Below are 144,179 nucleotides of genomic sequence, written 5' to 3' on the forward strand. Positions count from 1 at the left end.
TCAGCCCCAACAAATTATGACAAGCAGTTAGGCAGTATCATGACTTGCAAAGTTATACTTAGCATAATGTTGCAATTCAAAATATGGCACAGAATTAACAATACAGGTAACAGTCCCACTGGCTAAAGTTAGCCAGGTTTTGAAGAATTTGGTTTAAGTTGAAGTTTGATTATATAAAAAGGTTCCTGAAAGTATTGAAAAAGAAACAGTGTACATGAAAGAGAATTCAACAATGTTTACAAAATGCCAAAAGTTCTTACTCTGCCCTCCCCCCCACCCCCGCTTTTTCCATAAATAATTAATGAAGTCCCCCTTCCCTCCCACCCCCCAGCCTCAAAAAGATTTACAAAGATAAACTTAGCTCAGTGAACAGAACCGAAAGATGACTGTTGTTAGACAGTACCTGGTTAAAAGCTCAAGCACTTTCGTAAGAATTCATATATATTGTCTCTTAAGGAATATAAATAATCTGACAGCATTGCTCTTTAGAGTTTTGGAGACTTCTCACTTAGGAGTTACAACTGTCTTTGTGCTTTGAGTAAAACATGAGCTTTAAAGCAGAAAGCTGATGGTGTTCAAAATTCACCATCTTCAAAGTTCATTGTGAGAGTTCTTCTCTGCGGCTTTGAACATCAGGATAGAATTGAAAATTTTGAGAGCAGGGCCCAACTTAATGCTCATAATTTTCACAATGTCTGTTTGGGTCATAAGCAGAAATGCTTCTCCATCAATTTGCTAAAATGGGAGGAAAAAGATAAAAGATTGTGTTAATCGGATGTAGGATTATGGGACATATTCAAGGTTCAATTATCAGCTGTCTTCTACACAGTAACACTAAAATGGCACAGATGGGCAGTTCATGTGTACAAACAACAGTTCCTCGTAAGTGGACCTTTCTTATCTACAACAACACCCCCAAATGTGGACTGGGAACAAAGTCAAATTCATTCATCTGAAGAATCAGCTCATAGGAAAGTGGAAGGTGCGCATATCTTTCTGTGATTATTCTGACGTAGGCGCTGAGTCAAGAATAATTTGGGAAAATCTAGGGTGCCTCAGACCCAGTTCTTATCAGGGCAGGTTTTAAAATGAGAGATGAGAATAAGTACATAAATACTTGCGGATAAGCAAAGGAATTCAGGCAAACACATCAGCTACATGCCTTCCACCATGAAGAAAAGAAAATCAGTGATAACATTCATTTTTAGAGTAGCCACAGTTATCCTTCAAATACAGAAGAAAAGGAGTTACTAACAACCAACAAAGGCAACCACCAGTATAGCTGAAGGAATGTAAGCCTGGTGGGAAGAGTTGTACACTCTAGGCTGGTTCTTCTACTACTTGGGTAACCGTAAGAAGCATCCTACCTCTCTCTGGGTCCCTTCTAAGACTAAAAGTCTACACTTTTACATAATAGGATACTGTGAGGTTCAAAGATATAACTCTGTGAAGATGATGTCTGGTTCAGTGGGTAGAGCAAAGGAGTAGTCTTCTTATTGTATAATTTTCAGCTCTTGGGGAGTCCACCATCTTAAAAAAATTAATTCACTTCTCTTTGTCTTCTCATTTTGTACAAAAAGTAAAATACACTTTTGCTCTCTGCCTCAGAGGACATTAGAAACCTTGACAGCAGTGTACTATTATGGGCTGAATTGTGTTCCTCCCAAATTCCTATGTTGGAGTACTAACCTCCAACAATCTTAGAATGTGACCTTATTTGGAAACAGGGTCACTGCAGATGTAATTAGTTAAGATGAGGTCATACTAGAGTAGGGTGGGTCCCTAATCCAAGATGACTGGTGTTCTTATAAAAAGGGGAAATTGTGACACAGACACACATAGAGAGAAGACGATGCGAAGACAACAAGAGAACACCATCTGCAAGCCAAGAGAAGAGGCCTGGAGCAGCTCCTTTCCTCACAGCCCTTGAAGGAAGCTGCTTGCCAACACCATCATTTCTTGTGTTCAGATTTCTAGCCTCCAGAATTGGAAGACATTAAATTTCTGCTGTTCAAGCTACTGGTTTATGGTATTTTGTTACAGCAGCCCTAGCAAACAAATACTGCTCTAAATTCTGTCAGCAGTTCACTAAATAAAGCCTAATGTAATTAAGTTGCCGTTTCTTGAAATTTTCCCCTTTCCTCTAAAAATAAAAACCTGTAAATCTAAATTGCTTATATGCTTAATCAGTAAGAAGGAGAGTCATCTTATACAACTTTAAGTAACAATTATGTGGAAAAAGTTTGCTAATTTTCAGCAAGGAAACACCCTGCTGTCATAAACTAGAAGTGAAAGACATTGCAATGTTAATTTCTAAGTGTAAGACAAGTTAAGTGGCAGCTATGAGAAACGTTCTATTGTTCTTTGGAAACGTTTGCTTTGGTCTCATTTGCTTGTGCTGTGACAGGTCTCTGATAAACAAGTCCAAGCAGAGAGGCAGATCTACTAACACTTCACTCAACCCAGACAGACCTTGGTAGAATGAAGGGTCTGACAGAAGTCGTCTAAGACATTAACTAAAATGTCAACGTACCGGGTTCCCAGGGAGCTCACTACAAAGAGTGAATGGTTTATTATAACCTTGGGCCCTACTGAGTCTTCTTCTGGGACTAAGTACGAGTTTAAAGTGACAGATGACTGATGAAAAGGAACGTTCAGAGAACTACGAGGCTGGAGTCTGAAAGCTAGGAGTGGGATGAGAAGGATAAGTTTTGGTAGATTATTATTTTTAAAGCTACCCTGGGAAGAAAAAAATCATCTTGAGGCTACAGCCAAACTTTAGTATATTACATACAAGCTGCTCTGATGTGTAGCCATAAGGATAAGCCTCAACTGGAAAGAAGCAAATAATTTAAGAAAGTACTTTCTGAAAACAGTAATTACTGCAATGGATTGCTGGGTTTATTTTTGGTTTATGCTTTTGTAATGCATATAAACTGGTATAGCTCCAGAGATTAAGTATCTTGCTAAAGGCCCAAAACTCTGAAGGAGGATTTGGAACTTGGGGTTCTTGCCTTCCATTTCATTGCTCTTTCCACTGTGCACTCGTGGTTCTCTTCCAGTGTTGTAACTCTGCAAATCACAGCGACATGCTCTTTGAATGTCTTTCTCAGAGTGTAAAGGTATGAGTCTATTCATTCAACAGAAACTTATTAAATACCCATTATAGTCTACATATTATTCTTGGGCCTGGGCATATAGTGCAGACTAAAACAGATAAAAACAAAACTAAGCAAACAAACAAAAACTCCTTGCAGAGTTTACATTTTAGTAGTAGGAGACAGACTATAAGAAAAACCGTAAGAAGCAAATTAATTAGTAACTAATTCTAAAAGGTGATTAGTGGTATGAAAAAACTGCGAGTTGGGGAGATGAGTGGACAGTAGGCCAGGATGGATGTGTGGTGGCAGGTGGCAGATTGAAGGAGGGTAGTTAGGATAGGATATTGAGAAGTGGAGTAAGCCATGTGAACACCTAGAGGAAGAGCATCCCAGGCAGAGGGGAGAGCCAGAGTGTACCTGGATAATTTGAGGAATGGCAAGGAGGTCTGTGTGTGGAACAGTGTAAGCAGGGGACAGAGTGGACCAAGAGGTCAGGCGGTGAGAGAGGTGATGGGGTGTCAGACTGTCACCCTTGTGAGGCTCTTGGCTTTTACTCTGATTTAACTACCGGAAAGACCTGAACAGAGGAGTGACGTGATTTGACTTGATCATGTAGCAGAATCAGCCCAGCTATGCTGGAAATAAATTATAGAGGAGCAGGGACTTCCCCGGTGGTGCAGTGCTAATGCAGGGGACACGGGTTTGAGCCCTGGTCTGGGAAGATCTCACATGCCGTGGAGCAACTAAGCCCGTGCACCACAACTACTGAGACTGCGCTCTAGAGCCCAAGGGCCACAACTACTGAGCCTGCACTCTAGAGCCCAAGAGCCACAACTACTGAGCCTGTGCTCTAGAGCCTGTGAGTCACAACTACTGAAGCCCACATGCCTAGAGCCCAGGCTCCACAACAAGAGAAGCACTGCAATGATAAGCCCACGCACCACAACGAAGAGTCGCCCCCGCTCACCACAACCAGAGAAAGCCCGCGTGCAGCAACGAAGACCCAATGCAGCCAAAAATAAAATAAATAAATAAATAAAATACTATTTAAAAAAAAGATTATAGAGAAGCAGAAATAGAAGCGGGGAGCTCGGCTAGGAGGTTATTGCTTTAATCCAGGTGGGAGAGGATGGTGGCTCCGACCAGAGGTAGCGGTGGAGGGGGGAGAGGGAGCTGGAACACTTATATGCTTTTAAAGTACAGCCAATAAGGTTTTCAACAGATTAAATGCGGAGTGTGTAAGAGAAGGAGTCATCCAGGATGGTTTCAGATAATAGCCCACACCTGCACTTTGCCTCTTAGAGATGACTTACAAGACTTTAGCTAGATTTGTTTTCTCGTTTTCGTCTAGGACTCAAAACCCACACCTGCTGACCTGGTGAGACATGTGAGAGCAAGGATCATGTCCTATTATCTCTGAATTAACCCTCTTACTAGAGCACTACATGGAGTATCATACACATGGTAGGAAATTAACAAGATTTCACAGGGTGAATGAATAGCGGAATGAACATATGAATAATACATGTGGACAGAAAACATTCACTGCCTCCTTCTTCAAAAGAAGGCTCTGCCTTTGAGGATATTAGGTGCCTGGGGAATGTCTCCAAAGATAATATGAAGAAAAAAGTTATTCAAAGAAATAACATATCATTTGAATTTGAATCTTACTTAACCTAAATAACAGAGCAAATCTATATGGATTGGCTAGATATCAACAGAACCAAAAGTAGAATTTATAAAACAGATGTGCTAGAAATTTATTTTTAAAATTGTTTCATCGTTTTCAAAGGTAATGTTACTACATGGCTCTTTCAAGGAAAGAGCAACAGCTCCCTGCAGGAATCTAAGTCTGCTCAGGGATCGAAAATCGACTGAGAGTAACCTACAAAGACACTTAGGACCTGGGCCTTAAGAAACTCAAAATCTGAATAACTGCAAATTCTTTAATTTGACCTTCAACTAGAAAGAAGACAGAACATTTCTGAAAGTAAGATCATAAATCAGAAAAAGGCTGATGACAATCAGATCCTTGTGCATTTTAACAGGCATCCACATAAAGCATAAAAGATATCTAATAGTATAATGACATTGGCGACCGGTGGCTCAATTCTTGGCTGTGCCGACACTCCTGCAGTGTTCTTAACTGAAAGTGTGCTATTTGAACAGTGGAGGCTAAGCATAGGAGCAAACAAGGTATCTTATAGCTGCAGACAGCAGATGCTGGACAAAGGCTTCTGAGATGACTCAGTCCTCATTGTACCTTCTGAGATCAGGGTGATAACTGACTGTTCTGCTTGGAGGAGATGACAGGCAAGTGGCTTATTTTTAAAGGTCTCTAGTGAAAAGAGTCTCCTGCTTCTAGTGTGGTTAGAAGTAGAATTCCTTTTTGTCCTAACGCTCACTAGAGGCGGTATCATTATTAATCATCCCTTATATTGAAGTTTCGGACAGGCAGATGAACACAACTAATAAAATCATCTTCCAGCAGCAGACGGTAATAAATGTAATGAATATCGGTTAGTATAAACATCACTGAGAAATGTATAAGGTCTAAGGGATTGTTTTAGCAATGATGGTAATATTAATTATCAGCATCAAATGAAGTTAATCTTGCTGTTAAAATGATGTTTGAAAATAAAATAACAGGAACTAATTTTACTTTATTAAAAATGAAATGTTGCTTCTTTCTTGCGTTGGTTTCTTTCTGTGCTATATACTATATAAATGCATGTTTTTAAGTTTTGTGTTTGTTTTGTTAAATAATGAGCTTAGTGCTACTGCTGTGGGGCATCAATAAAATGGCACAAACAATTTCCTTTGCATCTAATTTTATACAAACACATTTTTATACAACTGATTAATGCTGCTTGTTAGACAACTCGATATCACTTTGTCAGTTTCAACATAACCCATCTCTTCCTTCCTCTGCCAATTTAGAACATTTCACCATTCACTGCCTTTCAGTGCTTTGTCCCCCCCTTAAGTAACATACTGCAATTTAGTGGAATACTTACTTCCTCTTTAAATACCTTTCCATGTTCTTCACATCCAGGTAGGCTCTGTATGAATTCTGACACCTGTTAAAAATATGATCAAAATTCCAGTTTAAAAAAAGAAGCCGGGGGACTTTCCTGGTGGCACAGTGGTTAAGAGTCCGCCTGCCAGCGCGGGGGACATGGGTTCGAGCCCTGGTCCGGGAGGATCCCACGTGCCGCGGAGCGACTGGGCCTGTGTGCCACAACTGCTGAGCCTCTGTGCCACGGCTGCTGAGGCCCGTGTGCCTAGAGCCTGTGCTCCGCAGCAAGAGAAGCCACCGCAATGAGGGGCCCGCGCAGTGCAGTGAAGAGTGGCCCCCATTCACCACAACTGGAGAAAGCCTGTGAACAGCAACGAAGACCCAACGCAGCCATAAATAAAAAAATAAATAAATTTATTAAAAAAAAAAATGGTCCACATCAAAAAATAAATCTTTAAAAAAAAAGAAGCCGGAATCTAAATGCTACAGGTTCAAAATATTTAACCTATACTTTCATTGTTTCTCTCAGAATAATTTCTTCTCTTTCAGAAAAAAAAAGACTAAACCCCACATGCATTCATGTTGCCCTCTCCTTAAGCCAGTACTACTACGTCTGGCCCCTGGCAGACCAAGAAGATAAAATATACCTCATCTGTGCTCCATTTGGAAACTTTACTGGCAGGGATGCCGGCTACAGTTGGGAGAAGTTTGCTCTGCTGCTCCCAGCGCAAGGGCAGACATGGAATCGGGGACTTAAAGGACAGAAAGACCGCTGACCGCCGCTGTGCCTGCTGTAAGCTGGGTTCTTCCCGGGCACCTGGTTGACAGAAACAATCAGGAAGTCACTCTCTGAAAAGCAGCCAAAAAAGCCCCCAATGCCACGTGTCACCCCCAAACAATGAGTAGCATGGAAACAAGGCAAAGCATTGGTTCAACATTACATTCACTGAATAATTACACTCTCGTTCATCTTTACTGAAAGTCACCATAAGAAACAACCTAAAATTCAACTGACACGTTTGCCACATCACCCATCACTGAAGACATGCATCATTACATCATTCAACGTTCCCTCTTTAATGCTTCAGATAAGAAAGCTACCCCCGAGCTTTAGTGACAAGGAAAATAACTCTCACCCTAGGGAATTATATTTGGTTCCCTTTTGGCTTTGGATGCCCTAAAAGTAAGAGCCAAGTTGCATGCTCAAGTCCAGCCACTGTGTTTACCCTGTAGTTACCATACCTGTTCTTTCGTTTTACTTCAGCCCTGTTTTGTTCTTCCAATTTCTATTTACTAATCACATCGACTTTTTAAATAGCCAACTTATTTTTTTTGAAAGGGGATATGAAATTATTGCAATAAAAATAAAATAGCATAAAGGCAAACGCTTTTGTCATTCTTCATTTGTGAAGATCAAAGTTAAAACTACAGAATATTCTATTTATCTGCTAGTTCCTCTGAATCCAAACCTAGTTTACTGCTGCTCTTCTAAAACAGCCGTCTTCTAGCAAATGTTTTTTTTTGTCCTTGGGACTCTTGACTTAGTTTGTCCATCATTATCTCCGTAAGATCGGATCCTTTAGAACAGAAATCTTTTCTGAAAACTACTTACTCAAAGCCCATCAGAAGAAGGCACCTCGCCACACTTACTCTCCCCTCTGCCCACCAGCTCGGCTAGGAACTGAAGGTGGCAGCACACCTAGAACCCCCTCCAATCACACCCCACCCAGCAAGGAAACCACTTCCCTGACTTGGAACACCATCGCTTCTTTTGCCCTGGTTCTGAACTGTAAGTTTGATGAAAACTTGGTATCTGGCTTCTTTCTCTCAACAGGCTCTGTGTGATTCATCCACATTGCTGTATGTAGTTGTAGCTCACCTGCTCTTTGCTGTGTGGTTTTTCATTGTTATGAATATTTCACAAGTAATTTGGAGCTGATGGACATCTGAGCTGTTTTTAAGTTTTGGCTAAGACCGACAGTGTTGCTATGAACGCTCTTGTACATATCTTTTCTTGAATATATGTATGCCTTTCTGTTGCATACATACTGAAGAGTGGGACTTTGTGGTTATAACATTTGTGTACATTAAGCCTCAGCAAATTCCACCAGTTTTCCAAAACAGCTGTATAGTACACACCTACTAACAGTATAAGAGTGTTCCAAATGCTCCATACATATTCTTATCAACATGTGGTACTGTCTATCTTTCTCACTGTAACCCTTTTGGTGCGGGTGTCATGGTATCATATTGTGGTTACAATTGCATTCGCCTGACGAGAAAGTTGACAATCTTTTTCTATGTTCATCGGTCATACAGAGAACCTCTTTTGTGAAGTACTTATCTATTTTATGCCTATTTTTCCATCAGGTCATCTTGCCTTTTTCTTACTGATTTGTAGAAGTTATCTATATATATATATATATACTCTGGGTAAGAATCCTTTCTTGAAAATATGTATTACTTATATCTCCTCCCACTCTGTGTCTTCTTTTTGCTCTCCTAAAAAGGTCTTTTGATAAACAGAAGTTCTTAATTGTAGTAAAATTTATTAATTTTTTCTTTTAGGGCTAGTACTTTTGAAGAAATCTCCGAGAAATCTTTGCTTACCCCAAGGTCCTGAAGATAGCCTCCTCTGTTTTCCTCTGAACACTTTATGTTTTACCTTTCACGTTGAGATCACAATCCATATGAAATTTATTTCTGTGTATGGTATGAGGTAAAGATCAATATTCATGTTTTTTTCCCACATGGATTTCTAATTGCCCAACCATGATTTAATGAAAAAGACCAACCATCCTTTCCCTGCTGTACTGCAGTGCCAGCTTAAAAATAAATCTAAATGTGTTTTCAAATATTCTCTTCTGTTCCACTGGTCTCTTCACATCGACCCACAGACTTTAATTACTCTCATTTTATGAGTGTACTGATATCTGTGATCTAGGTCTTCTTCCAGACTCCTTGACTATCCTTACCCCTTTGCATTTCCAATTTTAGGATCTGCTTGCTAAAAAAAATGCTAGGATTTACATTGGGATAACCACTGAATATACACCAATTTGGTGAGAGATAACATCTTCACAATATCAAGCCTTTCAATCCAAGAACAAGGTATCTCTCTCCATTTCTTTGGATCTTAAAATACCCCTCTTCAATGTTTTGTCATTTTCATGTAGAGGTCTTGCACATCTTTTGTTAAATTTATTTTTACGTGTATGATGTTTTCTGTTGCTATTATAAGTGGTATAGTTTTTTAAAAACTATTTCCTACTGTTTTATTGTGCATCTTTAATAACTCTTCTCTTAAACTAGCCTAATCTAAATTTGAATTGCTCTGAATGTTAGAAAAGTCGCTATACTGAATTAAAAGAAAAAAAAATCTATCTTACTGGAGCTAACACCCACTGGTCCTTGCTGTACCTGAGTGAGCTCATATAGAAAGCTGTGTCTGCTCCCCATGAAACATTTCAATTCTTCAAATATTTTTAAAAAACCCTTCATGGTCCCTCTTTCCACATTTCATCCACCAAATCTCATATAATTGGTTTTAAGGTTTTAGGTCTTCATCCTATTTTACTGAAAATCTATTATAAGCCAAATATATAAACCTGTACCAGTTTGTTTTTATTCTTTTAAAATTACCCAGAGTTCAAGAAACTTTTGTTTTGCATAAACATGGGGTAACTTAAAAACACTCCTTAATTTCAGACAGTCCCAAGAGTTCAGCAATTATTTGCAACACATTATTTGTAAATCCTTCAGGAGATGGACTTACATGAAATGGTAAGAGTTCTAGTTCCACACTAGAGTAAAACAACACAGTCTACTTTGTAACTTGTATTCGGATTGCCTGCCACAGAGTGTTAGTTTTTTCCAAAGCCATACACTTTCTTCTATAACTATTTATGTTCTGTCGACACTTGGCACTGTTTCCTCCTTCACTGAAGCGCCATTCTATGTTCATTCTATTTCTGCTAAAGTTGTATTATTCACAGTTCATTTCTAATGCTCCTACATCATTATTCCTTAGAAGAATAACTGAGCCATTCTAAAGATGACTAAAAACCCTAAAGCTCCTATATTTCTGGTAGCGTTTGCATGTCTTCGAAGCTGACGTTATACATAGGCCTAGACTCATACACCACTCCAATCCTAATACCAGTTTTGCATCCTTCACCTTAAGACCGCCCTTCCTTTTGCTGATTCTTTCATGTTGACTGATGCCCAGTGTTATTTTCTGACGAATGGGGCAACTGTAGCATTTACCAACCACAGAATATGCCATCTCCTCAGAAGATATTAGGTACACGCTCCCAATCCAAAAAGGATAAAGAAAACAACTTCATTTGAGTGGATATGTATTTGATCCCTTGAAATGCACAGAAACGTGACTCCAGGTTTTTATTTTAACATGTGATATAGACTAAAATAAACGCACATAGACTCTGGCTCAAGTAGCTGGCTCAGTGCAAAGAGTAGGGAAGAGTAGGTTTGAATGTGTATAATGTGCTTTAGAAAACAAAGCTTTTTTATTCTGGAAGACATTTCTGCCAATAGCATTTTATGAGGGTCAGATTTCTCACCACCCTCCTCTCAAATGATCTACCTGCATGAAAAATAATACTTTTTAAGGAGTTCTCGGTATTTTTTGAAGTTTCCCGAGAAGAAAATTTACCCAAGGTATATGGTCAAACTTTTTCTCAGTACTCCCACACCCTGACTCTCCTTCCTCCTGGGGAGAACAGTAACTGAATAACTAGCCCCCCAGAACCACCCTTGACCAAGAGAAGACCTTGGGAACAGACACTCTGCAAAGGAGAGCAACAAGATACATGAAACCTGACTTCCTGATACTGTCGAGTACCATTAAATCCTGGAGCAGCTACCTTTGAACCTCCTCCATGTGAGAGAGAACTAAACTGCTTTTACCTGATATAAACCACTTGTATGTGTTTTATGTCACACACACACACACACACACACACACACGCCCCTAATCCTAATCACTACCAAGGTTTACTGCAAGAGCGTTTATAATAGTGAGAGACAGGAAATAACTAGCTTAGATATCCACTAGAGATTGGTCCATTAAATGATGCTGCATTGATCATCGATTCACAGAGGGAATATTTAATATTATTTTGTGATTAGTATAAATATTTGTGTAAAAATGATTGTCATATTATGTAGTTAAAAAACTGCAGGTTACAAAGTAGTTAGTACAATATTTCAGATATTAAAAAATCCCAAAAAAACTCCCCAAAATTCAGAAAATGGTGTTAGAAAATAAAATTACAGGGCTTCCCTGGTGGCGCAGTGGTTGAGAATCTGCCTGCTAATGCAGGGGACTTGGGTTCGAGCCCTGGTCTGGGAAGATCCCACATGCCGCGGAGCAACTGGGCCCGTGAGCCACAACTACTGAGCCTGCACGTCTGGAGCCTGTGCTCCGCAACAAGAGAGGCCGTGATAGTGAGAAGCCCGCGCACCGCGATGAAGAGTGGCCCCCGCTTGCCGCAGCTAGAGGAAGCCCTCGCAGCCCAATAAATAAATAAATAAATAAATAAATAAATAAATAATTTTTTAAAAAAAGAAAATTAGATAATTTTGATTTTCTGCTATTTGATTCCCTGTATTTTCTAATTATTCTATAATAAATATGTTATTTTAACAATAAGTTATATAAAACCAGAAGCTGATATTGAATAAGCTACTTATTGTTACTCAAAAATAATAACAAAAAAATGAAAGCCTCACTTTGGTGACTTGGAAAGCAATTTAATGCATTTTTGGAAATATATTATTAAAACATCAATTGCTGGGCTCCCTTAATATCAGAAGCAAGAAAATATTAGATGGGAGTAGTGTTAAGAGAAATACCTTTGTGGATTTTTGGTTTTACTGCTATTTCATCTCTCTAGCCAATTATCAAATGAGGAATATTTTTCTTATGTTGATACTTAATGGATGGATAGTAAAGCCCTGCCTCTACCATTTACATTTATTGTTTATAATATGGAAATCACTCACTCAGCAATTACTTATTCAGCACTTACAACGCAATGTGGAGGGCTACATCAATATAGCATATTCTTGCAGATTTTCTTGAAATGATGTTTAATAGATAATAATGTAGTTATCCAAAGCAGAAGTTTGCAAATACAAATGTCTCTCAGTTCTGGTTGAGAATATAGGTATTAAAATCCTTGATTTGGCTTAGGGTAGTAAAAAGTGAAGTAGAAGATTAACCCTTGTAAGAAGGCAGGTCTGATAAAGGTGATCCCGAAGAAATATATCCTCCAATGTTTCATGCAGAATCAAGACAATAAATCTTCAGAATAGAGACCACCATCTAAACCAAACATGAAATCTCCCAGTAGAAAGAGATGTCTTCACTACCATGCAGCATGAGAACCTGCTTCCTATAGGACTGTTCCCATTAGTGCCCAGTAGAACCACTGTAGAGCCACAGTAGAACCACAGGGAGGACAAGATCCAGAGAAAAGGAAAAGTACTCTTCATGCTGCTCCCTGCTGCTTTCGGACTCAGATCCCACTCTGCTTCCTATTTCCAAGGCTAAACAATGCTAAATCAACAAGCCACAGCATGACTTACCATTTGTCCTGACTCATTCCTATCCCTTGAAGCCAGTGACAGAAGTGAGACCAGAATCTCCAGCTGCCTTGTTTCATTTTAGTTTCAAAACAATGCTAGGAGGTAGCTATCCCAAAGATGAGGAAAACACACTGTGAGATAGGGCAAAGCCCAAAGCCACCCTGTGAGATAGGGGAAGCATCAGAAAGTGGCCCTGGATCTTCTGTCTCCTAATAACAAAGTATAGGGTCATGGTCAAGGGGGTGAGTTTAAGAGTCTGATACACATGGATTCAAGTCCCTGTTCTGCCACTAACTAGCTCTAAATTTTGGCTAAATCAATGCAACAGGATCATTGTAAGGATAACATGATATTTAAAAAAATGCTTATTCCAGTGTCTGACATATAGTAAAGACTCAGCAAATGGGACAACTTATTCCTATCTTGAGAGGAAGGCATGCCACTGAGAGTATACTGAATATAAAAAGGCAAAAATGAAAAGGAGTCAATGACCCTTTTAAGCTAATATTCCATGAGTCTATAAAAAAATGCTCTTAATGTGAAAGGAAAAAAAGCCAGAAGAAATGGGATACATCTGTCAACCAAGTTTTTTTTAATGGAGTTACTAACTGGTGACTAAATATAAAAAGGATGAACAATAACAATGATTGGGTAAAATAAATGGATCACAGCATCAAGGAATGTGGATAAAATTAGCTCCAAGATCCTAAACTCAGGCGTGAAAAATATTTGAGGATCATTTCAAGGTTAACAACCAAAATAAAAACCAATTGCTATGGAAGCAAAAAGCAAGCCTGATTTTTCAAGTGAGAATCTAGTACATTACAAAATAAAATTCAACTCTTTCTGCGTATCAGCACCCGTGAGAGAGAATGTTTGCAGAAGGGAAAAGAAAATTACACGTTTCCCAGGAATACAGGAGTTTAAATTTGAAGGTCTATTTATAGGATCCTTTATTAATGGGCCTTCCTACAATGGAGGAAATGAACTAGTTTATCTTTCAGGCAAAGGAGACAGAAGCCAACAAAGAGAAAAAGCAGAAAAAAGTGATGCATTGTATTCAGTAAAGGTCCCCAAAGGTCAAATTCGGTAGCACAGTGGCAATCATCAAAAAATCAAAAAGCCTCATAATTACACATATTGTATGGAATTAAGTTGAACTAACTGAAGAAACAAGGTAGGAAGATGTTGTTTTAGGGGGAAGTGTTTTTAAAAATCAATTTGCTCTAAGACTCCAAACAAAATAGTTCTCATGGGCTTACTGAATCTTAAATCCTACTAGCTATAAGGAATACAGGGTGGCTTCTTTTCAGACTCCTCTATACTAAATAGTGCACAAACTGCAAGAAGGTTTCTCTCCTATCCCCTATGCCACCCCCCAGCCAAGTCAGATCTGGGAAGGGCTGCTTCCACCACCGGTGAATGACATTGTGAATGAACACTGGTGAGCACCTACGAGGCTCAGCATATCTACCTGACCCTCAGGCTCACGTGTGAAAGAGGAATTCTACTGGCACCCAAATGGGAGCATGGAGGGGTAAGTGTTCTTCACAAAAAACCTGGGGAAACTTCTCTGCACTCAAAAATGATAAAATAAAAAACAATCACCAGGGGCCTCTGATAAGTTCTACAAAACATTGGGAGAGGAGCATTGATTTATTGACAGAAGGGTTTCATGATTTTAGTAAGGCACAAGGGAACATGACCTCTACAAAACAAAACAGGCTATGAAAAGAAAAAAACAAGCCAGTGCAGGAAATTAAAGGAAAATAAAAACCACTATTAAAATTCATGTTAAAGGCAGTAACTAGTAGACTTGACAGAGCTAGAGTAAGACATTTCAACTTGAGAAATATGTCTAGAATATCAAAAAATGCGTAAGCTGTTGAAATATTAAACTACTTCCGTAATGGCTGGTAATAGTCCCCTCCACCCTCAGCAGTCAGGCCCTTGCGGGACTTCCCTAAGATGCTGCAACCAAGTCCAGCAGGGAGCTTCCAAACTCTGCTCCAGCACTAAGGCTGGTGTTTGCTTTAACTGTCCTGTGCAATGTTGGCTGTCAAACCAGTTGTTAAATATTTTGAGTATCATCCTTTGGATCTAACCCAAGAGTAAAAGGCACTACCAATCAAAAAAGAGAAAAGAACAAAAGTAATAATAGAAATAATAACTGAAGGAATTTTTCTGGATTAAAAAAAAAATCCTGGATCTAAAAAAAAAAGTAAATAAAGCGCATGACATCTCAGGCAAAATAATGAAAGAAGACTGAATTTAGGAGCCAGATTCATTGTCTAAAACCAAAAGATTGGATTGAATTGGGCCTAACCCCACACATGTGAAAGGATGTTTTGGTTTGTTGTTCAGTTTTTTTCAGTTCTGTTTGATTTTTCTTAAAGGAAAGTCAGAGACCAAATGACTAGCTAGGTGTAGTGCACACTGTGGTGGGCTCCCCCTTCGGAACCCAGAGGTTCATTCTCCTACCTGCTGACTGCTGATGCCTCAGAGTTACCTCCCTCTCCAGGAGCTGCCCTAAGCCAAAGGGAGGCTCCTTGTCCAAGGACACGGCCCCTCTCAGCCAACATCCAAGGACTGGTCAATACAAAGGCCTGGTCCTCATGCCTAAATTCGGGATAACTCGGAAGGGTCATCTGGAGCTCCTTTATGGGATCGACTGAGGCTTCTGCTGTAACTGCATCACAGCTCATTCTGCCCACTGTTGCTTCTCTCACTCTCTCATTGGCATCGTTCCCAAGAGCACCCACCAAAAACCTTCTGCACACAACACTCCCAACGTCTGTTTCCAGAGAGCCCAATCTGAGACACTAGGTCATGGCTCTATTGAGACCTGAGAGGCAGGAGGACAGAAAAAACTAAACACATCCACCCACTGACTAGGATCTGAGATATCACCAACATCACCAAGATACAGGAGCCCTCAGACACCATAAGGTCTCATTTTGGACTGAAGGATCATGGGGTCCAGGGAAAGACAACCAATAAACTCTTAAATGGTAAGGTCAGGAAGTGAAATTCAAATCTTTTCCATACAACATGAATCTGGAAAAAATTTTCAAAAAAAAAAAGAAAGGAAGGAAATCTAAAGCTAAGAAAGCAGTTAAATAAAAGCTGACAATCATAACATGATTTCACTACAGTAAAAATTAATTTTATGAAAGTTTTACATAAAATGTTTCAAAAATTTGGAAATGAAGGGACGTCACCAAACTCATTTTAGGAGGCTAAAACCGGATGAGATGTTAATATGCGAATCTCACTCAGGAACATATGTGCAAAAATTCTCAAAGCAGCTTGTTTTTATGAGGCTCCCTTTCACTAATGAAAAATAAGACAGTAAGTAAAATATGCATATTGAACTGTAGGTTTTATGGGTGACAAAAATAATAAAGAGTTATATATGAATCCTAGCAATGTTTCTTTGGAAAGAACTGTAAAACTCAGGCAATTCAAATAAAAAGAAATAGGATAAAAATATACAAAGTTTGAAAAGACATAAAACTACCACAGAAGAAGAGAGAACACCACGCATATCATGTTAATAAACCTGAAATTCTCCATTAATTAGACTATTTTCAGAAAAAAATTATCAGAATCAGCTCAGCAAATAAAATGAAAAGTGAATTACATCACCAATTAGGAAGAAACTGAAAAGGCTGTCAAATTATTACTCCCTCAAAAAGTTCAGAGCCCAGAAGATTTTATTATGAATCTATCTAAACCTTGCAATGATCAGATAATTCCATGCAATAGACACTCATTTCACAATACTACTACTACTCCTGCTATTACTTCTACTACCACTAGCAGCTAATACTTTGGCCACTGATGCATTTATTCCTCATAATAATCCAGTGATGTGGGTACTATTAAGAAACTGAGGAACAGAGAGTTAAATACTTTTCCCAAAGCCAGCCACACAGCTAGTACTGGTGGAGCTGAGAAGAGAATGAAGGCCGTGCTCCTAACCACCATTCACAAAGAAAGGCTGAAGCCTTTGATTAAGAACCCGATATACCCGGATGACAAAAGCTTCGTAAATTAAATGTTTTTCTTCCTTTCTAAATGACCAGAAACCTTATAGCACTTATTATGTGCCAGGCACTGTTCTAAGCAAGTTACAAATGTTACTGTACTCAATCCCCATAACAACTGTGGGAGGGAGTTACCATCATCAACCTTCTGGACAGATAAGGAAACAAGCACTGAAAGGTATTCCATGAAATGTCCAAGATTACACAGCTAGCAGGTGGTAGATCAGGGATGCAAATCCTGGCCATCTGAAGGGTTTGTATGTGGTGAAAGATGAAACACCATAAAACATGCTGAGGACAGCAGAGAATATAACTTTTAAATTAATCATAAGTTACTGCTTTATGACAATCAGATATGGAAATCAAAGCGTCACTTATGGAATAGGTCATTATACGCAAACAGTCCTTAGGTGCCATTCGACAATCTTATAAATAGTCTAAACCAAATAAAGCACATGACAAGCAAAGTCCCAGGGACAATCATTAAAATCATAAGGGGGACAACATTTTCTTATAAAAAATAAATAATAATTATAACACTATGCGTAAAGTATAAATACCATCTGTACTGTAACAGTCATTACGACTTCATTGTTCAGTTAAACCACTGTAATGTCTATTCAGCAAAGATGTAAGACAAATTACTTTCTCCAATACAACTTAAAACTTTTGTTCAAGCAATTTCCTTTTCATTTTGTGGTATTAGATTAAGACCATATTAGTTCTATTTGAATTTCAACACATCCTGAGATGAGTCTGAAACGTATGAAGCAAATGACATCAACAATATCAAAAAAATTTACGACAAGGACCAAATAGAATGCCTTATCCAAACTTTATATACAATATTGTACAGATATGTGAAAGAGACTGTAAATACAGGTCACAGATGAATCCATATCATTATGAAGTATACACCAGATTTATCCTGAACAATAAACTTTTATTGCCTGTGGTAACAGAACCAACCAAACGAAGTTTATCTTTAATATAAAAGGGACTGCTACATTCCAGTTAAGTTTTGATTGTTGAGTATTAATAGTAATACCCATCAATAATAAGAGATTATTATGGGTACCTGTGGCTTCATGTGATGTCCTCATTTCACTCTCTGTTCTCTCTTCAAAGTCTTCTTTGACATCATCAGCATGCTGGTCTCTGAGAAAAATAGGTGTTTTAATATTTTGTAATAGAAACGTTTAAAATGGGAAAGCGGGGGTAGGTGGTAGTGTGGGATGAACTGGGAGATTGGGATTGACATGTATACACTAACATGTATAAAACAGATAATAAGAACCTGCTGTATATAAAAAAATAAAACAAAAATTTAAGTACAAAAGAAAAAAAAAGGACTGGCTCAACACCGCACCTCAGCAAGTGTTTTTTTTTTTTTTTTTTTAATTTAAAAACAAATGATACCATTAAAATGTTAGAAAGGATTTTCGGTTTTACTAAGAAGCAATTAATACTAAAAACACCTATAAATGTTCATTTTCCTCATTATCAATTTTCATTTACTGTTCAGAAAGATGTTAAAGCTAAGAATGGTATTAAGGTTAACTATTCTGGAAAATGTGGCTACTGAATAGCTCAACTTCAAATTGGGACATGTATTCATGAGGAATTTTACTTGTCCTGTATGGTAAGACTACAATTTTAAGTAAGAAAATGGTTTTAAAGTCCATACCATTTAATCAAGTCACTATATACTACTCAGCTCCAGAATTTGAGATTGAGGCTGAGATTGCCCAGGAGAATCAAACTCAATTCTAGGAAGCTTTTCCTGGCTTAATCAGGTCAAATTCATAGGCTGAACTGATTCCACCTCTCTCTGACCAGGAATGAACTAATGTTAATCCTACCATGCCAAGAACGCTCTAAAATGGAATGGACCCATTCCAATCCTAATTCAGAGCTTTACCCGGAAGTCAGCGACAAAAATGGCTTTAAAGGAAACCAGGCACAGGCTACTTATGTTTTCTTTAAAACTAAACTTCAGGGATTTAAAAATTTTAACCTAATGTATTCTGTTCTCAGGATTCAAAATAAATCCTTTAGAATACTCTATAATACTCTGTACTTATGATGTTCTGTTGTTTCAAATGCTGTTACCTTTACAAATATGTCCTTAGTTTCTTGAAGACTCAGACCACACTTCTGTTTGGTGTTAAGAAAAGGGATAATACCTTTGAAACCAAACATCCCAGCAAAATATAAAGGAGTTCTATAGTCTTAATTACCAAGGCACTAATTTACTCCCTTTTTGTAACAATAATAATTTAACACAATGCTGCCAACACAGTAAGCATGAGATAAGTGAAATGTTCACTAGTTCTTAGAAAGATCATTTCCAGGGACACATGAAATTTCACTGGAATCTGAGCTCCCTGGCTTACTTCATACTAAAAACAACTTATCGCAACTGCTGAAGAATACTTGCTTATTTGAGAATGGGAAGAATCACCATTATTACGCAATAAAACATTTTTTTCCCGAGAGAAATCAGTTAATGACTATGGAGGCTCTTACTCCATAGAAAGTGGGGAGATGGAGGTATAGTGAAAACAAATAAGAAAACCGCTGATAACTGGAGAAAGGACACTAGCTGAAGTGACAGTAGAAAACTGCCTTCTCTGTAAACAGTGTTGAAGCTAGACCTGGTAATTACAACATGTTAAAATCAGCTTATTATGCTAAAAATTAGCTTATGTGATCTCCTGAACTTGTTTCATATTAAACTGGAAATAATCATCTTTGAGCCCACAAATCTGCCCCAGTATGTACTGTGGCCGCTGAAATAAGTGGTTTGTGGATGGCTATGTTAATAGTTATTAGAAACAATCACGCATTAGAGTGACATCACTTAAAACTGGCATTTCTCGGAGTCAAAGAAAATAAATTCCCAATTAATTACTGTAGATTGCCTAAAAGCTTTAATGAATGGTTAAAAAAAAAACAAAAAACAAAAAACAAAAACCCAAACAAACAAACAAAAAACCAAACTGAGCCCAAAGGCTAAAATTATATCTTAGAATTTTCTGTATATTTCAGTTTTCATGGTTGAAATTGTCCACTGATAATTAACAGTTACATGTTTGTGGTTTCAATAATGCATATTATATTTTCCTTTAAAGTAAACTTTATTAAACTAAAGCTGTGAGACCTAAGTATGAGGAAAGTTCTTCTGTATTCTTATGCCCAAATACAATGCCAATGACTTATTTTATGAAATGTAGGAAAAGGATCATTTTCTAGGAGGGAACAGAGATAGAAAAGGAAAATAAGATGTTTGACCCCAAAAGTTTCTTCATCCTAAATGTGCCATAATCCATCGCTGAAGAGAAGCAAAAAAGAAGCTTTCTGCTTGTATATTCATGCTCCTTCATTATAGAAGCGTGTTCAGTTCTTACTTTCCTTACTTTAACTCATGATACTTCATTAAATTTAACCCATATAAACTTGGGAATATATACATATGGATATTTATCTTCACCGAAAAACAATTCCAATGCAGGACTCCACAAGAAATGTTCATTGAATGTTGTATTTCCAATTAATAAATTGATTTTGCTAACTCCTTAAAATTAAAAGTGACTAAGCCCCTTTGGGTTCTGATGCTTCCTTTAGCTGGGGTGGGGTCAATATGAATAGTCTGTTAGAAGGGGTATTACGAAACAGATGGATGAACAGAACCCCTGAAGGAAACAGAATCCTGACCAAGCACATCCAGAAATGTGGAAGCAGTATTAATAAGAAGTAATAATAAGAAAACTTAACATACTTAAGAACATATTATGCACCAAAGATTGGCCAAGTTCTTTACATGTCCAACATTTCATAACAATCACTGGAAGAAGGTTCTGTTGTTATAACCCACTGAAACTTAAAGAGGTTAATCTCAAATTTTCAGGGCAAGTATAGCACCAGATCTTACTGACACCAAAATCTATAATTAGATTTAATTATTATTTGTTTTTTTACCCTTGTGTTTTTCCAGAATACAGTAAATATCCTTGTTACATGCAGTTAAAGGGAACTTGCCTTCTAGTGTCATAATCTTATTTTCAAACTGTCTTTTATTGATAAGGTCAGGAATGAGGAATCTGACTCACTAATATTCTTACTTGTTTTATATTTTATTTAAAATAAAAATCACTTTCTCAACTGGGCAACCAATATTTCTCTCACCTATAAGGTTAGAAATTTCACTGCTAATTCTCACTGAATAGGTACTGTGATTAATTTCTTTCTCTATGCAAAAATGAAATGCTTTATCTAGGGTATCGACTTCCCAAGCAAAAAGTTATTCTAGCTGCACAGTCTTCCAATTATAAACAAAACATGTTTATATCACAATGTCAAAACTCTGTGATAATATTATAACACACTCTGGAACAGAGTGCAAGTGCAAGATATGCTTGTTGACAGATTTTTTTTTTAATGACAACCAAAAATATTTTTGTTGTATTTTAATATGACAATTTTCCTCTACTTTAAAACTCCTTTATCTTCTCCTCTTGATCAACATTTTTCATTACAAACAATTTTGTTTAGGAAGGGAATACAAGCTGAATCGTAACATGGAGAAAGCAGCCCAGCAGTGGTCTTGATGGTCTTTGAAAGTGAATAGTCCTGGTTCGAATTTCAGCTCTGCTACTTACAAGTTCTATATGACCTTCAGCAAGTTACTGAACTTCCCTAATCTTCAGCTGCATCTTCTGTAAAACAAGGATGATAAATCCTTTACCTCACAGACTTTTTGAGGACTGAATAAAACAATATATAGGAAGTGCTTAGCATACAGCCAGACACATAAGTAGGAGCATGATAAATGGCAGCTATTACTATTTAAGAATTACTTATATTTTAGGATAAAATTATCTACTGACACCTATTTTAAGTAACCTGTTTTTCCTCAAGTTTTAAAACAGCCTTTAGAGTAACGGTTATGAGCCAGCCTACAGTCAGACTGCCTAGCTACTTACTAGCTGTGTAACCTGTAACCAAGAGAGGTCTGTTTGCTGAATGTGGATGTAATAATAGCGCCTACCCCACATAGGCATTATGAGGGTTAAATGATCTAACCTAGCTAAAAGCACCTAGAAGAGTGTCTGGAACACAGCAATTTCTCTTGGGATTTTAGAATTTTCAACAACCAATTTATTTCAGCATTTCTTTAGCCTGAATTGAAATATGATCATAACTAAAATCTTACTCAAGAATATTCTTTAGGCTTTTAATTAAGACAGTGGAATACACTCAAATGGAAAAATGTTTTCTTTTTGAGTCAGCATTCTCTTTTTCTCTGTAATTATGTGTCATGCTTTAAGATGTCTTACCATCTTACTCAAATGAGATTTGTGGTAAATATTAGTGAAACAAACATTAGAAGAGTAAATACATAGTAACAGGATAGCATTTGAATGCCAACAGCTGTTTCTTCAATTTTATTTTTCATTTAAAAACAATCCCTAGCCCATTATGTTTCAATCAGTCATCAGTTCGTTAAAAGTAATATTGAAACAATATGAAACAACTATTTTGCTTCAATTCAGGGATTTCAGCCAGCTCTCTAACTCCAGCATGAGTTTGGCTTGGCTCGTACCTTAAAACCACCCCATCCTTCTCTTTCCAGAAGAGCTTATTCTAGTCTCATAGGGGCTTTGTCAGAGCTGCAGAGGACCTGTATTCCCCAGGAACAAGTGGGGACACAGTGAATGTACTGAGAGCTGTAAAAAATGTAGGGTTTCCTATTTTGAATGTTAAAAGGATGTCTCTTTGCATGTCCCCAGCATTTTGAAAAAAAAAATTCTGGGCTGAGGTCACTCACAGGTAAAAAATCAGAGAATGGGAATCTCAAGGTTGTATGTTAGAGGAACTGTAAAAGAGAACCTGAATTGTCTCCAAAATGCCCCCTACAAACTGTGCTTAATGGCTTTAGGACAAGGAGGTCACCATCTTCAAAGGGATTCAGAAAAGATGGCAAATACAACCAGTGCAATTAAAACTTCCATGTCTACAGTTAACATTCGAATAAAGAGTTTTTATAACCAAATCCCTTTTGAGGCTATACATGAACAATAGTTTTAATAGAGTTTTCATAAACACAGCCCAGGAGAGATAAGCATAGTTTACTATTTATCTAATGACTACGAATAAAACATTTTGATTAATAAGGCTATTAAATTAAAATTTAGCATAAGGAACATATGTTAGTGAAAAAAGGAATATAATGAGTAAGTAAATAATAGTGGATGTTATCAAGATGCCAAGGAAACTCCCCAGTAAAATGCATTCATCAATTAATTAATCAATTCTCTTATAAAATGAAAAGCCCTAACCAGTAAGGTGAGATCTGGGAAGTAAAGATCATGTAGCATAAGAAGAGCAGGACTGCATTGCTTTCATGCTGCTGTCATATGAAAAAGAACAGATATCGTTGCTTTTCTACTATTTATAAAAGAGTCTCCTGAGTCAAGAATAAGTGCTATTCAAGGAGAGAAAAATCAGACTCTGTTACAATATTGTTCTAACAACTTCCCAGGCATCAGCAGTAACACGGTCATCTCTTCCTTACGCTCTGAATGGTTGCCTTGTGTCACAGCAGTTGGCATCAGGACTGCGAGTGTTTAAACCCAAACCCAGCTTCTCCCTGGTGCACACAAACAACGACACAGATTTGACTCAGATTCCCAAGAACTGGAATATTTGAAAATTTCCACAGCTCCTAATCTGTATCTGGCAGCCCATCAACAGAAGGGGGGAAGAGGCTTTACAATAGGCAGGGAATGACCCAGTCATTAAAGGAGCTTTCTGAGTAGTCAACATCAAGCCCTCAGGACCAGAAAACCTTAGGAAGCAAAACAAAGTTTCTGAAGATTCCTAATAAACTTTTGTAATCTTTTAGAACTTCTGGCTCTAAATTAATTTTATTCTACTAGATTTTACAGTTTTGCAAATAAAGAGATGTATACATGCTTATAGTTCCATATTTTATGTTAGCCTGTATTCCCATCTGTTTCACAGGGCCCTTCTCATGGGTACAGATGGGCAAATCTGATTCATCCTAAATATATAAATTAGATTGAAGCTGCAATTCCTGTAACTGCTCCATGTAATTCTGAGAGTAGAAACACTAGACCTACAACTTAAAAAGCTGTTTTAATGGCCTATAAAGAACTGAATTGAATTTTTTCATTGGATATAGGTTAGTAATGGGCATTTGCCTTGCAAGGTAATACAAGCATTAGCAGGTATTTTTAAAATGCTTTATTGTACTTCTGTGGTTATCCCTAAGCAGGCGTAAACAACATGGAACCTTAAAACATTATGTGGTTTTTAATAGCGATAGCACCTAATTTAGAAACACAATTACAAGCATCTGTAGAATATATTTCATGAGAATAAGACTATGTGGGATAGATGCTGATGTTCTCTATTTGGTAACACATTGTGAACTATTACTCCAGAGAAGGGTCTTTATATTCAGTAATGATTCTCAAGGCCTGGTTTATAGATCACTTGCATCCAATCACCTGGGGATGCTTGTTAAAAATGAACTGGGATGCAGCTTACATTTTCTGAATCAGTATCTCTGGAGATGGTACCTCCAAGGTTGGATTTTTTTTTTTTTAATTTTATTAATTAATTAATTAATTTATTTATTTATGGCTGTGTTGGGTCTTCGTTTCTGTGTGAGGGCTTTCTCTAGTTGTGGCAAGTGGGGGCCACTCTTCATCGCAGTGCGCGGGCCTCTCACTATCACGGCCTCTCTTGTTGCGGAGCACAGGCTCCAGACGCGCAGGCTCAGTAGTTGTGGCTCACGGGCCTAGTTGCTCCGCGGCATGTGGGATCTTCCCAGATCAGGGCTCGAACCCGTGTCCCCTGCATTGGCAGGCAGATTCTCAGCCACTGCGCCACCAGGGAAGCCCCAAGGTTGGATTTTAACAAGCGTCTGATGCTTCTGATGCAAAACAAAGTTTGAAACCCACAGGTTTTATTCAGATAGAGAAAAATAAACTTTCTTTTACTCAGCTGTAGACACATAGAGACTTAAGGTTATTGGTCCCCAGGAAAAACTCCTCCACTGATTGGCAGAGCCCAGCCTCACCATCTTGCTGCCAGGAGCACGGCGAGGGCAGAGATGAGCGGCTGCTCTCCCAAGTAAGGAAAACATCTCACTGAAAGCTCTAGACGCAACACAGACGCTCCTTACGCATCTGATGAATGAACGGATAACTGGGAGAGGATTACATCCTCACATTTCTATCTAAATACACACTGGGAATTCATTCATCAGCTGACCACCCATCTGACGAGTCTCTGTAGGAAAACAGACCCAAGCATTCAGCACACCCACAAAAGGACTCAGGGTAGAGCCCTTTTAATGTGGGGCAGAGCTTCCCAGCTAGGATGCCCTGACCCTTGGGTACCAGTGCTCTGAGACACTGTCGCCTGTGGCCCCGGCTCTTGCCAGCCAGAGGCAGCCCTCTGTGTCATACAAATGTGGTCGTTTCCGCAGTACCATTTTCTACGTGGCCAGGTAGTTAAACAACAGTTTGGGAAACACTGCCCTAATTTATACAAGTGTAGGTATGTGTTTGAGGGATTCACCTCTTAGATATCCAGTGTGGGGATTTTACAAAGTTGAGAAAGTAGGAAGTTTTACTGGAATAAAAAGAAGGTTATGAAGCAGTTGCCTCTTAGGTTATGTGACTGATAACGCCTCCTTTGAAGGCTGGTGGATGATTCATGGTGGCCTTCCAACCTCACTGAGTGCCAGGTAGTGTGCTTGGTGCTGAGGGCGCCTCAGAATCACAGAAGACGTGGCCTCTGCCCTTGTGGAGCTTATCATCGAGCAAAGTACACAGACTCGGAGAAAGTATTTACGCAGAATTGTCAATTGTGTCGGGATGTGTGACACAAAAGCACATAATAATGAGGAATCTGACCCACGGTCTGGAGGATCAGATAAAGCTTCCCTAAGGAAACAGGAGTTAACCTGAAGCCTGAGAGGTAAGAGACTCGCTAGCAAAGTGTAGGTATGGAGGTTCGAGGTAGAGAGAAAAGAATGTTTGAGGACCAAGGTGGCTGAAGCATTAAGTTTAAAAACAGCCTAGTAGAGAAAAAGCTGGAGAGTTTGACAGGGGCCAGATAACACTGGTTTTGTAGGCCATGTTCAGAATTAGGGTCTTAATTCCAAGGGTAATGGGAAGTCGCAGAAAATTTTAAGCAGGAAGATATCCCAAGTGAATTTTTTAAATGCAGACTCCTAAGGCTCTAGCCTGCAAGATTCTGGCAGGCCGGGCTGGGCCCCATAATCTGAATTTTAGAGATCTCAGGGAGTCAGACGTGGAGTCAGGTTTGGGAAGCATTGCTATGGAACACTGGTTGTCCATGGGTCTATCCCAAGCAGGTGGCCTGTGAACTGGCCCTTAAAATACCAGTTATGGTATGAAAAGGACACACATATTCCTTGCATTGTTCATTTATCTGGCCCTATTATGTCTGCTCCTGGATCACTAAGCCATGCCAGCACACTTCACTCTGGGGACCGGCTGGCATTTGAAATGGGTGAATGGGCTGGTGCAGCGGGCATTGTCAGGGCCTGGCCCATATCTCCTAGCCACACGCTACCCCTTCAGTGCACAGCGGCCGACTCCTAGCTACCTCTCACCTGCTCTGCCTTCCCACAGGATTTACTGGGGCCCTGACTGCTCTGCCTGCTGTGCAGCAGGGGACATGCTGGGAAATTAACTCATCCTTCCTCCCCTGGCAGCCTAGCTCCGTGACTGAAGAGGAACTGGTGTTTTAAAATAGCTCAGCTCCCTCATCCCTACGGTGGGAAAACCTGAGATGTGTGTTTTACACAGCCTCCCAGAGTGCCGCCAGCAGGGCTGTGTTCCCGCTGCCCACAGTGGTAGCTGGTGTGACAATGAAGCTTCTACTGGCTGTCTTCCCTCCCCGGTCTCACCTCTCCTCTCCCCTCCTGGCGTTTTCCTCACCTCTCAAGTAAACCACTTGCCATCAAATCTCTGTCTCAAGGTCTGCTTCTGGGGGTGCAACTGTCTCTTGCTGTGCCAAATGCCTTTTTTTTTTTTGAAAAAAGTAAAGTCTGGCAACCAATTTTTAGCAAATTGTTAAGAAGGATGCAAAGAAAATGTGTTAAAACCTGACTAGGAAATTCCATCTACATGAGCAATGATTATGGAAAAAGAGGAGAGACCGTAATCTGACATTATGAGAATCATCTTGTTTGAGTGCTCTCTACTCAAAGTTTAACCTAGGAATATTAAAAAAAAAAAAAAGGGCCAGCCTTACTTTGCTCCTCTGAAATAAAATAAATATTGTGAAACAAATAAGCAACCTATTCCTCTTGCAACAGCACTAATAAAAACTAACATTTATTGAGGGCTTATTGCTTATTAGTCACTGTTCTCAGAGCTTTGCACAGCTCACGATTTCATTCGGAAGTCCAGGTGAAAGAATCAGTGATCAAAAAATTTTATGTTTGCTATACACACTACTATATATAAAATAGATAACTAATAACGACCTACTGTATAGCACAGGGAACTCTACTCAATACTCTGAAATGGCCTATATGGGAAAAGAATCTAAAAAAGATTGGACCTATGTATAACTAATTCACTTTGCTGTATACCTGAAACTAACACAACATTGTAAATCAACTATACTTCAATAAAAATTCTTTTTCTAATTTTAAAAAAGAAAAAAGTAATTAAACATGTTCATACAGATTCTCTTACAGCAAAGAAGCCAGATAACTTCAACTCTATTAATTCGACATTAAATCAACCATCCTCAAGCCTTAAGATGAGACTTCTTTGTTAACAACCTTTCATTTGTCAACATCTGCTGTGTTGCTACCCCATGATCATTTATATCTAAAATACCATGTATCATTTTGATCGTTGTTGAGAACTAGTGACTGCCTGGAGAAGAAAAAAAATAAAATAATCTGAAGCCAATTTTTAAAAATTTAAAAGAATAAAATCTATATTTAGAAAAGTAAATAAATCGATGTTATTTTGGCTATTTTGGAAATGTTGTTTTTATGCATAATGAAGTGCTTAGATTGAAATATCATGATGTCTGTAATCATTTCTTAAAAATACTTAGCATAAAAAGTAAAGCGAAAAAAAAATCTCGGTCAAAAATGTTCACCTTAAAAAGTCTGGGATCATTAAGGGATTGTCTCCCTCATGTTTCCTTTGACAACATATAACTAATCAAATCTCTCAGGTTACTACTAGCCTCAAAATAAATAAATAAATGAGCCAGTAAATAAATAAATAAAATAAAAATAGTTAACCTGGAAAGTTGAAGACGAGAAGAAATCTGAACAAAGTCTACAAAACCATGAATAACATAACGCTCATTTACCAAATCCTGGTACCCCTGAAGCAATTTAACTTTAACACAAATAAGTGTAAATATTAATTCACAGAGAAGTAATGGCAGGTTAGAATTCACTGAATCAAAAGACAGGAGGGGCTAAAAATCTATGTAATGTAAAAATTATTTAGATATCAAACATGTGCCATGGGTTACGACAGAAACCTTAAAATCTCTAAGACTGTCTCCTTAGTGACGGGTGATGATGTGAAGAACCACGCTCACATCCCCACAGAAGACAGATCCCTGGAACCGTTAGATCCACTATAAACGCCACTCTTTTCTAGAGATCAGACTTGTGGTTACCAGAGGCAGGGGATGGGGGAGGGGGAATTGGAGGAAGGCGGTTAAAAGGTACAAACTTCCGGTTATAAAATAAATAAGTCCTAAAGATGTACAGCATGATGACTACAGTTAACACTGCTGGATGGTATATTTGAAAGCTGCTAAGAAAGTAGATTCTCATCACAAGGAAAAAAAACACTTTTTCTTTTTTTTTTTTGGATGTACGTGAAGTGATGGATATTCATTTACTGTGGTAATCATTTCACAGTATACGTAAGCCAAGTGATTATGCTGTACACCTTAAACTTACACAGTGCTATATGTCAATTATATCTCAATAAAACTGAAAGGAAAAAAATTACTCTTTTCTTACAAATATTTTGAGTTAAGAAGGACCGCAAAAATCATCTAAACCAACTAGGTCTTTCTGCTGTGAGGAAACTGGACCCAGGTATCCAGCCCAGAGCCCAGAAAGTTAGTGAAAAGCCTGTGAGATGAAACTGCCAGCCCTTCAGAGTATCCTGTTAAAATTGTAAACAACATCTCAGCTTTTGAAATCTAAACTTCAGGGATCCTTACCTCCTTGTGAGTCAATGAACTCTGTTTCTGTAATTATTACCATGTGAATTAGTACTTTATTTGTCTTAAAGTAAATTTCCTCAATATCTGATATGCCCTCATTATAGGGCACTGAGCTGGGTACATGAATTTATGTTACATTAGTCATGGTTTTAAGGATGAAAAACAAATCCTCAGGGACTTCCCTGGTGGCACAGTGGTTAAGAATCCGTCTGCTAACGCAGGGGACACGGGTTCGATCCCTGGTCCGGGAAGATCCCACAAGCCGCGGAGCAACTAAGCCCGTTTGCCACAACTACTGAGCCTGCGCTCTAGAGCCCGTGCACCACAACTACTGAGCCCGTGCTCCATAACAAGAGAAGCCACCACCATGAGAAGCCCGCGCACCGCAACGAAGAGTAGCCCCCGCTCGCTGCTACTAGAGAAAGCCCATGCGCAGCAATGAAGACCCAACGCAGCCAAAAAAAAAAAAAAAAAAAAAAACATCATTGTTGTTGATAATTAAAGAAGTTACAGCTCTCCCCAATCCATAGGGCGAAACTGCTTTTCTCTAAGGATTTTGATACTTTAAATGCCATTACTCCAATAACACTACTGTGAGCTGAGAATCAGATTTTTTTTAAAAAATTTTTTAAATTAATTTATTTATTTTTGGCTGCGTTGGGTCTTCATTGCTGCACACGGGCTTTTTTCTCTAGTTGCGGCGAGCAGGGGTTACTCTTTGTTGTAGTGCATGTGCTTCTCATTGCGGTGGCTTCTCTTGTTGCGGAGCATGGGATCTAGCATACGGGCTTCAGTAGTTGCGGCACGCGAGCTCAGTAGTTGTGGCTCGAGGGCTCTAGAGCACAGGCTCAGTAGTTGTGGTGTACGGGCTTAGCTGCTCCGTGGCATGTGGGATCTTCCTGGACCAGGGATTGAACCCGTGTCCCCTGCATTGGCAGGTGGATTCTTAACCACTGGGCCACCAGGGAAGTCCAAGAATCAGATTTATTAATTCAAATGTTCACTTGGTTCATCCATGAGAATAAAAGTTACAAAATATTAAAATAATCAAAGAACTACATTGTCTTAGATTTTAAAAACTCTCCATAAAAGAAAGCCCCAAAACCTAAGTGCTAAGGATCATCTTTCTATTAATGTTTTCTTTTAGTAATATCTTTAGTTAGTATAAAGGCAGAGACCATTTACTTAAAACATCAAACAAAACTTGGTTCTTTACTTAATAATCCACGGAGGTTAAAACATTCCAACTCAGCTCTACAAGTGATATCAAAACCAAATGACTGAGCATACAGTACAACAAATATCCTAATAATTAAATGAAATAATGTAGATGCAAGTACTTGGCATATAATGAGCACTAAAAAGAAATAATGTCCATTCTTCACAGGGAATCTACCATCTTCTTTGTAAAGGATGCTTTTATACAAATATTGATCAGTTCATTCAGAGTATGAATTGGCATGAAATAAAATGGGGATTTCCAAACTTCTAACATCAAGCAAGTTCAACTAAAAGATGAACAAGTAATACGATATCCTGCCTGATTTGGACATACTTTTGTAAGTACCGTCGGCCTCACGTTAATTAAGTCACGTGCATTTTCAATAACGTACGAGAAGACATCACTACAGAACATAAATCACCTAAGGAAAAAAAAGTCTTCCAACTACAGTACCTCTAAATAATATTACTAATACTACCTAAGGAAAAAAAAGTCTTCCAACTACAGTACCTCTAATAATATTACTAATATTACCACTTTAATTACCGGGTTTCAGGAGATGAAGAGATTTCATTTGTGTCTGCCCTTTTACTTCTTGGAAATGACGGACTAGCCGGAGGCATCTCACCACTTAAGCGGTCTGGGAAAATTCGGTCTTTATTCAAATTGATTTCTGAGTAGGGACAGGTGGCAGCACTAAAACATGAAAAATTAAAAAATAACGAAAGAAAAGAACACTCCTGTTAGAGCATAATTACTTCTTCCAATCAAAATGACAAGCTAAAAACATAAAATGCAAAAATTTAACTGAATATATACATTTACACAGATTAAACATACAGTATGAAATATTTTATCTTTAAAACATAATTTAAGTATATTCTGATAGAAAATATGCCTCTGCATTCGATTTTTAAATGCAGTCTTTGGAAGTGAGCGATGGTCACCGAAGGACTCCCTCCTGTGTTGTCCAAGGGCAGGGCCTGTGCATATCTCTAGGAACCATCAGCCCAAGAGAGAAATGCTTAACATAGGAGGAGGGTTGGTGATAGAGGTGGGACAGAGACAGAGTGATTGACAGATGGAGCAGATCCCTTCCTAAAGTGATCTTCCAGGCCCAGGGCCATCACAAACTGTTTCGTTTCCTTTATAACAGCTGCTACCCTCCAAAGGAAGGAGGTTCCCCCCGTTTCCTGTCTCCAGGCCCATACGTATACCTGATATCCTAGGAAAAAAAATCTATCGGTAGCTATTCCCATCCCTAATATGAAAACGGACCAGAAGCCAACTTGGATAATAACCCATCTAGCTCCCTTCCCTTCTATCTGTGACCACTGGTTGGTCTCTCAAGTTTCCACGTGGGGATCATTCCTGTTATCCAAGCAAAGGGAATCTAGGTCACTAACTGTTAATTCAGCATTAAGTCAGCATACTCCGGTGCCTGGGCCTCAGCTTTCCAGTCTCCAGAAAAACTGGGCAGCCTCTATCTCAATACATAATCAACCCCTCCAACTAACTCCCTATCTTGCCCCTTGGTTTTTAGGAAGCCTCCTGAAATCTGGAAATGATTGGGACTTAGGTAAATTATAATAGTGTCTTGCATATTCTTTTCCTCAGGTTAGCACCACGCTAAGTATTTCACATTCAGTATTTCACTTAATCTTTACAACAACCTACGAGGAAGGCTTTTCATGTGACAAACTAAGTTTAAAATGGTTAGATAGATTGGGATTGACATGTATACACTGATGTGTATAAAATTGATGCCTAATAAGAACCTGCAGTATAAAAAAACAAACAAAACAACTAATACTAAACTTTCATTGGGTTATTTGTATGGAAATATGTTAATATAAATGTTTCAGACATTACATGAAATTTCTAAAAATCTTATATTTGTATTTGTATGGAAATATGTATGGAAATATGTTAATATTAATGTTTCAGACATTACATGAAATTTCTAAAAATCTTATATTTGTATTTGTATGGAAATATGTATGGAAATATGTTAATATAAATGTTTCAGACATTACATGAAATTTCTAAAAATCTTATATGTTCTGGTATAATGTTATAAGTCATAATCCTAGTTATTACTTTAAAATGTATATCTCAGAAATAACTAATTTTCTTGTCAACTGCATTATTATGAACTTTCATCACATCTTTAACAGTGGTCATTTTTAAGTCTTTTGTCATTTACAGACAGTTCTGGGTGTACTCTGATGCTTTTGCAAATATGTTCCTATAAAAGGCTTTCATCTTCAAGAAATTCATGGAAAAGACTCGGACAAGTACAGGTTTCTGGTAACTGACTGTACTGCTGAACTGAATGAATAAGCATTTTCAGAACTCTAATGAAAAACTGATGAACTCACAAAAGTGCTAACAAAAGATCAAGATGAAAAAAAAAATTAATTACATGGGACTGAGTGAACTGATGAGGATGAGTATAATTTTTGTGACTTTCTGTCTGAATTAAAAAAAAAAAAATCCCACAAGGACTCAGAGGCAAAGAATATACAAATCAATTTTCACTGCAAAGTAAAGGAGCTGTTACAGTGGAGGATTACTGGACTGAATGTCAATATTATGACATAGTATGAGTGTGTTTCATGTTTGGTAATTGCAATCATTGTTGCTTTTGTTGTGGTCATCCATGTACAATGCTTGGTGTCAGTCTATTTATCTCTTGTAAAAATAAAATTAAAAAAAAAAAAGGTTAGATAACTTCACTCTTGAATTATTTCATTCATTTGATAGACAAGTATTTATCAAGTAACTACGATGTGCTAATTACCTTTCTAGCCATGGGAAACACAGTCAAAATGAAAAAGACAAGCTGTCTGCTCTCATGGAGCTGATATTCTAGAAGGGGATGGGCTATACATGATTTACACAAATAAACTGGACAACCCCACACAGTGACAAAAGCCAGAATATAATGTAAGAGAGACTGCGGGGCTGCGAGGGGGGTGGTGAGGCAGGGCCTCTCTGAAGAAGGCATTCCAGGAAATGGGAAGAATAATACAACATAAGGAAAGCCAGGCATGAGCAAGGGAAAGACAGACCAGCTAGGCTAGAGTGAAGTGATCAAGGGCAGGAGATGGTGTAGAAGCAGGCAAGGAAGTATTATGTAGGCCCTAGCAGGTCGTAGTCACCAGTTCATATTTTTATTTTAGGTTCAGTTTGTAGCCATTGGAGGACCTTTGAATAAGGAAATGATATGGTTTGATTTACAACTGAGAATAATCACTCAGGATTCTTTGTGGAGAGAAGATGTCAAGGCAGCAGAATTGGAAGAGAAGTTATGTAAGAGTAAAGATACAATAGTGACTTGAATTTGTGTGGTTGGGATGGGGAAAAAGAGGACCATCATGTATCCTTTGAGATCCCTCCTGTAGATGGGCTGGAGATGGGGAATGATATAAAGGAAGTATTCAAGGTTTTTGGCTTGAAGAACTGGGTAGTAATAGGGATGCCTCTTTCTTTTTTCTTTTTTTGAGATGAGAATGACAAGAGGGAAGAAGATTTGGGGGCAGGATCAGGCATCATGGAATGTTTATTAGACATCCAAACAGAGATGCTGCTTGCCCATGGTCACACAGCAGTGAAGTTGCTCAGCGAAATGAGCATACTATTTTATCCATCCTATTCAGAATGCACACACTATTTTATTTCATTTTACTCATTTAACAATGATGTGAAAGAAAATCCATTGCCAACTACGATTTTTTTTTTTTGAACAATACCTTTCAAGTACTTCATGGGATCCTTCATGGGATATTTGTACTAATCAGTGTTCACAGATATGAGTGACAACAACCAAGTCTATCTTGAGCAGAAATGAACTTATTGCAAGGGCACTGGACAGCTCAGCAGGAAGGCTGGACAATCAGGCTCGGGCAGGAAGCAGGGTCCAAGCAGCACCTGCCCCTCCAAAATGATCTGCACAGGATGAGGCTGCTGGGCTACAGCACTCATCCCTCTTCTCAGCCCCTCAGCCACTTCCATACCTCACCCAGTCCTCCATTCCACGGAGGCTGCAAATAAGTCCGATCTACCTTCACGTCACCCCTCATGATGGAAGCCCCAGATGGCAGCATCTGCTGGGCTACATTTAGGTCTTCTGCCCACAGGCCCGAGGAAGGGGATCCTGTGGCTCCCCTAAGGGAGGTGGAGCCCTGCCTGACCCTGATCTTGGTTTCAGGCAACATGTAACTGTCTTAGGGCTGTCTTATAATAAACGTGTTTAAACCAAATTCATCTTTAATAAACTCCCTTCCCCTGGAAAAGAAAAAGAAAAAGGATAAAAAACACAACTACCTCCTCTTTCTGCTCTTGATTCTTGGTTTCTGATAAAGGAAATATATTAACCAACCCAGATCGTGGTCATCTTTGACTCTATTCTATTCTTTCTTCCTCAAACTGTGTATGTATTTCTACTGCAAATTTATCTACTTAAATTTTGTGGTAGCAGGAAAAAAAATCCAAATATATATTTTTTGGTTTCTTTTGACGGACAGTATGCTGCTCTTCCTAGAATATCGCAATCATCAAATGTTTGACTCACCGTTAAACACCTGGCTTTACGATTACTGAATAACTGTATGTTCACTTTGGAATTTATTGGATATGAAGAAAGTAAAGAAAATGAAGGTCCTGGTCCTAACCCCAAGCGCCACTCCAATACAGGGAAGATTCTTGGATTTTTAGATGGGCTGGGTCTCCAACTACACACTATAGTGAACAGTTACAGTGTAGAAGGCTTATATTATAAGCTCCATGAGGGAGCCCCTTCATCTGTTTGTTGATTAAGTGAAGGAAGAATATGTCTCTCTAGATCACCACATGTAAACCTGGGTAGCTCAGAGAGAGGCAAGACTGCAGACCAGAATGAGACTTGCCACCTAAATATCCCCCTTTTCTGGATTGCTAGGGCCAGAGGGTACTTTCAAATTCTCACCCTGAAGTAGGGGAAACAATCACAGCCTTCCAAGCAAAGATTTACTAATGGGCCACGATGATCAATCAAGGCAACCACACGCTGATCAGTTATAGATTTTGTGCTAACACCTTCTCTCCTTCTGAACCCTGAGAAAACTCAAATGGGTTTACACACCTCCTATTCTTACAACTACTCTGGGGCAGAAAGGGAAGCCAGCTGGTTCCCACAGTAGGAGGTGATTAAAAAAAAAAAAAGAAGATGCCACAAAATGCAAATGAAGTGTACACAGAGGGATAGGCAATGCCCCAGACGGATATCGGGAATCTGGTTCTAAATGTGCTCTGCAGCTTTATCCACAAGGAGCAGGCATAACTTGGAAGACTCCGTTTTCTCATTTGTAAAATGAAGACGACAACGACAAACATTACCACAGACTGAGTGCGTTACCCGGGCTGCGTGCTTTACTTGCATCACCTCATCTAACTCCCACAACCCTGGGAAGTCACTCCTATTCTAATGCTCAGTTTATAGATGTTGAAACTGAGGCTTTAAAGAGGGAACTTGCTTAGTATCATCCCATTAGAGTACGAACTCCGGCTGTCTCCTAATCGTTACACTACACTGGCAAAAAGTACCTTGCAATTTCCTTATGCCTAATCCGTGACCCATCTGAGAGTGCCACCTTCTAGCAAGATGCTACTGTCACGTAGCTAATATAAACTGAGGCAGTACTTAACCTCTCTGGGCCAATTTCCTCACTTTTAAGTTTATAAAATTCATATTCAGTTTTAAAAGTGAATGACTTTATAAACACAGCAGTGCTGACCAAACTTCTGTAGAAAAAGTGGGTTCTCATTAGGCTTATAATCATTTCTAGTTTCTCGTCTACTAAGTTTCTAGTAACAAAACGTAAGTAAGGCATGGCTCACGGCACATGTGTACTTAGTCATGGGCACACGCATGTATACGTGTACACACAACTCTACCATTACGCAGTTCCTCAGAAGGCAGGGGAACAGATTCACACAGGATTACACAGCTCTCTACCATAAGGACTTTATTAGGGTGCACGCTGTTCTATTAGCAAATAATTCCGTATCTGCTATATATACAAATACTTGTCCCACTGGCCACTGTAAGAAGGCAGTTTTTCCTTGTAAAGACTGGTCCAGCTTATTAGGAAAGGTGGGAAAACTGCCATGTTCACTGCTTTCCACTGCCACCTTTAAAACCCTTTTAGTTATAAATACACTTATTTAAACAACTGGACAATGTCTTCAGTTTTCTAAGTGCTCACATAATCATTCTCACACTCTGTCGAGACAAGAACCTATAAAATACATGCTCTATCCAGCCACTGTGCTTTGCATGAGAGTCTAGCGGTTAAGAGTAGTGACTTAAGTGCCTCAAAAGCCTGGGCTGAATCCCGGGTCTGCCACTCTCTGATCCTGGGCACTTTCTCAAGCATTCTAAATCTCTCCTCCCACTTCTGTAAAACAGAGATTAGAACAGTGCCAGCTTTATAGAACTGCTGAGAGAATTAAATGAGATAACAGATCTAAGTGCCTCGCAAATAGGAAGCCACAAAAAAAATCTTGCCTAGGATTATTATTTTAAAAGGAGAAGAAGAGTAACACTTAACCCCTACTGTGTAAAAGACCATCAGCAAAAATAAACAATAGCATTAAAAACTCCATAATATGCCCCATTTATAGAGGCTCTCTGCTTCCCTCAGGAAAAGTTGATGCTTCTCTCCGAGTGCTACTCATTCATGCCTCTCCAAAAATCTGTTTGTACCACACTGTTCTCCTAAGAAGTAGGGGCCCTCTCCTCTGTACAGCCCATCACCTAACCCAGTATCTGCATACAGCAGACACTCAATAAGTGTTTGTTCCATGAATGGATGGATGCTGAACGAATATGATGACTATAGTTTGCAGGCATAAATCCAGAGTTACTAATTTTTTAAAACTCTCCATGGACTTTATAAATATCCTTTAAGGTTGCAGGAAGTACTCTCTGTTTTTTTCTTTTCTTATTTAATTTCACCAAGATAAAATCTTACACAGGAAACATTTACTTCTGAAGGCGTTAGATACGTAGAACATTTAGTTTTACATAACTTTAGTTATCCTTTAATCTCCTCCCATTATGACCTCTCGGTAGGCCAAATGAATGAATCAACAAAGGGAAACACCATGACACAACCAATATTAGTGCTGCCTTGCTAGAGGTAGAATTAAGTCATCTGGCTCCTGAACATCCATAGAAAGGAGAACACCATATCCACATCCAACTCACTCCCTGACTGTTTACATTTTAACACTGAAAAACATCACATTCTTACATTTCATTGTTGAGAACACATTTCTAACACTTCTTAGATCAAATACAACTATTGTAATTTCTGGAGACTCTATAACAACACATGCTAGTCAAAACACTGGCTTTTGCTTACATGTTCATAAAATTGATTATTCGTGCCAAAAGAGCAACTTTCCTTGTTACCTAAGCAAAGAATGCATGTTTTGATTTATGTGGTGTCTCAGTAGGTTAATCCAAAGAGAATTTTCTCGTTATGTTTTCCTAAGCACAGCATTCTCAGTAAGGACAAAAATAAGCGCCAGTGAAATGAACCTTTTAAAGAATAGCCATGAGGCAGCAGCTCTTCCACAAGTCTACCAAGGAAATGGAAAACAGGCTGTGACTGGTAAGGATTAACATCCCGCCAGATAAAGAGCTTTGAGTGCTGAAAAGAGAACAGCATATTCAGGGAGACTAAGAAAAGCCAGCTGAAAGGGCTGAAAAGAAGGGAATATAGGACACGGGCAGGAGCTGACACTAGTTCTCTGGATCGCATCCCTGACCCAGAGTTATACACAGATCTGCCGGTTATGTCTGATACGTGACAAGGAAATGAACACAACTTCTTTATCAATGCATGGCTTCTAAGCCATGAGGTATACTTCTTCCTCTCTCATTCCAGAAAACAATGAGTCATTCTCCACTATGGTTCCAATTATACGGATAGATTTTTTTTTTTTTTGGATCACATTTCTCCATAACATCTTTCATGACTCTCCCCATAATTTCTCCCTTCATTTAGCAAATACAACACTTCATCTTTGAAAAAAAGACTCCAGAGATAATCACTGAAACTTTGTGAAATGGGTGTGGACCAGCTGAAGGACCCTCAGAGGTCCACAGCACACTTAGGGAAAGGCAGTCTTGATGAATGGCTGGTGCCATCAGGCAGGGGACAGGGCGGTCACCACAGACCTTGCTGTGACAGGCAAACCTCTCTGCTCTCCTAAAGAGATTATGGACATTGTTACAAGGTGGATTTTCTTCCCAGAAGACCAAAAACAAAAAAAATTCTTTGTAAATTTTTCATTGTACCCCCAAAAACATAATGTCAGTATTCACCCATCTTTAAGATTTCTTTTTTTCCTTCATAATTTGAGCAAATTGCCTTTGGTTCAATGAACATCTTGGGGTTGTACAGTAGAGAGGTACATATGTCAAAGTTTCAATATTAGTTACTATTTTGTATCTTATGTTTTAATAAAATTATGTACAGCTTTTATAGGTCCATTAGTCCCTGAGTTCTTTGAAGGCTGGATCTGTGACTAATTCAGGGAGCCGTGCCCTGAGAGTCAGTGAGAGGGGGGTGGTCAAGGGCACAGTTAGACTGGGCACCATTCCTGGCTCCCCCCTCACCAGCAGTCAAGTAGGCAAGTTAGAAAAACCTCTAGAGTGCCATGGTGGCTTCATCAAAAAAATGGAGGAAATAATAGTTCTATATTATAGGGTCGCTTGAAGGTTATCCAATACATGTAAAACAATTAGCGCAAAGCTCAGAGAGAGTAAACAAATGCTCAATAAATCTTACTGAAAAAAAAAAAAACCCGCTGCTCAAAAATATTTACTAAATGAAAGAATTTATAGATATATAATGGAAATTTAGCACACTAATGAGTTTTTGGACTTATATACAGTAGTCACTCCCTACCCGTGGTTTTGCTTTCTGTGGTTTCACTTATCTGAGGTCAACCAAGGTACGAAAATATTAAACGAAAAATTCCAGAAGTAAACAATTCATAGGTTTTAAACTGTGCGCCATTCTGAGTAGCGTGATGAAATCTCACGCTGTCCCACTCTGACCTGCCAGGGAGCAAATCACCCCTTAGTCCAGTGTATCCCGCCCGTTAGTCACTTAGTAGCCACCCGGGTTATCAGATCCACTGTCGAGGTATCACAGTGCTTGTGTTAAGTCACCCTTACTGTACTTAATAACAGCCCAAAGTGCAACAGTAGTGATGTTGGCAATCCAGGTACCCCAAAGGGAAGCCGTGAAGCGCTTCCTTAGGTGAAAAAGTGACAGTTCTCGACCTCGCGAAGAAAGGAAAAAATCATATGCTGAGGTTGCTAAACTCTACAGTAAGAACGAATCTTCTATCTGTGAAATTTTGAAGAAAGAAAAAGAAATTCGTGTTAGTACTGCTGTCGCACCTCAAACTGCGAAAGTTACTGTGTAATAAGCACTGAGTTAAAATGGAAAAGGCATTAAATTTGTACAATGAGCTATTTAGAGAGAGAGAGACCACATTCACATAACTTTTATTATAATACATTGTTATAATTGTTCTATTTTACTATTATTGTTGCCAATCTCTTACTCTGCCTAATTTATAAATTAAATTTTATCACAGGTATGTATGTATAGGAAAAAACATAGTACATATAGGGTTCGGTACTATCTGAGGTTTCAGGCATCCACTGGGGATCTTGGAACATATCTCCCACAGGGATAAGGGGGGTAAGGGAGATACTACTGTAATGCCTAAAAGTAATCCAGCTGCTTTCACTTGCCAATACTGAATCACTTCTAAGAGGCAGTATTTTTATGTTCCTTTAATCATACAACTTTTGGTGTGCAGTCATACAAGCCATGAAAAGGATTTTTAAATGGATATTTGCAAATGGAATCATTACTCTGTCTATGCACAGACTTTTACTCTGGAACACACTGAACCCCATAAAAAAACTTGGCAGGAGTGCTGCAAAAGGAAGATCAGCAGCATTTGAGGCTGCAGAGATTTAAGAAAGAGGAAATTATATAAAGATAAAATAATCACACCAATTTAACAATTCCTATTAATTCTTAGAGGAACAGGTAGTAAAATCTTCAGATTTTTTAAAGACCTAGATTCACAACCTGTATAAACTAGGTAAACAAGGAATCATTTTTATTACTGGGCCATCCAATTAACATACAGTTAGAATACTTATACTGACAAATTATTATTTTAATATGTACGTGAATTAGGTGATGCCTCTGTCCTCTAAAAATCCCAGTTAAATCACAGAAATTTCTTACTATTTCAGTAATATTTTAGCGTGTCTACAAAGACCCCAAATTGCCTAAACAATACATTCAATTTCAAATGTACAAATTTGGTTTCTTTCTTTTAAGTTACTCAGATGTGAGAGAAAAATATTGAAAAACTCTTTATTTTTGACAATGTATTCTGATGTTTGTCTATTTATATTTGTGCCTTTTGTGATCTTTGCTGCTAATCTACAATAATCTCACCTCTCGTTATTCAAATTGTTGAGTCACCTAATCATAGAATATTCTACCAAACAAATACTTTCAACAAGGCCTGCCCTCTTCTCATTATTAATAGTCAACCCAAAATGACTATCTCAGAAGTTCAGTATCTATAAAACTAATCAGGTTGCCAAGAAAAGCCAAGTACCTAGAGTAAATCTATTTCAAATCATGAACGCATTCTTTCCCAGGCAAATTTAACTACAGATACACTCTTCATTTTTACATGGTCACCATGGTAACCACATTTCCTACAGATCTGAATGCAGAATTAGTTAATATCTATTTAGTATACATAGAAATCATTATCTTCCACATACAAGGGACAGGAGGGACAGGCACCCTCTGACCACATAAGGAATCTCTACCTGAGTGGCAGCACCACATACCTGTGAGGGCCCAGGTGTCTTGCTCTCTTAAAATGGCCAATCCCTTTACATCCTGGGGTTGAGCATCCACCGTGTTCCGAGGCTTCCATTAATTCTAAGGGGCCTATTAAAAAGCCAAAAAAAAAAAAAAAAAAAAGCAAAAATTTAAGGCTATAAGAGTCAAATGTCTTGGATCAGAATAGAGAAAAAAAATCCAATTTTTCAATCAACATGTATAAACAGAAAAAGAAGGTCCTACAAAATTAAAAATATGTTTAAAGTCTCTACTTCTAAAGGTTTTCCCCTAGGACTTTGTTCACACTTCAACAGTGAAATGGTAACCTTTGATCCAACCCTCTTTCAAAATGTCACAAATTCCAGAGATATCGAAATCTAAAATAATGAGATGATTCTAAACATTGTGATCAAGTAAATAACATAATTAATATATGAATACCTGCACACTGTGAAAACTTCAGAGAATACACCAGAATACAGAAGAACAGTTACAGATCCCCTTCAAGCAACTCCCCTCACATTTCATTCCTTTTCCTGACTAATCATGTTAATGCGTAAGCTTCCTAGATGTTCCAAGCATTCCCACATGTATCTACATTTGTATCTATACATGTATCAAGTTTTTGGTTTTGTTTTATTTTGCCACATAAAAGGCACAACATAGATATGTACGATTCTGAAACATTCTTCTTTGGTCTTTAACTTCATGTCTTATAAATCTTTCCATCTCAATAGTAATATTTTTATGACTGTTGCATTGTAGCTGTAGCATGAGTGCACCATAATTTATTTAACCAATATTTGTTTCCAAGGTTTATTATTTTAAACATACTGTAACCGATACCATGTCTGTGCATTCTGGTGCCCTTATGTAGCTTCTATGTGGCATCCAGAAGTGAAGCCACCAGGTGGGGAAGGCATGTTAAATTTTTAAGAAACCCGACAATAATGTATTTGCTACATTTTTCTTTCTACAATGTATTTATTTTCCTCCAAAACTGAGATCTGGTATGTCAAGTTCTCAGTGTACCTTTTTAAAAAAATTGAATTTAACTGAAATTTTTATTGAGGTGACTGCAGCTTTGCATGCAGTTGTAAGTAATAATACACAGGGAGATCCCTTCTACACTTTGTCCAGTTTTTCCCAATGGTACTATTTTGCAAAACTACAGTATAAAATCACTATTAGTATATTGACATTGATACATTAAATTTTGATAGTCTGACAAATTGTCTTCCAAAATTTAGTACTAGTTTTAAAAGATGATGATACTGTTAAATAAACGAAAGTCTAGAAACACTCTACTTTTTCAAATATTAAATTTTTTCTTTTATGTATTTTTGACTATCAGGTAACTAAAAATGCAGTTAAGAGGCAAAAGGATTAACCAAAGAAGAAATGTACAGTAGAGAAGTATTGGGTTGGCCAAAAGGTTTGTTCGGTTTTTCCCATAAGATGGCTCTAGTAGTACTTAGTTGTCTTTAACTTATTTCAAAACAAGTTTGTTAGATTTTATGTGACAGCTGTCATATTAGCATGCATTTAAAAAAAGACTTATCAGAATTGGTGAATTTTTGTGTAGCCATTTTAATACTGAAGATGGAAGAAAAAAAGCAACACTTTTGGCATATTATGCTTTATTATTTCAAGAAAGGTAAAGCGCAACCAAAATGCAAAAAAAGATTTGTGCAGTGTATGGAGAAAGTGCTGTGACTGATCGAACATGTCAAAAGTGGTTTGTGAGGTTTCGGGCTGGAGATTTCTCACTGGACGATGCTCCGTGAGACCAGTTGAAGCTGACAGCGATCAAATCGAGACATTAACTGAGAACAATCAACATTATACCAGGTGGGAGATAGCTGACATACCCAAAATATCAACTATCAAATCAAGCACTGAAAATCATTTGCACCAGCTTGGTTATGTTTATCGCTTTGATGTTTGGGCTCCACATAAGTTAAGCGAAAAAAACCTTCTTGACCATATTTCTGCATGTGATTCTCTTCTTAAACGTAATGAAAACATTCCGTTTTTAAAACAAACTGTGATAGGTGATGAAAAGTGGATACTGTACAATAATGTGGAACGGAAGAGATCGTGGGGCAAGCGAAATGAACCACCACCAACCACACCAAGGGCCAGTCTTCATCCAAAGAAGGTGATGTTGTGTATATGGTGGGGTTGGAAGGGACTCCTCTATTGTGAGCTCCTTCTGGAAAACCAAATGATTAATTTCGACAAGTACTGCCCCCAATTAGACCAACTGAAAGCAGCACTCGATGAAAAGCATCCAGAATTAGTCAACAGAAAACACATAATCTTCCATCAGGATAACGCAAGACCGCATGTTTCTTTGATGACCAGGCAAAAACTGTTACATCTTGGCTGGGAAGTTCTGATTCATCTGCTGTATTCACCAGACATTGCACCTTTGGATTTCCATTTTTTAGGTCTTTACAAAATTCTCTTAATGGAAAAAATTTCAATTTACTGGAAGACTGTAAAAGGCACCTGGAACAGTTCTTTGCTCAAAAAGATAATTAAGTTTTGGAAAGATTGAATTATGAAGTTGCCTGAAAAATGGCAGAAGGTAGTGGAAAAAAAGGGTGAATATGTTGTCAATAAAGTTCTTGGTGAAAATGAAGAATGTGTCTTTTATTTTTACTTAAAAACTGAAGGCACTTTTTGGCCAATCCAATAGAACGAGAAGGTAGAGGAAAAGAAAATATTAAGCACACTACACAAGGAAATGGAAACATTTCTTTAGGTTATCACCGTGTCTCTTACTCAAAGGAGGCTGAAGAGGATGCCCGGTTTTTGAACACCAACCGACAGGGTGAATATCAGGAGAATCTGCATCTATCCAGTAATCATAGCAACTATTCCAGCCATCAAAGTGAACCTGGATAACAAAAAGAAATTAATAGTATAATTTAGGTCACGAGAATTCCTACAGTAAAAGTTTTGCCCACCATAACCATCTTCATTCTCTTCTAACTTATATAGTACATTTAATATCCAGATAAATTGTTTTAATTATTCAAATTACTTCATCCCAGTATGAGAAAAGAGGTACTGTTGAACTACCTTCGACATATTATCTAACCATAATTAAATGTCTTGCCAAGGGCACTTTTTGGGTAATACTTCTACAGACATATTACATGTATCTCCCACTACTATAAGCAGTTTGAGTACCTAACATCTTCATACGAGCAACACTAAACACCCAATAAATATTACTGAGTAATGAATAAATCAGGGAAGGGAGGGAGGAGGAAGGGAGAGTAGAGAGGCAAGACCTTTCATATAAATGTCAAGTCTCCTAGAATTATGCTAAAAAAGACATAAAAAAATTCAGTGGATGGACACCCAATTTACAAAATATGCCTCCATCAAATGCATTTTAAAATATTTTTCTCATAAATAATTACAATATCTCTCAAAGAGATTTTACAGAGTGGTCAGGGCTACCAACTTTATTGGCCACCATGTAAAAGGGCAGTTAGTCTTTCAGGCATGGTTACCAAGGATCAGCTACATATCTTTCAAGTATCACATATTTTTTATCTTTTAGAAGGAAAGGATATACTAAAATGTTATATTTTATTTTAGATCAAGTTTGCCAGCTAGATTTCCTTCTTAAAGTCTATGAATCTCTTACTACTAAAAACACAATAGATGCCAGATGGATAAAAAATCCAAACATTGAAAACTGAATAAAAGTTCTAGAAGAAAGCATACATTAATATATTTATCTTGGAGTGCAGTAGCCTTTGTAAGCAAGACACCAAACTCAAAAGCCATAAAAGAAAAGATGGATCAATTTGAGTACATCAAAATTTAAATCTTCACAATGGCAAATATTGCTGCTGGCAAGATGGAAAACCCAAAAGAAACCTGAAAAACACATCTGTTAACATGTGACAATGTACTTCGTTCCTTAATTTGTAAAAACACCATATATCAGTATAAAAAGATGAAAAATCCAACAGAAAAGATGGAAAAGATACAAATGGCTCATAAACAAGAAAATAACTTGTTAGTAAACACGTGAAAAGACAATCAATTTTACTTATAACTAAAAAACTACAAATTAAAATCACAGGATGAAATTCTTCTCCTTTCAACCTGCCAAAATATTCCATTTTGGTGACTTCTAGAGCTGATAAGTATGAGAATAAATGGACGTTCTCATAGACCATTGACAGGAGTCTTGACTGGTGAGATATTTCTGGAGAGTTATTTGGCAATAATGGATCAACAGTTAAAATATATCATCTTTGACTTGATAATCTAAATAACTCAACTCATTGTTGTAGTAGAAAGCAACCAGAGTGTCTACCATCAGGAGACTGCTTAAATAAATTATGGTATATTTATGTGATGGAATAGTACAGAGTTATTAAGGTATGTATATATGGGTTCAATATAATGTCCATTGCAATGACTCCACTTTCTCAAGCTTAGAAATTAATTAATCCTAGAATTAAATCCCACAGAATTCCACACCTGCAAGAAATCATGGATAATATTTTAAAGAGGAGAAAAGATCACAGAGCTAGTTAGGAGGAGTAAGAGGCTAAAATTTATGGATCCAAGATAAACTTGTTCATCATTCACATACATTGCATATAAAAGCAGCACTTAAAGAAAGAAAGCTGTTTAACTTGAAACAACCCTTTCCTTTCCTCTGATCAAATATAATGTTCAAATAACACAGAATGATATTCATGGTAATTTTCTAAAGTTTATGCTATCAATGCCACCAATAAATGAGCAGTCATAATTCACAGCATTATAGTTAAGTTTTAAGCATTCTAATTCTCAACTAATCATCAAGTGATAATGTTCTATTTTACTGGATACACGAAACTCTTATGTTTTGTCATCTTGCTATTCCTGAATTTCACTTCTTCTATACTGGAATCAATGTTCCCATAACTCATGTTCCATTTGTTAAATTTTACAAAATTTAGCTATCTTCCTATAGCAAACAAACTCAATCCAGCAAGTGGTTCTCCAACCTGGATATACACTAGAATTACTCATGATTATTGAAAAGAAGAAGAAAAAAAAATACAAAAATGGCTGAGCCCACCAAGGAGGTTCTGAACTTATAGGTATAGCTTGGGTTCTGTGAACCTATATGTTTACTTAACTTCTCAGTAACTCTGCTGTGCACTCAGAATTGAGTCCCACTGATACTAAACAGGACACTACTGTACAGCAATATAGACTCCAAAAATCTTAATATCATCATAAATAAAAAGGTTCTTTTAAAAATTTCCTCCCATATACCTTCAAGAATATGTTGGAGCTACTATATCTGGTGATACCATAACCCCTTCCTACTTTTCATTAAAACTGACATCTCAGTTTGGCAATGAAAAGTCATCTATCTTAGATGACAGATATACCTTAGTTACTGTAAATAAGTCTAACATCTCCTACAAACTAGGTTGGCCGGCAATCAGGAGAATCTTAGTACTTTAAGGGTAAATTTCAGCATTAAAATTTAATTTAGATATTATGAACAGAGGTAACAATACAATTCTCTAAGTAGCAAATGCACTTAAAAACTGCTACCTAATCATTTATATGTGGAATCTAAAAAATAATACAAATGAATATATATGCAAAACAGAAAGATACCCACAGATATAGAAAGCAAACTAGTGGTTACCAGAGGGGAGAGAGAAGGGGGAAAGAACAAATTAGGGGTATGGGATTAACAGATGTAAACTACTATGTATAAAATAGATAAGCGACAAGGATATATTGTACAGCACAGGGAATTATAGCCATTACTTGTAATAACTTTTAATGGAGTATAATCTGCAAAAATACTGAATCACTACACTGTACACCTGAAACTAATAAAATATTGTAAGTCAAGTATACTTCAATTAAAAAACTGCTATCTGAAATTATGTGAACATTAATAATATATACAAAATTAATATTAACCCTAATTAATATTCTTACTCTGGAAGCCCAGATGAAATAAATTTATTAAAGTTTATATAATTTCATTTCATCTTTACTATTTCAGTCCCTGGCACATTAAGAGGCTTTAAACAAACAAAAAATCAGACATTCTAGTAATGGTAACTGATAGCTTTTCTCTTGCTGGGTCCTATATTGAAATGAAATCAAATGCCTGACAAAGAGCAAGAGAGGAAGATAAACAAACATACCACACAAAATATTTAAACATTGTACAGAACATAAAAAGACATCCAAAAATATTTATAATAGAAATGTCCCAGTATAAAAACAGTTAAACATAAAAGCAACTCAGCAACAAGGCTGAATTTAATTAAAATTCTAAAGAAAATAGACTATTACATATCAAAGCATAGTACAGATGATTTAACTTACACATATTTAAAATTATAGTTTAGAAAACTGAATACATTTTTTAACCTAGGAGTGTAATTTGGACCCTTTATAAAAACTTAATACTCGTTATTGAAAATTTCAAGATTAAGACAGATAATATTTTTAGAAAGCACACTATTTCTTTTTTAAAAAAATGATTTGGTTGTATTTTCTGTTCAGGTAAAAGGCAACTCAGTAAAACACATTTTAGACCCAGGTGCTTATTTCTGCTCTCTTCTGAAATGAAAGTTATGTTTGAAAAGGTATAAACCCAGAAGGACAAATGGAGAAGGAAAGTAGCTGATAGGTGAAAAGTGGTGATGATGTATGTGGAGGGCAGAAGCAGATGAGGGAATGCTGACCCACTGGTAGAGAGTGGGTGGGTTGCAACCCAGATGCCTAGAGAGGGAATGCAGGCCCAGAGTGAACTGGCTCACACTGCAGAACCCAGAAGGACTCACTATGGAGGCAGCAGGTATGTGAGGAGGTCTGGAAAATGACAGCATTGGCTCAAACTCTGAATATGGAGTGGTTAGACCTCTAGGTCTGATCCTCTATGCCACCCACCAAAGTAACTGCCCCTTCAGCAACCCTGCAAGAGTAGAGGCTTACTTTCTAGAGACATAAGCATGGAGGTTTTAAACTCCAGGACAATGGTGACGGGCCAGACAGAAAGCACAGGGACTGAGTGAGAGCCTGTATCCTCCAACCCCATCCTTCTCCCTGCCTCACACAGCGGCCACCAAGTTTGCCCCTCCCTAGGGAGGAGACTAGAAGAAACGGAAAGGCTCTAGACCAAGAACCCAGATGCTGAAGAATGGGGACCTCCCTATGAAAAAGGTGGCTCTCTGCTCTCTTTTCCCACATGAAGCCCAACAGCCAATAACGCCCACCTTATTGACTAAAAACAACTAATGTTGAGCGCCTTTTCTTACTGTGAACAGCCAATCAAGGACTTGACATTTGAAGAGAGGCTCTAATGTGAAAGCAGAAGGCAAACTAACTCAAAGAGGAATTTAGAGAAAATAAAAGGAAGCAGAAGGAAAACTATCACTGGTGTCCTCAGATAAGAAACAATATTGCTTCAGGAAATAAAAAGAGGATGCCATTTTGAAAGGGGGCAAGGGAGAAGACTAGAAAATAAGAAAAAACTCTTGAAAATTAAAAAAAAACATAGTTGTAATTAAAAATGTAATACAGGATTTAAAAAATAGAGTGGATATCTCTAAGCAAGTAGAAAAAAAAATCAGAGAAGCATAAGAAAGAAAATATAAGAAAATTAGGGGGTCCATCCCAGAGGTTTAATACCAGAGTAGCAGGACTTGCAAAAGAGAACAGTGAGAGAGAAGGAAGTCATCAAAGCAATAATGTAAGAACATTTCTAAAAACCAAAGGATATGAAACTCCACAGTGAAAGGGTATTAGTGCCCTGCATGATAAATGAAAAAAGACCCTCACACCAAGGCACGTCACCACAAAACATCAGAATATCAGGGACAAAGATGGTCTTGAGAGTTTCCAGAGAGAAAAGGTACATCACCCAGAGAGAAGGAACCCAATGGCCTTGGATGTCTCAAAAACCAGCACTTGACATGGGAAGACAGCAGAACAATGCTTGTAGTTTCTGAGGGGAAATGATTCTCTACCCCATCACAGTATGAATCAAATGAAAGGCTAGTATATTGACATTTTCAGATATGCAAAGAGTCGAAAAATATGCTTTTCATACATCCTTCCTCAGTAAGTTACAAAAAATTCGTTTCAGCAAGGTAAGAGAGTATACAAAGAAATACAAAGCAGGAGACTCAGGAAAAATGAATATACAATATAGTGTGTTGGCAAAGAGGCGTCTCAGGATGAAAGCTGTGTGTGAGGCTGAGAGAGTAAACACGCTGATCAGAATAGGTGGCTGTTAAGCTGTGGGAAGAAGGGTCCAGGAAAAAAAGAAAGATATAGATGCAAGATTCAAAAATACACTTGAGCTTTTCGACCAAAAGACTTGTCAGATTTATTGGAGCATTTGTTAAAATCTAGTAAGAACACAGACAATTTAAAATCAAAATACAGATTAATTACTGACTCTAGGAAAAACAAAGTATCAAAGAAAAAGACTCCTCTGCTCAGCAGTGAACAAGATTTGTTTACGACAATAAACATGGAAGAGTAAAAAAAAAAAAGAACAAACACTGTGAAATAATTACCGAAAGGATAAGGGGAAGGGAAGGATGACAAGATCTAAATCCTGAACTACCAAAAGAGGAAGGAAATAAATATATTTAAAATTGATGGATTCAGAAATAGCAGAATGCAGCTATTATTTTTTTAAACTGCAGATCAAATGTCATAAGCAACAGCCAAAAGAGTTGAAAGTTCTTGCCTCTGGGGAACCAGACCTGGCGGTGGGGATGGAGAGGGCAGAACAACCTTACGTTCTGTCACAAAAACATAAAAGACGAGCAAAAATATTCTTGTCATTTTTCTTCAACAGCAAAATATACTAGGTTTAAAAAAATTTAACTGTAATAACTCAGTGTGAAATATTATGTATTACGTAACTTAAAAAGTTGATTTTATTTAACTTAAGAGTTGATTTTTATCCTTGAGAAACTTAAAATATTACACTACACTAATGACTTCATCTCTATTTTCCGCTTTCTTGTCCTTCCTGAAAAAGAAAAAATAAGCGTTCTTGCTATATCATCTCCCATATTATTAGAAAAACTTCTACTGTTGAAAGTGTCCTGTATTTTCACAAGTCTCTGATGAATCCTCAGACTGAGTTACTGTCACCTGTTCACTAACCTTTTGTGGACTTCATAAAAAAACAGATATTTGTCCACTGGTTTATGTTTAGCTATGAAATTCATTCCAGTAATTATAAAAGATGATTGTCAACTATATACCTCATTACCCAGTTCTTTTTTGTGTATTAAAGATTGACCCGGATGTTGTACTGGAAAGAGAATTCAGCCAGAAGCAAAAAGAGCTGCTTTTCTCATTAACTAACTGAACCATCCACTTTAGAGTATTTGACCCCTCTGGACCAAAATCACAAAAGTAATATGTGTTCCTGAAACCAGTTAATTAAAAAGAAAAACCTAATCACTTATAATCTTAACAGAAAATCACTGTCATTATTTTGCTTTGTTTATTTCCATAACTGCTTATGTATGGGTGTGTGTATATATATATATATACACACACACACACATATATATACACATACATATATATATTCTTTTAAAAGACAATACCAGACATTATATATAGTATTAAACCCGAATTTCTCACTTGCCAAAATTAAATATTCTTCTAAAATATGAAACAGCATGTAGACGTACAGTCATTTATTTTTACCCATCTCCCACTCTGCTTATTCCCAATGTTAAATACCATAAACCACTGGCTCTGTTATATCCTCCTTGCAGCTTTTATCTTTGCATACTCCTTTTGGTTATTCCTTTAACATAAATTCCTAGGACTGAAATTCCTGAATTAAAGGGTAAACAACATTCTAAGACTTTTGATGCCTATCACCAAACTGCTCTTCAGAAAGGCTGAGACACTTTATACTTTCACTAGCTGTATATGGGAATAAACTTTCTGCACCCAAGCCAAAACACTTCTTTTTTCAATTCTGACCAATTTGACTTATAAAAATAATGTATTACTTAATTCTACATTTCTAAGGAAAACTAACAAGAAAACACACTTGAAAAAGATTAACACAGGTCTTCCATTACTTATAAAATTTTCTAAAATGTTATATGATTACACAATCTTAAAAATAGTGAATTACATGCTAAAAGTTCTATTTTATGGAAATACTACATTGGTACAGGATTTTCATGTTATTTATAATTTATTTTTCTATATATTATCTCATTAGAGATACATGAAGATCTGATTTATTATTATTTAAAGAACAGGAACTTAGACTCCTATAGCTTAGGACCGTGACTTAGTTCTGCCACTGCCCATAATTAATAAGTAATTTATTCTGTGCCTCAGCCTCATCAATAAAGTAATGACAATAACATAAATCTCCCACACTGTTATCACCACAAACATCAGATAATGGAGGAATACTCCTACCCTGTAAAACTCCATGTAAATCTAATGTCTTGCTGCTATCATAACTAGTATTATTCTTAACAGAAATTCTAAATGATCCTGTGAGGTAAGTAGAATGCACATCATTCTGGTTTGAGAGTGAAGTTAACGCTGAAGCCAGAAACAGAGACGAGAGCCTGAAGCTCCTGACCCGGAACTGCTACTACACTTCACTCTATCGCATTTGGACATGGACTGAACCCATCTTCTTATACGTTTGTTTACTTTATGAGAGGTACTTGACTTTTATTAATCTAACTCTAATAAAATCTGACTTTATTTATAAAAATATTTCTCTTAACTTGTCCTATATTAAAAAGCAGGATATTCTGAAAAGTCGACATGCACTATACCCCATAAGAAAACACTGACCTTAAATATTTTTAAAAAAGAACACACTACTGGAAAATGAAGTATTATATCTTCTCCTGAATAGATTACCTTAATATGATGTATCTACTTTTTTCCTCCAAATATATACTTAAAATATTAAAAGTCAGTCATAATAAAAGAGAAAACTTATGTAAAGTAAAAAAGTGGAAAAATACTGACTCACAAGGATGTGCGCAGCCACTTAATTTGCATATTTCTATGGCTTTACTAATTTAATTCTCAGACTTCACAAATTAAATGTCTGCTAAAGTTTTCATCTAAGATGTCTTGTTAAAAAAAAAAAAAGACAAAACAAAACCACAACAGAACACTTACTTTTATTCGGTGATCATCCGTGTCTGCAACTGTTGCTACTCTAATAAACATGGGATTTCTTTTGTCTATGACCTCAAGCTTCATTTTTTTCTGGAATCCATGTGGAGGTTTCTGCCATAACAGAAAATTTTATACAGTGAGATTCAGAGGAAGGGAAGGTGAACTCTACGTCACAAAGACAGAATTAAAAAAAAACAAAGATGAGCTATTACGAGAACTAGCCTTTCAAACTCAAGTTCCTAGAATGGCTTTCGACCTCACTCTCCCTATCGAAAAAATAATCCCAAATCACATGGCCAAGCCCACAGGCAATAGAAACAGCCTGAGCAACTAGTCACAGGAGCAAACAGAAAGCCAAAGATCTTAAGGTGAAATTCAAAATACTATGGTTTTTTTGATTAGCCATAGGAATGACGAGTTTCTTCTCATTAGTTGGAGGTGCCTTGGCAAAAATCAACAAACATGAAAATTATTTTTAAAAAAGAGGGAAGAACCTTCAAGTGGCAAAGATGAGACACAGAGATTAGAGGTGGTAGTGAGACCAAAAAGCAACAGATGTCTTTTTAAGAAGAGAATTAGCAATCAAGACACGCAAGATGGAATTGCTCTACTAAGAACAAGAACGAGAATGAGGACCTACAGCTACCTACACCTCAACACTCAGCAAAAACCCATCAGCCTCTGCAAAATTTACGGGCAGAAGGCAAGGTGATTGCTAATGGGTGTAATAAAAGTGTTACTGTGAAAATCAAGTGTGAAAATTATGTAAAGGATGCAGAACAATTAATGCAAGGTACCTAAAGGCCAAACGAGAGAAATCTTAATTTTCTCTCTGATATCACTGTGACACTAGATATGCAGACTGAGCTTGATGTAATTTTTTCCAGTTCAAAGCAAAGTGCAAAGCAGCTCTTCTTCGTACGAGGCTATGTTAAAGTTAGAGAGTCAGGTAAAATCCATAAATATGACATGACTCTAAACATTACTCATTTATAAATCCTGAATTTACTCTCAGATGGAATCATACATATTCTTTGATATGGCTTTTCTTCATGTAATATAGTTTTTCCTCTCAAAAATTTTGATGTTCTTTTCTTATGTATTTGGGTCCATGCCTACTAATTAATTCTATCATTAAACATCCTAGAAATTTATGCACAAAAGGATCCATTAAAGAAAAATGTTGTTTATGATAGACTGTTCACATTTTTTTAAAAAAAAATCAAGTATTTAAAATATCTTTCTTTTCCTTTAAATTCATGGGAAAATACAAATTATAAAGATGTATGAGATTTAAAAAATTTAAAAATACATTTCATTTCTTATTCTTCCCTTGCACACAACTGAGGTTAACTTTGAATCTTAATATGCAAGAAGCAATGACCCAGAGTTAGAAAGATACTATTATAAAAACAGACGACCTTGCATTTTGGTAGTCAAACATGCTGATTTATAGCAATAAAAGAACAAAAAAAAAAAGCCCAGCATCTCAGCTTGTCATAAACAAACCCAAAGGAATGATCAAATATAATTTTCATTATAAAACAATATCTCTTCCTGTTTGGTCTTTCAGAATATCTAGCTGGAAAAACAGAAGTGTGCTGTACAACCAACTCACTGCAAACCAATTCAAATATAAGTATTTTCCAAGGAGACTTTCAAGTCCAAAATGGAAGTATTTTTTAGATGCCAACAACAAAACCCCCAGTAACAATTTTGCCTTTCAAAACTGTAAAAATTCAGAAACATCTTCTTTGGTCTTCTGTTTCTCTCCTATTCCTGTTCACCCATACTCTTTCTGTTCTTAAATTTCAATGACTGAACACTATCATCAACACAAATTAATCAAATATTGTAAAATATAATATCTCACCACTTTGAAAGCTCTTGCAGGAGCAGGTAAAGAATTGGTTTCTTCTAAGTATTTGTCCCAAGAAAAATGTTTCACATTTGGATAACCTAAGAATAAAAACAGTAAATCCTATCAGGTTTAACCAAAATGATAGTGAGAACCACAAACTGACCTATAAAATTATGCGATATTGTTATCATTATAATGAAGAAAATTATGTTCATATTACACAAAATAACTTTAAACTGGCTACACATTCAGAACTACTTGTAATAATGAAACCATTTTCATCTAGATCATGATGTCTTTATTAACTTTTAAATGAAAATTTAATATATACAATTTGCATTCTCAGGTAAGGATAGTCTTAAAACACAAAATACACACAAACATAAATACCCTTTAAAGTCTAGCAATTTTACTTCTAATAATCTAGGAAAAATTTCATATGTGTATACAAAGAAAATGCATCATTGTTTGTAAATGTGAAAATGTAAAAACCAGTTAAATGACCATCAATATAGAAATGTGCAAAATATATATATATATAGTAAGTGTAAAATAGAAAGCATTTATTAAAAAGAATGAGGCACGTTTATATATATCAATACGTGAAATATTCCACATAGTCATATTGTTAGGCCAAACAAATAAGTTAAAATAAATCCTGGAACAGTATTAACAAAATGTCTAAAAACAAATATCCTTCCTCCCTCCCACCCTCCTTTTGTTTCCTCCAGAGTCCAAAACCCAGTAGGAAGACATGAGTAGGAATTAATGTTGGCCCAGTAGGGCAGGAAATTGGCTACTTTATATAGTCCCCTTTATGGGGACTGAAAAAATAAGTAAATATACTGGAGACAATAGAAGCCAGATTTCTCACTGGCTAAAAAGAGAGGTATAAATATGAAAAGTGAAAAACCAGAATGAATTCAGTGGTGTTGGATGTGAATTGAAGCTAATGGTATAAATTCATGGTTTTCAATATCTACAAATGCATATAGAAATACACATAAATTTTTTAAATGTTTACATAACTATATTTCCTATGTCTACTAAGAGGCTGGAAGCAGCATTAGTCCAGTAGCAGTGAGCACACCTAGTGTCTAGGTCTTAGTGTCTAAATATCATTCTCTATGAAAAGGAACCATGGAGTCTGGGAGAAATGGGTGACTTCAGGGTTGGGTCAGGGAAAGCACAAGATAAGCCTAGCTGTAGCAGAAAATTAGGAAATTCTCCAAAAAATGATAAAAAAACATGTCAAAAGGACATAGAAACCAGCTTAAAGGGGCTCCCACTGGCCAAATCTGAGAAAATCTGGCCATAAAAATAAATAAGGTACTGTAGTAATGGATTATAACCCATTGATGACAATAGTAATGTATGGGTCCATGCTGATATAAATAAACTGAATGATAAATAGGAAGATGAGAAAACTATTCTTTGCAGAAGAATGTCAACTAATTATGTACAAGGAATGATGAAATAAGAAAAATTACCATTTAGCAACTGTCAGAATAATAATTCACACTAGAAATATCAACAGATGCTAAAATTAGTGAGTGACATGGGAATGAAGTGCAGGATATTTATACAATCTCAAAGTGTCTCCCGCAAATACTTATCAATTACAGAGAGAAAAAAAAACGACATCTGTGAAGAAGCCTGGTAACTACCACCTTGATCAATTACTAGTAAAAATCAACCAGTAGTGACACAAATGGACATCAAGTGCCACCTGAGAGGATGCAATGAGAACACAGCACTGTTTCTGTGATATTCCTGCCAAAAATGCATACCCTGGGTCTAATTACGAGGAAGCACCAATCATGCCCAAATTAAGTAATATTCTACAAAATGACTGATCTGTAGTCATTAATTCTCAAGCATGTGGCGGTCATAAAAGTCAAGCAGAGCCAAGTGAAGGAGACCAGAGAAATATGACAACTGAGTAATATGCCTGATCCTTTGGCTATAAATGACATCACTGGTACAACTGACAAACTTGAATGGGTCTCTGGTTCAAGGGTATAGATGAGCCATTTACTGTCCTTGCAACTTTTCTGTTCATTCTGCTGAATTATAAAAGTCCATGAAAGGAGACAGAAGACTTGGTAGTCTGCCTCACATCAGAAGTCACTAATAATGCCTCACACCACCCCTTCCCAGGGTACCTAACCCAGTGCTGTGAAGACACAGCCAGGAACCTGTTGCTCACTGGTCCTGTTTATTTACTGGATCCCTGATGATGACAAAAACGATGATAAGAAAAAAAAAGATCATTATCAAACTGGGAAATCCAAAAGAATCCTCACAGCAATTTAGATGGTGATAGTGGCAATCACTATTCACGGCTCCTAATATGACATAAGCCACAGGACTCAGGAGGACTGAATGGGAGAAATCTTCCAGGCAGCAACACAAAACCATTTTGGGCCACAAAACCATTAATACCTTGCTTTAACACTTTACGGTTTATGTAAATGCTCTTTCATCTTCAAAACGGCTCTGTAAATCAGTAAAGGACAGGAGCTTTTATCTGTGAACATGGGAGAAAACTCAGAAAGTGGAAGGGACTCGCCTCTCCCATCACAGGAATGGTTGGTACCTTGAGTGAGTAAAAGATCAGGTACTAACTGAGACGCAGTATCAAGGAACTGGGGACAAGCCTAAAACTGACACCAGCTGGTAGAATGGAATAAGACAAGTATTTGAAGCTCCAAGCTGAGTCTTTATGCTTACATGCTGCAGGCAACAACCACACAACAGCTCCTAACAAACCAAGGAGGCATCCTTTCCCTGTGATAATGACAGTCTTCATCACTCACAGGAGTATCCACAAGCAGCCACATATACCACAGTGATGCTCTGTGTTAGCTAACCACCCCGTCATTTCATATAAGCAGCAGTCACGGCACATTAGTGATATGCTCAAAAACTCATTGCCTTATGATGAAGCCACAGAATCTGTTCTTCAGCACATGAAAATAAACTCAAATTGACATAACAAACAGTAGACCCATAATCAACACAAACCTGGAGGAGTAATAAGGGTTCTTCGATGTTCTTTACACCAACCAACTGGATGAATGTGTGGGCTAGAGGCTTCACACCTGTAGGTTATATAAATTTAAAAATCGTAATTATCAGGATAAATTCTCAAATACTAGTAAAAGTTCAAAAATGTTAGAGACTGTGAACACCTTATACAGAGTTCTATTTTTTACAATCTATCTAATTTGAAAAAAATATTTGCTATACCAAAGGATTTTTCACTCTTCCAATATATTAGTACCAAGTAGATTTTTATCAGATACATATCGTATAAACTTGATACCAGGGAAATAGTTTTTGTTCCCACACAAATTGTGTTATATTCCACAACTTCAAAAATAGCAAAAATTAAAAGATAATAAATCTGTGTGAGTGTGAGTGAAGGGAAGTCCAGGACATTTGCAAGGTTTTGGGCATGGCCACTAGAGAGTATACTTAGCATTTTTTGAGACAGGAAGAATGCAAGCACAGCCTGACATTCCAAACAGTGAGTGAAGAGTTCTGTTACTAACATGTTTAACAAACAGGTCAAGTAGTAGATAATGAGCACAAAAATTTGAAGTTCAAGGGCAAGATCAAGGCTAAAAACACATACTTAGGAGTCATCAGCATTTGGGATTGTATTTAAAGCCATGAGCAGAGATGCGACCATCCAGAAAATGAGTACAGAGAACAGAAAAGAGAAGAGACAAAGAAGTCCAAGAAAGAATGACTAGTAAAGTAAGAGAGAGAAAGAAAGATGAAATCGATTAGGTCAAATGTTACTGCTAGGTCAAAGAAGAGACAAACAAGAACTGATCACTGGATTTACCAACATAAATGTCATTAGTATACTTGAAAAGAGCTGTTTTGGTGGAGCTGGGAATGGGAAAGGGCAAAAGCCTGAATAGAGGGGGTTTAAGAGAGAGTGGAAGGAGGAGATTGGTTCAAGATGGCAGAGTAGAAGGACATACTCTCACTCCCTCTTGCGAGAGCACTGGAAGCACAACTAACTGCTGAACAATCATCTACAGGAAGACAATGGAACTCACCAAAAAAGATACCCCACATCCAAAGACAAAGGAGAAGCCACAATGAGATGGTAGGAGGGGTGCAATCACAATAAAATCAAATCCCATAACCGCTGGGTGGGTGACTCACAGACTGCAGAATACTTATACCACAGAAGTCCACCCACTGGAGTGAAGGCTCTGAGACCCATGTCAGCCTTCCCAACCTGGGGGTCCGGCAACGGGAGGAGTAATTCCTAGAGAATCAAGACTTGGAAGGTTAGCAGGATTTGATTGCAGGACTTCAACAGGACTGGGGGAAACAGAGACTCCACACTTGGAGGGCACACACAAAGTAGTGTGCACATAGGGACCCAGAGGAAGGAGCAGTGACCCCATAGGAGACTGAACCAGAACTACGTGCTAGTGCTGGAGGGTCTCCTGCAGAGGCGGGGGGTGGCTGTGGCTCACTGTGAGGACAAGGACACTGGCAGCAGAAGTTCTGGGAACTACTCCTTGGCGTGAGCACGCCCAGAGTCCACCATTAGCCCCACCAAAGAGCAGGGTAGGCTCCAGTGCTGGGTCGCCTCAGGCCAAACAACTAACCGGGAGGGAACCCAGCCCCACCCATCAGCAGACAAGCAGATTAAAGTTTTACTGAGCTCGGCCCACCAGAGCAACACTCAGCTCTACCCATCACCAGTCCCACCCATCAGGAGGCTTGCACAAGCTTCTTAGATAGCCTCATCCACCAGAAGGCAGACAGCAGAAGCATGAAGAACTATAATTCTGCAGCCTGGGGAAGGAAAACCACATTCACAGAAAGACAGACAAAATGAAAAGGCAGAAGACTACATACCAGATGAAGGAACAAGATTAAACCCCAGAAAAACAACTAAATGAAGTGGACATAGGCAACCTTCCAGAAAAAGAATTCAGAATAATGACAGTGAAGATGATCCAGGACCTCGGGAAAAAAATGGAGGCAAAGATCGAGAAGATGCAAGAAACGTTTAACAAAGACCTAGAAGAATTAAAGAGCAAACACCTAGAAGAATTAAAGAACAAACAGAGATGAACAATACAATAACTGAAATGAAAAATATACTAGAAGGAATCAAGAGCAGAATAACTGAGGCAGAAGAACAGATAAGTGACCTGGAAGACAGAATGGCGGAATTCACTGCTGTGGAACAGAATAAAGAAAAAAGAATGGAAAGAAATGAAGACAGCCTAAGAGACCTCTGGGACAACATTAAACGCAACAACATTCACATTATAGGGGTCCCCGAAGGAGAAGAGAGACAGAAAGGACCCAAGAAAATATATGAAGGGATTATAGTCGAAAACTTCCCTAACATGGGAAAGGAAATAGCCGCCCAAGTCCAGGAAGTGCAGAGACTCCCAGGCAGGATAAACCCAAGGAGAAACATGCCAAGACACACAGTAATCAAACTGACAAAAATTAAAGACAAAGAAAAATTATTGCAAGCAACAAGGGAAAAATGACAAATAACCTACAAGGGAACTCCCATAACGTTAACAGCTGATTTCTCAGCAGAAACTCTACAAGCCAGAAGGCAGTGGCATGATATATTTAAAGTGATGAAAGGGAAGAACCTACAACCAAGATTACTCTACCTGGCAAGGATCCCATTCAGGTTCGACAGAAAAATCAAAAGCTTTACAGACAAGCAAAAGCTAAGAGAATTTAGCACCACCAAACCAGCTCTACAACAAATGCTAAAGGACCTTCTCTAAGTGGGAAACACAAAAGAAGAAAAGAACCTACAAAAGAGACATGATAACAATTAAGAAAATGGTAATAGAGCATACATATCAATAACTACCTTAAACGTGAATGGATTAAATGCTCCAACCAAAAGACACAGGCTCACTGAATGGATACAAAAACAAGACCCATATATATGCTGTCTACAAGAGACCCACTTCAGACCTAGGGACACATACAGACTGAAAGTGAGGGGATGGAAAAAGATATTCCATGCAAATGGAAATCAAAAGAAAGCTAGAGTAGCAATACTCATATCAGATAAAATAGACTTTAAAATAAAGAATGTTTCAAGAGACAAGGAAGGACATTACATAATGATCAAGGGATCAATCCAAGAAGAATATATAACAATTATAAATATATATACACCCAACATAGGAGCACTTCAATATATAAGGCAACTGCTAACAGCTATAAAAGAGGAAATCGACAGTAACACAATAATAGTGGGGGACTTTAACACCTCACTTACACCAATGGACAGATCATCCAGACAGAAAATTAATAGGGAAACACAAGCTTTAAATGACACAATAGAACAGATAGCCTTAATTGATATTTATAGGACATTCCACCCAAAACCAGCAGATTAGACTTTCTTCTCAAGTGCACATGGAACATTCTCCAGGACAGATCACATCTTGGGTCACAAATCAAGCCTCAGTAAATTTAAGAATACTGAAATCATATCAAACATCTTCTCCAACCACAACGCGATGAGATTAGAAATCAATTACGGGGAAAAAAACATAAAAATCACAAATACATGGAGGCTAAACAATATGTTACTAAATAACCAAGAGATCCCTGAGGAAATCAAAAAATACCTAGAGGCAAATGACAATGAAAATACGATGATCAAAAACCTATGGGATGCAGCAAAAGCAGTTCTAAAAGGAAAGTTTATACCAATACAATCCTACCTCAAGAAACAAGAAAAATCTCAAATAAACAATCTAACCTTACACCTAAAGGAACTAGAGAAAGAAAAACAAACAAAACCCAAAGTTAGTAGAAGGAAAGAAATCGTAAAGATCAGAGCAGAAATAAATGAAATAGAAACAAAGAAAACAATAGCAAAGATCAATAAAACTAAAAGCTGGTTCTTTGAGAAGATAAACAAATTGAGAAACCTTTAGCCAGACTCATCAAGAAAAAGAGGGAGAGGACTCAAATCAATAAAATTAGAAATGAAAAAAGGAAAAGTTACAATGGACACCACAGAAATAAAAAGCATCCTAAGAGACTACTACAAGCAACTCTATGCCAATAAAATGGACAATCTGGAAGAAATGGACAAATTCTGAGAAAGGTATAATCTTCCAAGACCGAACCAGGAAGAAACAGCAAATATGAACAGACCAATCACAAGTAATGAAATTGAAAAGGTGATTAAAAATCTTCCAACAAACAAAACTGCAGGACCAGATGGCTTCACAAGTAAATTCTATCAAACATTTAGAGAATAGCTAACACCCATCCTTCTCAAACTCTTCCAAAAAATTGCAGAGGAAGGAACACTCCCAAACTCCTTCTACGAGGCCATGATCACCCTGATACCAAAACCAGATAGAGATACTACAAAAAAAGAAAATTACAGACCAATATCACTGATGAATATAGATGCAAAAATCCTCAACAAAATACTAGCAAACAAAATCCAACAATACATTAAAAGGATCATACACTATGATCACGTGGGATTTATCCCAGGGATGCAAGGATTCTTCAATATAAGCAAATCAATCAATGTGATATACCATATTAACAAACTGAAGAATAAACACCATATGATCATGTCAATAGATGCAGAAAAAACTTTTGACAAAATTCAATACCGATTTATGATAAAAACTCTACAGAGAGTGGGCATGGAGGGAACCCATCTCAACATAATATAGGCCATATATGACAAACCCACAGCAAACATCATCCTCAAAGGTGAAAAACTGAAAGCATAAGATCAGGAACAAGACAAGGATGTTCACTCTCACCACTATTATTCAACAGAGTTCTGGAATTCCTAGCCACAGCAATCAGAGAAGAAAAAGAAATAAAAGGAATACAAACTGGAAAAGAAGAAGTAAAACTGTCACTGTTTGCAGATGACATGATACTATACATACAGAATCCTAAAGATGCCACTAGAAAACTACTAGACCTAATCAATGAATTTGGTAAAGTGGCAGGATACAAAATTAATGCACAGAAATCTCTTGCATTCCTATACACTAACAATGAAAGATCAGAAAGAGAAATTAAGGAAACAATCCGATTCACAACTGCAACAAAAAAGAATAAAATACCTAGGAATAAACCTACCTAAGGAGGTAAAAAACCCGTGCTCAGAGAACTATAAGACACTGATGAAAGAAATCAAAGATGACACAAACAGATGGAGAGATGTACCATGTTCTTGGATTGGAAGAATCAACATTGCGAAAATGACTATACTGCCCAAAGCAATCTACAGATTCAACGCAATCCCTATCAAATTACCAGTGGCATTTTTTATAGAACTAGAACAAAAAATCTTAAAATTTGTATGGAGACACAAAAGACCCCAAATAGCCAAAGCAGTCTTGGGGAAAGAAATGGAGCTGGAGCAATCAGACCCCCTGACTTCAGACTACACTACAAAGCTATGGTAATCAAGACAATATGGTACTGGCACAAAAACAGAAATATAGATCAATGGAACAGGATAGAAAGCCCAGAGATAAACACACGCACCTGTGGTCAACTAATCTATGACAGAGGAGGCAAGGATACACAATGGAGAAAAGACAGTCTCTTCAATAAGTGGTGCTGGGAAAACTGGACAGCTACAAGTAAAAGAATGAAATTAGAACACTCCCTAACACCATACACAAAAATAAACTCAAAATGGATTAAAGACCTAAATGTAAGCCCGGACACTATAAAACTCTTACAGGAAAACATAAGAAGAACACTCTTTGACATAAATCACAGCAAGATCTTTTTTGATCCACCTCCTAGAGTAATGGAAATAAAAACAAAAATAAACAAATGGGGCCTAATGAAACTTAAAAGCTTTTGCACAGCAAAGGAAACTACAAACAAGACGAAAAGACAACCTTCAGGATGGGAGAAAATATTTTCAAACAAATCAACGGACAAAGGATTAATCTCCAAAATACATAAACAGCTCATGCAGCTCCATGTTAAAAAAACAAACAACCCAATCAAAAAATGGGCAGAAGACCTAAATAGACATTTCTCTAAAGAAGACATACAGATGGCCAAGAGGTACATGAAAAGCTGCTCAACATCACTAATTATTAGAGAAATGCAAATTAAAACTGCAATGAGGTATCACCTCATACCGACTAGAATGGGCATCATCAGAAAATCTACAAACAACAAATGCTGGAGAGGGTGTGGAGAAAAGGGAACCCTCTTGCACTGTTGGTGGGAATGTAAATTGATACAGCCACTATGGAGAACAATATGGAGGTTCCTTAAAAAACTAAAAATAGAATTACCATATGACCCAGCAATCCCACTACTGGGCATATACTCAGAGAAAACCATAATTCAAAAAGACACATGCACTCCAATATTCACTGCAGCACTATTTACAATAGCCAGGTCATGGAAGCAACCTAAATGCCCGTCGACAGATGAATGCATAAAGAAGATGTGGTACATATATACAGTGGAATGTTACTCAGCCATAAAAAGGAACGAAATTGGGTCATATGTAGAGACATGGATGGATACAGAGACTGTCATACAGAGTGAAGTAAGTCAGAAAGAGAAAAACAAATATCATATATTAACGCATATATATGGAATCTAGAAAAATGGTACAGATGAACCAGTTTGCGAGGCACAGATAGAGACACAGATGTAGAGAACAATCATATGGACACCAAGGGGGGAAACTGGGGGGCAGGGGTGGTGGTGGTGGGATGAATTGGGAGATTGGGATTGACATATATATACTAATATGTATAAAATAGATAACTAATAAGAACTTGCTGTATAAAAAATAAATTAAATAAATAAATAAATAAAATGGAAAGCCAAAAAAAAAAAGAGAGAGAGAGAGTGGAAGGAGATGGGAATAGCTAACTCAAAAAATACATTTAAGGGGTTGTGTTTTAAAAGGAAGCAGAGAAATTAGAAAAAGGGAGGTTGTTGGGTTTTTTTTAATTTGGGACATACTCAGGGGAAGCAGGATGAGGCATATATGGAAATCTCTGCACATTAAGTTTAGAATTACTTCAAAATAAAACTTTTTTTTAAAAGATGGGAAATATCCTTCATTTATTCAAGACATATATGCTGAGCGACTACCATGATCAGGGCACCGTTCTAGGTGCTAGGGCTACAACAGCTACCAAAACAAACAAAAATCCCTTCTCCTGCTTTGGTACTGTAGGGATAATTCAAAAGAGAGGGATGACCTATCAATGCAGAAGAAAACTCACTCTGTGCGAGGGAGCAGAAAAGCGTAAGAGCGGGGGGACATCACGCACAGTTAGAGAGAAGGTTCGATAGAGATCAGAAAGGTGGGGAGACAACATGGTGGGAGCATGTGGACCTCTCTTTTGAGCATGTCTATTTTGTCAGTGATACAGGAAGCAAGCTGATCAACTGAGTGGGAGAAAAGGAGAGGGGTTGTGAAAGATTTGAGGGAATAAAAAGGGGAGTGAAATTTCCTGGAAGAATAGACAAGGACATGTAGCAGGATTATGGGGCAGGACTAAGGGCCCCGTTGAGGTTAGCAGTCATGAAAGTGAGTTAGGCCAGTCAGCATGTGGCGTCTTTCTCCAGCTATATTCAACCGCTCAGGCACAGGCAGAGAGTAGGCAGAAAGTCAGATTCAACCAGAATTGGGATTTTGCCAGGCAAACACAATATAAGGAAGTAGAGGCTATACTTACAAGGGAGTAGTTATAAAAGTATTACAAAATATACAGACATCTAGAGGCATATTACAATTAAAACCTTAAAAAAAAAAGTTGGTAGAACATTTCCCATCTGTGTTCTCAAAGATGATAGGAATCATGAAGTTTTAAAAAAAACATCAGGACCCTATGATCAAATATTTGAGGAAAATAACACATCTCCCTCTTAGAGATTTACAAAATACATCATTGGCATATTAAAGACTGAAGTTATTCTACACCAGGCATACTTCACCTTATTTCACTTTGCTTTACTGTGCTTTGTAAAGATCACATTTTTTACAAATTGAAGGTCTGTGGCAATCCTGTGTTGTCAGAAGATGGTTACCATTTTTTATCAATAAAGTGTTTTTTAATTAAGGTATATACATTGCTTTTTTAGACATAATGCTATTGCACACTTAACAGACTACAGAGAACTTTCCAGGAAATGTTGTAAGTGAACTAACATACAATCACCACTTTCCAAGTCAATCTTTCCAAGTGAGCAGCTCTGACCAGTAACACAAGATGAGCTGATGGAACCCCAATTTAATGCTGATTTTTCTCAAAATCATTTCAGTAGAAAGTACCTTTAAATTTATAGTTGAAGGTTTTTATTCACTTATTGAATATCTCCTACCCACCCTCCCTTACACTATTATTTTTCTTAATCTATATAGGGTTACATGTGTATGTGTATGTCATTATTTTAGAAATGTGAAAGGAAGACATAATGCCGCCCAGTTCATATGGCAATTGGTACATTTCTTACACTATACATTTTCATAAAAGATATTTTAATACCCAATTCCTTCCGAGGCATTATTATAAATTGTATAAGCAAAACTATGGAGCTCGATTTCCAGCTGTACTATTCTTTCCTAGACAATTATTTGGTTATGGATTATTAGTAATGATGCAGCCTTTATTTTAGAGAAATTTTTATCTTATTCTAGGGAAAGCTGTTAATTGATACAGGGATCCTTAAAAATGAAAAAATAAGTATATAATACTTTAATTTTTTTCTTCCCAATTTAAGACAACTATCAAATACTTCTAATTATCTGTCAGGTTCATGTTGATTGAAATAAAAGCATTAGACATAATTAACTCTTTTGATTCTACTGGATTTCTCTGTAAATTACAAGTAAGGAAAATACTGTATCATATTTTGGCCACTCATTCCTGTATTGCCTGAATCTTATATAAGGTTTTAATATTATTTAAATATTGATCAAAGTCACCGTCTAAAATAAACCAGGAAACTGTCTCAATAATGAAAATAAAAATAGCCCTCTTTTTATCTAGTTTACTTATAGCTCCTCAATAAACAAACAACACTTCGTTCAGAAGTTGGAAGGCTGTGAAATCCTTTGTTACTATTGAAACACAAGTCATCTCTTAGTCCCATCTAGTGTTCAGAAGCAGAAATGTAACCAAGAAAAAATATATTGAAGAACAACTAACGGTGAAACGTTTGGCAAATCGTTGCTCCCTGTGCCTTTCCTTTCTTTCTTTGGGGTTTTATGTGTATTGTTAAAGAACTCCATCTCAAAAAAAAATTTTTTTTTAAGTCCACTTCACAAGTAAGTGCAAATTATTTATGAAGGCTGCTAAGATCCAATCAGACCTAGACTGGTAAATAATAACAGAAGTAATAATTCATGAAAAATCCATGTTTGTAATATAAAGTGAGCAAACATTAAGATCCTCATTTTATGGAAACACTGAGAGGTTAAGCGATTTTGGGTTAAAAAGAAAGGGACCCTGGTTGTATCAGTCACAGCCAAAAGCTAAACAAAAGCAAGGCACACATGCTGGGCTCCCCAGATCTCGGCAGAGAGTCAAACAAGAACATTTTAAGACGCTCACTTAAGGAAAACCTCAAAGTCTTCATTCAAGCAATGGTTTAGATTCTTTGAAGAAATACAGCACACTTGGCCCCTCTCACTCCCTAAATCCAGAGCATGATGACTGTCAATTTATTTCCCAGGGCCCACTTTCCTGGCTCCCACTCTGTGCTAACTCTTCAGGGCTTCCAACACTCGGTTTTACTACTAAACCCCAAACCTCATCATACGGAGTCATCATAGTTCTCCTTTTCATCCCTAATTCATTTCCAAACCCATTCCCCACAGTGGCTGTTTTCAATATTCGTAATTTGCTTCAAGATTAAAACCTGATTTCACTAACACAGTGACTACTAGGAAAAGATAAAGGAGGTGCCACCTCATCACTCTCCCGTCAATTTTCCTTTCCTGTCTTCATTTCCTCCATGAGTGAGAATAAAGCTTATTTCTTCCCAAGGCTAGCCCCTCCTATGGGACGCGGTACCCTCAATTATCCAGTCTCAAATATCTCCCCTCTCCCTCTACAGTGGCTTCCTTCCTTCAACCAAGCTCAACACTCTCTGTGCACAGGAAACCCTCCTTAAGGGTTGACTCCCCGTCAGGCAATAATCCACTTTCACCTTCAGGGCCAAACTTCTCCGCTTGATGTCCTTTACAGCTATCTCTTCAACCTTTTGCAAACTGGTTTCTGTTTCTAAAATCCTTATTTTAATCCTCACACCACCTTGTGAGATAGGGACTATTAATCCTTTCTGCAAAGGGGGCAACTAAAGCTTAGAGGAGTTAAGTCACTTACTGAATCCCCGGGCTGCCATACCCCAAACATACCCTTTTTTGCCCCAAGGGCTTAAACATAAGCAGTGCTTTCCTGGAATATTTCATGACAACATCTAAGTACTAATTCCTATCATTCTTCATGGTCCAGTTCAAATCCCATATCCCCAGGAAGACAAAAAGAAGAAGTTTGCAATCCACTTGGAAACAATCAGTAAAAGGCCCCAGCCCCATATTTGTTCTAATTCACTAACTCAATGCTTCTCTTGTTCACAGATCTGTTTGATGATTTTTCAGTCTAACTCACTGCGATATTGGACTGAAATTCAAAGACGGCTGAAGTGGCAACCTCACTCTAGTCAACAGTCGCCTAATTCCTGTTGTCATGGTTTCCTGGTTCCCAAAAGACAAGGTCACGTGAAAATAACATTTTTTTTGGGGGGGGGGGGTTGGGTCACATATTGCTATTATTTATGATTATTATTAATATTATTACTTTGTTAATTTTTTATTTTATATTGGAGTATAGTTAATTAACAATGTTGTGCTAGTTTCAGGTGCACAGCAAAGCGATTGATTCGGTTATACAAATACATGCATCTATTCCGAAAATAACATTTCTTTAAAGCAAGATTCCTTCCCAGGGCCTGAGGGAAGAGAGGGGGTGACTGCTCATTGTGGAGCCCAGCCCTCACGCATCGGAAGATGATGGAGGGAAAGAGGCCACACGCTGCTCCGGGAGGATGGTGGCATCCTCACTGGGAGGGCTTTCCTTCTGCCATCCTTAAAGTTCTGTCCCGTATTCCAATATTCTGTGATATTTAGGATTATTCCTAAATCTAATCACTGTCAAGGGGATAGAATTAAACGACTACCAACTACCAGTGATAAAAGCACAGAGGAAACCCAGAGGTAAACCAATTATTATTCTAATATATGTATATTATTTCCTTTCATTAAAAACTACTTCAATCCTACATAAATTTAAATCCCACGTAGCACTCCTCTTTGGAAGGAAGAAATGTTTTACTGCAATTAAACATGCAGTACCACAAATGTGTGTGTGTGTGTGCACGCACGCGTGTGTGTGCATGCGTGCGTGAGCACTTTCAAATTCCCACTAAGGTAAAAAGAGATAAGATCACTGTCCAATTCAAAGGGAAAAAATCTCATTTCCAAACTATTTTAAATTGGGAAAGCAACCCGATTTGTATCCTCAATTACATACCTAAGTAATTTATGCAGATACAAACCATTCCAAAATTCGAAGATCAAAGAACATAATATTTAATAAGGCTGGAGAAATTCCAGTGCACTTAAGCAATTTTCAATGGGCCTTAATTGTATATTGAGGCAGAGAACACACCGTTATTCTTTTTCTGACAATTAACAAGATATAACTTCAAGAGTTAGAAGTATAAGTATATCCTCAAAGTACATTCCATTCTAAAAATAATTTGGTTGTGCTCATAAGAGTGCAAAATCAGAGCTGAAAGAGATCAATTTTTCCCCCTGCTCTTTCTAATAAGAACCCAGGATGCTTCCTAGTCCCTAGGCATTTGCCATCAAAGAAAAATGTGACAAATTCTTCTAGAATTCCTCATTACTTTTTTCCAGAAGAATGTTTTTAAAGGAAATGCATCTTACGTCAAATAAGCAGCTTACACTTTTAAACCCTGTAATACTTATAAGACCGCAAAAATAACTGAAACTAACATCCACCCATTTTGTTTAAATCAGGCAAAAGCTCTAAAAACAATTCTCCCTAAATGAATCAGAACTTTAAAAACAAAAAGCTCTCATTTCAACAAATTCCAACTACCGCTTTAAAGTATCATTTATTAATAAAAGGACTGGATCCTAGTCATCAAGTTGGTACTGCCACCATCACAGCACATCAAACACAGGAGGGAGAAATATGTTCCTCCCAGGACAGATTACAATATTTCTGAATTTACAGTTTTCTCATCTATTCACTCACTCAAGATAGGTACACATAATTTTAAATGAAACAAAAACCACCAGTTTGCAGAAAATACGAAAAAGAGAAGAACATGGTAAGCAATACCATGAGGATTCAATCAGCAAACCCAGAATGTGGGAGACTCAACAGGAAAAACAACCTGGTTTCTTCAATAAAAGTTACAAGGGGAAGAAAATGATGGCGGACTAGGAATCTATAAGTTAAAATTGATCAAGAGAAACATCAAAGCAATCATAAAATGTGCACCTTATTTGGACCTAAAGCAAGCAAGCAAGCAAGAAAGAAAGAAAACCAAGACAATTGGGGGAGAATGTTTAAGTATGTTAGCGACATTATGCCATTTATAACTTTATATATTTGAAGAAAGAAAAAGAATATCTTTGGAAGAGACATTCACAGATGAAATGCCATGGTATCTGGAATTTGCTTCAAAGCAATCCTGGTGTTGGGAATTTAGGAGTAGGAAAACACAGGAAACAAGACTGATATAAATTGGTAACTGCTGGTGGTAGGTAATGGCTGCAGGAGGGTCACTCTATTATTCTCACTTTTGTATATACTTGAAATGGTTTATGTTTCAATAATAAATTTGATTGCAAACTGAATAAAAAGATATCCTATGAGGAAAATTATGCTTTGCAGAAAAAAGCTGGGTTAAACATACTAAAATATTGACAAGTACTTGACTCTATGTGATGTGATCATGGAACTACTTTAAAAAAATTCTGTGAAAACCATATGTAACATGTAATTCAGATTTTAAAAATTCACCGTTTAAAAGTCTGAATAGCAAATGGCTTTCACTGTCTCTCCTTTTTTAAAACAATGCAAGTAAAACTGATGCCTGTCTGAGAATCCAATTTGAGGATTAATGGAAATTATTGATGGCTCTACTGAATATTTAAATATACACATACTGAAAAAGACAGGAAACAAGCTTTCCTGAAACTGAGCTACATTTATATAAATTAAACTCCATTTGCTACTGTAACCTTAGCCTTATTTTATAAAGATGTCTGTCACTTCTCATTGTAAGTATTCTCCAGAAGGAACTAAACAGTGCAGAAATGACTTTCACCAGCAAACTGAATTGTAGTTTCATCAATGAACATGAATTTGGTATGAAAAGTCATTATTTCAATTGCTTAATCAAAATCTCATGGTTTTATTATAATTATTTTATGATTATGTAATTTTATAATTACGTTGCTCCTACCACTTTATGTAGTATAGTCAACACCCATAAGGATTAAAAACAATATTCCTCAATTAATCATTTGTATTCAGCAATTATAAATAGTTAAGTTAGCTACTGGGCATGAAAACATGAAAGGAAGATTAAAATATTTTCCTGAAAAATGAGATGAAGGGGAAGTGTGAGTCTGTGCATACATTCACGTGTGAGTGTCTGTTGGGAGTGTGGTATGAATTGCACTTCCACAGGAGGAAGTCAACTAAAACACAAATCACAAAGTAGAATTAAAGGGTGTTATTTAGAAATATAGGCCATATGGAACAGGTAAAAAGTTAAAAATCTGAAATGGGAAAGAGTGGGACAGAGCACTGTTACTTTAGTCATAAGCTTTGCATTATTACTGTTTTTAAATCATGTACTTGGATAAACACTCAATTAATAAAGCACACAGCAATGGAAAAAATGTCTCACCAATAGTCATAGCTCTCATCCCAGTTGTCAAAATGTACGAGGAAACGATTGTCCACCATATCTGTTACCGTAGCAACACAGATGAATGCAGGGTTCTTTTTGTCTACAGCTTCAAGCTTCATTCCAACTCGAAAGCCTGATGGGATCACTGTCTATGAAACATACAGATTTAATTAGAGATAAGCACACACTTAACAGCAAGGACCTGCACCCTCTCTGCACCTCTGCTTGAAGGCCTGGCATCCATCAACTGTATTCACATAATTTAAAAATCATGAACCACTTTTACAGCAGAGTTGCTTTCCAACAAGCAGCAATAAGAAAAATGCCCTGTTGCTACACCCAATTAACTATCTGGACCTTTAAAACTTACACACCCACAACCTCGCAAAGTTAATTAATTTTAACACGTGTCTTGGTACTTTAGATGACTACACGAGTTAGGCAAGTTTTATTTACTGTAGAGTTTACTTTCAGTTTTTCTTTTCCTTTATTACAGACTTAACAATGAAAATTATTTCACACAAAATAAGCACTTAAGTTAAAAATGTGTGTAAGTCAGTATAAATTCACTCCCACTTCTGAAAAGAGGTCTTTCAAAAGAGTACTCTACTGAAAGTAGGTCATCTTCCTATACAAAAGGCTGCAAATTATTACAACTTTGATTCAACAATACAGATATTATTCACAATAGCACGAAAAGAACTGGCTGTTAACACATACAGTCATTCAAAGTAGTTTGTAATATAAGGAAATCCACAGATTATCAGCCATCTGGGACATGAAACTAAGACAATAATAAGCTCAGTAAGACTTAGTTCTTGAGGTGCTGCAGGTGTAAACACTCCTTACAATCTTTTGTGAGGAAAAGTATCCTAATCTCAGAGAAGTACTTGAATATCAGTTATATCAATCACAATACATTACAAATCATTTCAGCCCTTCTAAAAAAAATCCTTCTGTCCAGACTGAAGCGCACAGATACTATTCTAATCACTTTAAGCAAAGTAGATGTTATCTCTCTTTTTACTATAATTATACAGCTATCATTACAAAAATGTGGACAGCCATGTATCTGAATATGTTAGAGTGAAGTTCTGTCTGAGTCGAAGGATCAGGCACTAATGCTACACAGATACTGTTACTACATATGTAAGCCCTGAAATTATTTATCAGTGTTCTGACCGTAAATATTTGAGTATTCTAAGGTAGAGGAATCTAGAAATAGAAAAATTAATTGCCTCTTAGATACCGAACACACAGCCCAAGATTAAGTTTTGTGCTAGCAATGCACAGAATTTAAGACGATGGTTCAAGGCAGTGGATCAAATCCCTGACTGAACTCATCACCAGAGAACCAGACAAGGATGAGGAAACTTGGAGCAGTGACAGCAAGCAGACTGCTGAGTTTTCCACCTGACTGACCTTACTCCCTTGTCCTGACGGAGAATGACGCCGAATGACTACGCAGTATTTACATTTCAGCAATTAAGCTATCCTCTCAATTAAGACATTTAAAAATAATAACCTGGCTCATTATCTCTATTAATTACCTAAATGCACACACACACACACATCCCTCTCCAGTTCTCTAACTCAACCTGGCTTATGTTCACAATTTGATTAGAGAATGTTTCAGCCGTGACTGATGCCCTCAAAACACCCGGTTAATGTCATTTCCCAAATGAGGGTATTTGGGGTGGGTGAGAAGGTTTTTCCCCACTCCTGATATTTATTTGGAGGGAATTCCTAAGTGAAACATGACTGCCTCTCTCTACACTCTCACTCACTGTCCCTAACTGGTGAATCTGGAAGGAGGAACTGGTCACACCCTGAAGAGTAAGCTGGCCTACAGGGCATACCAGTCTCCACTCTGCCCCTCTAGGAGCAAGAGCTGTCCTGCAAGAGGGTAGTCTGCCCTGGTCCAGTGCTTCTGGGCTTGGCTGGTGAGGTAGGAAGGGCCAGTAAACCTCTTTAACCCCAGGGCTCAGAATCAAGAAACTCATCTGCCAGCAGATATAGGCCATGCATGTACTCCAACTGAGCCCTTACACCAACTATAAAGATGAGACTTTGGTTTTCCACCTGCTTGCTCTCTGTTCTTTCCAATGAGATCAGAACTGGGGCAGGGAAGAAGGCTAACATATCAGGCCTCCTCAGAGATGCCAACAGGTCAAGAAGTAGAAAATACAAACACATCCAGACTTTGCTTCTGTTACACTGCGGAACAGAGCTAGAAGCTGGAGAGAAGATTTAAATGATAGTCTCTAGCATGCAAATCTAAATGGGGCTACATGCATCTCACTATGTGAATCCCACTTGAACAGCACTCCTAAAGTCAAGTGACCATAACAATGAAATGTCACAATTTTTCTTATGCACCTTAACTGTAAATTATACCTAGGTTTTATACTATGTTGCCTTTTATTATTTAACAAAAAAAGACAGCCATGATATGGCTAAAAACAGATATTTATTCATGATGATTTTAAGCTAATTTTAAAGTTTAATTAAGATAAGAGCACTGTATTTACCAAAGCTATAAAATTTATTATAGTTTCTTGTTATCCCTTGTAATTTATCTAGTGAAACACTCAAAAGCCACTTCCTGTGAAAGGAAAAGTATTTTGGAGGTACTTACTATATTCTGATTTTCAAATAATGACTTGGGAGCAGCCTGAGCTTTGCATGTCTTGAGATAAGTCTGCCAATTAAATTCTTCTTCTTTATACCCTAGGGTAAACACATATAAACACACAGTAAAATACCAAAATATTTCACACTTAGCTTTCCCTTCCTACTTTTATCTGTAACTCCAACATGCCAAAATCAAGCAATCAGGTGACTCTTTAAATAGATAGTATTAACTCATAATTTATATCTATGTATTTTTATACACAGGGTATTTATTTCCAACAAATTATATTATTTTTTTCAATTCTGAATGAATGGTAATGGATGAAAAGAAAAGGTGTAAGAAAGCAAACATATATTGTACTCAGATGGACTTCTTTTTATTACCAGACCATTTCTACCAGTATTTAGGTAGAATTCCTCAGCAGTGAGCTAGAGTAGTTGAGTTCTTTGTTTTTCCCTCACCCGTTCTACTCTGGGAGACTAACTTGTAGGAACAAGTGGGAAGCTGGAAAAAATGGTAATAACAACAGATAAAATCTTTCTGGCCTGTCACCACAAGAATGACAATTCAAGATTTATGAAGTAAGCATGTTGGCAAATTACAATAATGGAAATGTCCTAATTTTCACAATTTCATGTTTAATGCTGGTAAAGCCAACATTTTCTTCAAAAAGGAAACTGAGCATTTAATTTTATCTACTCATGTGCTCTCTTCTACTTCCATCAAAGTCCAGAGGCTGGTGTGAAAGGAACAGCTAATAATTCACCATATGTAACAGGCCAATTTATACAAAGGCTTACAGATTTTCTTTTTCATCCTTATCTTTTCTAGGTGCTTCTGTTTGATCCTTCAGTTATCTGAAAATACTATTCTGCCATTAATTTTTCACTTAAAACCAAAGGATAGCTTGTCCATTAAAACCCAATAACCCTGAGACAGGCCAAAAATATCAAACTAGTAACCTGGTTCTTTGACATCAAGCAAAAAATACTGAATGTAATATGAAAAGGAAGGAAATAAGAAATTATTAAACATATTAGGGATGAACTGAAAAAGATGGGATCTGTTATTCTTGGATGTTTTGTAAACATGAAACAGACAGAAGCATTGGCAGACTGTAATATAAAGAATTTAATAATAAAAGAGTAAGTGCTATTAGTCCAACCCCCAGCTAAACTGATTTTCAGTGTTATATTCTCCTTTCCAGTCTCCTAAATATTCAGATATGTAAGTTCAATGCATAATTTCTCAAGAAATTTTTTATTTACTGAAATGTCAGTAAATACACTTAGCTATGTAAACAGGTTAGAACTAACTTTTCAATCATATTTCAAGGATGTATTTGTGCGTGTGTTGTGTGTGTGCATGAAATAGAAATCTGTAGCTAAAACCTGTAGTCAAAATTAAGTATCAAGCAGATGTCACGTGAGATGCAAGTAAGTACATGGACATAGTTTATTCTCCTAAGTAGGATTCTATTTTTTAAATTTCTTTCACTTTATTTTATTTTGTTTTTAATTAATTAATTTATTTTTGGCTGTGTTGGGTCTTTGTTGCTGCGCATGGGCTTTCTCTCTGGTTGCGGCGAGCGGGGGCTACTCTTGGTTGCGGTGCGCGGGCTTCTCATTGCGGTGGCTTCTCTTGTTGCGGAGCACAGGCTCTATGTGCGTGGGCTTCAGTAGTTGTGGCTCGCGGGCTCTAGAGCGCAGGCTCAGTAGTTGTGGCGCATGGGCTCTAGAGCGCAGGCTCAGTAGTTGTGGCGCATGGGCTCTAGAGCGCAGGCTCAGTAGTTGTGGCGCATGGGCTCTAGAGCGCAGGCTCAGTAGTTGTGGCGCATGGGCTCTAGAGCGCAGGCTCAGTAGTTGTGGCGCATGGGCTTAGCTGCTCCGCGACATGTGGCATCTTCCCGGACCAGGGCTCGAACCCGTGTCCCCTGCATTGGCAGGCGGATTCTTAACCACTGCGCAAGCAGGGAAGCCCTAAATTTCTTTCACTTTAATAAACATTTTTCATCATTAACAATAAGCTTAAACTTGGGCCCACCTGAATAATCATAAAGTCTGAATTCTTAAAAATCTAAATTAAGATGTAAGAAAATAAGTGTTTCAGAATATAAAATGTGAAATTAAAAAGTGACAGTACCTTTTGGAGGATGGAGTTTGTGGCCAGTTTTCTCACACCACCCAACTGGGTGAATATCCAGAGCATCTGCATTTACCCAGAAGTCATAACAATCAGAATATCCATCAAAGTGCAGCTTTATCCGGTATCCACAAACCTGAAACAGGTAAAGGAGGTCGATTAAAGAACAAAACAAAACAAAAAACCCAGAATATTTCTGCACATGTACAAAAATAAATTAACATGGATGTCAAGTATGATATGGATTATGTTCACCAAAGCACCCTCGTTAACAGCCACAAAAACAAGTGAACAAATAGCAAAATCTAAAGGCGAGGGCTATTACATTGGGAAGAGCTGAGCTACAGTGTTCCGGCATCATCCTCAGTGCCGCCAGGAGCACATGGATCCTGGGTGACAATTCTCCCATGCAGACAAGTCCTCTGTTCATTCCCTACATTGTACAAGCACATGCTACCAAGGGGAGGTGGCAGCACGGGGTGCACAGCTCCTGCAGGGTGCCAGAGTGGGTGCCCTGCTGGGCACTGGCTCAGTGCTAGCTCTCTGTCCTTTATAAAGCTCCACACACAGCGATATCCAGCCAGACCACAGCTGGAACAGACACGGGGAGAAGTCAACTTATTCTCCTCTCCACTAGTAGCAGAGTGGGGAGAAAGAAAGAAGAGCCTCCCCGATTCATACTTAGATGAGACAGGCTCCCTGGAATCCAGTGAAAACTCACTCTGTGTAACACATGCCGAATGCTGATACCACATTATCTGCCTAAATTAGGGCCCCACTCGGGGAGGTTCTCAGTTAAAAAAAAAAAAAAAAGGTTATGTAGGTTTATGGGGCCTTCGCCGGGTCACGCTTGGCCTTGGGCTCTCAAGACAGTTCAGCCTCTCAGTCTCCTTCCCACTAGCACAGCAGATGTGTTCAAGTGGAACCACACGCCACACCAGACCTCTGACCACGCCAGGGCACCTGCCTTGCAGAAGTCTGAACAAGAAGCTTGAGATTGGAGTGCGGAGCCAGGGCAATGCACAATCCCAAAGTAATCAGGAAGCTGTACAGTTACTGCCATGAAGAGTTCTCTAGGGCATACTGTTAAAATTCAAGTGGCAGAACAAACTTACAGAGTGAGTCACAGTTTATGAGAAAAATTATATTCGTGTGAGTCCATGTATGTATTTTTGTATGTTTGTGTGGGTATATATATTATGTGTGTATACATATATACACATGCCCACACATACATACATAAATACATACATGGACTCACACACAAAAGTATATGTATTTAGACACACATTTATATACATACTTACACACATATATACGTAAATTCACAGTAAAAAAAAAAAAGTCTGGAAGGACAGATGCCAAATATTAACAATGATTTGTTTTGAGAAGTGGGAAAGAAGAGGCAAAAGGGAATGATGGATTTCTAAATATTTTATCTTATATATTAGTATTTAAAAAAATAGAAGGTATTAATGCTACATATATAAAAGTGAAAATAAGCTGACTCCCCCCAGAGAGATAAGAACACCCTGCAGAGCCGAGACTGGGGTCTCTGGAAGCACAATCATTCGAGAAGGGTAGGTGGCCGCTCCCCACCCATCCCATGCCAAGGAGGAGCTCAGGGGCTGCTTCTCTTATAAGCCTTGGAGCTAGGCAGGCCCACCCTGCCTTACACTCAGTTGTCTCTGGTCAGTGCCTAAGAAACAAGCCCCTTCAGTAATTTATCCCTTCAATCCTTCAGGGTCATACTGCTCTGAGCTTCTGCCCCATGCAGTCAACTTCCCACTACTCCCCCCATACTCTCTCTACTATATCTTACGCCCTCCGAAACCCTTCGGTAAACAACCTCCTCCATCCTCAACTTCCTTGCTCAAAGGCACGTCTGGTTCTTCCCTCTGACGCCTTCCCTCAAGCAGAGGCTACTCCTTCTCCTACTCTCCATCCCTCCGAGGCCCAAGCGTGGCCTACTGCCTCAGGCCACACCACGCTCCGGGCCTGCTCTCCACGCTGCTCCTCTGAGGCCTGTGCCACGTGGCTGTACCACTTCGCCCTTATCATCCTGCATACTACCTCCCAAACATCCCTCGTCACTCATCACACTAAGCACTGGCTCACTCTCTTCCTTTCCATCCTGAATAGCTCCACCAGGCACACGGATGACTCAGCCAATACCGCAGCTCTTGCTCCCTGCATTTCCTCTTCTCCCACGGATCTTGTCCCATCAGAAACGGCGCTGCCTTTCAACAATTAAATTCAAACATCCATTCAGTTTGCTAACCCAGTTTCTCCCGATACACTTCCTTCTGAATCTCAATGAAAACTCTGGCGTCTCACATTGATTCCTCTGCTTTTTCTCTAGCATCTTCCTTTCTCTGGAGCCTCCTTCCTTAGCAGTCACTTAAAATATTTTATCAACATTTTAAATTGTTGCCCTAAAATGTTGTCTGACAAAACTCCATCATCCCAAGTATCCACCCAGTCTGCACCTATACCTGGTCTAGGGACTGGTGCTAAGGGAAAAAGATGACACACAGTCAATCCTCATTATTCATGGTTTCCGTATTTGCAAATTCACCTTGATAAAATACATTTGTAACCCCAAAATAATATTTGTGGGGTCTGGGGACATGCGCATGCACAGAGTGTGAAAAATCTGACTCACCCATCATGCAAGTTTCCAGCTGAGGCTGAACAAGGCAAGATGCTCGGCCTTCGTGTGTCGTACCTCACCTAACAAGCAAGTGTCCTTTATGTTACCTACTTATTTAGTGCCACGTTTTTTCATGTTTTGTGCTTTTTGTTGTGATTTTGCTATTTAAAACCGCCCCTAAGCATAGTACTGAAGTGCTAGGTAGTGTTCCTAAGTACAAGAAGGCCGGCAAGTGCCTGACAGGGAAGATATGTGTTAACAGATAAGCTTCATCAGGCATGAGTTACAGCGCTGGTGGCCATGAGTTCAATGTTACGGAATCAACAATAGACAAACAGGTTGTCTTCAAACAGAAACATAAAACAAGGTTAGTGCTGATCGGCTGACGAGAATGTTGTGACCAGAGGCTCCCAGGAACCTAACCCTGTATTTCCCCTAAGCGCAATGGTTCAGTAGTATGTAAGGAATATAACTACCATAAATAACGCGAATCAAATGTACCTGTTTACCGCACTCTCCCTACTGCACAGCAATCCTTCTAGACGCGCCTGGCCGGTTCCCTCTCCCATTCTTCACAATGGCCTTTTAAAACCTCTTCCCTCTCCTTCAGCTACCAATCCCACCATCTCTATCGTCAATCTCAGCTGACGATTTACCTCCAGAAGCTGCCTCCAAACTGGCAAACCTGCCCACACCCACCACACCCACCCTCTCCTGCTCCCCCCTGCAGAACCCAAGGAGAGACTCCTCCTGCTGGAGAAGGCTTGGACCTCCTCATATACTCTGCATCCCATCTTCTCCCATCCCTTCTTTGTCAATTATCTGCTCTCTCTGAGCCTTCCCATCCTCTGCTCCCCAATGACTTCTTCAGAATTCAAGCATTCTCTAGCCAGTCTCTTCTCATTACAACAAAAAGGGAGGGATGAGGGAGAGAGCAAGAAAAAGTAAAGAAAAAACTATCTCTTAGGCTTAGACAAATTCTTGTACACTCTTGGTGAAAATCTAACAACTGATAAACTTTTTTGGAGCCCAAAATAGCAATATGCATCAAAATTTAAACATCCTTAACTTTCAACCTGGTAATTCTAGGGATGGCTCCTACAGACATACTCACTATGCAAAAAACAAAACAAAACAAATCAAAAAAAAAAGCAAACAAAAAAAACACCAAAATATATAGGATGCTCACAGAGGCACTGTTTGTAATAATGAGAAAGTGAAGACCACTCAATTGTTCATCAATGTGAGAACAATTAAATAAACTGCAGCAATTCAGTGAAATGGAATACTACTCACTGGTTAAAAATATCACATATGTATAATATATAAGATACAGTGTCACAAAAGCAAGTTGCATAATATTATGTATGATATCACTTACATGTAAAAAAGAGAAAAATATATTTATACATATTTTTACATGCAGAGAAAACATCTGGAAGGAACACCATGAACTCATAAGTGCCGTTATCTTTGGGATACAGAATGAGGAAAACAGAGGGTGGACACAGAACTTCTATTTTTTAATAATATATACTCTTACACTAGCTGACATTTCCAGGATGAGCAAACATTACTGTTATGATAAAAAAAAAAACTAGACAAACTAAAATAAATTTCCTTTAAAACCAAGAGTTGAAACACACACACACACACCCCTCCCTTAAAAAGTTTCCCTTGTCTTTTACAGCCAACTTCTCAAAAGCAGTCTAAACTTACTGAATGTTTTCATAAATCTCAACTGTTCTGAGAACTACATAAGCTAATACATGGAAAACACTCAGCTCAGCATCTGTCCCATGGTACATGCTGTGGAACGGTATGTTATTATTTATGGTGACTGTCATCATCCAGCTATCAGACGTGACTGTGTTGTGTAGGAGCCAAACCTCTTACAAATCCACTAAGTCACTGAAGGAAAACTATGATAAGTAAAACTAATACACACAATGGTCTTATTCTTTGAGGAAAATTTTAAAACATACATTCCCCTGACTCAAGGAAGAGAACAAGAAGGAGGCAAGCACATAAAGGAAAAAAAAAAAATTCTAAGAGCTCTCAGTAATATATTGGACTAAGATATACCTAATTGACCTGGACATCTTTTCCCGAAAAATTTCAAAGAGATACCTTGAAATACTGAAAGTAATATAAATATCCGTTGGTCTGTTCCTTATGTTAAGGAACGTGGTATGGTGAAGCCTATGGCGTCAGACGGACCAGGGGTCAAATCCTGGTTCTACTACTTTGAAGCTGTGTGGCCTTGTATACCTCATTTAACCTCTCTGAGCCTCAGCTCCTTCATCGATAGAATAGGGATGAAAAGGGGTTCTTGCAAAGATTAAATGAGGTAATGTTTACAAAACGCTAAGCACCGCACCTGGCATAAAGTAAGCACTCAACAAATGGCACCTTTTCACATTATTAAATCCCTATAATCACTATTTTGTTTTAAAAATAAAGATGAGGCAAAGCTTACCTCAGCCACAGTGAGAACGCAGTACACAGACTGATGCTCAGGGTCCACGCCTTCTAATTTCATGCCAACTTTAAACCCATTTTTGTTATATGGAAAAGATTGACACTAAAATGCAAAATGACAGCAGTTTTAGTGAGTGATCACCATTCTTAAATAAAGACTATATAACCAAATACATAAGCAACTCCCAAAAATCCAAAAGAAAAGGATCACTGGGTCATCTCATGGAAAAATGGACAAAGACGATAAACAGGTGACAGAAAAGGAAATTTAAATGTCTTACCGATTTAAAAAGATGATCAACCTCCCCCATAAGAGTCATACAAAGTAAAATTACGGTAAAATATACTTCACCTATCAGACCGATAAAGATCAAATAGTTTGGTTACAGTGCATTGGCAAGGCTCTAGGGAAAGAGACGCACACAGACATCGCTAATAGGGATATAAACTTGTACAACCTCTAGCAATCTCACGATATCCATAAAAAAGAACATTCTCTTGGACTCAGCAATTCTAATCCTGGGAAATTATCCAACAGAGATAGCCACATATGTGCTAAAGGAGAGGTGTACGAGGTTACTCACCAAAGCATTTACTTACCAAAAGACTCATGTATATATATTATACATTCCATATATACATATAGCATTTCATCTTATAGCTGTTCCATAATAATTTAAGGTGGTCCCTACTGACTGACACATATATGTGTGTCATACTCATGTAATATATATGACATACATATATGACATATATGTCAATCAATAGGGAGCAGCTTACATTATTATGGAACAAACATAAGATGGATATATACGATGCATCAGTATAAAAGACTGATGAAGGGGTCAGATGAACTGAGATGGAATAATCTCCAAACTAAGTTAGACAAAAAAGCAAAGTCCAAAACAGTATGTGACATATGTTATCATTTGGTTAAAGACAGGGAGGGGAGGATTGACATATGTTATCATTTGGTTAAAGACAGGGAGGGGAGGATTTGTGTCTATATATTGCTTATATGTACATACAATTTTCTTATTGCACCTTCATGTTTTAATCACATGAATGTATTACTGATTCAAGTAATTAGCTGTATTTAAGCTTTTCAAAAAAATTTGTAAAAAAGTCTATTTTGCAAAGGACCAAAGTTGCAGAAAATAATTATACAGAACAAGTCATATGCAATGACTATTACATATTAAATATTTTAATGTAGATGTAATCATCCCAACATTTACTATTCACCACTTTTTTAAAAAATTTTATTGAATACTCACCACTTCTTAAAAACTCTGTGTTCATACAAATATGACAAAGTATTGATAGCAGATTTATTACATACCATGATTAAATATAATTAAATCATTTAAACCAAGGGTCAGCAAACTACAGTCTAAGGGACAAATCCAGCCCACCACCTGTTTCTGTAAATAAAATTTTACTGGAATACAGCCATGTTCATTCATTTATATATTGTCTCTAGCTACTTTCATTACAAGAACAGAGTCGAGTTGTTACATCTGAGACCACATACCCCATAAAGCCTACGATATTTTCTATTGTCCTTTATGGAAAAAGTTTACTGACCCCTGGTCTGGCCTAGAGACAGCAGTTCCCACTCAGAACTACTTTTATTGATTCTAAATCACTTATGATAAAATATTTTTCTATAGTTATATAGTAACCCATCTTTCGATGTTTTGTTGTGATATTACGTAAACCACAGTAACTCATTTTTATTCTCCCAAAGACATGATGTTGACATGAAATTTTACGCCAGTTCTTCTTCATCTACTGGTTTTTCAGTAGTAGTAGAAACATCTCTTTTAAAATCAATGAGAGAAAGCCTGGTAAATATTGAGAAGAAAGAGCACGCGCGCGTGTGTGCGTGGGGTGTGGTCATGCACGTGGCACTGGGGAAGGTGTGCGTATAAATGCTAGCTGCCCTCGGAGGCACCCCTCCACATATGAAAAACAATATGTCTGAGAAATTATCCCAAGTCACATTTCCTAAACAGACAGTAGAAACGGCAGTACCAATTCCAGAGAAGCATTATGGACAATGTTTTTAGAAGGGCCTGTACCTCCTTGAACAGCTTTGCTGGCACTGCCACAGCTTTTTCCTCTTCCAGGTAGGACGCCCAGCACCAAGCTTTCTTTCCTTTAGGAGGCAAACCTGAAAAGCGAATGAGACTAAAATGATAGAATTCCCAAATCTAAGAAATCAGAGTGGTACACTATGAACTCTCACTTCCCTAACTATCCCCAGGCCTGGCTCTTCTCTTACTTTCATGGCTGGTATTTCTCCATCTCTTTTCCTGGCTCCTCTTCCAAAGAAATGAGAGCTAACAAGTGAACTGTGTGTATATCCAGGTGTGAGTGTAGAGAAAAGAAGCAGAAGAACTTAAGGTTAATGAAGAAGATGTAGTAGGAAGCCAAGAAAGAACAGTACCATGGAAGCTACAGCAAGTAACAGCTTCTTCTAGAAGCAGGATGCTCAAAATTTTTTTCCTAAGGAATCAAGAAGTTGAGGACTGAGAAAAGGTCAGTGCACTGAGTGGTCAGGGATGGACTGCTAATCTTTCTCCAAGATTAAAAAAAAAAGGGGGGGCGGGAAATCAAGGTGCCAAAGGCCAAATTGAAGTAGCAAAAGAATACATAAATGATAAACATATGGAGTCAGCTAATATCAATTTTATTTGGGATTAATTTGACAAAAAATGAAAATGAAAGAAACGGTATAACAGCTTGATGGGTATTAAAATTGGGGGAATGGTATTTTGGGGATGAGACTGCAACAGGCAATGATGAAGCCCATGAAGAGGAAAAAAAAATGGAACACCTAAGAGGGGGAAGTGACTGAAGGGACAAGGTCACAGAAGGGCCAGAGCCCTGAGAGTAGAAATGAAGGGGAAGGGAGAGTCAGGATAAAGACACTTTTGAGGCAGAGTGCAGAGTAACTGAGAATTTACTCCCTTTAATTTCGGTGGCATAAGATAGAAGGTCATCTCCCCCGAAATGTAAAAGTTAGGCTGTGTGCTTGACGCAGGTAGAAATACCTCAAACTCTTTTTGAGGAGTTAAGAGCTGAATGAGTGAGGAATGCAGCCAAACCCTGAAGAGAAGCACTGGGTTCAGGCCTCGATTTGCAGGGACAATGTGACTGGCAGGTCGGAACGGGACTGTTCAAAGTACAGCGACCTAACATGGAGGACCGGCCAGGCAGATGCGGCAGGTCCTTCCTTTGCATACAGCCTAGTGGGGCACACGGAGGCATCTATGGAGATGACCCAAGGTCCACGATGAGTAAGGCAGCGAGTTCATCCACCAAGTACTGAAGGGCAGGGCCTCATGAGAATAAAGGACTAGATTCCTCATGAGAATAAAGTGTTCCTTGAGGAACAAACAAAAAAAAAAGGTACCAGGTCAGGAGGTCATGGTTGAGAGGAAACTTTAAAAATCTATAACCTTAGGAAATGAATAAGAACAGAGGTTTTAGTCAAAGTGCATAAGTAAAAGATACCTACTGGATGGAAAAATAAATAATGGAAAATGGTCTCAAGTTTGCCCTGACACTACTCAAAAGCTGCTAATTTCCACTTTTCCCCCTTCTCTACTTCTTCTAAACTCTAATTTTTATTGACACAATTTAATCAAAGAAAACCCCCAAACGATCCTTTAACTGCCACAGTGTGCATTACAATTAAGACTAAAATGTCTACCTGCGTGAAATATTTTCAGCTTCATAAAGTTACAAATAAAACCTTCCTTTCATCAACTCACCCTGCTTTAATACAGCCGAATCACCTCGCCTTTTCCTTCGGGCTCTCTGCGAACCCCTCAGGATTCTTCCATCTTGTTTGTTCTCCTACAATAAGGAAGAAAAGTTGATGATTTTAAAAAGTTCATGAAATTGGCACCAATGAAAAGTTAGAGAGCTGTCGGAAAGCATTATTTTTTTGGGGACTCTTCTTCAATTTCACTTCATAACTTTTAAAAGAAAGTAAGAATATAGGTCACTTGAGAACTATGCTGCTTTTGGCCTGAGGTCCTTACAAAATAAGAGCATTTCCAAGAATTACACTCTGTTATAGTACAGATACAGCTCCCACCTCCTTGAAATACTTTCTTCTTTCAGCTCCTGGACCACTCTGTTCTGGTTTCCCTCGTACCTCACTGGCCTCTCTTTCTCAGTCCCTTTGCTGACATCTCCTGCAACCTAATCCCCTTCTCTTCTTTACCTAATCCTTCTTCCTAGGTTTTAAAGATCATCTGTCTGCCGAATATCCCTCATCCATATCTCTAGCCCTGACCTCTTCCCTGGCTCCACATTCATGTATCCAGATGCTTACTTGGGATCTTCGCTTGGATGTCTAATAAGAATCTCAAACTCACGAGGGCCAAAGGACACTAGATACTATACTCCACTCTGGCCTTCCCATTCTCAAGCAATGGCATGATTATCCAGTCAATAGTTCAAGCCAAAAAGCTAAGAGTTATCTCTGACTCTTCTCTTTCCCTCACACACCCTGACAACCCTACCTTTAGCATCTATCTCAAATCCACCGACTTCTATCTTAAACAGCCCTCTTATTCAGTCACTGCAATAAACTCCTAACTGGTTTCCCTGATTCTACTCTTGCTCTCACATGTCAAAGCAGAGTGATCATTTTAAAACATTAACCATATCAAAGTACTCCCCTGCCTTCAACTTTCCAATGGCTTCCTATCTTACTCAGAATAAAGTGAAAACCCATTACTCTGGTTTACCATAAAGCCCTGGACCACACAGAACTCTTCAGCCTCATCTTACTCCATTCTCCCCTAGCCCTCAAGGCTCAACTACCTTGTCTTCTTTATTTCCTTAAACAAAACATGCTACACACATTCTTACCTTACGGTCTTTTCCTTAGCAATTCCACTGCCCCACGGGGCTCCTCACTCCCAACTTTACATCAGGTTCCTTCTTATTATTCAGATCACATTGTCCAAGCCACCCTCCCTAGGAGGCCTCCCTGATAACCCAACTTAAAGCAGTCAGATCACCTTAATGCCCTATTGTAATTCTCAGCATAGCGCTCACCATAGGCTGATATTTCCCCGGTTTATTTTGTTAATTTTATGTCCCCTTAACAAGAATGTAATGTCCCTGAGAAAAGAAACCCTGTCTTCCTGCTGTCTTATTCATCCCTGCATTCCCAACTCCTAAAACAGTGACTAGCCAATAATCGTTGCTCAATATTGATCTTAAGGAAAATGCTTTGAGACCTCAAAGTTCTCTTTTCATATAGAGTTACTAGTAAATATTTTAGAGAGGGGATGTTTATGTTTTAATTAACATATTTTGAATTAGTTTTAGCTAAATATACCTGACATTTATCTGCCATTTTATACCTACTCACACAGTTTTATGAGATCTGTCTGCAATTTACCAAAATGGGATTGGCATTTTGCTGTCAAGAGGAATCTAAAATTCGTTTGCGAAACTGAAGGTTCTCCTATTGCCTCTCTCACTGCAGTGATAAATTCCAGAACATCCTACTTCTTCACCCTGAGGAAGGGGTACTACTATTCATAACTCCCATCTTGAGATGAGGACAGTGACACAGAGAGGGCAGGTGGGTAACCTCCTGATGGTAAAACAAGGTCACGGAACCAACATCTGAACTCAGGTAACTGGCTCCAGAGCCAGTGCCTTGGACCACGGTGCTACCCACGAAGGAGCAGCCCTGTGGGTACTAACCAGCTCGTCGTCTCGCTCTTCCTCCTCCTTGGAGTCGGCTTTCAGAGATAACTTTGGCTTTTTCTTCCGACTGCACTTAGGATCTTCCTCTTCATTGTCTTCTCCCACGTCCCTTTCTTCCTTCTGATCTCGGCTGAATTTATAAACCCAAAAGAGTGGCAGGAGACAATACCCATCAAATATCTGCATGTTGATTAGCAACACAAAAATCATTAAAAAAAAATATTTAACCACCGGGAGAATGGTGTACATATTAGAATGGTGTACATATCATAGATAAGAGACACTTCAAACCACCATCATATATAACACTGTCAAGATAGAAAGTGGAAATTAGCTTACGTATTAATTTATACAATTATTATAATTATGTAATTAATGATATAATTTTAAAAGGGCATCAGCACTACAGGTGTAACAGGTTCTAACAAGTTTAAAATTATGTCTTCCACAGCTGCCATCCATACTAATAAAAGAATCGATTATTTAGAGATAGTCTAGCCTTCAGGGGCAATTTTAAAGCAAGGATCTAGCAATTATTAAGAATGCCAAGTCCAACTGAAAAAGGCCAAGTGTAACTTTGTAAAACATCAGGTGGCTAACAAAAACAGACAATTCTCCAGCCTGTTCTGATTAAAACACATGGGAAACTCCACTCAAACATAAATGCCAAGTCATTTATTTGTAGTATACAAGTATGTACAGGAAATACACCTTGTTGGTGATCAGCTGACCTCGTCAGACAGTTCCCAATGGCAGTCACACCACCGTCAGTCACAGCTGACGGCCCTGACTCGGAATCCTCAGTCCATCCTGAGATCAGCAGTAACACAACTACCACACTACTCACTATGGCCATTCAGCGGATTCTCAGTCAGGGGAAGCTTCAGTCCATTTGTGGAGTTTTAGCTGAATTACCTAAGACCTCCCAAAATATAAACAAAAGTGTGTTTCCACAAACATGAGTGTCATTAAAATGTGTATGTAGCCCAAAGAAATCTAAATACTCTTGGCTGGGGAGCAATCAAATTAATGTAAACAAAAGGCTAAAGAAAGAGGCAGAGGTTGTATTGCAGCTAGGACGTGAACAGCACAACTCAGTTCAGACATGACCAAAGACACCAGCCCAGTAGTGGGATCAGGGTCCAAGTGTCTCCAAAGGGAAAGTCTCTGGGGGAAAAAAGATATTTTTGGATGACAGACATCAGAGAGCACAAAACCTCTGTATTCCCAAGCACCAGGCCCTTGGACTCTAAAACTCATTTTATAGATGGAATGGGGGCAAAAACCTACTTGTCTTTGATATGCCGAGCACAATTCTGGCTGCAATAGTTTCCTCCAGAAAGACACTCATCTACGTTGCCATACTGACAACAGTTCTCACAGAATTGAAGCCCTTCTACTTTCACTGGATCCTTCAACCTGAAAGGCATCCCAGTCTTCTCGGAAAAGACTAGAAGACGAAAAGAAGGAAAAAAATTTAAAACCATGACAGAAATCATTGCAAAACACATTTAGACTTTTTCTTCTAATAATTTTGTTAGCAACACAATAAAAGAATAATGTTTGTTGAATGAATGAATGAATGAATGAATGATCAAACTACATAGCGCTTGGGAGGGAGAAGAGGATGGGCTTGACAGGAATCACTCAAATTATTTACATAACACACAAAAAAATTCTTCAGAAAAGGTAAACAAAGGCTTGTCCAAGGTCTTTTCTACAGAGTTCAAAGTAAAATGAAGAAAATTTCATTAGTCACTAAATTCAGAAGATGAAACCAACCATCCATTGAATCCTATACAGCTGTATCTTTTTGACAAAATTTTAAAAGGGTTATCTATGTTATATCGTGTTTTTGATGAGTGACTCTTTTACTTAATGGGCTGAATCAACATCTTTCTATTTTAATGTAGCAGATCTCCTAAATCATAATTATCCATATTGTCTAGGAGCTCACATTTCCTTTTGCTTGAATCGTTAGGCTAATCATTCATTCAGCAAACATTTATTAGGCACCAATTTACGCTAGACACTGATAATGACAGTATAGACCTTGCCCAAGAGAGCTCACAGTCTAGAAGAGAAGACAGACAAGAAAACCAATATTTATAATAAAATGTGATACATGCAATAATTGAAGCATGAACAAGTTCCAGGAGTAGTACAGAGGAAGAAGTGACTCATCCGGCCCGGGGGGAGGTCAAGGAAAGATTTTCTGATATAAAGCCTCAACAGGGTTTTGAAGGCCAAAGAGGAATTTACCAACTGGATAAAGAGAGAAACGGCATCCCAGCCAGAAGAAACAGCATGAGCAAAAAAGGCAAGAAAGCATGAAACCGCATGATATGTTGGGAGAATTTTATGTAATTCAGTGCTGCTGGCCCTGCCAGAACACAGCATACAAAGAACAGAACAGAGAGCAAAGACACAAAGCAAGCAGGTGGGTGCGGGTCACCCAGATCTTTGTCTGTTTTGCTAAAGAGACAATAAGAAGTTGGTGAAGTGTCAGATAAGCAATCTACACAAGTTCCTCTGATTTCAGTGTGTGGGATAAATTGGGGGAAATCAGAAGCAGAGTGATTCTTTAGGAGCCTGTCTGCAGTAATTCAGGTGAGACGTGATTAGGCCCTAAACTAAGGCAGTGGCAGTGATAATAGGTAGAAAAGGCCAGATCTGAGACATATTTAGCAAATAAACACCAAGAGGATTAAGTAACAGGCTATGGGGTTGGGAGAGAACAAATTCAGGATGACTCCTAGATTTCTTGCTTGTCCACTGGGTGGATGGTGCTACCATCAATTGATATTACGGGCTACAGAAGAAAAAGCAGGTTGGGGGGAGGGGAGAAAGAAATAGAAAATGAATCGCATTTCAGACATGTGGAGTTTGAGGTACCTGTGGGACATCCAGGTGGAGATGTCCAGTAGGCAGGTGGAAATACGGGCCTGGAGCTCGGGGGAGAGGTCGGGGCTGGAGATATAGATTTAGGAGTCATCAGCATATAGGTGTTAGTTACAACCATCGGAGTAGATGAGAAAAAAGTGGCAGGCTTTTGGCTAAATCACCTGGGTAGGCTATTACAACATGGATTTACTTGATAATTTCCAATTAACCTTGTGCTATGACAGATCTGGCATAAGGAAAGAAGACACTTTATAGTTATTTTAAAATATAAAAGCTGGTTCCATATTAGTTTCGTCATAGAAATTTACCTAAGAATATGTGACACAAAGATCACCCAGGATTTTCAAAGTTCCAGCCTATTATAAAACCTTAGATACCCTTACATTAAAACTCTTCAAAAAAAAAAAGAAAGGACAATGCAGATGACCTGTTCTTACCTTCTTGAGCAGTTGGTACCATCCAAGTTGTGGTAGCTGTTGCTTTTTTAACATTTTCCATCTCACTCTCATCTGTAATAACTTCCAAGGCGCCAAACTCATTTACACGGAACTAGCGACAATAGTAGAAAGAGGCAAAATTTACAAAAGTGCTCAGAAAAGTCATCATTTAATGGCTGGCACATGAAGTCTTTAAGCAAATGAAGTACGTTTTTATAAAGTTAATTTCAACAATTATATCCAGAAAAGCCCGCTACCACTATTAAGCCCTTTGCATTTACCAATTTTGGAATTTCAGGAAGGGGGAATAGAACAATGCAACAAAGAACTTCTTAAGGATACAAACAACCACCCCTGCAGTGTCCTATGGAGTTGCCACCTCACTTATATGGCTTATAATTTCAAACACTATTTTTTTTTTTTTTTTTTTGCTAAGACTGTTTTTCTTATTTCATATTACTGCTTATTTGATGATCAAAGTTAGTGAAAGGAGAATTACTGTTTTCCCAGGAATCAACGTGTCTCACCCAAGTTCACCTAGTTCAAAGAGAAGGAATATCATCATTCTAGAAATTGTGACTTGCATGTCCCTCTCCCCATATTCCAAGATATGAGGAAGGAAGGCTGAGCACGAGTCATGGCACCCCCGGCCCCACACCTCCTCTTTCTTTCACTGCTCTTTAGAATTCTGTTATATTCATTCACTTCTAGTCCTCCTAAACTAAACCGCTGGTAACATCTATGAGATGTGAACAAGCTTACTAGCTTCAGGCCAATTTTATCACTAAAAAGTAAGGGCATCTTGATTTCATGGGCATTTTTGACCCCAAATATTGAAAATTTCCTCTCACCTCATGGCGAGCCTCAAACCAAGCATTCTTCTGCAATCTCCTGGACATACAGTTTATGTGTTGAAGACTTTTAACCACTACCTGTGTGCAGGGGCCCCATCCTCTTTGAAACAGCTAGGTTTACTGTCACATTCATGAAGGTCAAAGTTATTCTGTATTCCTTCTGTTTTTCCATAAAACAGAATGACATTAGGGATCCACTAAGCTTGACAGGGGATGAAGAGCTAGAAAGCTCAAAATTCAAAAGGATTATAAACCTTTCGGCTTAAAGTTTTTAGATCTCTCACAGAAATACCGATGAGCATGCAAATATGCAGTATTTAAATAAGGCCTTCCATTTCCCAATCTAAAAATCTATTTGGTCAACATGCCAACAGAAAGATTTATTTTACCAAACTAGATTCAGACTACAAGTCAGAAACATCATAAGCAAAATTTACAACTAATTATTCTTTCCACCAGGTGAAAATAGCACCTTAAACAATTTTCTGCACATAGTCTACAATTATTAAAAGCTTTCTAGACTGAACAAGTGACATAGTTACGGAAGGTGAAAATGTTTTCTCCCTATTTCATATTCCAGATACAAGTTCCCAGGTAACATGTATATACTAAACCTAGTGGGTTCACCTAAAAATGTCAGTTTAGGAGGTGGTAAAAAGTCAATTGGAAGGGAAAGAGCTAAAAATAAGTTTACTTTTTAAAAAAAAATAAATTTTTAAATGACCAACTCTGAAACCAGAATATTTCAAAATAAAGCTGACAGTACCATCTACTGGGCAAGAGTAGAAAAGCCAAGCCATCATGATTATTAATTAATGATGTTAAAAACTATGGCAGAAAATCAATTCTGAATGAAAAATTTTTAAAAACTGGCGTCAGCCCAGGTAAGTAAGTTTACTTTTATTATATGTTGATGTTAATTTAAACTTTTTTGACAAATACAAAATGTGGGAAACAGCACAAAACATTTACATTACACACAAAGTCTCCTGTGGCTTAAATTTCCAAATTGCTGCTAAACTACACCTTAGCATTTCAAACACTGAGAAAGAGAACACAGCTGAGTGGAATCTTCAAATCAAAATTCAGACCTATGACACCTGGGAGTTTTAGGTTCAAATACTTTCAAAGTTAAAAGGTAATATTCCCACATCACAACACTTAATTCCAGTTATCTTTTCCCTCTCGTAATAGTTATTGCCAATAACTGACCTACAATCTAAGCACGAAGTAAAGATGCAGTGCACTTAGGAAAACGGTTAACTCCCGTAAGCCAGGGACCCATGGACGGACTTAAGGGGTTGATAAATCCCAGGAAATATATGCAAAATTATGGTTAAGGGCACATATATATTTATCTGGGGATAGAGTTTATAAGTTTTATCATATTCTCAAAGGCATCCTATAACCCTGAAAAAAATTTAAAAATCTACTCTAACCGAAGTTACTTTATTTTAAAAATTAGAACATTCTCTAACACTATATACAAAAATAAACTCAAAATGGATTAAAGACCTAAATGTAGACCGGATACCATAAAACTTCGAGAGGAAAACATAGAACATTCTTTGACATAAATTATAGCAATATTTTGGGGGCGGTCTATCTCCTGAAACAAAGGAAATAAAGGCCAAAAAAGGGAGGACCTATTTAAACGTAAAAGCTTTTGCACAACAAAGGTAATCATTGACAAAAGGAAAAGATAACCTACTGAATGGGAGGAAATATTTGCAAATGATATGACCAATGAGGGGTTAATATCCAACGTATATAAACAGCTCATACAACTCAACACCAAAAAACAAGCAGCCCAATTAAAAAATGGGCAGAAGAACTGAATAGACATTTTTCCAAAAAAGACATACAAATGGCCAATAGACACATGAAAAGATGCTCAACATCACTAATCATCAGGGAAATGCAAATCAAAACCCCAATGAGATATCACCTCACACCTGTCAGAATGGCCATCATCAAAAAGGATACAAATAACAAATGTTGGCGAAGATGTGGAGAAAAGGGAACCCTCCTACACTGTTGGTGGGAATGTAAATTGGCGCACCCACTGTGGAGAACAGTGTGGAGGTTTCTTGAAAAACTAAAAATAGAACTACCATATGACCCAACAATTCCACTCCTGGGAATATATCCAAAAACCCAAAAACACTAATTTGAAAAGATACATGCAACCCAATGATCATAGCAGCATTATTTACAATTGCCAAGATATGTGAGCAATCTAGTGTCCATCAACAGATGAATGGATAAAGAAGATGTGAGAGAGATATATATATCACATACTATATATTATATATATATAAAACACACACACACACACACACAATGGAATACTATTCAGCTGTAAAAAAAAGAATGAAATTTTGCCATTTGCAGCAACATGGATGGACTTGGAGGGCATTATGCTAAGTGAAACAAGTCAGATAGAGAAAGACAAATACTATATGGTATCACTCATACATGGAATCTAAAAAATATTGATACAACAAACTAGTGAATATAACAAAAAGAACCACACTCACAGATATAGAGAACAACCTAGTGGCTACCGGGGGGGTGGGGTTGGGGGGCAACATGGGGTAGGGCATTAAGAGGTACAAACTATTAGGTATAACACAAGCTACAAGGATATATTGTACAACATGGGGAATATAACCAATATTTTATAATAACTATAAATGGAGTATAACCTTTGGAAACTGTGAATCACTATAGTGTACACCTGTAACTTATAATAAAAAATTAACCTCAAAGTATTTTTAAAGTATCCTATCATACGCAAAAAGAAGACACAGGGATCAATTTTTTGACTTCTCAATTTTTTTGTCTTCCACAATGTTACTACTGTAAAAAATGTTGGACAGCATAGGCTGTTAGTTAGGTGCTGCTAACATTACTGAGTTCCACTGATGAAATTCCAGAAAGACTGACACATTTCCTAACATTTTTTTCCCCAATAAAATACTCAAATTCCGAAATTGGTAATGCTTTTATGAATGGTGCTGCAACTATAGAAACTTGATATAATCACTTTTTTTAAGTTGTTAGTTCTTTTAACCAAGACATCTAAAAAGCACTATAAAAAATCAGCAACTGACTCCATTCTACAATCAAGAATGTCAAAATTATAAACTTTACAAAAGGGCTTTATTAAGCAAATCAAGCATATCAGCGGACACTGTAACTTCTGTTAGTGGATACATCTAGGTCAATCAGAAAACAATTACGCCTGAAATATATAAGGGGTTGAAAAGGTTTTGTTTGTTTGTCTTGGCTTAAGCTACCTTTTATTTGATTCATTCTCTTTATTTTTGCTTATAGAGGCAAAGGATCTTTAGCCTATTCGTGCCTGTCTTTAATAATAGATCATTAAAAGACACTGCTGAGATTACTGTTTTCATTACTTTCAGTGTTGAAATGGGAGTTCTACTTAGCAATCTGTTTTAAGGACAAAGATATTCAGTAACTAAACTGTTCTGAACGTCAATCAAGACAAGGCAAAACCTGGCAATAAGAGCGCAGTGAATTTTCCAGTTGGGTTTCTGCATCACTGCTGCTGGGTCTTGCTCTTGGTTAAGTGGCAACTATTCTTTTGAGATAAGATGTTATCACCCTCAGGACTGTACTGACATTTTACTGAGGGACTCCGGAAGACTAAATCCTTATGACCCAGAGGAATAATTCTCTGCAGATAAATTTCAGAAATCATAAGAAGTTTAGGCAGAGAATCGCTTAGGGACAGCAAGCCCTACCATGCATCTTTCCACAAGCCTTACCACTTAGTCACCTGCCTGTTCTTACAGCTGGCCCTGAGCTATTAATCTACAAACACAGATTTGCATTTTAAAGGAACAAATTAGGCACGGTAAAGTTTACAAAGCTTGTTTAAGTAAAAATGTCTTGTTAATGACTACAATATTTTCAAGAGGGCCGGTGGACACTTGTTGTTTTTCCCTAACACTACTCTTTCTGATGCTAGCCCCTCTTCTGTATGCCCCTTTCTCTCCCTCCTCCCATCCCTGCCCGCAAAAGTCTTCACACAGTTTCCCACCTATTTTCAGGCACCTAAACCTCACATGACATCTGCTTCCAAAGACTTCCTGATCCCTCCAGCTAACATAATACCTCCTCTAAATTGCTGTAACATTTCCCTTTCATCTCTTTTGATATGAAAACATTTCTCTTGTTAGTAGAATGGCAGTGGTAAGAGGATCGATCTTAAAATCAGAAAAGCCTGGTTTTAAGACCCAGTTCTGCCAGTAACGAACTGTCTGACCTTGCTTGAGCAAGTGACTTAAGCACTCCGGGCCTCTGTTTCCCCATCTGTAAACTGACAACAGTGACAAAAACTCCCTCAAATGGGTTAAATAAGAGAATTAAAAGATGTAGGTCAAGTGCTCACCAGAGAATAAGTTCTCTATTCTTTCTGCTACTGCACCCAAATAAGGAGCTTTTGCGCTCTGTCTTATATAAGGGTTGGTTAGCCCAGTGTGAAGGGGGGAATGGGGATGCCAGCAACAGGGACCAGTAAAAAGGGACCAACGTGTGAACTAGTTGGCTGGGCTGGAAACAGGGTGGCACAGAGTGAAATGAGATGCAGCTGGAGAGGAAAGTAGGGGCTAGACCACCAAAAAACTCTTGTGGTAAACTTAAGGGGTTTGAACTTTATCACGAAGGATACAGGAAACTGCTAAAGGATTTTAAGCAGAAGAGCGGTATCACTTGACTGGCCAGCAGTCATGAGGCTTTTACAGAGAAAAGTTCTTTCAAGATGGCAATAAACTGAAGCCTATTAAAACCTGTTCCCATGATAAGAAACCGACTTCTATGTATTAGCTGAATTAACTTCAGCTGGCTGTCTTAGGGATTGCACATTAAGAAAGCCACATGCCTTCGCCCATTAAAAAAAGAGGAAGCTTCCAGTGTCAAATAGGCAGAGCATGATGCGGGAGACTAAATTGCATGATTTATTCAAAGTTCTTTCCAATAACTTAATTATGAAAAATCAATTGCTTAATCAGATCTCTTAGGCAACTCAAATTTTAATATGAGGAGCAAATGAATCAGAAATCCTAAGCAATATAATCAACTGGCTAGTCTTTGAATCTCCTCAGATAAAAAGGGTTATAAAGTAGAAAAATTTTCTTAATTATTTTTTTAAATAGGGTATCTGTCAACAGCAGATAAAGTGAATTGGATACATGACAATTACCCAAGTAATTAGATGAGTCTAAAAATCAAATCAAATAACCCACATTATAATACCCACTAAGTGGCTTAATTATCTGATTACCTTTATAAAAGTAATAGGTTAGTTCCTAAAATCCATTGCTTAGAAAACCTTTAGGCAATCTAAATTTCTTAGGGATGGAGACTTCACTCTATTGTCAAAATCTAGCTGAACAAAAATTATAAATTTCATCATCCACCTACATGGAAAAAAAATAAGCCATTCAGAAGGAATAAAAATGTACAAGAAAAATAAGACGCTGAAGCAATAAAAAAAAAGGCAGTTTACCTAATATACCATAAAGCAAGAAAAGATACAATTTGTTAAGTGTTTTACATATATTACTTTTTTCAGTCCTTATAACCAGCTTATGACATAGATCCTATAACCCCATTTTACAGATAAAGATTGTGAAACTTAGAATTTAAATAACAAAGCTCATTTAGCTAATTATGCGGCTGACACTATCAGAATCTTGAACAGTTTTTCTTTCTCAAAAATTTCAGCAGTCTATTTCCATCATATCTAAACCAGACGAACATTTGGAGAACGTTAGAGAAGATAAAACCCGTGGCATTCATTTAATTCCTTATTTTACCAAAGAGGAAATTGGCCCCAAAGAGATTAACTGACTTGTTCAAGGTCACATAGAACTAAAACTAAAAACCAAATCTCCTTTCCATATTTCACTAAACCTCACTGCAATATTTTTGTTAAACTAAACTCAGATAGATATGTTGGCACACTGCACTTAATTAAACCTAAACCAACTAAAATCTAAGTATTTTTCCAACAAGAGGTGGACTGTCCAAATCTCACCACTGAGGATGGGCTAGAACAGTTTTGGCTCAGATACTTGTCAAGTGGCCACTAAAAGGGATTGGATTCCAAGAAGTCGGTATTAGGGGGCAGGAATTTCTATTCAAGACAGGCCAGAACGCCAAGCACTAGCAAGGCAAGCCAAGAGACGGCCAGTTAGGGAGGTCGGATGTTCAAACACCTGAGTGACTAAGTACAAACACAAAGTCTAAAGGGCCCCAGACAGGTTCAAGGTCCCAGAGATAGGATCAGAGCAAAAGCAAATTAGAAATGAGAGGTGGGGGGGCTGGCTTCCCAGGTGGGTGCTTGCACAACCCTGTCCCAGGCTGCAGCAGATGTGGTCCTGGAGTGGCTTTGGGGGGCTGGGGAAAAGGGGCAGGGTGAGCACCTAGAAGAGGAGCAGACTGAAGCAGTGCTCTCTGAGGAGAGTTCTCAGCTATACAAAAGCAGTCTCATTTACAGGAAGGACCAGCTTCTGAACAAGTGATTACACAAAAATCCATATTTACAGTTTACAGTATAAATAATTTAAGGGAGGTGAACGGTCCTGTTTATTCAATATTTTAACATTATCCAGTTTTAAAATAAGAGAACTAGGACACAGGGAGTGTGGTTTTTCACTTCAAGTTACAAAACCCATGACTACAAAAAATATACAAAGCTAGACCTTCTAAGTCTACCACTTTTACATTTATTGGCCATCCTGATAGACTAAAACCTGAAACCATCTTCCTTGAAGCTATACATTAATTTCTACAAAATGCGTACAGATTGCACAAATACTTCTAAGTCCCCTACCCCAAGTGACAAATGCTTCTGCCAAACCATCAGCAGTTTGTCATCTTGAGATGCTGAGGACCAAGCATCATATAAAACTACAGCCACTATGCTTAATGCTTTTAATCCTTATTTCACATATGTGCTCAAATTCATTTTAATAATAAACACACACACACACACACACAATTTTATGTAATAAAGACAGCTTACCTTTAAATCACTTCCTGGTAATGTACCTACTCCATCCTTCCAATCCATAACACTGAATACGTCAAATTCTTGACCACTTGTGCTAGAGGCAGATTCAGTCATGATTTTTTTTTAACCTGGAAAAGGAAAAAAGGGCATAATCACTAAATATTCTACATACAAATCAGTTTTTATTTTAGTGGCCATTGCTTCAATTTCCCTTAATTACATAATTTTCTTGATCATAATATCCCATATCCAGAGGTTTAGAAATAATTGCTTCAAAAATATTTTTCCTAGTGAAAAATACCATAATTAATATTTTTCCTAGTGAAAAAAATACTTTTCCAAGTGAAAAATACCATAATTAATCCATGGTAAATTACAAGAGAAAATATATTAATAAAAGTTCTAGGTTAAACAAAAAGTGCCATGGTGAATTTTTGCTATTGTTAGAAGAGGAATTCATTGTTTCATAGCATATTCACTTAGAACAAAAAATCATGATGACATATGGATAGAATTCTTCACCCTCTAAGGAGTTCCCCCCACCCCAAGACATTCAAAAGAGAGTAGATGTGGATAAAGGATAGTATCCAGTATAAAATGTTGAAAAAGAGGCCATTTAGATTAAAAAAAAAAGAAAAGAACAAGAAAATTCAGTCCATTATTGAATGCCATCTACACTAAATTTGACAGTTAAGTCTGTTCTATCAATACAATGAATATACAGTATGATTGATTCTTTCATGAAATTGATTTATTTAACTCAGTTGAAATAGTTGCCAAGTTAATGATCTGAGAAATAGGAAAACAGTCTCAAAATGTACAGCAAACACAATTAGGCTATGTTAAGATAACCAGTTTGGCTAGCTACACTGTGATAATGCTCTTAATTTTCATTTTCAAAACAAACTTTTTCATAATCATATATCCATTGGTGGTAGTATTGATATTGTTATTCTGAAACTGCTGTCTGTGTGGTATGGGGTGAAACAAATAAGTAATTATGTTGGTGTCACTGACAAGTGATCAAAGATCAATGGGTCCTAAATCTAAATGGAAGTATCTGTATAATTTCATGATGCATTTTATGTTTAAAAAATATGCATATTTTCTAGCTTTGCCCACTGACAAACTCTAGAAACAACCACCAATCAATAGTAATTAACAGCCTAGTGTTCAGATTGTGGTCTCTAAATACCATTTCTCCCAGGCCTTCCCAGAGGTGGCAGGAAATGTGCAAGATGAGCCTGGAACATCTTGTCAAATAAAAAAGCAAGGAAGCTATCAAAGACAGCAGAGGTCATACCAAAAGGACTCAGAAGCAAACTTGAAGAGGCTTCTGTTGGCCAAAGTAAGGATATTAGCTGCAGTGAATTGAAACACATCAAATAAGTTTAAATCATTATGCGTTCACAACGATATTCAAAACAAACAAACCAACCAAGAACACCTCATTGATCACTTTTGATTATACAAGGGAACCAACCAACTTATTATTTGGAAAAAGAAACAAGGACTTATCCTGCCCATATTGCATGAGATCGATAAGAACTGTATCTCAGGGTAACCAAATCATTGGTGAGAAGAAGTTTCCTTTCAGAAAAAAATTCTTGCTAATAAATAAAGAAGGAATGATAGAACTGAAACACAGCCATTTGCAACCATTAAAATAATGACTCTAGCAACGACCATGAATGCCTTCTAAGAATACCTACCAACCCAACACCATCTATGAAGTATTCTTGCCAGGAAAGAACTAAATCAAATCTGTTGTGATCAAGTCTATTTACAGGAAATACCAGAGACAAAGGAACATGTGAAATCACACCATAAAGACATAAGAAGCAAAACATGGATTGTACTGGGAACCCTGAGACCTTTCCAAAAGGTCCAAGAAATCAAAATTACTTTCATAAAAATATTAACACGTTATTTGCCCTCTTCACTATGTTGATATTTACACTGATGGTGCAAAGCAATAGTGGATAAAACTGCTGAAGCTGTGGCACCCAGCTGCAGTAGCAGTCATTTTATTCTTCAAAAGCATGCACTCACAGTAAACAAATGTCAGATTCACTAAAAACCACCTTTGATGAAGTAAAATAATAAATTTTATTAAGTCGATATTTGAATATATATCTTTTTAATATTCTGTGTGATGAAACAGAAGTATGCACAAAGTGCTCGGGCATGCCAAAATACCAAGGCCGTCTCAGGGGAAAGCACTGGTGAATTGTTTGAGATGCAAGCTGAACAAGCTGCTTTTTTTTTAATGGAATCCCACTTTTACTTAAAAAACGATGTTTATTCAAGTTTGGATTATTTGGAAAATATTTTGTCACACTGACAGCATTCGTTACTAATGATACAATTTCAGCATTTTGGAAAACCTGTATCCACCACCATGAGCTTGACAGCTTCCCAATAGCTACAGACCTTTCTAAGGAGATGGGTGGTGATATTCATGAATATGATTTTTTAAAATATTTCACAATGAAGTATGTCAACATTTGGAAGATCTACATAACTCAGTGAAGTGATATTTTCCAAATGACCAATGCTTACAGTTACAAAATTATGCATGGCTAAAGAATCCATTCAAAGTGCAACACAGACCGATGGATTTTAATGTGACAGAGCACAGAAAGCTCACTGATAGGATTTCAAATTGCACACTGCAACTAACCTTTAAGAAACTACCACATATCAAGTTTTGGTGTAATATTAAAGAAGAGTGTCCATCATTAAATGAAAAACTTAAAATAATCCTCCCTTTTCCAACCCCATACCAGTGTGAAGCAGATTTTCTTCATATGTGTCAACCAAAACAAAATATTGCAACAGACTGAATGAGAAGCAGGTATGAGAATCCAGCTATCTTCTATTAAGCAGACATAAAAGAGATTTGCAAAAATGTAAAACAGTGTTACTTCTCTCACCTTTTCTTTTAAATTTTGGAAACTGTGATTATAGTTTACAAAAATTGTGCTTATACATACTAAGGTAATCAGTTTACTATGTTAAAAGTAATAAATAAATAACCAATATACTTTAATTTCTAATGCAGTAAATATTGATACATATAACACAAACAATAGCTCTTTGGGTTTTTCATTTTTTAGAGCATAAAAGAGACTTGAGACCAAAAAGTCTGAAAGCCACTGCTACACAGGATTAAAAACTTGTTTTCTGGGCTTCCCTGGTGGCGCAGTGGTTGAGAATCTGCCTGCCAATGCAGGGGACACGGGTACGAGCCCTGGTCTGGGAGGATCCCACATGCCGCGGAGCAACTAGGCCTGTGAGCCACAATTACTGAGCCTGTGCATCTGGAGCCTGTGCTCCGCAACAAGAGAGGCCGCGATAGTGAGAGGCCAGCGCACCGCGATGAAGAGTGGCCCCCACTTGCCGCAACTAGAGAAAGCCCTCGCACAGAAACGAAGACCCAACACAGCCAAAAATAAAAATAAATAAATAAATAAATAAAACAAAAAACCACACACATGATGTTAAAAAAAAACAAAAAAACAAAAAAAACTTGTTTTCTGCACACACAAAAAATTGTAAGGAGTAACTAATAAACAAATGAAAGAGGAAATTTGAAATTTAGATTAAGAGACATATTAACCAATCGCAATACTGCATTTCATAGATCTTGTTTTGACCCTGATTTAAATTATTTAAAAAAAAAAAAAGATTATTAGGGACTTCCCTGGCAGTCCAGTGGTTAAGACTTCGCCTTCCAATGCAGGGTGTGTGGGTTTGATCCCTACTTGGGGAGCTAAGATCCCACATGCCTCGGGGCCAAAAAACCAAATCATAAAACAGAAGCAATACTGTAACATATTCAATAAAGACTTTAAAAAATGGTCCACATCGGGCTTCCCTGGTGGCGCAATGGTTAAGAATCCGCCTGCCAATGCAGGGGACATGGGTTCGAGCCCTGGTCCAGGAAGATCCCACATGCCGCAGAGCAACTAAGCCCGTGTGCCACAACTACTGAGCCTGCGCTCTAGAGCCCGTGAGCCACAACTACTGAGCCTGCACGCCACAACTACTGAAGCCTGCACGCCACAACTACTGAAGCCTGCACGTCTAGAGCCCGTGCTCTGCAACAAGAGAAGACACTGCAATGAGAAGCCCACGCACTGCAACAAAGAGCAGCCCCCGCTCACCACAACTAAAGAAAGCCCGTGCGCAGCAACGAAGACCCAACGCAGCCAAAAATAAAAATAAAGAAAATTTTTAAAAAAATGGTCCACATCAAAAAATCTTAAAAAAAAAAAAAGATGATTGGACAGGAGGAGAAATATGAATACCAACTGACTATTTGATATTAGAGAAATACCATTGCTTTTTTTTGAGGGATGATGATGATACACACTTTAAAGAGGGGAAGCCTTCCTTGTATTTTAGAGACACAAGCTGAAATTGTGAAACGAAGGGATATAAGGTGAGGAAATGGCTACAAATTAATTAAGGGGTAAAGTGGTGAAATAAGACCAGCAACATGTTGGAACTGTGACGATGAAGACGAGTGAAGGGTCCAGGGTGGTTATTATTACACTACATTCCACATTTTAAATAGTCAATAGGAAAAAAAAAAAACAAAGCCCAGTGTTTCTTTGAATTACAGCTATCTTCTGTTGGAGTTTACTAGATGCTTCAATATTCTTTCTTCCTTTATCATTAAGACTTAATCCTCAAAACAGGAAATAGGTTGTAAAGGCCTGAGGAAGAATTAATCTAAGAAACAGTAAAAATATGAAATAAATTAAGACTCATACTGAAGTTCTCTATGACTCCTACCTCACTAAATACATAAAGATCAGCAACAAACCTGACTTTCTAAGGTAGGAGTGGCGACTTTTCCTGATAGATAGTAGAGTGATAGAATAATTTTCCCCCTGGTGGATAAACCAGGTAAAACCTGAGTGATCCTTTAATAAGAAAAATTTTTCATTTATTCATTCAATCGCATCTTCTTCCAGAAAAGGATTCAAAACATCAGACAACTTACACAAATTATTTCATTTACTTGTTTCTCACAGAAAGATGGGTTCTATCATCCCTCTAGTCGACACTGAAAAAAGTGCAGAGTTCAGTAACTCACCCAAAACCATACTTGGTGGCATACCCAGGATTTTAACCCAGGTCAGTCTGATTCCAACCCTGGGCTTTTTTCTCAACCACTGTCTTGTGCTGTCTCAAAGTCTTACCCCCTCTGAGAATCTGGCTAAGCCTACTTTTCCCCATTTCACTCCTTGGAACACAGCAAATCCAGAAACCAGTTTACTAGGTCCAAAGTTCTCGATTTATGCAGATCAGTACAACATGTATCCTTTTTAGTAAAGTGCCATCAAATATATGCTTATCAACAAAATGTCATTGAGACACATATTCAACACAAATAGATTTTTGGCCTTTTCCTACCTAAAAACCATAAATGTATGAAAGTTACAACAGCAAAAATGCTGTCTGTGACTAGGAGGAGGAATAGAAAATAGGAGTAATCTAAAAGCTATCACTGTACAAAAGCTGCAGTAAATGTTTATTACATATTTTAGGAAATAATTAGAATATGCTTTTGCTATACAAAACACTGGTAATGTTACATAGTATACTCTGCCTGCAAGCACATATCTAAAATTTATAAAAAGTGTTTCCATCCGTTGTTTCATTCTAAGGCTTGTGGACATTTTGTATAAAATATAATAGCATAAAAATATTCACTACATTGTCCTTTCCTTTATCCAATTGTGAAGCCACTGGCTACTTTCACTATCACATGAAGTCTGAACAGCTACGATAGATTAGGCATTTTCCCACCATCTCCTAATCAGGTAGAACAACCAGCAACCAATATTATTTGAACAGAAGCTGGTTTTATGACACCCTAAATCGTCCTCCTTTTTCATCTTCTGTAAGTGTGTGCACTTGTATACAAACATACAAAGTCCTTTCACTTCAACAAATTGTGCTTCTAAGAGTTAAGCAATTTTATTTTATTTTTTTAGTACTTAGAAATGCTATGCTTTATATTTTCTTTAATTTTCACCTGGCACTGGTCCATCATCCCATGTGTAACCTGTATTCCACGGGCCTAAAAACCAGGTAGATAATGGTCACTCACAGTACAAGTCACAAACAGTATTTCTCATTTGCAGAAAATCACACCTCAAATCTCTTGTTAATGCTGCTGAGACTTCCTAAGGAAGTATCTTAAATATGTACCATGATGGGTCCTCTGTGTTATTAGCCAAGATGTACCACTTTTCTCCTAACCTCTTCTAAATGCTAATGGTCTCCAGCCACTGCTGATGTCAAAAGGGACAGCTTTCGAGATCAGATATCCAGCAAATGCATCCATGCAGCTTCTGATTCCCACTCACCTATGTTACGGCTGACAGTGGCTAATATCAAGGGTACTGACGCCCAATGTGCTCCCACCAATGCCCACTGTGGATGCCTCATCAAGGAGCTGATAATTTTACTGAAGGTGAAGACCATTACTGTTGGCACCAATGCAAATGTACTATACTCCCAAAGTCCCTCTTTTGTGAAACAGTTCACTTCAGCTTTTACTCATTTTTATTACAATTTCCTTGCCCTAAGAATTCAGCAAAAGGGCTGGAGGACAGACTAAATGACATTTTAACACTGTCCTCAGAATTACCTCTTCTCTCTCTCCTGCACCACGCCTTGTCTCTAAACCAAAGCTGTGCAACTTGACTCTCCCTGGGAATCATGTATCGAATGGATGCACTTCCTCAATCTCTCATGCAAAGAAATCTCTGGAAGCCCTAGCCTACATGTACCACTAGTAATCTAGAAACATTAGGTGGTGATGAAATTAGTTAACACCTTACATTTAAAAATCCTATGTTATAAGAATATGGAGATGCAAGCCCTTTCATATACCGATGGTGGCACTATTGATTGAACCAACCTCCATGGAGATCAATTTTCAAGAACATATCCTCCAATTCAGCCCTTCTACCTCTAGAAATTTATCCGATAGATACTTACATGTATAAAAAAACGTAAAAGGTGATTCATGGACTATAGCACTGTTTGTAATGTTAGAAAACTGGAAACAACCTGACTGTCCATCAGTAAAGGACAATTGTGGTACAGCCATATACAATGGTTAAAAAACAATGAGGGGGACCTCCCTGGTGGCGCAGTGGTTAAGAATCTGCCTGCCAATGTAGGGGACATGGGTTCGAGCCCTGGTTCGGGAAGATCCCACAGGCCACGGAGCAACTAAGCCCGTGCACCACAACTACTGAAGCCCGTGCGCCTAGAGCCCGTGCTCCGCAACAAGAGAAGCCACCGCAATGAGAAGCCTGTGCACTACAACAAAGAGTAGCCCCCGCTCGCCGCAATTAGAGAAAGCCCACGCGCAGCAACGAAGACCCAACACAGCCATAAATAAAAAAACAACAAAAAACAAAAACAAAGAACAATGAGGAAACTCTTTACATTCTGATATAGATAGAGCTCCAAGATACTGTTAATACTACTAATTTTATGCAAGGTATAAAAACTGTGTGCTACCATTTGTGTAAAACAAATGGGGTATATATAAATACGTGTATTGCTTATATATGCATAGCCTATCTTTGTCAGGATTTGTCAGAAGCTGGTAACACTGGCTGCATCCAGGAAGGAGCAACGACTGACTGAAAGACAACCAAGGGAGGGAACCTTCTCTCTGTGTAGTGTACCCTTTAGTACCTGTTGAATGTTTAAACGTGTGGGGTTTTTCTAAGAAAAAAAGTTACATTAAAAAAAAATGTTTTAAAATCCTGTTTCATATTTATTTAAAATACTCCATGTTTTGAAAGGCACGTCTTCTTACGAAAATACTTAGCTTGTTACTGATGCCAACAAATGAAGCTATAGACTAGAAGGTGCTAGGAAAATCAACTTCCCCAAAGCTCTTGGGTAATTTAACTCGTAGGTATTTAACTATATATGCAAAGGTATCAGCTTCACAGATGGGTGAAAAGAGAAAGGGTAGGGTTCACTTCTCCACAACTGAGGTATCAAAAACATACAGTAGAACCTTGGCACTCACAGACTACTTATGGTTTCTACCATTCCTGAGTGACAGCTGAAGTTCCCATGACATTTAGTAATTTGCCATTTTGCAGAGACACGATTCTGAATAACACTCCATAAACTGAGAGTCCCGGCCAAGGTCCAGGTGCGCTCTGAGTCACAGTGCTTTGTCTGAGTGCTATGACCACTGTAAATAAAGTGATAAAAACTTTGTTTCTTGTTAAGAAATGAAACAAAAGCAACTGCTAGTTGATTCTAGTGTTGATGACAGAACGAGGAGAATACGGAAATGTTTATGAAAGTGATAGGTCCCAGCCACAAAATAGAAGTTTCGGATAAATCAAAGGCTGAAATGTCAAATGCAATGATGACTCAGACACACTATGTGAACAAAACTACCAAATGCTCCAAAAGGAAATAAGTAGAAAAGATGTGTGAATTTGTTTCAATAAGTGCTCTCGACAGCACAAAAGTTGCTCATCAAGCGAGATAAGTATTTAAGGTCTAGAGAGATCATTTACATTTTTCAGTTATACTTTAGTAATTTGAAGGGAGGAATTACATGCTACAATGATTTTTTTCAGGTTGAGACTTGGTGATGGTCTTGGGCTGTATCCCTCACAAATGTCAAGAATCTACTGTATCTTATTTTGACTGGAGATAAACAGAGTCCTTCATAATCCTCCCTTTCATAGGATTCCTTCCCTCACATCTTCCAGGAGAGGATAAAATGGTGGCTTAGAGTGGGAGCAGAGACTCCCCCAGGGCTGCACTTCTACAGCAAGTTCAAGGTGAAGAGGCTGCCTGGGGCTGTGATGGAGAGAACAGTCCCCTGAAAGATAAGCAACCCAATCTAGTACGTTCCAACATAAAGTAAGAGAGTGGGCCTTGCCTATAAAACCAAAAGTCTGGATCTGCAGATAAGGTGAGAATTAAAGATTACTAAAGAAAGTGTACTAACTGTAGCCTGGCCATTCCTGCTCAAACCATTGTTTTCAAAATATCACAGTATTTAAAAGAACGGCTCGTTACTGTTCACTAAGACCAGTTAAATGGTTTTAATAATTTTACATGAAGTTGCTTTTTTAGAATTCCATTTTATAGCTTTACAGTTAACAGGTGCATTTTTCAAAAATAAGTTACAGAGATAACAAGGCCAAGAGCTGGCAGTAGTTGTAAAATGGGGGTAGACATGACCTCAGAAGCAGCAACTGAGAATCAGATTTAAATTCTGTCATTCAGAGAGATGCCGGGGCTGAGATCTCAGTGCCTGGTGTCAACGGACTAAACTCATCAGTTTTGGGTTCAAGAGGGCAATGTTATCTTTTGTGAAGAGTAAGTCAGGAATGTTAACCCTAAAATCATGACCACGAAAGAAACAAAAATGATCGCTATGCGGAAGAGTAAGACGGCAATAAGGAAAGTCAGCCTCCACTGTGGGGATCCAATGCCTTGTTGCTAGGATGCCCACATTAATACCATCAACTGAAGTTGGCTTTCGGTGTACTTTGTAGAAATCATCAATCACTAACCAAATGCTGTCTCTGGCACATTGTGACATTCTCAAAAAAGTCCTAAGCGTCATCTTCGGTAATATCATCAAAACGGCCTCTGCCCACTGCTAAACACGTTATTAAAGTGGCGTATAAAACTGTTTTGGGCCTCCCCATCCCCACTCACCCTGCCCCTTGTCATCCTTTCATAGACAGACGCAAATCAAACACGTCATGCATCATCCTCAAAACCTGCCACTCTCTCTCAAGTTCCTCTTTCCATCCCTCTCCCTTTCCTAAACAAACCACAGCCTTCCTTTCCTCCCTTCAATTCACTTTCCAGAGATTAACGATTACCTATTCTGTGACATAAGACCAACTAATCCCTTGAAGCCTCAATTTCCCCACCTGTAAAATGTGGCAAATAACAGAACTTGTCTTCATTGGGCAATGGCGAGGATCACATGAGATAAGCCAGGTAATACCTCAGCACAGTGCCTATCCCATAGTAAGCAGTCAATAAAATCTTAACTTTCTACTCTAATTATCTGGTTTGACAATTATTTGCACTCATGAGAGTCGCTCTGTGACCTCAAAAAATTAGTCAGTGGCTTTTTTTTCCCCTTTCCCTTCATTTTATTTCAATGGCATCTCTTATAGTAAGTCACCTGTGTTCAAAGCTCCATCAGAAGATGTCAAGATCACTACATAAAAGTACATGTTGCATTGTTAATAACAGTAATACCTATATTTACATGGCTCCAGAAATGACTAGCTTTCTTCCTAGAACAATACCTCTGAAGTAATGGAGAAGGATTTGCTGTGTGGGGAGGGAGTTGGACCCAAAGGCCAGGCTCTCTCGGCCACCATGCTGGGCTGGCACCACACTGTGGACCAGGCTAAGGCATGTAAACAGGATGAGATGAAAAGCTAGGGCCACATTTCTCAAAGTCTGCCCCTCAAAACTTTTAGACCATTTCTGCATGTCCCGTGATAAAAGTTTTGCGGTGAGGGAGATGTGTAACCCCCCGGGGTCTTAGGGAGACGGATGGCGCATGTCAGCAGCAGTGCAGCAATCTGTGAAGTGCTGTCTGAGCCCAAGTTTCCCACAGTCACTTAGCCTTGTGGCTCTGTTATCACAGTATAGCGAGGTCCATGGAATCCCCTTTTCAGAAAATGCTGAGTTATAGAAAATAAATTCAAGAAACAACATGAGAGCAGGTAGTATTTTACAGGGTAGAATTTATTCATCTTCAGGTTAGAGTCAACTACAGAGGTGCCACCTCCTGGCTGAGCTCCCCATCTGCATCCATGTGTTGAGATTTGTAGTGTCTAACACTGGGGAATGCCCTCAGGACCTAGAGTCCAGGCTGGAGAAAGTGATCCTGAGAAAGACAAAACCTCTGCCTCCTGAGGTCTATCTATGGTTTTCTGATTTATTCTCTAATGGCCTCCTATGTACTTTCATGACACCAGAGAGGTACACAGCCTGTAATGGGGGAACTCACATACCCACAAACACACGGCCATGTAGGGGTAGTCACACAAAGCCAACAAGCCTAACTCATTCCAGAGATACAAACATACTGGAGCTGGAGGGTTTCTTCTATGCTTTGCCATTTTAAAGTCTCTTACCAATACTAGACTAGTTGACCCTCACAGCTACCTTTTAAGATGGCCAAGAATTCTTAGCCTCATTTTACAGATAAGAAAAGATCACCCAACCAATAAACGGACTTTTACCTCCCAAGACAGTGCCCCTCAAACTATACCATAGTGCCCAACACATTGTATTTTAGTCAGTAAAGAAGCCAATCTAACGTAAAGGTGAAAAGCACAGCAGCCAGAGTGCTTGGGTTGAATCCTGGCTTCACAGTTTACTAGCTGTATAATCTTGGGCAGGGTACCCAACCTCTCTTGAGCCTTAGCCCCTTCATCTAAAAAATGGAATAGGAATATCTACTTCATATGGATTAAAAATTTTTTTAATTATGCATGTTAAAGTGGTTTGTACTTTTTGGACACTCAGTCCACAACAGCTACAGTTACTTTGAAGAAAAGAAACAAGCTGCTCTCCGGTGTCCACATCCCCTCCAAACATGGGTTTACCAGATGTCTGAAGTATCCCAGGGCAGAGGAGTTGATAACTGTGCAAAAGCCAATACCTTTGCACCACAAAGTCCTATTTGATTTCTCAAGAGTCCAGGGGTGAAGGTGGAGAAAAGTGGAAGTTAAGAACTGTGGTAGGAATCTGGGATTTCATGGACAAATAAAATTTCAAAATGAATTTGGGAAACTGACGAAAGGTCAATAAGTATTCGTTTTCCGAAGCTCTCATAAAGAACATTTTAACAAGGAGAAAAGTATGAAGGACATAATCTCTGAACGGCGACCCAAGACTAAGCCACTGGCAACCTTACTGTGACATTTTTGCTGAGGAGGCATAAAAGCTTCCTTGCATACCAACTGTGGTTCCAGGACCTGCTTTCAAGAAAGCTAGTACAGAGGCAAACAGAAAGCACCGTAAGAGATCGCAGCAAGAGGCCAGGAGGAAAAAGAGGGATGAAAGCTATGGATCCTCTCCAAAGGGGACTCAAATGACTACAGTGAGTCTTTCTCTGTACAAGTACTGGAATATGTGTACGTAAGATGCCAGGAGAAGAGGGGCTGGAAAGGCAGAATCTATACCCCAATTATAATACTTATTACATCATATCATGATCATTTACTTACAGGAGGTTTTGGAGGAAAGAAAACTGGATTTATTCATTTCGCTATCCCGTGTGATTATCCACAGTAGGAATCAATAAAAATTTATCAAATGAATGAATAAAATAGAAGGGGAAAATTTAACAGACTAGTTGTGGGCAGGGACTGGGGAGAGAGGAAATCAGGAAAAGATCTTCATTTGTCCATCTATCTCTTATTCTCCAGTGAAAATTCTAACTAACAACGAGGCTGCTAAGTATTTATTTACCTCTTTGGCAGAAGGATAACATTCCTGCTCCAAGAAACCCTCCTTATTTAAGTGTCAGTGAAGAATACATCAAAAGAAGTTAAATTCAAACCTCTTAAACAGGCTTATTCAATAAGGATAAGAGAAAAATCTAAACTCACACCTGAAGCATCTCTCAACAAACACATTTTGCTACAAAGAAAAATTTTCCTTTCAAATCAAGCATGACAGATACCAGCTTTGATATTCTACTCACCCTGACTGGCAAGAACTCTGAATCGCACACATACTGGAACTGAGATCTGTTGTGGAGAGATGTGAAATTTTGCCCTGAGGGCCCAAGTTCATAGACTTTTAGGCAGGTAAAACTCTAGATCATTTCAATGTGAGAACTGAAATCTCAGTAGCATCAAGAACAAATCCTTGAGAATCTGGGTCTCCTGTCCATATATATGCTTATATAGTAGATGCCTTCCTTTAAATATGAAATCAGTTATTAGGACAGTTCCTTCTTATTGATACTTTTTCAGAAACACCCCACCACCACCAGTAGTTATCTACTGGTCATGTTTTAATGAAAACGACCCTAGTTATAACATATTGATGGTTTCTCTGATTTGCTACCTTTTCTGCCATGGAGATTACATGCAAAGGGGTAGTCACTGAAGGCAACCTTTACGAAATCTCAACTTCCTGCCCTTCCGTTTGTTACTGTAAGAAGGATGAATTATTTGAGATTCTGTGGCCTAACCTACTTACTTCCTCTGAAGGAGGAACAGAAAATGAAAAATGCCTTTCAAGAAAAAAAAAAATGTACATAGAAAATGAAATCACAAACTGACATTAACAGTCTTACAGCATATTTAATATACTCTCTTCAAATGCTTTTATTTGAAGTTCATTTTCAGTGTACAGACTGTATCTCAATTTGAGGCAAAAATATCCTGAAAAGTGCTATCATGTCATCAACATATTACACTAGTAGTGTAATAGAAATTTTACACCCATTAGAGGGATTCAAGGGAATAAAAAGAGCAAGAACCTGTCTCAGATATTTCCACGCTTATGCAAAATATGCATGAACTTAAATTAAAAAAGAAAACTAAAAGTAGTATCTTGTTCTTTTTTCTTATTTCACTTCGTAATTTTTAAAATGCTAAAAGCAGTACCCTTTTTCTTATTCTGCTTCATATTTTTATAGAACATAGAGCTAGAATTAAAAGATTTACACTTGATTTCTCTTTTGCATATAATAAATTAGATTTGACCAGATTTTATTTCTGTCACATAAGTCATGTCTACAGGGCTTATCCTGATAACCATTTGTAGCTAAACCCCTTATCAATAGATTGAACAGCTAGGCCTCCAATCTGCCAAATAAGACCACAAACCAATGGGGTGAAATTATCTAGACCATTTAACAACCAGACCAGGAATCTCAATTCACAGTTCAGGGTTCAATCAGTGTAACAGATGGGAGAAAAATAATCAACTGATTTTGGTGCCTGAACCATCCTACTGAAAGTGTTTTAGGAACTGAACTGGTTTAATTCTGTAACATTTCACATAAGATAAAGCTATAGTCCAATCTTGAAAAGGCCTGGCACACAGCAGGTACTCAAAAAAATTTACTGGATGACAGTGTTTCAACAAAGGAGAAACAGGCTGTACACCTGAAACTAACACAACATTGTAAATCAACTATACCCCAATAAAAATGTAAAAAACAAAACAAAAAGCAAACAAAAACAAAGGAGAAACAGCCCATCACCCTATAATCAATGCCTGCAGTAGCATCCTTCCAAGTCAGACAAAAGCTCTGCTTGATGGACCACGACTCAGATAATAGAAATATTATATGACTCCCACTGTAATCCTGAACCACCCAATGAATCAAAAACTCTTCACTTCATTTTGTAAATGGGCCTACTCTTCTAGTTAAAGAGTATAGTATCAGTAGTTATCGTATTTTGGTGAATATATTCTTAGTCATATTCCGTTATCTTTATTAAACTTTGATTCTAACACTACATTCCTCCCTACCCCCAGCTTCTCACCACCATTATCTCTATCCCTCATTTTAATTTTCTTCTTTTATAATCAGAATAAATTCCATCATGTTTTGAGCTCACAAAATGGTAAATTTAGGTCCCAATCTTTTGATTGATGATTGATTGATTTACACTTTTTGACAACACACCCTACTGCCTTATCAGGTCTCTTCCTATACAGAACAAGTGAAATCTTTTTATATATAAGCCCAGTAATTCCCAAAACTAATCTGAGTAATGTTTTATTAACAGTTAGTGATCATTTCAAGGCCATGAACTAGACCAAGGTGTTCTTTTCAGTATAACTCAGTCTTTCCCCAACTTTTAAAAAAAGGAACAAAAAAGAGGAAAGTGAAGAGACAGTGTTTTCTTCCCGTAATTTTTTCTTACACCTGTTCGCTATTGCTCATCTTAGCGAACCAACGTGTAAGAGCAAATACATTAATCTGGAAATGTGTTTTCTTAGAACTATTCTAAGAATTACTATTTGGAAAATTAGAAAGTTAAAGACATAACAAAACAAAAGCCAGTGTCATTTTCCCTGGTCCCACCCCTTTCAAAGTGCATGATATGAACTAAGACAAGTTACTAAGTATCTCTGAGCACCAGTTTGCTCTAAAAGAGAATTAATAATACCAAATGCTCAAGGTTAGTGAAAGTATTAGGGATAATATTCAGTGTCTAGAACAGTACCTGGGCATACAGAAGGCACTCGGTAAGTTTTTGTTAGATGAATGAATGAGCGAATCAATGAATGAATATAAAATATCTAGCTTAATGCTTGACATTCAGAAGGCACTCAATACACAATTACATTGACTGTATCAACACTTCACAGTGATTTGCAGAGGGCACCCTACCTTCCAGGTCCCTACCTTAGGAAACACATCCAGTAGTACCACCATAGTACTTAACTGTATTCACCTCTATCTACCTTTCACTAGCACTGAACCATGGCTTTGTTTTGGTAATTACCATTGTATGTGTATAGATTATCTCCTCAACTAGATTATGAACACACTGAGGCCAAAGACTGTTGCTTTCTCTGTAGCCTCAACAAATTCATTCATTTCACCCTATTCTAAGTATTGATTATATGAAGCACTTCCCAAAGGAGACATACACAAAATAGATACTCAATAAATATTTGTGGACTGACATAAAACACTGACTTACAGAAAGAATAGTAAATAATAATAAAAAGGTTTTTACTATAATACATATGTAATTCTTCTAATCACTACCCAAGTCATTAACTATAAGTCCACTTCTGAGTAAGAAACTGGAGCCACATCCAGGATCACCCAACTTTATACAAGTTCCTCTCGAAAGTCCTTGTTCTTTCCTTCAAACCACCCTGTCTCCTACAAAAGGACTTCTTAAAGGCTTTTTTCAATTCGACTTCATAAATCAAACTCCTGGGGTAAGCGTGTAGGGAACTCATCAAGGGCAAAGACCTAGTCTTTCAGTGTTCAGCACAGTAAGAGCTCAATAAAAATGAGTTAACTAGTAGAAACATCGCTAGAGAGATTACTCAGGTTACCCAACCTTGGGACCCCAAGGGTACCCTTGTCCACACCACATAAAGTAACTTCTTTTGTAAGTTTCCCATCCTATTATAAATAGCCTTTGTTGATACATGTATTTCTTAGAAATAAACTACCAAACAAAACAAACCAGTGGAATTTTTCAAGAACCAACCTTCGATTACTCAGGGACGAATTAAACAGGACATATATTTCTTCTTTCCTTCACTATGGGGTTTTTGGGTTCTTAGCATATTGATTGGATAATTTACAAGAGAAGTGAGATAAACTAAACTAAAACTTGTCAGAGTTTGTCAAGTTCAGTATCATCAAATGGAAAACAATGACAGATAGTACTTGTGGTTTTCTTTTTTCTATGTAGATAACAGTTGATTAGAATTAGAATAAAGCAGCAAAGAGGTCTAGAAAACATAGGGGGGGGAAAAAGCCCTACAGGTAGCTTCCCCTAAATCCACAGTCATTTGCAGGACCCATTTTCTGGCCCCGAGAGTTTAAATTCTTACTACTCCAGCTACCTATTTTCTCATCCTCATTTCCCAGCAGATTCACACAACTAAACTATTAATTACAGCACATGAATTCCCCTCACACCAACCCTTCTACTTTCATCACCCTACCATTTCCACAATTTGGAATCATTTTATATTTAAAAGTATTTATTTCATCTACTCCTATGTAGCAAATGACTAGTTTGGGATAAATAAATCTCAATTTGTATTCAACACCATGTTAAAAACATGGTCCCTTCTCTCAAGGAGCCAAAGCTGTAAAAGAGAAACTACCATTTTCCTAAAGAAAAGAAATATCCCCCAGAAGTATTGTGACAAGTCCATATAATATATAGACCAAAAACTAATCTAATAATTTTAGCCAGGAATTAAATCACTCTGTTCAGCTCTTAAAAACCTACCTCCTGCCCTTTTCACAAAACCTGGCTAAGGTGAAACGGTAATATGACAACCATTTCAAACATTTGAATAGCTCTTCATAGTGCTCAAAACCTTATTTTATTTGATCCCTTCAACAAAGAAACCAAGGCAAGCATTGTTGCTCCACTTTTCCAGATGGGGAAATCTAGGCTGAAAGAGTTAAAGCGACTTACACAAAGTGGTACATTTAGTGGCTAAATTGTCTTCTGATTCCTATTCTAGTACTCTATCTACACTCACGATGATTCCCCAAATGAAGAAAAATAATCACTGTCTTCCACTCAGCACATCTAAACATGAAACTCACCATCCTAGGAAACACATTTCACTCTGCCTGAACTCAACTTCTGCCTGGGCGATCTTCTTGGAGCCGTTCTTGCCCCCTTGTCTCTGCTGCATCACCTACGTGGACATCTATTTATTTTGCTAATTATACTACTCAAGATGATCCACAAGCAGAAAATGACAATAAATTCCCTTTTAACAATCATTTTTATATTGGTATTTACTCAGTAATGACATCGAGACCACATCTACCCTGGTTATAAGGTGGCTCAATAGGGATTATTAGTCCTGCTAATTTATTTTGTTTTCTTTTGTTTTTGCCAAACAAGAATTAGCAACTCCTTTAATACTCAAGACAGAGAAGGAAAATGAAAGGCAGAAAAAGAAAGGGAAAGATCAAAAGAAAAAAGGTATACATAGTAGAAAGCACTACAGTAGCACAAATGTACTTTGATGCTCTAGCCAGAGAGGGCCCCCCTTTGCCTGAGAATGACCTTTGTCCTGAAAGTAGGCCCTGGATTATTGGAGACAAACCAGCACCCTCCAAAATTACCAAAGGGATCTCTACTGGACAACAGCTGTATTCCCTGTGGTGATATGCTTAAAAGTTGACAAGTTTATGATAACACACTGGAAACTCACTATAACCTATGATTCAATATTTGGCACAAGTCAGCCCACCGTTGGACTTGAGTCACAGAATATAAGTTACTTAAATATCCCCAAAGATCTTGTTGTGAATTTCACCTACAAAATTTTACCAAGTTTCAGAACCTGCCATATCACTGTGTACTTATACAACAGTTATATTAATTCACAATCGCTTTGTTCTAGTTTTCCCACTTTCTCAATTCCAAAGAATAAAGCTATTTATTTTCAGTAGAAAACAGGTGCTATTGGAGTGTGAATTAAGAATCTAGCAAAAAGCCAGTCCAAAGGTTATCCAGAACAATCTCTTAACTTTTCCTGTTTTAATTGGAGCCTCAATCACACTCAGTGTTAAGACTTTCACGCATTCAAAGTGGCCCTCACAAAATGATGTTTTTCTGCCAACCTTGTTCCACACTCTCCTCCCTCATCCCCAAATGCAGCTTTTAACATTTGCAAGTATATCAAGGAATTTGTTTCAACATGCAACTCTTACCTAGTTGCAGTGAAGAAATAATTGTCTGATGGTCTTTAAGACTGTCGTCCACCCTCAAGACTTCTTCCGGAGGTCTAGCATTGATTTAAAGGGAGGACAAATAAAATCAAAATATTGTCATAAAAAAAAAAGCCTTGAAACCCGCAATTAATATGCATAAATTTTGAATTGCTGATTTATTGCATAATTTCGTACATTACCACTTGGTATGTTAAAAAAAAAAAAAAACTAGTTCTGGATGAGATGAACTAGATTTTATCATTTATATCATTGCCCTCCCCTAAATTCTCCCATTAAAGTCTCTCCCATTGTATGACAAGCAGATGAAAGTTACAAGGGTCATTTGATTCAACTTTCATTTCTCTCATTGCTTTTCTTAAAACTAAAGTTACTATGCAGAACACACACTGGCAAAAGAATAGATACTATGTAAGCAAGTTTTGTCCATATATCAAATATTTAAGCGTTTAAATCATAAATTATACAAAGCATTCAGAAATAATGTCTTTTGCAGTGAAACAAAATTACACTCTTAGCACTAAAAGGGGCCATTTATTTTATGACTATATATAACTGTATGTTTAAGAAACTAAATACCAGACTTAAATTATATTTATTAGAGAATAAAATGATCAGCTCACATAAAAGGCAAATTTCAACCAAAGGTCTTTCTCATTTTTTCGAAGTTTTAAACACAAATTGCACTTTGCATTTTTATTAACGTTCAAATGAAATTATCCGCTGTGACTCCTGATTAAAAGTTGATCTAATGTGTAGACAACGATAAATATAGAAAACAATTGCTTCTAATCCAGAGAGTGACCAATCTCAGACCCCAGAATAAAAGCGAAGTGTTTTTTCCCATAGAAGTAATGAAGAGTGGAAGCTGTAGAGTCTGGGTCCTCAGATCTCATTTGCTCTCCAATGTACTAAACTTTCTATTTCTGCTCAGCATCCTCTCACACAACATCTGGCTGCTCGCTCGGGTCGTCTAATTACTTCCACGTCTGAACGGACTACGTAGCTAAAAGTAAAGGCCAAAGTTTGCTCTCGGCCTTCCGAACTTAAAGATGCGTTTAACCACTAGAGGTCTCCCCTTGGCCAGTTTTGTACGTTCGCTATTTTGCTGCACTTGAAACTTTCCGGAGAAATGCTCTACTCGAGTCAGTGTTTTTCTAAAAACTTGCGCAAAAATCCACGCGACCGAGCTAGCCAGTACAGAGACTCTCGGGCTCCCCAAACCAATAAAGCTATTACAAACAACCCTCTAGGAAAATCAAAATTAATATTCGACGCACTCGCTCCAGCCGCTCCCCCCCGCCCCATTCTTATTTCTCATCTCAGTTTCCCTGAACTTAAACTCAGAACAATCAAAAATCTATTTTTGTTTCGGTGCACTCTGAAGGATCTCTAACGCATTTTTCTGGCGGTAGACCCGAGGTGGTAGAGGAGCGGGCCGAGGGATGCAGGGAGGGGGAAGGGCCGTGCTCACAGCGCCCGAGGAAGTTGCATAAGGAAAGAGACTCCGTTTTTTGGGTCCCCTCAAAAAATCGGCAGGGAGGGGGAGGAAAAGGAAGCGGGGAGGGGGGAGGTAGGAGGGAAACCGAAGCGACGTTTACCTTCGTCTCCCCGTGGAAGGGTGGGGTAAGAGCCACGATCTTCGCGACCCGGGAGGGTGGCTCGTTACCCCCACCTCTCTCCGAGCGCAGACGGACAAACAGATACCCCCACCCCTCCGCGGGGAAGGCGGGGAGGAAAGTGCCCGCTTTTAAACTTTCTCTCACGGTCGCGCTTGGGCCGGGCTTTGACCAGAAAGGGTGGGGGAGACTGGAGGGCCTTTTTCTTTCAAGGTAATTAAAGTTTTACCACCAGCACAGAAGTTGCGCCCCCCTCCCCCGCTTCCAGGGCTCACAAGTTTTCCTCCCGCTCCTCCCCCCCCCCGCCCCACCAGCTCGCGGGGCGCGCGGCGGATGCCTCGGCTCCTGCGCTTCCCGATCCCCACCCCCGCCGGCCTCTACTTCCCCCCGCCGGGCCGCCGCGGCGCGAGGACGGCCCGCCGGGCCCAGGACGCTAGTGTGCAAAACCCATTATCCCGGAACGGCACACGCACGCGGCGCGAGGCGGGCGGCGGCCCCGCCTCGGACCCCTCTTTGCCTCCCCAGTATAAGCACGGCGTAAACAAGTTGCAGGAAAAGCAGCCCCGCGCCTCCACCCCCCCAACCCCCGCCCGCCTCCCCGGCGCGGCGGCCGCCGCCGCCCGCCGCTACCGCCGCGGCGGCCGCCGCCTCCCGACACACGCCCGCGCCCGCACCCGGGCCGGCGCGGCACGGCGCGGGGCGAATGCAGCGACGGCGCGGGCTCCCGGCCCGGCCCGCGAGCCCGCGCCCTGCGCCCTCCCCCGCGCGGACGGCCGCCGCGGGCCCGCGCCGCCTCGCTTCCCGAAGCACTTTCCTGCCTCGGGCAGAAATAAACCGGAGGGTTTATTTTTGTGCAACTTTCCCAAAATGGCGGAAATTGGAGCTGATCTATATGAAATTCTCACACAGTCGGTCGGGAAGGGGGAGGCGGCGAGGAAGAAAACGCAAACTCTCGGCCGCCGAGCCCGCCGCGGGTCCGTGAGTGTGTGCGTGCGTGTGAGTGTGCGTGTGCGCGGTGGGAGTCGGGGAGGCCTTTCCGCCGCGCGCGCACACACACACACACACACACACACACACACAGAGCACACGCCGGGGAGACGCGCCTGCACATTCAACCAGTCCATTCTCCGCAGCCCGAGCGGGGAGAAAGTGGCCCGGCCTCTTTTCCCACTGCCTCGGTCTCCCGTACTTGTACTTCTCGCGCTCGCTCGCTCGCTCTCCGGTGCGCGCCCGGCACAAAGGCCACACGGGCGGAGGGGGCCGCAGGGGCGGCGCGCGGGGCTCGCGCCTCTCGCCGCACCGATCCGCGGCCCCGGCCGCCCCCGCCGGCGCCCCCAGCCTCGGCCGCCGCGCTCGCCGCCCGGGCTGCGGCTCCGCGGCGCCCACTCGGGCACGCACCCCGGCGGAGCCCGGCGCCGCCGCGCTCCCCACCCCGCGCCCGGTGTCATGAAAGCGACCAAAGTGACAAGCTCGGGGGGCGCGGGGGAGGGGGCACACACGCATCTGGCCGCCTGCGCGCGGGCGAGAGCCCGACGCGGCCGCCTCGCCCCGGCTCCTTTCCGCACGGTCCCCCACACCCTTCCCCGTGTGCGCGCAAAGAAAAAAATACAAGTCTCTCCTCCCCCCATTTTTTCCTTTCTCTTTTCTCTCTCTTTTGTTCCTCTTTCACACTCGCACTCACTACTTCAGAGTGAGATGCCCAGAGACTCCCCCTCCAGCCGTTTCCGAGTCACTTGCCCACTTTTTTCCCCAGGATTAAGTTTTCTTCTCTTTCCCAGAGGCGCAGAGAAGTGGGGGAGAAACCCCTTCTGTCCTTTCCCCTCCCCTGATCTGTTTCACAAGACGAGGGTGCGCTTCCTTCTCTCTATAGGTCTCTTAACTTTCATCCTCACCCAGAAAAATAAATGAATGGCTTTTGCACGGACAAATCTTCAGAATAATAAGAGATTAGATCCGATCAACCGCTTCTTACCCCCAAATTTTCTCTTTTTTTTTTCTCCGTCTCACGAGTAGTCCTGACAAATGGTCCAGGGCTGCGGGCGCACTGCGCATGTGCGCGTAGAGTCAGGGCTGGGGAGAGGGGAAACTGCGCTGGTGCCGGTGCCGCCGCCGCCGCCGCCGCCACCGCCGCCGCCGCCGCCGCCGCCGCCGCCACTGCCGGGGAAGCTCGCTCTGGCTTCCCTGTTAATGCTGCTGCGCCTTCGCCGCTGGAAAGCAGCATTAAAGCGGGTTGGCAAATGCAGCAGCCCGCAGACACTGTTTCAGGTGCATCTTTTCAATACCCTTGTCACCGGCTCAGGGCTGGTTCAAGAACAATCAAAACAAATATGAAAGACTGCTAAGGTTATAAATTTGTCTATTTTTCACTTTACTTTTTTAAAAAGGCATTTCTCAGAGCAGCTAATACACCATATACTGTTAAACGTATGCTTTCAGCCATTAAAGAGTGGGGCTTAGTCTTATACGAACACAACCCAAAGGCTAAATGCATGCTACAGGTCATGAAAAATAAGAAATAAAGTTTTAAGTTTTTACGCCCTAGACCCTCCCCCGCTTTTAGGACTGGAAGAATACATTATAAAGCGTGCATGTGAAGTGTGCACGTGCTTTGCGTTTCTTAAGTGTTGGTCTTTATTGACAGCGTAAACGTGTTAGGCCTCTGTTGTGAAATATGTTGGGATACGTATGTCAACTTAGAAATCAGTGTTAAAGTCCTCTGTCCTCTGGCAATAAGCAGGTCGAGGACGACCCTCTGAATGTATTCAGTCAAGATGGCTGAGCGGTCCTAAATAGCAAAACCTGTCTTTGCTAAGGCATCAAAACTAGATCAAGGGAGGGTATTGTATTTCGGTATTGACAGCTTTCCACTTATTGACTACAGGCCTCCTTTTGGGCCGCTCACCATTCTCCTTTTCTACTAGATACAAGTACTTAGAAAATAATTCAAGAAATTGAAATTGTGATAAACACCTCTATGTCAATAACAGAGTTTGCTTCGCGAGAAAAAATGTAGCACTTCAGGAATGGTGGAAGCAGGTCTTACATTTTGCTGGGGTGGGGAGATAAAGTAATGCCCCCACCCCTCAGAATGGACTATTTAGTTTGCATCTAATAAAGGGTAAAGGAGGCCCTTTTCCAAAATTGCTGCCTGAGGCCTAGAATTTAAATATATCACAGATGGAAATTCTGTATTAAAAATCCTTCTCCAAAATGTAAGTAATAATATTCTCGATTGAATTTTTTCACTTAAAGAATGTTCCTTGAACCAGTTTCAGAAAATAAACTGTTAAATTCTTTCCTTAGGACCATGAAATTACCCTAGAGAAGCAGACTACCCGAAAATGTCTTCTGTTGGTATAGTGACCAAATTCTCCAAACCAAAAACCAGGATATATGGCTTGACATGTACTCAAAACAAAGGAACAAACTCTGTGAAGCTGAAATGAGTTCATAAAATATGCTTCATATTTTGGGAAACAGTTGGTTTAGGGATGTGAAGTGGGGAAGGCTGGGTTAGTGAGAACTATAGATAATATCATTGATTTCACCCACCACATCCAACCTTTTTCTGAGTTGCTCCCAAACAGCCTAATTAACTGATCTGAATTTCAGCTTCTCTCCTTTTCTCCCTAGCCCTTGAATAAGCAGTGAAATGGCCAAAGGGAGAGAGACTACAGGAGGAGAAAGGAAGCAAAGCCAGGGGGCTATGTGCAAAACTAAGACCTTACCCCAAAAGAAACTAAAATTAATTTTAGATTCCTCTTTCTAAAAATCCCTTTTAGATTTGTTCTCTCTAGATAATTTCTGGATGATGTTTCTACTTCACATATATTTTCAGAGATTTCCACAGTCCATAAACTTATATGCAAGGCCTACCTTGTGCTAATCATGCTACAAGGTGTTGGGGATAAACAGATGATCAAAACTAGGCAACAAGGAATTCAGTCTGGCAAAGGGGACAGTCTAGTGCACTGGGCATCGCTTTACAGCGTGGAAGATGTTGTACTAGGGGTATGCAGAACAATTATAACTGAGGAGCATCTATGGCAATAGGAAAGGCTTTCCAGAAAAGGTGATAACTAAGCTGATTCGTGAAGGACAAGTGTCCAGGGTATGTGGTTCTACTTTTTTCTCTGGGAAGGTGATCCAATCAGAGAAAGCCTGAGTAAAGGTCCAAGGGTTTGGAGAGCAAGGCTTGCCTGAGACCTATGCACATGTCGAGATTCACTAACAAAAATAAGGACGAGTTGAGGCTCTCTACAATACGTTGTCTTTCTCCCCCAGAGATCATCAGTAAAATCTCAAAGATTTAATCTAAATTGTTCCCAAGATGTGGTTCCGGATGGGAAATATTTTGAAGGTACTCATATGTAAGGGTAATGCTACCAGATTTTTCTACAAAGAATCCATCGGTGTTACCACCTGAGACAGGGGCAGAATATGATATTAGAATCTAAATAACACTGCATTATTCTTTATATAAATTGGTGGTATTTACAGAACCTTTCTCCATCTGTTCCCTAAATGGTAGTATAATAGTAGAAGCTTTTTGTTGTTCCTTCACACTTCCACCATTCAGTCACTGGTTAGTAATTCACGATGAATCTCTTCTTTCCAGCATCCCTTAATCGCATCACTCTCCACCACTCTCCCCACTTCCCATCCCACCCTGCTCTACCCTAGCACACGTACATACCTAATCCATACTCAGACCAGGTCTGTAACTGCCCTGATGTCCCAAACTAAAGTATTAGCCACTCCTTTACTTTTCTTTATATTTATTTATTTATACCCAAACTTGTGCCCTGCCCCCATGACTTCAGGCTATTCCATTTCTAAATAATCTGAAGCTTAAGCCATTTTACATGGAAAATGTTTTAAATCACTGTACTCACTTTTTGAGGCTTCTCATCACCTCCCAGATGAAGGTCATTCAAAACCTTTCTCACTATACTCCATCCTGTAACCTCTACTCTGTGTGAATTCAATTTAGAAACCTACATTCCCTTTTCCTAACACGAAGCTTGTTCTGCATTGACAGGACACAGTCCTTCCTGGAAAAACTCAAGGACGACCTCCTCCACCAGCCAGCCCCTCATAAACGGAAAGTGACCAGGAATGAAGTCCAAGAGATTTTCATTGTAATCCAGTTCTGCCACCACCCACTGGGAACTATTAGGCAGGTCACCTCATGTTTCAGGGTTTGAATTCTCTCACTAGTTACACAAAGAAAAGAGAGTAGCAATTGATTTCTGAGATCTCTTTGAAAGCCATGTCCCTTTCCATCCTTCCACATAACAGTAGCATTGCCACATTTTAGTACAAATAATACTGAACCAAGGAAAGAATTTTAAGTAAGGGGTGAAAAATCCATCCATCTGCTAAGTATCAGGATGTTATCAGTTTATAGCTCATTCAGTTGGTTTAGGCCCGGTACTAATGAGATGAAGGTCATGCGTTCCATTCCCTAATGGCTAGTTAGTTTTGATCTGTTTCATAGCCACAAACTTCTTTCCTAACCCCAGTTTCCCATGTTGTAACATGTGCTATTGGTCACAATTCTTAAGGTAAAATTGAATCTTTCCATAGAAATTTTCTTAAATGAACAATACTTGAAATCGTTCTTTCAATGTATTATCTTACTTTTAAGTGTGAGTCACATTATTTATTTTTTTAGCCTATATAATTGTGTGCTCCATGTTATTCCAAGTATAAAAATGACATTACCATTGATTTGGCCAAGATTCTTATTATTGATATTTATTTATAAGAGCTGAGTTTGATTTTCTTGTTAGTGTTCTAGATAACACTAAAATGTCCATATAGTACTCTAATTTGAATACTGGTAATCTTTACTGTGACACATCTGTATACATTCATAGCAGAGAGCTTGTGATAGTGAAATGTAATTGAAATGCTGAGAGTAAAAGAAAAAGGATCTGTTACTCATCAGGTAAGGAAAGGATCATAATGTAAATCTTAAATCCTCAACGTCTTGAGGAAATTAATTCTGGATAGATGTGAATATTTATTATAATTTTGTTTAGATGCAAAGGTAAAGTTAGAAATATGACAGACATATTCAAAAGAGCAGAATAATATGGGACTATAAACTGGCTTCTAAATTAAAAGGAAAAAGAGCTTATAATTTTCCATAACACACTTACTCACTTAAAGCCTAAATTTAAAAGCCTTATAACTAAACAGTATTAGAGGAACAAGCCAGACTTCAGAACATGTCTGTGACAGTAGCCTCTGATACACTTAGACCCTGGTTCTAGAATGTTCTTTCCATTTGACCTGGCCTCCTGGCCACAGCTGACTGGTCCAGAAGTGGGCATTTAATCCAAGGACTGAATCAAGTAGGGGTGGCCTATGAGTCAGCAGGGAGTGCTTCCCCATGTGAATAAAAGTGATGAAATGGAACAGTCTATTCTCACGCTTGGCCATATGAACCGGAAATACTGAAATGAAATTAGTTGATAGGCATTACAAAAACTAAATGATTCACAGAGAGGAAAAAGGTAGAGTGCAGGTACCTTAGCTGTTAGGCATTAGAAACTATGCATAAGTAGAAATCATAAGGTAGAGCAGAGCAGAAGTTAGCCAGCCAGATAAAGATAAAGGTGCTAGAGCTGCCCTGGGCTCTACATGACCTCCTATCCCCAAATGTCATTCTAGTCTTGGAAAGGCCTGGCCACTTTGGGACATCATGAAAACCACTTACATAGCTAGAATTTCTGTCTTCACTAGTATCACCATGATAGCTCCCCATCCCTTATGAAAAATTGAGCAGTTTTTTGAATTGAGTAGATAAACAAAAGACCCATAGCAACAGCATTATGTATGACTTCTTCTTTTTAATCTTACAGATTTAAAGGGGACCAAGTTAGAAAGTCAGTTTAGTCAGCCCAGTACCCAATCACCTTGTGCCCATTAGTGGAACATGCAGGCCAGACAGTAAGGATCAGATCCCAACACCATCACTTGCTAATGTGTGATCTTGGGCAAGTTGCTGAACCTCTCTTACCTCAGATTCCACGTCTATAAAATGGGAATATTTACAGTACCTAGCTCATGAGGTTGTTAGGATTTAATGGAGTAATACAAGACTAAACCTTGGCATGTGGTTAGTAATCAATAAATGTTAGCTTGTGAGTTGGGGGTTTTTGCCTGAGTTGTTCCCTGCAATATTCCTAACACCCAGACTTGTACCTACACACAGTTAAGTATGCAATAAATATTTATTCAGTGACTTAAGGAAATACTATTATGTGAATTATTAGGTCCACTCTTTTACTTGCCCCTTTCCCAGCTGGTTACTAGGCCAGAGGTGTCATGTCACAGGCGTGCCCATGGACAACATCCTCCTAAAAGTTCCTGAAAGCATGTAAACAGAGAGTGCTAATGGAATTCATAGGCCCTATTTCAAAGGAGCCTGCTGTTCAGAATATATTATCTTTATTTAGCATTTATATTACACTTTTATATTTTCAAAGCCCTTTTCAGTTTTTTAACTAAATATTTGTTATAACATTCCTACGTTATCTTTCATAAGGGAGGTAACTGAGGCATGGTTCCAATCGTTAATACCTATATCTAGAATAAAATTCATCACATAAATACAGTTAAGTGTAACTGTACAATAAAAAAAAAAAATCTGGAACATTACTTTGTTCATGTAGAATGCCGAATGGAATGTCAGCGTTCGAGAAGAAGACAATCTGTTACTTTAAATTATACTAGCTCTGCCTTTCACTTGGTTCTATTTCAGGAACTAGAATCAATAGAAAGGTTTTTAAACTGGGGTTTCTCAATGGGTTTGAAGACTGTAAGGAATAAAATTTTGAAATTCAGTATTAAAACATTTCACCACATCTCAGTAATTTCCCAATCTTTTTCTACGAAAACCTCTCCAAGAAAGTAGTTCTTTCCTCCTGTCAGTGTGTTGGGGGTTTCTGTATGCATGCCCTTGGAATTTGTAGACAGTGAAGAATGAAAGGGTAAAAATCAGTATACCATTGATGAAATCAGTCAAGAGTAATCTAGTTTAAGGAGATTTGGGAAATGCCCAAATCCAATCAGGTGTCTCTGTGGAGTTGCAGGAAAGTCTGAAAATGTATTGGACTGAAAAGAGATACTGAGTTTTGGTCACTATTCTGATTGGCTTCACTACAGATTAAAGTAATCCTAACTCAGAGGAGCCCTCAGTAAAGCTGGATGATCTATTTCTTTGACTCTAGTTGACTTCCTCTTCTACAGCCCAACCAGCTGTGTACAAACCTCAAGGCCAGATTCCACTCCAGGTTTCTTCTATCCCAATGTAAGCTCCTTCAACTCTTCCCTTCAACTTCTAAATCTCTCTCTTTTCCTCTCCCATCTCCAGGGAAAAATATCCCTACTTCTTCCCCAGGCCGTCTCTCTAAATGTGCTCTTGATCACACCCTCTCTCTATTCCTCCATAAATTTTCATTATTCTCCCGATATTTACAGTTTGCTATTCTCCACTGGTTTTCTTACAGCCCCCAAATATGCTCATATCTTCCCAGTCTTAAAAAAGAAAACCTTTTGTCACTTCTACATCCCTTCAAATTCTGTCTCATAATCTCTCCTTTCCTTTGCTGCCAAACTTCTTGAACAAGTAGTTTGCACTCAACTTTCTTAATTTCCATACATCTGATTCATTCTTTAATCCACAGACATTACTGAATATGCTTTCTTCTTTTAAAGTCTCCAATGACTTCCTAAATGTCAAATCTAGTGGCCACAGTCCAATTCCCATATAAGTGCTTCCTAGAAGCACTTGACAAGTGTTGACTAATCCCTTCTCTGAAACTCTCTTCTCACGTAACCTCTTTGTCAATTCGCTTTTCTGGCTGTTCTCTTGTCCCTTGGACCTAGTCCCTCTTTCTCCTCCCACCTGATAAATATGAGTCCTTCTGGAGTTAAGTTCTGGTCTTCCCTTCTGTTTTTATACTCTATCCTGAGGGAACTCATGTACTCCCTCAGCATCATTTGAACTCATCTTTGTGTAAAGAACTCCTGGACCATATTTTTGTTCATGAGCATTCTACAGAGCTTCAGACTTACATTTCCACTTTCTTGAGCTATATAAATCCACGTGGATATTCTATGTGTTTGAAGACAACGGAATAATGTGGTGGTTTAAAACAAAAAAAAGCTTTGGGGTTAGACCTGTGTTGGGGTCCCATTTCCACTACTTAACTAGGTATTAGTAACTTAATCTACCTAAACTGAGTTTCCTCCCATGCCCAATAATATCTGCTGTACTGGCCATTATCAAGATTAAAGGAGATAATGCATGTAAGGTGCCTAACACATGAGCTTAATGAATGGCTTCTTTCTTCTGCATTCTCCATCTCAGTTTATAATGTCTCAGTCACTGAGTGCCCTCAGTCACTGATTTAACTACAACTTCCTCTTGCTGCCACCCATATCCAGTTGGTCACCAGATTCTACTGATTGTTCCTCTATAATATCTCTCCTCTAATCCCTCCCTGCCTTTTACTATTTCCTCTGCCACTGCCCAGCCTGGTCTCCTGCCAGGCTTATTACCCTATGTTTCTAACTACATCCTTGCCATTACAATCATTCTCCTCGAGTCCAGAGTTAGTAATATTACTCCCCTGCTCCAAATCCCTAAATAGTTCCTCAGAACTTTAGAAAAAATTTATCTCATTGGTCTGGTATTTCGTGCCTTTCAAGCAGTGGAACAAACTGGCCTTTCTATCTTCAGCCAGTACACCCCACAAACCTATGCATAACCCACGCCAAGCAAACCCAATACATTGTCACCTGTCTTTGCTTTTGTTCATGCTATTTCCTAAGCTTGAGATGCCCACTCTCTGTCCCCACTTGACCTATCGAAATTTCTAACTCTCTCAAACAGATATTTGTACATCCATGTTTATAGCTGTACATGCACAATAGCCAAAAGGTGGAAACAGCACAAATGGCCATCAACAGATGAATAAACAAAATGTGGTATATACGTGCAATGGAATATTATGTAGCCTTATAAAAGGAAGGAAATTCTGACACATCCTATAACATGGGTGAACCTTGAAGACATTATGCTAAGTGAAATCAGCCAGTCACAAAAGGACAAATATTGTAGGATTACACTTATCTGAGGTACCCAGAGGAATCAAATTCACAGAGACTGAAAGCAGAATGATGGTTGTCAGGGACTATGGGAGGGGAAAATTGGGAGTTGTCATTTAATGGGTACAGTTTCAGTTTTGTAAGATGAAAAACGTTTTGGAGATGGATAGTGGTGACAGTTTTTTGGCAACAATGCAAATGTACTTAATGCCACATAACCGTACATTTAAAAATGGTTAAAATGGTCAATTTTATGTTATGTATATATTACCTCAATTAAAATTTTTTCCTAACTCATCTTAAGTTACATATATTAAGTACCAGGGACTGTGCTAGGCACCTGGAATACAAACAAACAAACAGATAAATAATAAAGTGCTACCTGTCCCACAAGGGCAGATAATCGAGAAGGCCTCAAATTCTACCTCTACCGTGAAAAACTCCAGGTCATTACACTTGAAATTTAAAGCTTTCTTCTGTCTCTACCTATTTTAGCACTTGTCACATCCTGCTCTATATTACATCTGGTCCTCCTAAACGTTTGTCTCTCTTCTGAGATAATAAAATGCCCTAAGGTCAGGAGCTCTATCTTATCTATTCATTTTTTAAATCTATCACAGCACTTAATACAGTTCATTGCACATAATGGAGGCTCAATAAATACTTGTGGAGTAGAACAGAATGAAATGGAAGTTAAATTCAGCCATCAATGATGTTTCAGGCCGAAAATGACACCACCTCATAGACAGGCCTTCCTCAAAAGGGGCATACTGACCAATAACATACTCTAACACGAAGATCAAAGGAGAGCCCTGCCTCTATAACACGACTACATCACTCAGTACCAGGTACTTACAGCTGTTCTGGATTCCATTTATGATCCTCAATAAATGGGCTATCATCTCACATTTGAATGAATTTTCTAAAATTTCAAATTTAAAGCCATGGTTTAAACATAGATGGATGGACTTAGGCACTGTCTGGCATGTTTAGTGTCTGAACTGTGAACCGATCATTAAGAGTTTTGTGAAAAGAGGTATAGCCACTAACAGTTGGTTTCCCTTCCTGACCCACTGGAGTTTGGAGGAGTCCATCTGACAGCTGGTTTGGTTTTGAGTACGTGGCAATAATAATCAGCACAAAGAGCACTTAGGAATCTACAACTTTCTATCTTCTGATAACCCTTTAATTATAAATCATCCAGGTAGCATCAGACACTTAAGACTATTTTCTTGAGTACTAGGAAAATTTTTCCTTCATCAAGGTGGGATTTCTCTTTTCATCTTCAGGAGCAGAGTTCTCTGTTTTACTGTCTAGATGAGACTTAGGTCCCCCGGTGCTTAATAATTATGCCTAATAATTTACTGAGTGATTACTGTGTGCCAAGAACTGTGTAAGGCACTTTCCTTATATTATCTCAGTCTTCTTGGCAATGCTATGAGATAGCAAGGTGGATTTCTTTTTTTGTGACTACCCTAGATTCTTTTCCTCTTCTTTCATTGATAGCACCAACTTTCCCTTTAGGGGGCTTGCAGACTCATTCCATGTAGCCTCGGGTACCTGTCAAGTCCACAGCTTCCTAACATCAAGGAATGGGTGGGTGATGGAAATGAGGCCATTTAGACTCTGTCAGGAGTGTTGATTATTGATTCGTGGGCCGAGTGACAAGAGTAGCTGGCTGTAGGTAAGTTATTTCAGAGTGCACTCCCCCAAATTCCTGAATGATATCCGCAGAGTAGCCCCAGTGCCTGTTTTCCCCCAGGCCTGATCACTTAGCTTTTCCTTCAACTTTTCGACATACTAAATTTTGTTCTAATAAATTCTGCTTTTTAAAAAAATCTAATTTTTAGCCAGAATCAGTTGTTGGTAACCTGAAGATCTGCCTCATAAGGTAGTATATTTGTTTCTATTGCTGTGTAACAAAGTATACCACACTTAGCTACTGACAAATACACACATTTATGATCTCACAGTATCTATGGGTCAGGGCTCCAGGCATAGCTAAACTGGGTCCTCAGCTCAGGGTCTCACAGGCTGCAGTCAAGGTGACAGCCAGGGCTAAGGTCTCCTGTGAGGTTTGGAGGCCTCTTCAGAGCTCATGTGGTTGTTGGCAGAATTCTTCTCCTTGTGGTTGTAGGACTGAAGTCCCTTTTTCTTGCTGATTGTCTGCTGAGGCTGCCTATTGTCAGCTCCAGAGGCCCCTGCAGTTCTCTGCCACATCCACAGACCTCTCACAACGGGAGAGTTTGCTTCTTCAGTCCTGGCAAGATTAAAGAAGCAAACACTGAATGTCTCTCTCACTTTGAATGTCTCCCTTCAGGGAGGCCCTGGACCCTCCTTTAAAAGGCTTACCTGATTAAGTCAGGTCCACCCAGGATAATCACCCTTTTGATTAACTCAAAGTCAGATGATTAAAACCTTAATTACATCTGAAAAATCCCTTCTCTTTTGTCACATAACATAATCTAATCACTAGAGTAAAATCCCACACATTCATCCCACAGTCAAGGAGAGGTGATGAGACAAAGAACACACACCAGCTGGGGGGAAACTTGGGGGCCAGCTTATAATTCTACCTAACACAGATACCTACTCTTATTATCCCCATTTTACAGATGAATAAACTAAGGTTTAGAGATGTAAGTCATTGGTCAAGATGACAAACTTCTAAATGTTAATGTCAAGTTTTGAACTAGGCCGATGGCCAGTGTTTAAACTAACTCATGGTATTCTTGAAATGATTTTTATTTCCTTCATCTAAATCTTCTTGTGCTTGCAGAAACTTTTCTGTGTTTTTTAGAGTTTGTCTAGCTTTTTCCACCTTTTCTGAATACACTCATTCTCTACATCACATGTCTGTATAGACAATGAGGGCAAGCCACTACAGAGATACTAAGGCATTTGACATCTTTAGAACAATATCATACGTGAGTCATCATGCTAGACAGCATGAGAAAACCCAAGGTGGACCCCCAAGAAACGCATTTTCTGTCAGAAGATACAAGATCAGTCAAAAAAGTATGAATACATGTGGGAAAATAGTAAAAGAGTGCATAGAAGAGGGAATAATGAATTCTAACTGGAATGAAAGGATGAGAGAAGTTTTCTCAAAGGAAATGAATAGGATCTTGCCTTATAGGAAAGTGAGGAGGTGGCAGGGAACATGGGGAAGAAGCTTCCTGAAGCTCCAACCTCTCATGAGTTCCTCCTCACTTGATCCTTGCTCACGTAAGTAGACACACAAGAAGTCTTTTCAGAATTAAAAGTATGATAATGTTACCCCACATCTTGAGATTCTGCTTTCTTTGGTTGACCTAAGGTAGTTTAGAAACCAAGGAAAATAAATCAGTTTTGATCAAAATATAGAAAAATAATCTTACACTAAATAATATCATCTAAAGCATGTTTTCACTGGGCTATTAATGTGTATATTATACCAGCTTATTGACTGTACTTTTCTTATGTGATTTATCCTATTACTTTTTGGAGAATCCATTTTTTTCTCTTAGGCCCAAGGTGCCACTGATGGCCAGTAAGGCAAATAGCACTAGTATCACTAGGGAAGGTACAGAAAACAGAGGAGAAAATAGCATTCTAAATTACATCAAACCATAGTATATCTATACCAGAAATACTATGTGTATTTGTTTTGTTAGAAATTTTATATGAAACAGTAAAACAAATGATGTGAAAATAGGGCTGTTTAAAGTAGTTGCTAGGATATTGGGGACTTTTAAATTAAAATTTCCAGATATCAAGAGCCCATATTTCAGCTAAATTTGTCCTTCTATTTATTCAACAAATATTTATTGAGTATCTACTATATGCCAGGTAATATACTAGGTTCTGGGAGTAAAACACATTAAATAAAACACATATCATCACTCTCCTTAGGATGTAAAATATAGTGGCGATGTTATCAATAAATGGGCAATTATAATATATCACAATATATTCTAGAGAAATACTGGTGGCAAAAGTACAAAAATAAAGAAATATCGTAGAGAGTACAAGATGCTTTGGGAATAAGAAGGAAAATAATTTTGTTGAGTTTAAGGGAACCTTGTGAGGTTTTCTGGAAGAGGTGGCATTTAAGTTGATATGCGAAGATAAAATGGGAGAATATGGGACACCAGATAATCAGCCAAAGATCAATGAGTACCAAAAAAATTGTGAAGCTTATCTGGGGACAGGGAGGAGGTAACGAAGGACTTTCTTTAAATTTATTTGAAAATGTTAAGATTAAAAAAAAAATCCTCCTACACAAAGATGCTTCATTATATCACTTACCAGCCCAAATCTATGAGCTATACACACTTACCTGCAACGTCTAGGCAAGAACTTATCTTGCTTCTCTGCAACAGTCTTTGCCTGGAGTTCATCTCCACTAGGCTCTGAAATCTTGCTTCTGCAGTGACAAGCGCCATCTCCTTCACCGGCCACTGTGAACTTGGAATTTACAAATGCTGGAACCTTGTGCTTATTGGTGCAGTCAGTGCCAGCTGCTTCATGGCCTCCGGCAAAAGAACAAATCATTTCAACTATAGACCAAACAAATGCCAAAACTTACAACTTCTCCAAAATTACATCCATGATATAGAACATTTATGGACAATCAACAATATTCCTTATACATTACAATAGATTTTATAGCTTTCTTAATTTTTATTTTTTAAAGTCAATGTTTGCTCCAAAACGTGTAAATTACATGTATGTACGTATGTAAGTACATACCATTCAACTCTGCTATACTCACCTGACCACAACATACATATAACATTGATGTTGTCTATTTTCATAAAGCTGTAATAGATTACTATTAAAGATTACTTGCTTTTTTTTGGTTAAAAAAAAAAGCATGAGCTTATAAGTTTTGTAACATATATCAAAATTACATATGCACTTGAATATTTGGCCAGCATTTCTACTCTCTCCTACATAGCTTCCCACATGTGTGTGGCATGACATAGGTACAAGGTTATTCATTGTGGCATCATCTCTAAGAACAAAATAACTAAAAATTCATCAATATAAGACCAGGTTTTAAAATTATGGCAAATTCTTACAAGGAGATAACATGTAGCCATAAAAAGAATATCTATATGTCCTGATAATGGGATGATTCTGAAGACATGTTGTTAAGTTCAGAAAGCAAGGTGCGGGATCAGTGAGCATAGGACGTTTTGTATAAGAAAAGGAGAATACATAAAGAACACACATATATATACATATATATTTAATATATGTTGCTATAGACGGCATGTTAGTGTCCCCCTGAAAGTTATATGTTGATATCTAATCCCCAGTGTGATGGCATTAGGAGATGGGGCCTTAGGGAGGTGATTAGGTCCTGAGGGCAGAGCTCTCATGAATGAGATTAGTGACCTTAAAAATGAGACTCTGGGGAGCTCTCTTGCCCCTTCCATCATGTGAAAACACAGCAATAATGAACCCATTACATGTTAACATAAATATAATATTTTTATTAAAAATAGCTGGGTTTTTCAAAATAAAAAGTTAAGAGTGGCATATTTTTGCAAATCTCTTGGATGTCTGGCTTACTAGAAGACATCTGGATTCTCATATCTGCTTCTGCATTCAATCTATTGTGATACGTTGTTCTGGCTGAAGTATAAGAAGAAAATATGGTTTCACACAGTTAAGAGGTTAGAAAACAGAAGTATTTCAAAAGGCTTTTTAGATGATTGTAGCTATTCTTCTTTGCTATTACGCCAAAACTCAACAATAGTTTTTTAAAGGTTAACTGCAATGTAGTATCTGAAACTATCAAAGAGCTATTCATACCCAGTTACATTAAAATCCACTGGTCTGCCTTGCACTTTGAATACTTCTTTTACCCCTGCATGATTTTTTAAGATCATGCATTGGCCATTTGGGAAATATTGGTCCATTGAGTTATATATGTCTTCTAAAGGCTAACACATCTCATTTTATAACATCAAAAAATTGCATTTGCTGTATCACCACCAATTTCATCAGAAAAGTTTTTTGATACTGTGAAGTTATTGAGCTCACACTGGTGGATACAAGTTTTCCAAAATTCTAATTTTTAGTTAAAAGTTCAAATTTTATAATTTGCGGCTTATACTGTCATTTGCTTTTCTTGAATTAACCGGCATATTTTGTTCATTTTTAAGATAATGTTTCCAAAACAATTGCATGAATAACCATAGTTTGCCTGTCATTCTCTCAAGTAAAAATGGTGTTCCATGAAAAATGCAGCTTTGGGTTTGCAACTCAAACGACCACGCAAGTGCATTCCCTTGAGACAACCTGGTACTTTGGTATGCAGCAAAAGTGTTTCATGTGTACTTCCCTTTGCATCAGACAGAATATTAAAAAGGCACTCAAGAGTCAAGATTTAATAAAATTATTAGCTTTTCCTGCTTCATCAAGAACATTCTTAAGTGAAATTTGAATGTTTTTAGCTGTGAATACATGGTAGGGAAGAATACAATGACTCCTAGTACAGTTTAGTGCTACTGTCTTGACTCATGTCAGGGTGCCAGTGGTCTTATCCACCACTGCTTTTCCATCACCGGGGAAAATGTCAACAGTAAACATGGCAAATGTGCCTCATTATCATTATAAAAATAGTTCTGATCTCACAGACCCTCAGTGCATCTTGGAAACCCACAGGGGTCCGTGGATCACAGTTTGAAAAATATTAGCATAAACAATTTCTGGATTAATAAATTAGAAACTGGTAACATTATTTTCCTTCAGTGAGGAGCACTGGATAATTGGGGGACAGGTGTGGGTGGAAGATGTTTCACTGTATACCCTTTTTACTTTCTGAATCTGAACCAAGAGAATGTATTAGTCATTCCAAGATAAATGTAGAAATGATTTTAAAGAGCATAAGAAACTTGAAAGCTGGACAAAGGAAAGTAAGGTGACAACTTGTATTTATACAAGGATAATATTCTGCATGGCTGCATAGTCGCAAAGCATCTGGCTGGTATAAAACTCAGATGATTTTAGAACCATTGCTCACAAGGAGGCTTAGCCTAGAGTCATTGGTTAGGCTCACAAACTGCTAATCGGCCCAGTAGTTCAGGCATGGAGAGTAAGCAGAGGACTTGAATAAATCACATTATAATTTTATAACAATAAAGCTCAGGGAGAAAAGTCAGAAAGCTGTATGTTACTGCAAAAATTAAGGACATTCAATAGTCCCTGATTACCACTGACTTTTCTTTCCCCAACAGTCCCATCCCTACTCCTAAGCAATAAGTCTACATGACAAAGGTAAGTGCTGGTCACGTGAAAGGAGCGGCCCTTTTCTATAAGCTAACCATCATGTTTACGTGTATCCTAATCTCGGCCTACCTGACCCACCTTGCCCTTCTATCATCTAAAGCAACAGTCATACACTCAGATGCCCAGAGGTTCCCAATAGGTAATGAGTCAGGCAGGCCAAGGAGAAGAAATCCATTGCCCTCTGTCCTGCATATTTCCACTTATGGTAGGAAATGCTCCTCTTGACCCTACCACATGAAAAGCAAAAGTTCAGGTGTGACCATAAACGCGAACTGACAGCTGGCCTCTGTGTCAGGAGGATAATACCTGGTGGGACCCTGGTGAGGCGGAGCGCACAGGCCTATGTCAAGAGGACACCTGCTCCTCAGCTCTTCTTAGCAGCTTTGGATCTGGTGTTGCCATTGGACATGTACACTTGGTGTGATTGTCGTCTCTCTCATTTTACAAGAAAAGAGAAAAATCTGGATGCTTTATGGGACATTTTCTAAGTTTTGAAAATAGGGAACTAACTGAAAAAAATCTTTTAATGACTGTGTGCAGGCAAAGAACATCTTGGCCAAAGAAAATGTGCCAGTGTGCTGATTTCATAATATAGGCTTATAGCTTATATTTCTGATCTAAATTAACTTTCTAATATCTTTGTGAATGCCATTTGGGCCCAAAGAAGGTTCCATTGCAGCTGACCTGTTTCTCTTCATCAGGGAAGCTCATTCTAGCTAAGGGTAACTCCCCAGTGAAGGGGAAAAAAAAGAAAACTACCGACAAAGACAGTTTGGTGGTACACTAAATTAAAAGGGCTCAACATCCTGATAGGTTCACATCTCACATGAGATGGGCTGTGAGTAGCACCGGTGATCTTGAGAACTCTACTTGCATCAGAGGAGGGGAGCTCCATTTTGCTATCTGTGTCGCTAACGAGAGACAAGAGCTCAGACAACCACACAGATACACTGCTCTGTAGGCACAATACTAGCCCATCACAAGAAATATTCCTATATAAAAACCCTGATCTTTCAGTCTCAGTCAGTGTTAAGGAAGGCTATCCTAGGGAAGCCAACCAATGCCTAGGGGCCCAGCACTTGGTCAGTATCCAGGGCTCCCAGTAGTGTGGTCCAGTGATAGGAGAGAGACTTCTTAACCAAAACAATTTGATATATATCTTGGCATGAGATGCATACCCACAAATTCTGTGCTTCTGCATCTGGGGTCACTGTGGCCCACTAAAAACATTTAAAATAGTCCTCTGGAATTTCTGATGACTCTACCTTTGGCATATTAACATCCAAAACACAAACACCTATGTCATGTGCATATACGCAGGATAGATTTAACGGTCCAGAATAATTGTTTCAAGTCCTCTTGACACCCCCCTCCAAGCACCTCTGGGATAACATCATCATGTATTTTATCACTGGCTGCTCTCCTCTTCCTTACTAAGGTACAAAATTGTCTTGGTGGAAGTATATGCCCTCACCAAAATGACATGTATTATCTTTACATGAGAGGACAATGCAGAAGTATTTTACCTCCACAGACTGTCAACTACTTCATCTACCTATTCTAGAAAGAAAATTCTGTTCAGACCCTTCCATCCGTATGTATGTATCTATCTACAGCAAATCACAGACCATTGGCCAGGCAGAAGAAATCTTACAAAACTCATCTTCCTAACAATATATCTGGTCTACCACACTTGCTCTGTGCAGAACTCATTACAACTCTCCACCAAGAACACACTCTCCTCCACAGTAACAATAATTTCTACTCCTGTTACTTCCTTACCTCACCATCTTTCCAGCAACTGTTGAGTGCATGAAATCACTCCAAGCCACCCAAGAAGAGGTACAAGACTTGCTTGAACATGAGAAGGAACGAAAACCAAAAGCAATGGACCTAGAAGACAAAATCAGAATCAGAGATACCATCTGGCATTCTTCTTAATGCATTCATACTCCTTGGCTTTATAGACTTGCCAGAAGACTGTTTCTCAGGACTGCCAAAGTGAGGAGAGCGATAATCACACCTCAAATTCTGATGAGAATAATTACATAAGGAAGTCTCAGCCCTAGGAAACTTCTGATTTATTTGTTGAACTTGGAAGTATAAAAATGAATAGTCTAATATCGAGGCAAAAAACCAAATCACGTACAAAAGAAAAAAAAGAAACAGGATGGCATCACATTCTTTTCCACAGCAGTATTCAATGCCAAAGAAATGATAGAGAAATGTGAAAAAGAGTTCTGAAGTAAAGAAAGTAGGACCGAAGAATATTTTCCCAGGCACGGTGTCATGTAAGTGAAAACAAACATACTTTAAAAAGAAAGAGCTCAGGGAATATAACACACTGAGATTTTCTTGTAAAGTAAAATACATTTGATGACAAAAATCTAGCTGATTAAGAAATGAATCAAAATTAAAAACTGGGAAATGGATAAGTGGTAGCAAAAGTAAAAAAACAAACACGTGAGCAATTAAGCCATTTCCAAATAGACTACTGGAAAATACAGAATACAACTGTAATAAATCGTGACAGTATAAAAATAAAACAACTCAAACAAGGCAAAATTGAGAGGGGTATGAGACAACAAGCGTAAGAGGGCTGCAGTCCTCATCTTTCATAGCAGTCAGTCAACTGACACTGTCTAAAACCAAAACATTCAATTGAAACAAGAAACACAACCATTTCAATCTCTTATTTTTTAACAAATTCGCTTTTAACCTAAGAGAGTCTTTTTTTAAAAAAGGAAATAATGTATTTTGTGATGAAGAAACATATTTGAAGTCCACAAATTCCTTTAATTTTTTCTCTCAATGAAAATTAAAGCCATTATTTTTATTTTTAAAATGAGATCATTTAACAAAAGTCCATTCATCCATCCATCCAATCAATTATCCTTATCACATGCATTCTGGATGAATGTTGACCTCGAGTGGTGCAATGTGGCAACCCAGATGCTTTCATCTGTATACATGTGTATATATTTTCTACACATCTACCATGTGTGGAACGATGGTTAGAATGATGTCCCCCCTAGTGTTAATGGTATTTCTTGGGGGTAGGATTTGAAGTGATTGTTTCAACTTTCTCTTTTGCATTTTTCAATATTGCTGAAAATTTTTAAAGCATCTATTCTTTTTACAAAAAAAAATCTTTCTTTAAATAAAAACAAAGAAATACAATTTGAAGCAAACTATTAACCTTGAATACTTCCCCACGTATAAGGCAATCATCCAGAACCTATGTTTGTTTTCACCCCCTTGCTTCAATTTGATCTCCCCAGCTACAAACTCTTGACCCTGCAGTACCAATTTTGAGCCCACCACTCTCCTCTCTATCCCCCTTATTTGGAACCTAACTTTCTGCTCTGGATTCCTATTCATTCTCCAAGTGTCCTGGAGGAAGTATGCTGCTGTTTTTGCTGCCTAAAGACTTCTGCAAGTCTGATATCACAGTATGTAGTGAATGTTGTTATTTTACTCAGTAATTAAGAGAGCCCTAGGATTTTAATTAATTTTACCATTTTGTAACACTACATAAAATTAGAAAGTTTTATTTTAAATTGGCTATCCAGGATCTGAACTCCTGCCTTTATTTGGGAAGTTCTCCAAGCTATGAACCTCTGTTCCATGTGCACATGGACGCTGAGAAGTCCAGAGCGTGCTCTTACAGCACCTCCATCTCACACACACCCAGGCGTACATTTGTCCAGTCATTTGAACCAGCCTGAGATTTCAGTGGGGTGAGTAAGGCAATGAAACAGGGTGAGTGGAGAATTTATTTTAGCGACAGCAGCCACAGCAACAGTCACTAGAAGCAGCATCGACTGCAGCATCGTGCCTTGTGCTGGTGGAGACAGGTGGGTGAGCTGCAGCCTCCATTGTTCAGCCGTGGCCGTGATTCTAGCTGCTCAGCCTTCCTTTGTTCCTGCCTGTTTTCAAAGCCTGGCATTTCAGTCTTCCTGGAAATTCTGTGGGCTTTCCAAAAACCTTTCAATGGATTCCTTTTTTGTTCCAATCAGCCTGCGTCCGCGTCTATCACCTGCAATTAAAAACTTTGACCTATGCTGTATTTACACTATGATTCTACGTACTTTTATTTTAAATTATTGGTATGGGACCTCCAGACTTAAATTCAAATTTGGATGCTTGTCTGCATTGCTAATTCTGCCTAGGCTTTTGACAACCCTGTTTATTTAACAATGGACTCCTCCGTTTTCATTTTCTAGTAATACATTCAATGGATAGTCATTATGCTTAACATTGTGCTGAAATCTGGGGATTAAAAAAAAAGAAAAACAAGACAGTATGCTTACCATCAAGGAATTCAGATTCTAATGGGGAAGCTAGACAAGAAAATGACAAGGTGGTAAACAGTGGAACAAGGAAGGTCACAGGGAGTTACAGAAATACAAAAGAGGAGTCCAGAAGAGTAGTACCGGAAGAGTCAGGAAACTCCATCCCATGAGGGGATCTGGAGGGAAAAATAGAAGGGAGCCAGCTGAAAGGGCACAGGCAAATGACAGGAAAGATATGACACCATGTAGTTTATTCAAGAAGCCTCATGCAAGTTGGCTTTCTAAAGTGACAGGTGCTCTGGGTGTGTCTGTGGGCTCCGTTTCTCAATCTTGCGTGATCAGCAGAATCACCTAGGGCTTGTTAAATATTGGATATCTAGCCTCTTCCTCCAGGGAATCTGATTTGGTAGGTCTGGAGTGGGGCCCCAGGTAACTCACATAAAAGGGAAACTTTGTCCCGAGGAATGAAGCTGGAGGCAAAACTCATGGGACTTTGTATGCTTGAAAGTTTGAATTTTATCCTAATGGCAAGGTGAAGCCACTAAAAGATTTTAAGCAGAGTGGTGATAAGATCATATTTGCACTTTAGAAAGTTCATTCAAGCAGCAGTAAAGACCTGGAAGAAAGCTGAGATTAGCAGTCAGGAAATTCGTGGCAAGAAGACCAGTTAGGTTATTAAAAGTACTCTGGTTGAGAGATAATATGGATCTGAACGAAGGCTGTCCTCTGCAAAACAGAAAGCATCAACAGCATACAATTTAGTGTAGCTGACTTAGTTGCTGTTGGCTGTGAGTTAAGAGGAGTCAAACATGGTGTCTAGGCTTGGGACTTGTATACTTACATAGGTAGGGGTGAAGTTCACCTGGATGAGACAGAGAAGAGAAACCCAAACAATTAAAAATTGATGAGTTCAGTTTGGGCCATGTTGAATTTGAAGTGCACATGGCATGACAGCCAAATATCTTTGGGATCTTATATACACGAGTCTGGATCACAGAACATGGATAGGAAGAGAAGGTATAGACTGGCTGTCCGTCAGATATAGGTGGAAGTTACATCACGGTGCCATTAAAACAAACTGGTATGAAGGCAGTGGTAACCTGGCCATAAAGGCCCGCTTCAAGTTGCACACATGGCAGGGAATTGATCTCAATATTCCATTCATCTGGAGACTTATAAAAAGTGAAGACTCCTGGGCCCCAGTGGCTGAGGACTAAGGTAGAACCCCCAAATCTGTATTTTTTTAAAGAAGCTTCCTAAGTGATTCCCATGAGTAACTGGGTGTGAGAACTACCATACAGGGCAGGAGTTCCCAAATTTACTGCACATTAGAATAATGTGGTGAGCTTTTTAAAGTCCCACCCTCGTACCAATTAAATCAGCATGTCTGGGTGGGGACCAGGTGACAAGATTTTTTAAGATCCCTAGGTGACTCAATGTGTTGTAAAATCTGGGAACTATTGATATAGATTACTGATAACTAGATTGGCCCAAATGAAGTGTTTGTACATAGTAGTCAAAAGCAGGGCAGTCCTAGGTCTAGGCATGAATACAGTCAAGGAGCAGAGTCCAGATCAGAGCTGAAGTCAGGACCAATCAATCATTGGGTCTGCCGAGAAGAGGAGATAAGTAAAGTTGACCCATGTGACCTTCTCAGAAATGGGTTTAGAGCCCTAGTTATAACTTTAATGAGGTTCTATGAATAAAAACAGTGAAATAAAGAGATCCAGGTCCTCTTATTTCTGTGAACTGACAGTTGAAAGATTCTAAGTAAATTTATTTGAGATTTTAGGTAGCAACAGAAGGAGAATTAAAGAATGCTGAGCAAACCTTGAGGAACATTGTCCCTTAACAGGCAAGCAAAGGAGCAGATAGTACTACTTCAGGGGAATGGGAAGGCAAGCCAGAGAGGTAGGAGGAAAATCAGTAAGAGTAATAATGCAGAAGTTAATGGCAGAGAGGACTTCAAGGAGGGAATAATCAACAGTGTGGAATGCTACAGAAAGAAGTGTTAGGAACACTGGAAAATGGCAATTGGACATATCTCTCCATTCATCTTTGAAAACTACTGGAGGGTAGGATGCTATTTCTCCTGCAACCTGATTGATAACCACTATCCAAACCTCATGAATGCTGCATTCTTGAGCTAGGAAGGGAGAAGCACTATTCCAGTGCAAAGCTCATTATCATCATCCTTTCTCAAGCCCACATTGCACAAGAAGGATCTCATTTCTAACAGAAGCATCCCGAAACAGGCCTCTAAAATAATCCAAAGGAAAGGAATAAAAGGCTGCCTGTGAGCTCTGACTAAAAGGAGTAAAATGCTTAGTTTAGAGAGGTGAAGGCTGAGAGGGCTGTGATTGAGGCATCCGATTAGTCATCAAGTCTTCTCTATTCTACCTCTGCACCGCATCTCATTTCCATAAACTTATTCCCTTCTCACTTCCATTAGCCTTGTCCAGTCCCCAGTATACAGCTCCCTTACTGGCCACTGTGCTTCCAGAGTCTGGCTCAGCCAATCCATCCCTCACACTGACCACACTCACGCAGCTCTCTCCTCTTCAGGTGCCCTTTCCTCATCCTATTCCTTCCCACAACAAACCAGCCACGGACTTGGGCTCTGAGATTGCCTTGGTTTGTGTCCCTGTTCTGCCACTTATCTGTCACTGTGACCTTAAGCAAATAACTTAAGCCCTCTGTGCCTTATTTTTATCACCTGTAACAGGGGTAATAGTAGTTCTTACTTCACAGGAACGTTATGAGAATTAAAAGAGCTGGGCATGTAAGGTGTATGCTTAACAGCTGTGTAACGTTATTAATCTTGCTCAGATTCTGATTTCTTATCTATAAAATGCCTGTGAGAATCTTGTCTACCTCAAATTGTTACAGAGATTAAATTAGAAAATGCACTTAAAGTAAATCAGCATAGTTCCTGGTACCATCAACAAATGGTAGCTGTTATGGTTTTTAAATCCCAAGTAAAATGGCACCTGTACCACGAAGGTTTCCGAAGAAGTCCCAGTGGAAATAAATCATTTCTTCCTCCATGCTCTGCTCTTCATTTTAATTTTAGTATGGCAATTATTTCCCTCTCTTTTGTGCTCTTTTTCTTTTCTATTCTTTTCTGTATTGTTATCACTTATTTACATCTTCCTCCTCCCCCACCCCCGACCAGATCATTAGACTGAGGGCAGAGACTAAGAACCATATTTTACTAATCTCTGTAATTGTTGTGTAATACCATGTAATACCATGCCATGATTTTCAAATTCACATAGTAGGCTATAATTTACTGGTAGCTGAATGACTTTACTGACATTTTTATATTGGGCTTTTTTTTTCTTTTAAATATATATAGTAAATTTTAATGATACTTGGTACAGATGCAACGAAAATATGGGAAAACTGTAAATTGGAGTGTAAATTGGAGCAATCTTTTGGAAGAAAATATGGCAACCAGAGTTTCCAAAAATAGGGTACTGGATAGTGTATATTGATACAATGGAATAATGTGGACTATTATCAAAGCTATATTAAAAGTGTGTATCTATACATATACATATTTGCTAAAGATCTCTAAAATGTATCATAAACATTAAAAAGGTATAAAACTATGTAAATTGTATGCTCTCTTTTGTGTAAAATTAAAATAGATGTGAATTTATGCAGATTTATGCTTTTTAAAATTAGGAAGTATAATAAGCAATTGTTCACTTGGAGAGTGATGGTAGGGGAAAGACGGAAATGAGGTCTTTCACTTTTCGTTTTGTGACTTTCTGCACTGTTTAATAACCTCATACATGCATTATTCCTTATTAAAGTGTTGATGAGAAGGGAGATTAGGGTCTACCCCTTTTTGGTTGTTTTATTCTTTGTACGTCAGTGTATTTTTTAAAATGTATTGCAAAAATTTCCTCCATATTAAGTGTTTTTCAAACCATACTTTAATAGATGTGTGACACTCCATCACGTGATATATATCATGATTTATTAACCCTTTCAGTTGAGTATTTAAGTTGTTTATGTTTTGGCAGTTATAATACTCAAACGAGTATTTGATTATTCTTAGTTCTGGACACAGAATTGCTGAGGCAGTAGCAAAATTTTGTCATTGACAACCCTTCTAGGAACAGTCGGTCTCAGGA

At 38.4% G+C, this 144,179-nt stretch overlaps 1 protein-coding gene across 5 annotated transcripts; it reads right to left on the bottom strand.

Moving 5' to 3' along the window:
* Nucleotides 1-333: 333 nt before the first annotated feature.
* L3MBTL3 (L3MBTL histone methyl-lysine binding protein 3) lies at nucleotides 334-120,378 on the bottom strand. Of its 5 annotated transcripts, none has more exons than XM_068550766.1 (23): nucleotides 120,303-120,361; nucleotides 116,694-116,767; nucleotides 98,240-98,355; nucleotides 90,329-90,440; nucleotides 89,883-89,957; nucleotides 88,278-88,437; nucleotides 86,985-87,117; nucleotides 85,025-85,109; nucleotides 83,327-83,418; nucleotides 81,241-81,345; nucleotides 76,109-76,244; nucleotides 73,970-74,061; nucleotides 71,329-71,480; nucleotides 57,334-57,410; nucleotides 54,319-54,404; nucleotides 52,446-52,556; nucleotides 44,028-44,142; nucleotides 41,243-41,345; nucleotides 30,835-30,984; nucleotides 17,860-17,939; nucleotides 6,768-6,937; nucleotides 6,119-6,181; nucleotides 334-735 (listed from the first exon to the last, which is right to left on the bottom strand). In XM_068550766.1, exons 3-23 carry the CDS (start codon nucleotides 98,339-98,341, stop codon nucleotides 592-594), a joined length of 2,343 nt encoding a protein of 780 aa, XP_068406867.1. In that variant the 5' UTR covers nucleotides 98,342-98,355; nucleotides 116,694-116,767; nucleotides 120,303-120,361; the 3' UTR covers nucleotides 334-591. The 5 variants fall into 5 exon arrangements, with proteins under 5 accessions (XP_068406867.1, XP_068406868.1, XP_068406866.1 ...); XM_068550767.1 differs by lacking the exon at nucleotides 120,303-120,361 and adding an exon at nucleotides 119,236-119,266; XM_068550765.1 differs by lacking the exon at nucleotides 120,303-120,361 and adding an exon at nucleotides 118,313-118,583.
* Between the last annotated feature and the right edge of the window lie 23,801 nt (nucleotides 120,379-144,179).

The sequence above is a fragment of the Eschrichtius robustus genome, chromosome 9 (assembly GCF_028021215.1).
Source record: "Eschrichtius robustus isolate mEscRob2 chromosome 9, mEscRob2.pri, whole genome shotgun sequence".
Classification (NCBI taxonomy): domain Eukaryota; kingdom Metazoa; phylum Chordata; class Mammalia; order Artiodactyla; family Eschrichtiidae; genus Eschrichtius; species Eschrichtius robustus.

Excerpts from the sequence above, each read along its gene's own strand:
- L3MBTL3 (XM_068550768.1), bottom strand. The coding sequence starts at position 98,341 with ATGACTGAATCTGCCTCTAGCACAAGTGGTCAAGAATTTGACGTATTC. Across the intron at positions 85,110-86,984 it reads AAGAGCGAGACGACGAGCTG|GAGAACAAACAAGATGGAAG; the intron begins GTTAGTACCCAC and ends TCCTTATTGTAG. Across the intron at positions 74,062-76,108 it reads CAAACTCCATCCTCCAAAAG|GGTATAAAGAAGAAGAATTT; the intron begins GTACTGTCACTT and ends TGTTTACCCTAG.